A 128244-nucleotide genomic window follows, 5' to 3' on the forward strand; every position below is an offset into this window, starting at 1 on the left:
TCTCACTCCTCTTTTACTCATTATACACATGAAGATACACTGGCAGGATCGGTCCAAGGCAGCACGGGTTCATGAAGGGAAGCTCCTACCTGACCAGCCTATTGGAATATTTTGAGGAAATCTCAGGTAGGGTGGACAAGGGAGAGGCTGTGGATGTTGTGTCTTTGGATTTTCAAAAGGTCTTTGATATAATAAGATGATATTAGATTGGGTGGAGCATTGGCTGATAGGCAAAAGAGGGTTGAAATGAAGGGTTCCCATTCTGGATGGCTGTCTGTAACTAGTGGTGTTCCGCAGGGGTCGGTATTGGGGCCGCTGCTATTTACAATTTATATTAATGATTTGGATTGTGGTATGAATGGTTTTGTGGCCTAATTTGCAGATGACACCAAGATAGGTGGCAGAGCAGGAAGTGTAGTAGAAACCATAAAGTTGGAGAAGGATAGAGACAGATTAGGAGACTGGGCAAAATTATGGCAGATGTGATTTAACATAGAGAAGTGTACAGTTGTACATTTTGACAGTGGAAATAAACAGGCAGAATACTATTTGGATGAGGTGAAAATTCAGACCTCGGATGTGTAAAGGGACCTGGGCGTCCTCGTGCAGGGAAACCTAAAGGTTAATGACCAGGTGGGATTGGGAGTGAAGAAAGCGAATGCTATGTTGGCATCATTTCAAGAGGAAATGAAGAGTGAAGTGTTGATGAGGCTATATGGGGCACTGGTGAGGCCCCATTTGGAGAAGTGTGTGCAGTTTTGGGCCCCCTATCTTAGAAAGGATGTGATGTTGTTGGAGAGGGTGCAGAGGAGATTTACTCGGATGATTCCCAGAACGCAAGGGCTAACGTACGAGGAGCATTTGGCAGCTCTTGGGTTGTATTCATTGGAGAATAGGAGAATGAGAGGAGATCTCATAGAGGTATTTCATATTTTGAAAGGTTTAGATAGGGTAGATGCAGGTAAGATGTTTCCCTTGGTGGGTGAATCGAGGACAAGGGGACATAGTCTGAAAATTAGAGGTTATTCATATAAAATAGAGATTAGGAAGAACTTCTTTAGCCAGAGGGTCATGGATCTGTGGAACTCGCTGCCGCATACAGCAATGGAAGCCAGATCACTGGGTGTATTTAAACAGGAAATAGACAAGTATCTCATTAGGGATATGGGGAAAAGGCCGGAAATTGGAACTAGCACAGAGTAGCTTAGTATAGATTTACAGAACAGACTCGATGGGCTGAGTGGCCTGCTTTTGTTCCTTTGCCTTGTGATTTTATGACCATTGTTTTGTATCCTCTGATATTATTTGTGACCCTACTTTCATATTCCATCTTTTCACCAATGTCTCATGATTTGCTGTTTCCAGAGATTTTGGTAATTTAGGTGGGTGAGGGGAAAACCTGGCAAAAAGAGAATAATGGAGAAAACCTGTCGACTTTTTGGCATGGTTCGAGTACTGGTTAGCACCACACTGTTATCCTGGTTCGAATCCCACGCTGTCTATAAGGAGTTTGTACTTTCTCCCCGTGTGCGTGGGAAAAACCCCAGGGGCTCCAGTTTCCTCTCACTTTTCCAAACATACTAGGGGGTGTTGGTTAATTGGGTGTAATTGGGCGGGACAGTCTCGTGGGCTGAAAGGGCCTGTTACTGGACTGTATGTCTACATTTTAAAATTTAAATTTTGGAAATTAGGATTAAAGAAGGAATATTATTTCAACAAAAGAAGTTTGCAGAACCTGCAAAACAAAGGATTTGGGGATCCTTCTGGTAAAAAGGGGACACAAGGACAGAAGGGAAGAGAGAGACTCAGGGAGTGATGGCTTCTGCCAGGGAGATTCGAGGTATTGGGAAACTTTGCTATGCCCATATACGCTTAAGACCACATCTGCAGTGTTGTGAAGTAAAACTCAAACATCTGCAGAAACCGTAGTTGAAGTAAAAACACAAAGCTTAGGAAATTCAGCAGGTGCCAACAGTGTCCTTTATACAGCAAAGATACATAACCATACCTACATAGGCCTGCACCTGCCTGCATTTCGCTCACGATGAACGGCTCAAACCTGAAACTTTGGTTCTGTGTCTCTGTCTTTGCTCTATAAAGGACACTGTTTTACCTGCTGAGTTTCTCCACTGCTGTGAACTGTGATCAATCAGTCCATGCCAGATGTGGAGGGATTGTCCTCTCAGAAAGGTTCAATGGGTTGGGTGTCGCACTGAAATAGAGCAGAATGAGAGGTGGCCTCGCTGCAGCAGATAGATTTTTGGGGTATATGGAGGGTAAACACGCAGAATGTTCCCTTCATAGAATTCAACATTACAGTGCAGGACAGCCCCTTCGGCCCTTGAGCTATATATCCTACCCCATTACCCTCTATTTTCCTTCCATCCTTGTGCCTGTCTAAGAGTCTCTTAAATGCCCCCAATGTTCCAGCCTCCACCACCACATCACCATCCCCAGCCCCCACCACTCACTGAGTTAAAAAGTATACCCCTGATGTCTCCCCGAAACGTCCCTCCCTTCACTTTGTACCCACGTCCTCTGGTGTTTGCTGACCCTGCCCTGGGGAACAGGTGCTGGCCGCCCATCCTGTCCCTGCCTCTATGCTGAGGCTAGAATCACAGCCTCACCTTAAAAAGGCATTCACATCAGGGTCCTCATTCTGAGGGTTGTGAGACGCTGGAGCTGGTTGAACAGACAGCTGTGAGGTGACAATCAGGCTGAGGCACATTTCGAATTGGTGAAGGAAAGGATGGTGATGGGAGATCAGCCATGATCCCACAAAATGTCACTCTAGTGCATTTGCAGAAATCCAAGCTCTTGCACAATCATGTTCGCACAACCCAAGTGCACGCTCGGAGGTCCAGGCATGCACACACACACAACACACACAGAGTGAAACAGGAAGTGCGTCGAGGCGCCTGCAACATTTTGCTTACAACTTAATGAAGGGCTCAGGCCCGAAACGATGGTTTACCGTTGCTCTGTAAAGTTCTCTGTGTGACCTGCTGAGTTTCTCCAGCACTGCATTTTTCCCACACACCTGGAGCAGGAGTGATCTCCGGCAGGTGGAGTAGAAATGCACACGGACGTGCATGGACAAGGAGAACACAGGCTCAGAGTCCGCACTGTCTCTGGGGCTTTGTGGTGGGAATTAGCGTTCAGCCAATTCGGAGCTAAAATGACAGATGTATTTACGTGGCTGGGAGTCGAGCCCAGGAGGCCAATTAAAACAGTAAATGCTCTTCAATAATTAATTTGCAATCTGTGTGCTGTTATTGGCAGAGCATTGTTCAATCCAAATTGAACACAATTGATGCTGAATTGCCTCTGCAGTCTATTGTGTTAAGGGAGCAGGTGACAATTGGCTCGCTGATTGGCCAGTCATTGTGAGCCTGGTGGTGCCAGCCTCCGGCAGCACAGCAAGATCCCAAGGGCAGTCAGGGTGCAGAGGTAGCAGGCGTGCCCACGTCTGCATTCAGGGGCAGTGACCACGCTGCTGCCATTGATCTCTCTGCTGCTTCCAGTCTCATCTCAATTGATCCTGCTCTGACTGAGGTGTATCGGAGCATTGATCACCACAGATTCATGCTCACGCGTGCCCCGTGGTGGAGGACGCTACATCACCACCCACACTCTGAGGTGGGAAAATATCCTCTGCTTGAGCAGATAACAGTGCCAGGCTTGATGTAGGATGTGTTCTCCAACACAGGCCTATGTGGGCCATTCACTCCAACACACTCCTACATGGGCCATTCACTCCAACACAGGCCTACGTGGGCCATTCACTCCAACACAGGCCGACATGGGCAATTCACTCCAACACAGGCCTGGCATGGGAAATACACTCCAATGAAGGCCTGGGGTGTGGTAGAGGGATGGAACACAGGCATACAGTGCAGCAGTGCGATTCAACTGAAGCCAGGAATGGGATTGTGGACCAATGCGGGCATTGTGTGTGCAGTCGCTCAGTGCACCAATGTAGGCCTGGTGTGCACAGCATTGCTTTGTGTTTCCAATGTTCCAGACTATCCAATTTCTCATGTCTGCCCTCCATTCCAGGCAGTATCCTAGTGGATCTGTTCTGCACTCCCTCGATGGCTCCCACACCCATCCTGTGTTGTGGTGACCAGAACTGTACACACTATCTCGTGCACCCTGACAAATAGTTTGTAAGTCCCAGCTCTTACCCGCTGGGCGTATGCCTGTGAAGACAAGCGTACCGAATGTCTTCTTCACCCTCCCACCCAACTGTGCTGCCACTTTCTGGAACTATAGATGTTCCTCAGGCCCCCAAGCACTGAAGGGGCTCTTGATTGAACCCTTCAACGGTGTTTCTGTGCTGGCCTTGTTGAGTACTGACTGATCTACCCCTGCAAGACCTCACCCTCCCACATCATCAGGCTCTTCTGCTGTGTTCCGCAGTTTGGATAGACTGGGTGACCATTTTGCCGAATACCTACACTTTCTGGTAGCATGGTTCGCGCAACACTATAACAGCGAATCCCATGTTGTCTGTAAGGAGTTTGCACGTTCTCCCTGTGTCTGTATGGGTTTTCCCCAGGTGCTCTGGATGAATTGGTGTATTTGGCCAGCGTGGGCTGGTGATCCGGAAGGGCCTGTACCTCAGAATGTGTGGGCCTCAACTTCTTGTTCCCAATCATTTCTGCTCCCTCAACCATTTCTACAGTGCCATGTCTCTCCTCAGCCCCATTCAACGTAAACGTGACGAACACACATCGCCTTCCTCCTGGAAACATTAGGTAGCATCCCCCCCCCCCATCCCATCTGGTTTCCCCTGTTCCCACCTTTTCTTTACCTACTCCTGGGCGCTCTCTCTCTCTTTCTCCTCCCCTCTCTCTCCCTCTCCTCACTCTCTCATATTCTCCCTCCTCTCTTTCTCTTCCCCTTCCCCCTTTCTCCATCTCTCCACCTCCCATACCTCGGTATATCACCTCAGGTCTGCTCCCCCAGTGTCTTTCCCCCACTGAGATGGGTGGAGATGTAATTTCACCCATTCTATCTTGGTCTTGGTGAAGGGTCCTGGCTCAAACTGGTGACTGACCACTTCTACCCATGGATACTGTCTGTACCTGCTGAGTCCCTCCAGCAATGCTGTGCCTTCCTTCGAACTAAAACCCGCTGGACCCTTGGTAAAACACAGGAATCTGTTGACACTGTGGTTAAGTGAAAAAAACACACACAAATGCTGGAGAAACTCAGCAGGTCAAACACTTGCCTTTATGGAGCAGATGCAGAGATACGTCACCAACATTTCAGGTGACCTCTATCACATCTATGTGTTTATTCACGTTGGACCCTTTGTGCTTTAATCTTGCACAGGACCAGGGTTTTGTCAAAACCCTTGTTGAAATCCTTGTGAACTGCAGATGCTGCCCAGACTTCCTCAAGCCCTCATCTATCAGAGTGAGACACGATCTCCTAGCCTGACCCACACCCCCAGCTGCTGGGCTCTGAGCTTGAGGATCTGCCCTTTCTGGACAAAATATTTTCCAAATCCCATTGGATGATTCAAGGCCTGCTGAATATATTGAACCAGGGGTACACGAGCCCCTCCGTTTAACCCTTTCAGCCCCCACGCTGGCCTGGTGAAACCTCCCCAAGATTGGACAGTAATGGGGTGGAATCCAATTGGGACTCTGGGTGTCAGAAGCCACTCCCTGCATTGTGGACTCCGGCCTCTCATTCACTCCAATTGTGTCCCCCCCCACCCCCACAACCCTGCCACACTGAAGGAAGCTGGCCAAGCTAAGCGGACTGATTAGCATAATGAGCTGTGAATTCCCTGCAGAGGCCTGGGAAATTAAACGCATGGCCTCAGGGCTGCAGGCTGCTTGTGGAAATGCCCCGAGTGGGATCAGATGCCAGGAAAATATTTCCATCGCATTTTAACCCTGGCCACAGGGAGAGAGGGAAATGGGAGCAATCACTCAAAGCTCAAGGGAGCTGGTAAATGAGCACAGTGAATCTCCTGTTCTCACAACCTTCCCCTTGGCCAACTCCTTCATCACAGTCACAGGATCCTGCCAACACAACTGCACACTCCTCTCTCTGACTGAAGTCTGACAAGGGTCTGACATCCCACACCCTGGGCTCCGGAGTCACCAGTTCAGCAGATCACGTGGGTGCCTAATGACACAAGTGGGACAAAGGGGTGAGGTCCTCAAGGTTGAAAACATGGAGTTGGGAAAGAAAAAGAGCAGGACATCCAGAGTGATCTCCTCGGGATCGCTGCCTGCACCACGCGGCATTGAGGGCAGGAGTAGGAAGGTGTGGCTGAAGAGTTGGAGCCAGGGGCAGGAGTTCAGATTTGTGGATCATTGCGATTTCTTCTGGGGAAGGTCTGATCTCTACAAAAAAGACGGGCTGTATCTGAACTGGAGGGAGGGGGGCCAATATCCTGGCGGGCAGGTTTGCTACAGCTGTTTGGGAGGGTTTAAATGAGTTTGGCAGGGGGGTAGAAACCACGGTGTCAGGCCAGATAGTGGAAAGGTAGATTCTCTGTGTGGCGAGGCTGTAAGGAAGGACAGGCAGTGGATGCAGTATAAATGCAGTCAGTTGGGATGGGTTGAAAATGAAATGTGTGCCCTTTAATGCACGGTGTCAGGCCAGATAGTGGAAAGGTAGATTCTTTGTGTGGTGAAGCTGTAAGGAAGGACAGGCAGTGGATGCAGTATAAATGCAGTCAGTTGGACGGGTTGAAAATGAAATGTGTGCCCTTTAAAGCAAGTGTGAAGAACAGGGATGATAAACTCAGAACATGAATCAGTGCATGGAGTTACGATGTTGTAGCCATAACAGAGACTTGGACGGTGCAAGGATGGGTTTGGCTGATGTAAGTTCCAGGGTTTAGATGTTTCAAAAGGGATAGGGAGGGAAGTAAAAGAGGGGATGGGGGAATGGCATTGTTAATCAAGGAAATATCACTGCTCCAATAAGGGAGGATGTTGTGGGGGTCGGGGGTGGGGGGGGGAATTATCGATTGAGTGGAAGTCATAAACTGAGTGGCAGCGATCACTGTGCTGGCAGTCGTCCCCAAAAAACCCTCAGGACATGAGGAGCAGATATACAGGCAGATTTTGGAAAGGTGCAAAAATATCAGGGTGGTTGTTATGGGAGACTTCCACTTCCCTAATATTGCATGGGACCTCCTTACTGCAGAAGGTTCAGATGCAGCAAAGATTGTCCAAGAAAGATTCCTGACACGGTCCTGTGGACAGACCAATGAGAGGAGAGGCCACACTGTGCTTGGTTCTGGGTGATAAACCTGGTTGGGTGACAGACCTCTCGGTGACGGAGCATTTTGGTGACCTGCTGAGCTTTAGTCCAGCTATGGACAAGGAGAGGAGCAGACAAAAGGGGACATTCTTAATTGGAGAAGGGGTGAGGCAGGAGCCGGGGAGGGTAAATTTGGACCATGTGTAGCTGAAACGTGGAGGATGTTCCCCAGCCTGGCCGTCCTGATTTTGATGCTCCTGGGCCTCCTTCCTGATGGCGGTTGGTCAAAGATCCTGTGCGCTGGATGGAGAGGGGCCTCGATAATTCTTTGAGCCCCATTTAAGCAATGTTCCTGGTGAAAGATGTCAATAGAGGAAAGGGAAGTCCCAGAGATTTCTTATTTCAATCTTTTTATTTAAATTTCATAATAGAAATAACACAATTAACATGGGAGGTCCAAGTCTTCGTAGTATAAGATTCATTTATCAATGCGAAGAGTGAAAATGTGACATATTAGAAAGAATTCTCCAAACAAAGAAAACGTTAAATATAAAACCCTCGACGAAGCGACAGAAAAAACATATAATACAAAAACAAAAGAAAGAAACCAACTGAGCGGCCTACAGTGAGGATCTGTCGAAAAGTTTAAAACATTGTTCCACTCCACACACACAGGTAACAAAAGAGCCCAGTCCTTTTCTCAGTCCACGCAACACTGCAGCCAGACAGGGCCCTCGCAATGGTTGACAAGATGGGGACAGTAGCCTTACTCTCCTCTGGAAGGGCTGAGGAAATGTAGATGCCGTGCCTTCCCAACTCATGAGGAGTGAGGGGAATGTGGAGGAAATGGATTTGAAGTGTGGAGTGAGTGTTGGAGTGGGGAGGGGATGTTGTGTGGAGGGAGGGATAGTAGGAGGGAGGAGAGTTTGAAAGAGAAACATTGAGATTGGTGAGGGGAGTTGGAGGGTAGGGAGTGAAGGGAGATGGAGGGGAGTGAGAGAGGGGAGAGAGTGTGGTGGTGGAGGGAGTGAGGGGAGTTGGAAGTCGGGATTGAGGAGAGTTGGAGGTGAGGGGAGTTGGAGGGGAGGGAGTGAGGGGAGATGGAAGGGTGATGGGAGTTGGAGGGGGACTGAGGGAAGTTTGAGGGGAGTTGGAGGAGAGAGAGGGGAGTTGGGTGGAATGAGGGGAGTTGGGGAAGGAGTGAGGGGAGTTGAAGGGGAGGGAGGAGGGGAGTTGGAGTGGAGGGAGTGAGGGGAGATGGAGAGTTGAAGGGGAGGGAGGGAGGGAGGGAGGGGGGAGTTGGAGGGGAGGGAGGGGGGAGTTGGAGGGGAGGGAGGAGGGGAGTTGGAGGGAGGACGCCCCCCCATCCCCCACTGGGCTGAGACCCTCGGCCACGGTCGGGGGTGGGGGTCCACTGTCTGACCTGCAGCAGGGGTTACTGCTGCCGTGCCCGGGGCCGGCGGCGAGTGGGGGCTGGGGTTGGGGCCGGGGGGCCAGATGTTTGTGCGTCAACTTTAATCTGGGCAGATGAGGCTGGATCAATAGTTCATCACATCAGCGAGGCTGAGAGACGGAGATCGAGTGGCGCTGACCGTCCTCCCCACCCCCCATTCCAGAAACTCGTGGGGGGGGGGGGAACTGCAGTAAAAGCCCAGAATAGCCCCAGGGTCCCGCCCCTCTCGTTCCCCCCCCGCCCCTCTCCTTCCCCCCCCGCCCCTCTCGTTCCCCCCCCCGCCCCTCTCGTTCCCCCCCCGCCCCTCTCGTTCCCCCCCCGCCCCTCTCGTTCCCCCCCCGCCCCTCTCCTTCCCCCCCCGCCCCCTCTCGTTCCCCCCCCGCCCTCTCGTTCCCCCCCCGCCCCTCTCCTTCCCCCCCCGCCCCTCTCGTTCCCCCCGCCCCTCTCCTTTCCCCCCCCCGCCCCCCGCTCTCATGCCCCCCCCCGCTCTCATTCCCCACCCCCGCCCCTCTCCTTTCCCCCCCCCGCCCCTCTCCTTTCCCCCCCCCGCCCCTCTCCTTTCCCCCCCGCCCCTCTCCTTTCCCCCCCCGCCCCTCTCCTTTCCCCCCCCCGCCCCTCTCCTTTCCCCCCCCCGCCCCTCTCCTTTCCCCCCCCCCGCCCCTCTCCTTTCCCCCCCCCCGCCCCTCTCCTTTCCCCCCCCCCGCCCCTCTCCTTTCCCCCCCCCGCCCCTCTCCTTTCCCCCCCCCCGCCCCTCTCCTTTCCCCCCCGACCCCCGCTCTCATGCCCCCCCCCGCTCTCATGCCCCCCCCCGCTCTCATGCCCCCCCCCCGCTCTCATGCCCCCCCCCCGCTCTCATGCCCCCCCCCCGCTCTCATGCCCCCCCCCCGCTCTCATGCCCCCCCCCCGCTCTCATGCCCCCCCCCGCTCTCATGCCCCCCCCCCGCTCTCATGCCCCCCCCCGCTCTCATGCCCCCCCCCGCCCCTTCCTGCCCTGTGGCCCCTGCCTCTCTGCTCGTCTCCCGGAGCCAGTTTTGGACCCAGGGAGAGGAACCTCCCTCCAACAAGTGGGTTTGAAGTTGTTGCATCATAGAGTCATCACGATGGGCTCCTCATGAATGATTAAGCAGCCCCGAGTTCTCTGAGCCCAGTGAAAGGCTGCATTTCACCCGCTGGTGCACAGAGTGCGGTCCGTGGCAGCCGGGACTGTTGCTGAGAAGCGGGACATCGAGCCCTGATCGAGTGGGGAGGAGACAACGATTGTGAGCAGGTTTGCGGCTGGTCCCTACCCCCACAGGTCGCACTTTCCTCTCCCGTTCGCTCGCTCCCACTCTCTGCCTCTCCCTCCCTTCTGCTCTTTCTTTCTTTCTCTCTCTCTCTCTCCACCTCTTTTACTGTCTCTCTCTGTCCCCTCTCTCCTCCCTCTCTGCCCCTCTCTCCCATCCTCTTTCTCTCCACTCCTCACTCTTTCTTTCTCTCTCCCTCTCTTTGTCACTCTCTGGCTACCTCTCTTTATCTATTCCTTCTTGTCCATCTCTTCCCTTTCCTCTCATCTTCCTCCTGATCTCTCTCCCTCTCTCTCCCCCCTCTCTCTGTCTTTCTCCCTCCTTTCTCGCTTTCTCTCCCTCCTTTTGCCTCTCTCTCTCCCTGTCTTCCTCTCCCTCCTTCTCTACACCCTCTCTCTCTCTCTCTCTCTCTCGGCGAGTTCTGTCACCCAGCCAGTCTGCTCCTAGCCTCGCCTCCCTCCAAGCTTGCAGATGCCGATTGAAATTGTTTGCAAGATTGCATTTTCAGAGGAAGTGGAGAAGCAGAAAGGGGTGGTGGAATGTGACAAGAAGAGTTTGATCGAAGAAGGGTGCCACTCCACTGCCACAGACCTTATCACCTTTGCCGACACCTGCTCGCTGCATGGTATCAACCATGTGTTTGTGGCCAGCGGCTGTGGATTGAAGCAGAGCCTCTGGGCTCTTGCTTTCCTCTCCTCCCTGCTCTTCTTCCTCTACCAGGTGGTGACCTGCACCATGTCCTACCTCAATTACCACCACCTCACTGCACTGGATGAGGAATCGAGCCAGGACATCCTCTTCCCTGCCGTCACCATCTGCAACATGAACCGTTTCCGCCACACGGCGCTGACCGACGCTGACATCTACCACTTGGCCAACATGACGGGTCTGCCCCCCAAGAGCAGGGATGCCCACAGGGCTGTGATCCAGGAGTACCCCCCATCCTAACATGATGGATATCTTCAACCGCACCGGCCATCAGATCGAAGAGATGTTGAAAAGCTGCAACTTCAGTGGGTCGCACTGCTCCCCTCAAAACTTCTCCATGGTAAGTTCACCCTTGTGTCTGGTGTCTGGCTGCAGCTGTTCAGCTGAACCTAGCTCCTTTAGCACACTCAACTGACCGGAGGGTTCACGGCCGCGTGCTCCCTGGCCCAAGAGTGAAAGGGTTGACGAGTTCGGGACAGATTGCCAGCTGCAGATACGGAGAGCTGTCTGTGCCTCAGACATAGGCTGGCTGTAAACTCGTAGAAGATGTCCCAGCCCCACCTAACAGGTCAGCTGGGCCCAGTGGATGCCCCACAGTGTAGGGCTGTGTCCTGGGAAGGCCACACCTGCCCGGCAGGGCTAGCAGGCAGCTGGGCCAAATGGTCTGGTGAGGACCCCCAGCCACTGTGTGGCAGTGCCAGGGAACGGGAAGTGACTGCCTAGTGCTCTCATTCCAACAACAGGCACACAGCAGCCATGCAAGCATTGAACACCGAATGCTTACAGTTGGAGAACCCCCCCCCACCCCACCCGGAGTGAGCAGGGAAGGGGGAGGAATGCTGGCCAACTCTATCAGACCATTCACCCTGAGCACATCACTCTGACATAGTGCATGTCTGCAGATTCTCCATTGGAAACACTTAGCGTCTGCATGGCTGTCTTAATGTAATGGATTCAGTCTCTGTACCACAGTCTCAACCTGAGGTATTTAGTCCAAGCAACTGTATCCATCCATTACATTCAGGTCCTGTGTCACTGCTTTACAGCGTCTCTACGACTGAATTCAACTCACTGTCTGATTGTAGCAGTCTGTTAGATTCATCCCCTGAGTGACGGTATCTGCCTGATATATGCCGTCAGTGAGACTGTATCTTCATGCTATGTCCGACTGTATCACTGCGGTGTGTAGAGTGGCATGCGACTGTATGTTGGTGACAAGGGTCCGTTATATTCTGATTTACTCAGCCTGCCTGCACCTTACCATATATTCAGTCTGTGAATATGTCAGTCAAATGTCAGGTATGACTGTATCGCTGACAGATTCGTTCACAGTGTGGGTAAATATTGGACTTTTATCTCAAGGCAAGTTTGAGAGGTGGGGGTGAGCTCCCCCTTTATCCGCTGCAGTGAAGGGGCTCCTTGTGGCGAAAGGGTGCAGGGCTTAGATTCAGTGGAGGAAAAGTCCCCAGTTACTGCCTGCGTTGCCAGTCGCTGCCTGCATTGCCAGTTGCTGCCCATCTCCAGTAACTGCCTGTCCATTACTGCCCGTCCCCAGTCACTGTCCCCCTCCCCAGTCGCTGTCCTCCCGTCGCTCCCAGTCGCTGTCCCCCTCCCCAGTCGCTGTCCCCTCCCCAGTCGCTGTCCCCCTCCCCAGTCGCTGTCCCCCTCCCCAGTCGCTGTCCCCCTCCCCAGTCGCTGTCCCCCTCCCCAGTCGCTGTCCCCCTCCCCAGTCGCTGTCCCCCTCCCCAGTCGCTGTCCCCCTCCCCAGTCGCTGTCCCCCTCCCCAGTCGCTGTCCCCCTCCCCAGTCGCTGTCCCCCTCCCCAGTCGCTGTCCCCCTCCCCAGTCGCTGTCCCCCCTCCCCAGTCGCTGTCCCCCCTCCCCAGTCGCTGCCCCCCTCCCCAGTCGCTGCCCCCCTCCCCAGTCGCTGCCCCCCCTCCCCAGTCGCTGCCCCCCTCCCCAGTCGCTGCCCCCCTCCCCAGTCGCTGCCCCCCTCCCAGTCGCTGCCCCCCTCCCCAGTCGCTGCCCCCTCCCCAGTCGCTGCCCCCCTCCCCAGTCGCTGCCCCCCTCCCCAGTCGCTGCCCCCCTCCCCAGTCGCTGCCCCCCCTCCCCAGTCGCTGCCCCCCTCCCCAGTCGCTGCCCCCCTCCCCAGTCGCTGCCCCCCCTCCCCAGTCGCTGCCCCCCTCCCCAGTCGCTGCCCCCCTCCCCAGTCGCTGCCCCCCTCCCCAGTCGCTGCCCCCCTCCCCAGTCGCTGCCCACCCCTCCCCAGTCGCTGCCCCCCTCCCCAGTCGCTGCCCCCCTCCCCAGTCGCTGCCCCCCTCCCCAGTCGCTGCCCCCCTCCCCAGTCGCTGCCCCCCTCCCAGTCGCTGCCCCCCTCCCCAGTCGCTGCCCCCCTCCCCAGTCGCTGCCCCCCCTCCCCAGTCGCTGCCCCCCTCCCCAGTCGCTGCCCCCCTCCCCAGTCGCTGCCCCCCTCCCCAGTCGCTGCCCCCGCTCCCCCAGTCGCTGCCCCCCTCCCCAGTCGCTGCCCCCCTCCCCAGTCGCTGCCCCCTCCCCAGTCGCTGCCCCCCTCCCCAGTCGCTGCCCCCCCTCCCCAGTCGCTGCCCCCCTCCCCAGTCGCTGCCCCCCTCCCCAGTCGCTGCCCCCCTCCCCAGTCGCTGCCCCCCTCCCCAGTCGCTGCCCCCCTCCCCAGTCGCTGCCCCCCTCCCCAGTCGCTGCCCCCCTCCCCAGTCGCTGCCCCCCTCCCCAGTCGCTGCCCCCCTCCCCAGTCGCTGCCCCCCTCCCCAGTCGCTGCCCCCCTCCCCAGTCGCTGCCCCCCTCCCCAGTCGCTGCCCCCCTCCCCAGTCGCTGCCCCCCTCCCCAGTCGCTGCCCCCCTCCCCAGTCGCTGCCCCCCTCCCCAGTCGCTGCCCCCCTCCCCAGTCGCTGCCCCCCTCCCCAGTCGCTGCCCCCCTCCCCAGTCGCTGCCCCCCTCCCCAGTCGCTGCCCCCCTCCCCAGTCGCTGCCCCCCTCCCCAGTCGCTGCCCCCCTCCCCAGTCGCTGCCCCCCTCCCCAGTCGCTGCCCCCCTCCCCAGTCGCTGCCCCCCTCCCCAGTCGCTGCCCCCCTCCCCAGTCGCTGCCCCCCTCCCCAGTCGCTGCCCCCCTCCCCAGTCGCTGCCCCCCTCCCCAGTCGCTGCCCCCCTCCCCAGTCGCTGCCCCCCTCCCCAGTCGCTGCCCCCCTCCCCAGTCGCTGCCCCCCTCCCCAGTCGCTGCCCCCCTCCCCAGTCGCTGCCCCCCTCCCCAGTCGCTGCCCCCCTCCCCAGTCGCTGCCCCCCTCCCCAGTCGCTGCCCCCCTCCCCAGTCGCTGCCCCCCTCCCCAGTCGCTGCCCCCCTCCCCAGTCGCTGCCCCCCTCCCCAGTCGCTGCCCCCCTCCCCAGTCGCTGCCCCCCTCCCCAGTCGCTGCCCCCCTCCCCAGTCGCTGCCCCCCTCCCCAGTCGCTGCCCCCCTCCCCAGTCGCTGCCCCCCTCCCCAGTCGCTGCCCCCCTCCCCAGTCGCTGCCCCCCTCCCCAGTCGCTGCCCCCCTCCCCAGTCGCTGCCCCCCTCCCCAGTCGCTGCCCCCCTCCCCAGTCGCTGCCCCCCTCCCCAGTCGCTGCCCCCCTCCCCAGTCGCTGCCCCCCTCCCCAGTCGCTGCCCCCCTCCCCAGTCGCTGCCCCCCTCCCCAGTCGCTGCCCCCCTCCCCAGTCGCTGCCCCCCTCCCCAGTCGCTGCCCCCCTCCCCAGTCGCTGCCCCCCTCCCCAGTCGCTGCCCCCCTCCCCAGTCGCTGCCCCCCTCCCCAGTCGCTGCCCCCCTCCCCAGTCGCTGCCCCCCTCCCCAGTCGCTGCCCCCCTCCCCAGTCGCTGCCCCCCTCCCCAGTCGCTGCCCCCCTCCCCAGTCGCTGCCCCCCTCCCCAGTCGCTGCCCCCCTCCCCAGTCGCTGCCCCCCTCCCCAGTCGCTGCCCCCCTCCCCAGTCGCTGCCCCCCTCCCCAGTCGCTGCCCCCCTCCCCAGTCGCTGCCCCCCTCCCCAGTCGCTGCCCCCCTCCCCAGTCGCTGCCCCCCTCCCCAGTCGCTGCCCCCCTCCCCAGTCGCTGCCCCCCTCCCCAGTCGCTGCCCCCCTCCCCAGTCGCTGCCCCCCTCCCCAGTCGCTGCCCCCCTCCCCAGTCGCTGCCCCCCTCCCCAGTCGCTGCCCCCCTCCCCAGTCGCTGCCCCCCTCCCCAGTCGCTGCCCCCCTCCCCAGTCGCTGCCCCCCTCCCCAGTCGCTGCCCCCCTCCCCAGTCGCTGCCCCCCTCCCCAGTCGCTGCCCCCCTCCCCAGTCGCTGCCCCCCTCCCCAGTCGCTGCCCCCCTCCCCAGTCGCTGCCCCCCCTCCCCAGTCGCTGCCCCCCTCCCCAGTCGCTGCCCCCCTCCCCAGTCGCTGCCCCCCTCCCCAGTCGCTGCCCCCCTCCCCAGTCGCTGCCCCCCTCCCCAGTCGCTGCCCCCCTCCCCAGTCGCTGCCCCCCTCCCCAGTCGCTGCCCCCCTCCCCAGTCGCTGCCCCCCTCCCCAGTCGCTGCCCCCCTCCCCAGTCGCTGCCCCCCTCCCCAGTCGCTGCCCCCCTCCCCAGTCGCTGCCCCCCTCCCCAGTCGCTGCCCCCCTCCCCAGTCGCTGCCCCCCTCCCCAGTCGCTGCCCCCCTCCCCAGTCGCTGCCCCCCTCCCCAGTCGCTGCCCCCCTCCCCAGTCGCTGCCCCCCTCCCCAGTCGCTGCCCCCCTCCCCAGTCGCTGCCCCCCTCCCCAGTCGCTGCCCCCCTCCCCAGTCGCTGCCCCCCTCCCCAGTCGCTGCCCCCCTCCCCAGTCGCTGCCCCCCTCCCCAGTCGCTGCCCCCCTCCCCAGTCGCTGCCCCCCTCCCCAGTCGCTGCCCCCCTCCCCAGTCGCTGCCCCCCTCCCCAGTCGCTGCCCCCCTCCCCAGTCGCTGCCCCCCTCCCCAGTCGCTGCCCCCCTCCCCAGTCGCTGCCCCCCTCCCCAGTCGCTGCCCCCTCCCCGTCGCTGCCCCCCTCCCCGTCGCTGCCCCCCTCCCCGTCGCTGCCCCCCTCCCCGTCGCTGCCCCCCTCCCCGTCGCTGCCCCCCTCCCCGTCGCTGCCCCCCTCCCCAGTCGCTGCCCCCCTCCCCAGTCGCTGCCCCCCTCCCCAGTCGCTGCCCCCCTCCCCAGTCGCTGCCCCCCTCCCCAGTCGCTGCCCCCCTCCCCAGTCGCTGCCCCCCTCCCCAGTCGCTGCCCCCCTCCCCAGTCGCTGCCCCCCTCCCCAGTCGCTGCCCCCCTCCCCAGTCGCTGCCCCCCTCCCCAGTCGCTGCCCCCCTCCCCAGTCGCTGCCCCCCTCCCCGTCGCTGCCCCCCTCCCCGTCGCTGCCCCCCTCCCCGTCGCTGCCCCCCTCCCCGTCGCTGCCCCCCTCCCCGTCGCTGCCCCCCTCCCCGTCGCTGCCCCCCTCCCCGTCGCTGCCCCCCTCCCCGTCGCTGCCCCCCTCCCCGTCGCTGCCCCCCTCCCCAGTCGCTGCCCCCCTCCCCAGTCGCTGCCCCCCTCCCCAGTCGCTGCCCCCCTCCCCAGTCGCTGCCCCCCTCCCCAGTCGCTGCCCCCCTCCCCAGTCGCTGCCCCCCTCCCCAGTCGCTGCCCCCCTCCCCAGTCGCTGCCCCCCTCCCCGTCGCTGCCCCCCTCCCCGTCGCTGCCCCCCTCCCCGTCGCTGCCCCCCTCCCCGTCGCTGCCCCCCTCCCCAGTCGCTGCCCCCCTCCCCAGTCGCTGCCCCCCTCCCCAGTCGCTGCCCCCCTCCCCAGTCGCTGCCCCCCTCCCCAGTCGCTGCCCCCCTCCCCAGTCGCTGCCCCCCTCCCCAGTCGCTGCCCCCCTCCCCAGTCGCTGCCCCCCTCCCCAGTCGCTGCCCCCCTCCCCAGTCGCTGCCCCCCTCCCCAGTCGCTGCCCCCCTCCCCAGTCGCTGCCCCCCTCCCCAGTCGCTGCCCCCCTCCCCAGTCGCTGCCCCCCTCCCCAGTCGCTGCCCCCCTCCCCAGTCGCTGCCCCCCTCCCCAGTCGCTGCCCCCCTCCCCAGTCGCTGCCCCCCTCCCCAGTCGCTGCCCCCCTCCCCAGTCGCTGCCCCCCTCCCCAGTCGCTGCCCCCCTCCCCAGTCGCTGCCCCCCTCCCCAGTCGCTGCCCCCCTCCCCAGTCGCTGCCCCCCTCCCCAGTCGCTGCCCCCCTCCCCAGTCGCTGCCCCCCTCCCCAGTCGCTGCCCCCCTCCCCAGTCGCTGCCCCCCTCCCCAGTCGCTGCCCCCCTCCCCAGTCGCTGCCCCCCTCCCCAGTCGCTGCCCCCCTCCCCAGTCGCTGCCCCCCTCCCCAGTCGCTGCCCCCCTCCCCAGTCGCTGCCCCCCTCCCCAGTCGCTGCCCCCCTCCCCAGTCGCTGCCCCCCTCCCCAGTCGCTGCCCCCCTCCCCAGTCGCTGCCCCCCTCCCCAGTCGCTGCCCCCCTCCCCAGTCGCTGCCCCCCTCCCCAGTCGCTGCCCCCCTCCCCAGTCGCTGCCCCCCTCCCCAGTCGCTGCCCCCCTCCCCAGTCGCTGCCCCCCTCCCCAGTCGCTGCCCCCCTCCCCAGTCGCTGCCCCCCTCCCCAGTCGCTGCCCCCCTCCCCAGTCGCTGCCCCCCTCCCCAGTCGCTGCCCCCCTCCCCAGTCGCTGCCCCCCTCCCCAGTCGCTGCCCCCCTCCCCAGTCGCTGCCCCCCTCCCCAGTCGCTGCCCCCCTCCCCAGTCGCTGCCCCCCTCCCCAGTCGCTGCCCCCCTCCCCAGTCGCTGCCCCCCTCCCCAGTCGCTGCCCCCCTCCCCAGTCGCTGCCCCCCTCCCCAGTCGCTGCCCCCCTCCCCAGTCGCTGCCCCCCTCCCCAGTCGCTGCCCCCCTCCCCAGTCGCTGCCCCCCTCCCCAGTCGCTGCCCCCCTCCCCAGTCGCTGCCCCCCTCCCCAGTCGCTGCCCCCCTCCCCAGTCGCTGCCCCCCTCCCCAGTCGCTGCCCCCCTCCCCAGTCGCTGCCCCCCTCCCCAGTCGCTGCCCCCCTCCCCAGTCGCTGCCCCCCTCCCCAGTCGCTGCCCCCCTCCCCAGTCGCTGCCCCCCTCCCCAGTCGCTGCCCCCCTCCCCAGTCGCTGCCCCCCTCCCCAGTCGCTGCCCCCCTCCCCAGTCGCTGCCCCCCTCCCCAGTCGCTGCCCCCCTCCCCAGTCGCTGCCCCCCTCCCCAGTCGCTGCCCCCCTCCCCAGTCGCTGCCCCCCTCCCCAGTCGCTGCCCCCCTCCCCAGTCGCTGCCCCCCTCCCCAGTCGCTGCCCCCCTCCCCAGTCGCTGCCCCCCTCCCCAGTCGCTGCCCCCCTCCCCAGTCGCTGCCCCCCTCCCCAGTCGCTGCCCCCCTCCCCAGTCGCTGCCCCCCTCCCCAGTCGCTGCCCCCCTCCCCAGTCGCTGCCCCCCTCCCCAGTCGCTGCCCCCCTCCCCAGTCGCTGCCCCCCTCCCCAGTCGCTGCCCCCCTCCCCAGTCGCTGCCCCCCTCCCCAGTCGCTGCCCCCCTCCCCAGTCGCTGCCCCCCTCCCCAGTCGCTGCCCCCCTCCCCAGTCGCTGCCCCCCTCCCCAGTCGCTGCCCCCCTCCCCAGTCGCTGCCCCCCTCCCCAGTCGCTGCCCCCCTCCCCAGTCGCTGCCCCCCTCCCCAGTCGCTGCCCCCCTCCCCAGTCGCTGCCCCCCTCCCCGTCGCTGCCCCCCTCCCCGTCGCTGCCCCCCTCCCCGTCGCTGCCCCCCTCCCCGTCGCTGCCCCCCTCCCCGTCGCTGCCCCCCTCCCCGTCGCTGCCCCCCTCCCCGTCGCTGCCCCCTCCCCGGCGCTGCCCCCCGCCCCAGGCGCTGCCCCCCGCCCCAGGCGCTGCCCGCCGCCCCAGGCGCTGCCCGCCGCCCCAGGCGCTGCAACCGCCGCCCCAGGCGCTGCCCATGCTGACAGTGGGAGGGGGTTGTTTTTGGGGTGATTTACTGTGGGGTTTTCTGTCGTTGGTGCTCACTGCAGGCACAGTGGGTCAGAGCTGGGGAGGGGTTAGTGGGGGAGTTGTGAGTGGGAGGTGGGTGGGAGGAAGACATGTGGGGGCTGGGGAGGGAGTTACCATGCAGTGACTGTGCGTCAGTGGTGGGGAGGGATAGGGTGGAGGGAGGGGGGGGTGTGGGGAATGGGAGTGAGGGGCAGGAGCGTTCAGTGTTCAGGGTGTGGAAGAAGGGTGTGGGGAAGGGCGACCCGGGGGGCAGGGTGATGGGGGGTGTGGGGAGGAGTCAGTGAAGGTGATCGGTGCGGGGGGAGTGGGTGAGGGGCAAGGGTGATGGTGATGATTGGGGTGGGAGTGGATGGTCCTCCTGTGCAGACTCAAACTTTGCACGACTCACCCCGGAGCATTAGAGGGTCCATCACTCTGCAATCATTACTGCCTGCACCTCATCTCCCCACCCTGCACTTTGCACTTTATGCTGGCTATCTTCTCTCTCCACTCAGTCTTGACACAAGGCCTTGGCTGGAAGCATCAACGTTTCCAAGTTCAAGTCATGTTTACTGTCATCTGATTATACAAGTACTTGGAGCTGTACCTGGTGATGCAGTCGTGGGTCAGTACTGTGAACAGGAGCAGCTGAGGTTGACAACCAGTTTTTGTTTTACACCTTTGAACCTTGGGTGAAATCTCCAGCTCCTGGAGATTTGTCCACCTTTAACCTTATGAGTTTCTCTAATATTCTTTGCAATTGGGATGTTTACATATTCCACTTGTTCTTTGCAGTGAGTCCATCTGTTCTGCAGGGGTTTCTCACAGTGAAGACAGATGCAAAAAAACTGATTCAGTTCTTTGCTCCCTCTTATTAATTCTCCAGCCTGGTTCTCTGGACATCCCACACCTACCTTTGCTCCCTTCTTCCTATTTATAAACACATAGAAAATCTTCCTGCTAGTTTTGATGTGACGCTCACATTTCTCAACGTCAATTTCCTCCCTTCTTGTGAGCGTCTGTGCGGGGTAGACATTTTACACACAGAGTTGGGTACCTGTTGGGCTGGTAGGACGAGCAGTGAAAGCAGATACGATAGGAATGTGGAGGCTTTATAAGGGCCTGGGGAGACCCCACATGGAGATTGTGAGCAGTTTTGGGCTGTTCACGAGGATGATTCTGGGAATGAAAGGGTTATCACGTGAGGAGTATTTGACAGTTCTTGGCGTGGACTCATTGGAATTTGGGAGAAAGGGGTGGGGGGTGGGGATCTCATTGAAACATTTTGAATGTTGAAAGGCGTGGACAGAGTAGATGGAGAAAGGTTGTTTTCCATGGTGGGAGAGTCCAGGACAAGAGGGCAAAACTTCAGGATTGAAGGGTGTCCACTTAGAACAGAGATAAGGAAGAATTTCTTCAGCCAGAGGCTGGTGAATCTATGGAATTTGATGCCACAGGCGGTGGTGGAGGCCGGGTCATTGGGTGTATTAAGGCAGAGATTGATTGGTTCTTGATTAGCCAGGGCATCAAAGGTTATGGGAAGTCGTCCGGGCAGAGTGGGGAAATGGACCAGCTTGTAGTGAGTGGTGCAGTTAACAAAGCATCACAGAAGTTGTCTTTGAGCTGAACCAATGGGATTGTTTAATGAAATCATTGCAGGAGTTTAAATAATTACAGATGGCAACCTAATACCATCACCTGACCCTGCCTCCCTGTCACACACCTCCCAGAGTCCTTTGTGCTGCCCCCATTCCACGGGAACACTTGATCCTGGGGAGTCTGGAATTATGGATGCTGGTTCGGTAATGGAGTGGCACAGTTTGCTGTATGACCCCTGCCCCTCCCCCAGAACCAGAGTTTGGAGGTGACACTGCAATCTCGCTAGAACAGGCCAGTGGACACCCTCTGCGCTGGGGACATGCTACCTGTACCGAGAAAAGTCTCTTGTTTGCCGCCCCTGTCTAGAACCAACTTTGTGGCGTAATTCCACAGCACCTTAAAAGGGCCCTTATTTGGCCGTTGCACTGATGTCCTGTGGATATCCCTGTGAAGGAACACATACTGGCAGACCCTGCGTCCAGTAGTCGTTGCTACCACCAACGGCCGGCCTCAGTGTTTCCTGGGTGTGTATGGGGGGGGGGGGGTTGGCACCAGCAGGCCGCAGCTCCCCACTTTTGGTGGTAATAGCACCACTGCTCTCTCCTGGCACCTCTCATCACTGAGTCTGACCCCGCACCTCCGTCAGGGGTAGGTATAGCTCACACACTTGGCGTGGCGCCGCCATACAACCAACAGTCACATCCCCGTGCTGTTTGGCATGCAGGCAGCCAGTCGACAGGGATCGCTGAAATCATCGTCTGCAAGAAGCAGACGGTTGTCCTCTGGCATCTGTTCCTGGAAAATCTGCTCAAAAACAGATCCATGAGCGCGAACCTCTCATTCCTCATTCATCAGCGGAGGAGGCGTGCGGTCACCTAGGCCTCCCTCATTCATCAGCGGAGGAGGCGTGCGGTCACCTAGACCCTGTTGCTGCGGGAAAGTCCGAAAGTACGAGTAAGAAGAGCTTTGGCGGCTTCATACTTAGCGTTGGTTGGAGGCTGGCGAAAGAAGGCAACGATACCACGGTGTCCAGATCTAGTGATGTGATGACATAGTAATATTTAGTAGCGTCAGCGGCAATGTGACGACGGTGAAACTGGGCCTTGGCCTGCTCAAACCAAACCTCTGGTTGTGACGTCCGAAGAACTGGTAGTTTGAACTGCTTATCCATAGAGCCAATAAGTCATTTTGGACCCTCAGCGGGGTCACCTGCAGCGAGTGGTGCAGTGAACAAAGCACAACAGCAGTCGTCTGTGAGCTGAACCATTGTTTAATGGAACCTTTGCAGGAGTTTAAATAATTACAGTTGGCGGCTATCACCATCACCTGACCCCAGAAATGGTACGTCTCCCAGAGTTCTTTACACTCCCCCCCCCACCCCACCTCAAGCCACCGGGAACACCCGATCCTGCAGGGGCCCACAACTACAGATACTGGTTTGATAATGGAGTGGCGTGGTTCACCACAAGCTGATGTTTAAATGGTGGGGCAGACTTGATGGGCTGAATAGCCTATTTCTGCTCCTTTGGCTTATGGTGTTATAGTAACAGTTCAAAAACTTGGAATATAGAACATAAAACATTACAGCACAGTACAGGCCCTTCAGCCCTCGATGTTGTGCCGATCTATATATACCTACCAAAAAAAAGCTTCTAGCTAGTTGAATGAATGAAGAGAGTGGAGGGAGATTGATTGTGTGGAGAAAGCAGAGTGTTTGGTTTAGACAGTGGTTGGCACAGGCATAGAACATAGAACACTACAGCACGGTACAGGCCCTTCAGCCCTCGATGTTGTGCCTTCCTTCGAAAAAAGTACTTAACCCTCTCTACCTCATAACCCTCTAAAATCCTCCAAATGTTCCAGCCTCCACCACCACCCCCCGGCAAGGCATTCCAGGCCCCCAAAACTCTCTGTAAAATAAATTGTGCCTGACGTCTCCCCTAAACTTCCCTCCCTTCACTTTGTACACACGTCCTCTGGTGTTTGCTGATCCTGCCCTGGGAAACAGGTGCTGGCCGTTCACCCTATCTCTGCCTCTCAGAATCTTGTCGACCTCTATCAAGTCTCATCTCATCCTTCTACACTCCAAAGAGAAAAGCCCCAGCTCTACTAACCTGGCCTCATGAGATTTGTTTCCCAATCCAGGCAACATCCTGGTAAATTTCCTCTGCCCCCTCTCCAGAGCTTCCACATTCGTCCTATAATGAGGTGACCAGAACTGAACAGAATTGTAAGTCTGGTCTCACCAGAGATTTGTAGAGTTGCAACACGATCTCTCTGTTCCTAAACTCAATCCCCCTATTAATATGAAGCCCAACATCCCATAGACATTTTTAAACTATCCTATCAACCTCTCCTGTGACCTTGAGGAGTATATGGATTTGAACCCCAAGGTCCCTGTGTTCATCCACACCCTTACGTAACCGACCATTAACCCTGTTCTCACCCTTCTGGTTTGGCCTTCCAAAATCCATCACCTCACACTTACCCGGATTGAACTCCATCTGTCACTTTTCTGCCCAACTCTGCATCCTGTCTCTATCCTCTTGTCACCTTCGACAACCTTCAGCTCCATCCACAACTCCTACAACTTTCATATCATCCGCAAACTTACTGACCCATCCTTCCACCTCTTCATCCAGGACATTTATAAAACTCACAGGGGCTACATTACCAGCATATTAGGGCAGAAAATTCATAGGGAACAGTAGTGTGTGATAGAGAGAAATAGAGATAGGAGATAGAGAGTGAGTGTGTATGTGAGAGAGTAAGTTACAGAGTTGGACATGGCAGCCAAGGCAGGGAAAGCTCCTCTTGCAGAACGTGGGTCATCAGGGAAGCCAGTGGAATCCCTGACAACTTCATCTGTGGGAAGTACATCTAGCTACAGCTCCTGACAAAACGAGTTAAGGGACTGGAGTTGGATGAATTCTGGATCATTCAGGATGCAGAGGGGGTGATAGGCAGGAATTACAGGGACACTGTCACACCTAGGAGGCAGCAAGTGAATAGATATGTGACAGGAGAGGGAAAGGGACAGGCAGGCAGAGCAGGGCACCCCTGTGGCTGTCCCCTCAATAAAAAGTATAGCATTTTGGATACTGTTGTGGGGTGGGCGGGGGGGTAACCTACAAGGGACAAGCCACGGAGATCAGGTCTCCGGAATGGAGTCTAGTCCTGTGGCCAAGAAGGGAAGGGAGAAGAGGCAAGCTGTAGTGATAGGGGATTCCATCGTTGGGGACAGATAAAGGTTCTGTGGTGGAGATCGAGTATCCTGGATAGCTTGTTGCTTCCCTGGTCCAGGGTTTGAGATATCTCAGATCGAGTTCACAGCGTTCTCAGGAAGGAAGGTGAACAGCCAGATGTCATGGTCCATGTAGGGTCCAATGTCAAGAGTAGGAAGAGTGAGGAAGTTCTGCAGGGAGAGTTCAGGGAGTTAGGCACTAGGTTGAAGGACAGGACCTTCAGGGTAGTGATCTCAGGAGTGTTACCTGTGGCACGTGCTGGTGAGGTTAGAAATAGAAGGATAAAGCAGCTCTAAACATGTGGCTAAAGAGATTGTGCAGGAGGGAGGGCTTCAGGTTTTTGGATCATTGGGCTTCTTCCAGTGAAGGTGGGACCTGTTCCGACGGGACGGTTTGCACCTGAACTGGAGGGGGACTAATATCCTTGTGAGTAGGTTTGCTCGTGCTGCTTCGGGTGGGGGGTGGGGGGGTGGGGGGGGTTTAAACTAGATTTGCTGGGAGAGGGGAACTAGAATGAGATGGATGACGGTAAAAGTCATGTGAGGAGTGCATGTGCAGACAGAAACCAGACATTTGTACATGATAGAAATGATCTTATGTATTTATTTCAATGCGAGGAGTATTATCGGGAAGGCAGACGATCTTAGGGCGTGGATTTGCACGTGGGATTATGACTTTATTGCTATTAATGAAATTTGGTTGCAGGAGGGGCAGGACTGGCAGCTCAATGTTCCTGTGGTATCGATGTTTCAGGCGTGATAGTGGGGGAGGGATGAAGGGGGGGAGGGGTGGCATTGCTAGTCAGGGAAAATATCTCAGCTGTGCTTAGGACGGGCCAGAGAGCTCATCTACAGAGGCCGTATGGGTGGAGGTAAGGAATAGGAAAGGTGAGACTACAACTGATAGGGGTGTATTATAGACTCCTCTATAATCAGAAAATTGGAGGGGCAAATCCGTAGAGAGAGAACAGATGGATGTAAGAAACAGAAAGTTGTGATAGAAGGAGATTTTAACTTCCCACATACTTACAAGATCACAAGATAAAGGAACAGAAGTCGGCCATTCAGCCCATCGAGTCTGTTTTTCAACTTCTCCCTGAGCTAAACTGTTCTCACATCTAATTCCCAAATCCAGCCTTTTCCCCAGATCCCTTGATACCCTGACTAATTAGATCCCTATTAATCTCCCCCACTGATCGGGCCTCCACAGCTGGATGTGTCCATGAATTCCACAAATCCACGACCCTCTGGCTAAAGAAATTTCTCCTCATCTCTGTTTTAAATGGATCCCTTCTAATTCTAAGACTGTGCCCCCTTGTCCTGGATTCACCCATCAAGGGAAACATCTTATTCACATCTACTCTATCCAATCCTTTCAGTATTCGAAATGTCTCTATGAGATCCGCTCTCATTCTTCTACCCTCCAATGAATCCAGTCCAATGAGAGAGGCTGCAAAACTTGATCTCCTATTAGGGAACCAGGAAGGACAGGTGGCAGAAGTATATGTAGGGGAGCATTTTAGGTCCAGTAACCATAATGTCATTAGTTTCAAGTTCTTCATCGCAAAATCCGGGAGATCCAAAATGAGTGGTGGACTAGCCTCGCCAAACGAACCCAGCTCAGCGCAGACATTGGCGACTTCAGGGGTTTCTACGAGGCTCTAAAGGCTGTGTACGGCCCCTCACCCCAAGTCCAAAGCCCGCTGCGCAGCTCAGACGGCAAAGTCCTCCTCAGCGACAAGATCTCCATCCTCAACCGATGGTCAGAACACTTCCAATCTCTTTTCAGTGCCAACCGCTCAGTCCAAGATTCCGCCCTGCTCCAGCTCCCTCAACAGCCCCTAAGGCTAGAGCTGGATGAGGTTCCCACCCTGGATGAGACATATAAGGCAATCGAACAACTGAAAAGTGGCAAAGCAGCAGGTATGGATGGAATCCCCCCAGAAGTCTGGAAGGCTGGCGGCAAAACTCTGCATGTCAAACTGCATGAGTTTTTCAAGCTTTGTTGGGACCAAGGTAAACTGCCTCAGGATCTTCGTGATGCCACCATCATCACCCTGTACAAAAACAAAGGCGAGAAATCAGACTGCTCAAACTACAGGGGAATCACGTTGCTCTCCATTGCAGGCAAAATCTTCGCTAGGATTCTACTAAATAGAATAATACCTAGTGTCGCGGAGAATATTCTCCCAGAATCACAGTGCGGCTTTCGCGCAAACAGAGGAACTACTGACATGGTCTTTGCCCTCAGACAGCTCCAAGAAAAGTACAGAGAACAAAACAAAGGACTCTACATCACCTTTGTTGACCTCACCAAAGCCTTCGACACCGTGAGCAGGAAAGGGCTTTGGCAAATACTAGAGCGCATCGGATGTCCCCCAAAGTTCCTCAACATGATTATCCAACTGCACGAAAACCAACAAGGTCGGGTCAGATACAGCAATGAGCTCTCTGAACCCTTCTCCATTAACAATGGCGTGAAGCAAGGCTGTGTTCACGCACCAACCCTCTTTTCAATCTTCTTCAGCATGATGCTGAACCAAGCCATGAAAGACCCCAACAATGAAGACGCTGTTTACATCCGGTACCGCACGGATGGCAGTCTCTTCAATCTGAGGCGCCTGCAAGCTCACACCAAGACTCAAGAGAAACTTGTCCGTGAACTACTCTTTGCAGACGATGCCGCTTTAGTTGCCCATTCAGAGCCAGCTCTTCAGCGCTTGACGTCCTGCTTTGCGGAAACTGCCAAAATGTTTGGCCTGGAAGTCAGCCTGAAGAAAACTGAGGTCCTCCATCAGCCAGCTCCCCACCATGATTACCAGCCCCCCCACATCTCCATTGGGCACACAAAACTCAAAACGGTCAACCAGTTTACCTATCTCGGCTGCACCATTTCATCAGATGCAAGGATCGACAATGAGATAGACAACAGACTCGCCAAGGCAAATAGCGCCTTTGGAAGACTACACAAAAGAGTCTGGAAAAACAACCAACTGAAAAACCTCACAAAGATAAGCGTATACAGAGCCGTTGTCATACCCACACTCCTGTTCGGCTCCGAATCATGGGTCCTCTACCGGCACCACCTACGGCTCCTAGAACGCTTCCACCAGCGTTGTCTCCGCTCCATTCTCAACATCCATTGGAGCGCTTACATCCCTAACGTCGAAATACTCGAGATGGCAGAGGTTGACAGCATCGAGTCCACGCTGCTGAAGATCCAGCTGCGCTGGATGGGTCACGTCTCCAGAATGGAGGACCATCGCCTTCCCAAGATCGTGTTATATGGCGAGCTCTCCACTGGCCACCGTGACAGAGGTGCACCAAAGAAAAGGTACAAGGACTGCCTAAAGAAATCTCTTGGTGCCTGCCACATTGACCACCGCCAGTGGGCTGATATCGCCTCAAACTGTGCATCTTGGCGCCTCATAGTTCGGCGGGCAGCAACCTCCTTTGAAGAAGACCGCAGAGCCCACCTCACTGACAAAAGGCAAAGGAGGAAAAACCCAACACCCAACCCCAACCAACCAATTTTCCCCTGCAACCGCTGCAATCGTGTCTGCCTGTCCCGCATCGGACTTGTCAGCCACAAACGAGCCTGCAGCTGACGGGACTTTTTACCCCCTCCATAAATCTTCGTCCGCGAAGCCAAGCCAAAGAAAAGAATTGTGGAGAAGGATAGGTCCTTGAGCTGAGGTTCTAAATTGGAGGAAGGCTAATGAGAAAGGATCTAGGGAGAGTCGATTGGAATAAGCTGTTTTCTGGCAAGGACATGACAGGCAACCAGAAGCCTTCCTTCAAAGGTGAAATATTGAGGGTGCAGAATCTGCATGTCCCTACCAGGATTAAAGACAAAATTAACAGGCATGGAGAACCTTGGTTTTCAAAGGATATTGGTGAATGAATAACCAGTAAAGGCAACAAGGAATAGGTACTTGCAGAGTATAGAAAATGTAAGAGAATAGGAAAGAAGGAAATCAGGAGGCAAAAAGAAGGCATGAGGGGGCTTTGGCAGATAATAACATAACATAACATTATTTACAGCACGGAAACAGGCCATTAGGCCCTTCTAGTCCGCACCGAACCAAACACCCCTCTCTAGTCCCACCTCCCTGCACAATGCCCATCACCCTCCATCTTCTTCTCATCCATATACCTGTCCAACCTTTTCTTAAATAATACAATTGACTCCGCCGCCACTATTTCTCCCGGAAGATCATTCCACACGGCTACCACTCTCTGAGTAAAGAAGTTCCCCCTCATGTTACCTCTAAACCTCTGCCCCTTAATTCTTAACTCATGTCCTCTTGTTTTAATCTTTCCTCCTCTTAACGGAAATAGTCTATCCACATCCACTCTGTCTATCCCTTTCATAATCTTAAATACTTCTATCAAATCCCCTCTCAACCTTCTACGCTCCAAAGAATAAAGACCTAATCTGTCCAATCTCTCCCTATACTCTAGATGCTTAAACCCAGGTAACATTCTGGTAAACCTTCTCTGCACTCTCTCCACTCTGTTTATATCCTTCCTATAATTAGGCGACCAGAACTGCACACAGAACTCCAAATTAGGCCGCACCAGCGTCTTATACAATCTCAACATCACCTCCCAACTCCTATATTCCATGCAATGTTTGATAAAGGCCAGCATACTAAAAGCCTTCTTCACCACCCTATTCACGTGAGTTTCTACCTTCAGGGAACGATGTACCGTTACTCCTAAATCTTTCTGCTCTTCTGTATTCCTCAATGCTCTCCCATTTACCACGTATGTCCTGTTCTGATTCTTCTTGCCAAAATGAAGCACCTCACCCTTATCAGCATTAAATTCCATCTGCCATTTTGCAGCCCACTTTTCTAAGCAGCCCAAATCCCTCTGCAATCCTTGAAAACCTTCTTCATTCTTCATTATAATGTGAAGGTAAATCCAAAGGGTTTCTTCAAGTATGTTAAGAGGATAAGCAAAATAGAGATAGTGCAGAGAAGGTTCACGAGAATGTTGACAGGATTTCAAGGTTTGAGTTACAGGGAAAGGTTGTGCAGACTGGGGCTTTTTTCTCTGGAGCGTAGAAGATTGAGAGGGGACTTGATAGAGGTGTTTAAGATTTTAAAAGGGACAGACAGTAAATGTGGATAGGCTTTTTCAATTAAGAGTGGGGGAGATTCAAACTAGAGGACATGGTTTAAGATTGAAAATTATAAGGGGAACATGAGGGGAAATTTCTTTACGCAGAGGGTGGTGGGGATGTGGAATGAGCTTCCGGCAGACGTGGTCGAGGCGGGATCATTAGTTACATTTAAGGAAAGACTGGACCGTTACATGGATAGGAGGTTACTAGAGGGGTATGGACCGGGTGCTGGTCAGTGGGACTAGGAGGGTGGGGATTTTCTACGGCATGGACTAGTAGGGCCGAACTGGCCTGTTCTGTGCTGTAAGTGTTTATATGGTTATATGGGACAAAATTGGTCTCCGAGAGAGGCCCTGATGGATGTTCTTAGCCACAGGAGAGATGGTGGAGGATTGGAGACTAGCTCATATTGTCCTGCTGTTTATGAAAGGCTCCAAAAATAAACCAGGTAATTATAGGCTGGTGAGCCTGACATCAGTAGTAGGTAAATTATTGGAAGGTGTTCTGAGAGACAGGATATATAGATATTTGGACAGCCAAGGCTGATTAAGGACAGTCACCATGGCTTTGTGTGTGGTAGGTCGTGTTTAACAAATCTTGTAGAGTTTATCGAGGCAGTTACCAAGATGATTAATGAAGGAAAGGCTGTGGATGTTGTCTACATGGACTTTAGCAAGGCCTTCAACAAGGTTCCACATGGGGGGGTTCGTTCAGACACTGGGTATCCATAGAGGGATTGTAAACTGGATTTGAAATTGGCGTGTGGGAGAAGCCAGAGAGTAGTGGTGGATGATGCTTCTCAGACTGGAGGCCTGTGACTAGTGGGGCCTCAGGGATCGGTGCTGGGACCATTGTGGTTTGTCATCTATATCAATGATCTGGATAATAATATGGTAAATTAAATCAGCAAGTTTGCAGATGACACTAAGATTGGAGACATTGTGGAGAGTGAGGAAGGTTTTCAAAGCTTCCAGAGGGATCTGGACCAGCTGGATAATGGGCTGAAAAATGGCCGATGGAATTTAATGCAGAGAAGTGTGATGTGTTACATTTTGGAAGGACAAACCAAGAAAGGGCATACACGGTGAATGGTCAGGTACTGAGGAGTGCGGTAGAACAGAGGGATCTGGGAATACAGAGACATAATTCCCTGAAAGTGGGGTCACAGGTGGACAGGGTTGTAAAGGGAGATTTTGGCACCTTGGCCTTCATAAATGATAGTGTTGAGTTCAGGAGCTGGGATGTGAGGGTGAGGTTGGTGAGGCCACATTTGGAGGATCGTGTGCAGTTCTGGTCACCGAACTACAGGAGTGTTCTGCAGTGTCTGCCTTTTCCCCTTCCCTCTCCTAACAGTCACCCAGTTATCTGACTTGTGACCGTTAAGGATGACTGTTCCCTGAAGCTCCTCTCTATTACGGCCTTGGCCTCCCAAGTGATCCTGAGTTTATCCAGCTCCAGTTCCTTAATACGGTGGGGCGAAGGGCCTGCTCCTGTTCCATGTTCTCTATCTGAGATATAATTAGACAGTCCTGAGGCGGTCTTTAGTGATGAGGAGTTGCTCGAGGCAAAATAGGAGAGCAGATCATGAGGGAGATGATTTCTGATGATGATCCTAGCCATGTGCTTCCGACACAACAACCCAACTTTGTCCAACCTCCCCTCGTGACTCGTTGCCTCCAAACCAGCCAACTCTTCTATTGGTAAACAAGAATGTCTGCAGACTCTGGGCTTTAGTGCAGTACACACCATGCTGGAGAAACTCAGCAGTCATGCAACGTCAACAGGCAGATGTCATTTTGGGCTTGATCCTGTCAGAAAACAGACAGAAGCCTGAATAAAGGTTGGGGAGGGGGCATTTAGTGGGGGGAGGTGAAGCACATGTAGGCAGTGATAGGTGGATACAGGTGGGAGGGCGAACGGTTGAGAGTACGCATATAGAGGATAGGGAAGGGAAGGAGTGGGGAACTGGAGGAACAAAAACAGGGATAAAGAAGGGAGGTTTGGGGGAAGGGGTTAACAGAAACCCCATCCGGTTGGAGAGAGCCCACATGGAATACAAGATATTTTTCCTCCAAGTTGACGGTGGCCTTGGTACAGCGTGGTCCATGAGGCCACGGACCGACATATCAGTGTGCGAATGGGGTGTAGAATGGAAATGGGTGGCCACTGGGAAGCCCTTGGTGTTGTACAGAGCCAAGGTGCTCTGAAATGATCCCCCCAGTCTGCGCCCAGTCTCTCCGATGTAGAGGAGACCAGAGTGGGAGAACTGGATGCAGAAGACAAGCCCTGCAGATTCATGTGTTAAGTGTTGCTTCATTTGGAGGGACTGATTGGGGCCCCAAATGGTGCTGAGGGAGGAGGGGTGGGCCCTAATGTGACCCCTTCCTGCAGTTATAGGGGAAGGTGATGAGGAGGTGATTGGTTGGGAGGGAGGATGAGGGAGTTACAGAGGGAGCAGTCCCTGCAGAAGGTGGAGGGGGAGGAGAGGGGAAATTCTGTCCTTGTTATGTGTGGGGGCAGAGGGGGCCAGGGCAGATATGTGGGTAGTGGAAGAGATGTCAGTGAGGCAGTAGAGGGGAAGACATGTTTCTGGAAAAGGCAAACATCTCAAATGGCCGTGTGGATTTAAAAAATTTGGCTTGCCTGGAGAGAGCAGAGAGTAGTAGTGGAAGGAAAGTATTCTGCCTGGAGGTCGGTGACTAGTGGAGGGGCCGTAGGGATCTGTACTGGGACCCCTGCTCTTTGTGATTTTTATAAATGACCTGAATGAAGAGGTGGAAGGATGGGTCGGTAAGTTTGCGGATGATACGAAGGTTGGAGGAGTTGTGGATGGAACTGAAGGTTGTCGAAGATTACAAGAGGATATAGACAGGATGCAGAGTTGGGCAGAAAAGTGGCAGATGGAGTTCAATCTGGATCAGTGTGAGGTGATGCATTTTGGAAAGACAAACCAGAAGGGTGAGGACAGGGTTAATGGCCAATTACTAAAGAGTGTGAATGAATAGAGGGACCTTGGGGTCCAAATCCATACCTCCCTCAAAGTCGCCGCACAGGTTGATAGGATAGTTTAAAAAGGTCTATGGGATGCTGGGCTTCATTAATAGGGGGATTGAGTTCAGGAGTAGAGAGATCATGTTGCAACTCTACAAATCTCTGGTGAGACCACACTTAGAGAATTGTGTTCAGTTCTGGTCAGAATCAGAATTTATTGTCGTGAACAAGTCATGAAATTTGGTGTTTTGTGGCAGTGTCATGTTGCAAATCTTCAGATTATAACCATCTTACAACGTTACTATAGAAATAACAGTGCACGAAAAGTGAGGCCGTGTCTTTGGTTCATTGATCATTCAGGAATCTGATGGCAGCAGGGAAAAAGCTGTCCTTGTGCCGTTGAGTGCTTGTCTTTAGGCTCCTGTACCTTTTCCTTGATGGTAACAGAGTGAAGAGGGCTTGGCCTGGGTGGTGGGGTCTTTGAGGATAGAGGCTGCTTTTTTAAGACACGGCCTCATGTAGACGTCCTCAGTGGAGTGAAGTCTGGTGCCTGTGATGTCACAAGCTGAGTTATCAACCCTCTGGAGTTTATTCTTGTCCTGAGAGTTGGTGCCTCCATACCAGGCAGTGATGCATCCAGCCAGAATGCTCTCCACGGGAAACCTGTAGAAGTTTACAAGAGTCTTTGGTGACTCCGTACCGAATCTCCTCAAACACCTCACAAAGTCTAGCTGCTGGCGAGCCTTCTTCGTGCTTGCATCAATGTGGAAGTTCACCTCATTTCAGGAAGGATGTGGAAGCTACGGAGAGGGGGGCAGAGATTTACCTGGATGTTGGCTGGATTGGAAAACAAGTCTCATGAGGCCAGGTTAGCAGAGCTGGGACTTTTCTCTTTGGAGTGTAGAAGGATGAGAGGAGACTTGATAGAGGTCGACAAGATTCTGAGAGACAGTGATAGGGTGGACGGCCAGCACCTGTTTCCCAGAGCAGGATCAGCAAATACCAGAGGACGTGTGTACAAAGTGAAGGGAGGGAAGTTTAGGGGAGATGTCAGGGGTAAGTTTATTTTACAGAGAGTTGTGGGTGCCTGGAATGCCTTGCCAGGGGATGGTGGTGGAGGCTGGAACATCAGGGGCATTTAAGAGACTCTTAGACACATGGATGGAAGGAAAATAAAGGGTTGCAGGGTAGGTAGGGTTTAGTATTTTTTTAAAGGAACATAGGGGACAGAACAACATCGAGGGCCAAAGGGCCTGTACTGTGCTGTAGTGTTCTATGTTCTCGTTTGTGGAATGTAAGAATATACTGAGAGCAGATATGGGGAGATGGAGTCCTTAGAAGAGTCAGGGTGGGGAGAGGTGCAGTCGAGGTAACTGTGGGTTTATAGAATATGTAACTGTTGGAGCACTGTCTGCACCCTTCCAGATCCTTCACATCTTTCCTGTATTGAGTGACCAGTAATACACTTCTCTTTCCTGTAATGAGTGATCAGAGATATACACCCCCTTCCTGCAATGCGGGGACCTGTGTTACATGCTTCCATCCTGTAATGAGGGGAACAGTGTTACACACATCCTTTCTGTAATGAGTTACCCGAGTTACACACAAGCCTCTGTCCAGCCTTGCTAACCTGTATCTGTCCAATATGTTCAGCTCTTTGACTCCATCCCTGAGTGTCGCAATCTGGTGCATACCCCGTGTGGCTCTGGGTCCGACTGGAGAAGAAGAGCAGGTATTCTCCAGAGAGACACCAGTGATCCAGATGTTGCAGAGCACATCATGTTGTGCTACCTTTTATGCCAGATTACTTAATTAAATGAACATAAATTCCTCCTCTGCCCTGTTTGGATTCGGTCTGGTCTCCAGGCCATCAGTCAAGTAGCTCGCTCACCTTGCACCATTCGCACTGTTGTTTGGTATGGGCGGAGGGTCTGCATGTGTACTGTGGTGCAGCAGATGAACGCAGCCGTGCACACATTGAGTGCATCAGATGGTCTCCTGAATCTGACACCCACACCAAGGTTTAATCCCAGATCTCTTTAATTAAAAGAATTTAAATTTTGCAGCTGCCAAGGGGAGATGACTCGAGATCAATAGTCAGGCCTTTGGCAACCAGTCCAGCACGAACCAACACGTACTGAGTTGATGATTCTGATGTGAAGCCCAGGGACTATGTTCAACCTCAGACAGCGTTCCTGATCACGCACGCTGCAGAGACCAGCCCACATCCCCTCACTCCATGTCCTCCGCTCTCCACCTTCCTGCACCCACTTCCTCTGTCTGCCCCTCCTGCTTCACTCTCTGTTAACCCCCATCCCACACCCTCTCTGCTCTGGGACCAGCCCTCACTCCCCCATCTCCTCAGGATAGGAGTTTCCTCACCCTGGAACTGTTTCAGTGAAGCCCACCCCTGCCTGAAGTTGGGCCTGGTTTCCATCCCGGAACCGGCCAGGGATTCAGGCACGGGTGAGTGCTTTCACCACCTGCTGCTATGGACAGGGGCAAGTCCATAACCCAGCACTCCCATCGCACCTCTGAACATCAGTACAATGTAGTGATCTCGTCTGGTGGAGACTCTACAGTACAGCTCCAAGCCCTGGATCCCAATCGACAGGGTTTCCACCCCATCCTCCCGACTCAACCCACACCCACAGCGAGCTGTGAAGTGATTCTCCTCTCTCAGTATTGCCCCTCCCACTGTGTGACCACCCTCCCCTAGCTCTGCCTCTCTCCTGCCACTGCCCATCCCTCCATCAGCCCCGTCTCCACGACAGCCCCAAGCACGCCCCAGTTTCAGCTGCAGTGTCTTCCCTGTCCCTGGCCGCATCTTGCCGACACGAACCCCCATTCCCTCCACTGTTGGGGTGCTGACTGGCGCTCCCATTGTGGACTCTGGTCTGATGGGTTATTGGGAGTGGGCGAGGCTTCTGTGGAAGGAGAATTGGATGTTCACACTCAGATATTGCAGAAGGCAAAATCGATTTACTCACAGCACTGTAGGACCAAGTTATTATCCAACACCCAGTTTACTGGTTAAAAATAGAATAAAGAAACACAGAAGTGATTTAAAATATTAAGAAAGGCAAAGAGGATGGCTGAACAGAATCAAAATCCATTTTAGCTGCCTCCAGATACGTGTTAAAAGATCAGAGAGAAGATGTAACAAAATGTAATCAAGCCATTAACAGAACACGGGCTGGTGTGTGAATTAGTGCCGAGACATTGGAGATCTCACCAAGCAGAGAGAGACAGAGGGGAAATGGTCCCCAGGTGCAGAGCCGAGACAGACATCTCACCGGTTACTACGAGGTGCGTTTGTCATTCCCCAGCATCTCCCAGAGAGCTGGAACAACTCCAGGTCCTTCCCTCTGCACAAAGTTCCCACAGACCCTCCACGTCTTCACTGGATGGATCCAGAGAGAACAGAGACCTGTCAAAAGGATCAAATTGGGTATCCTATCCTTCCAGATCCATGGGAGAGAGACTTACAGACCTTCCCCTGCACTTTCCCCAACTGTGGAAGGGGCCCAAGTCCCTCGCGTATGTTATTGGGACCTTTTTAGTCTTGGGTGCTTTCCCTGGTATATCTATCCTGGGACCAGATCCTCGACAGCTCAACCCAGACCAGCACCTGACTCAAATCTAACACTCCCAACCCTTGGTCATGGCCTTCACTTTCTCATGTTGGATGAGATGGATTTGGGAATTGCCCTTGTCCCACCACAGATGTTAGGAGAGAAGACCCTTTTGCCTCCTTCTCCAAGCAGCTGAGAACCAACTCAGAATCAGCCATCCTCCAGCATTCTGCTATGTGGGTCCCACATGTGTAGTGGGATGGGCTCCATCCACATACAAGACCATAAAACATAGGAGCAGAATTAGGCTATTCAGTTCATTGAATCTTCCCCATCATTTAATCATGAGCTGATCCATTTCCCCTCTCAACCCCACTGCCCGGCCTTCTCCCCATAATCTTTGATGTCCTGGCTCATTAACAACCTATCAATTTTTGCCTTAAATATATCCAATGACCCAGTCTCCACAACCACCTATGGCAACAAATTCCACAGATTCACCACCCTCTGGCTGAAGAAATTTCTCCGCATCTCTGTTCTATGTGGACACCCTTCAATCCTGAAGTTGTGCCCTCTTGTCCTAGACTCTCCCACCATGGGGAACAACCTTTCTCCATCTACTCTGTCCATGCCTTTCAATATTCAAAATGTATTAATGAGATCCCCCTCATTCTCCTAAATTCCAATGAGTCCAGGCCAAGAGCTGTCAAACACTCCTCGTATGATAACCCTTTAATTCCCAGAATCATCCTTGTGAACCTCTTCTGAACCCTCTCCAACGCCAGCACATCCTTTTGTAAATGAGGAGCCCAAAACTGCCCACAATCTCCATGTGAGGCCTCACCAAGGCCTTATAAACCTCAACATCACAACCCTGCTCTTCTATTCGATTCCCCTCTGAAATGAACACCAGCATCGCATTGCCTTCTTCACCACCGTCTCACCCTGCACGTTTCTCTCCAGGCTCCTGCACGAGGTCTCCCAGGTCCCTTCGTATCTGGGGATTTTCAGTTTTATCCACATTTAGAACACAGTCTGCCCGTTTATTTCTTCTACCAAAGTGCATGACCTTTCACTTTCCGACATTATATTTCATTTGCCACTTCCCTGCCCGTCCTCCTCATCTGTCTGAGTCCATTTGCAGCCTCTGTGCCCCACCACCTCCCTCTGGCACCAGGTATCCAGGATCCTGTTGTGAAATATAAAGTGTTCACAATCACTACTTTGGAGACAAAGTCTTGGAGAACAGGTTCAGCTTTATTTCGAGTCTGCAGAATCAGGTGTCCCTGGTTTGGAGACACACCAGAGGTTCAGAATCATCACTCCTTTGTACAGTCCCGCGCTCAACATCACCCCACCTTCATTTACCTTCTTCCAATCAGAATCCCAGTACATTACAACATTCTCCTTCTCCCTTCCATCAATCCAGGTATCACTCAGTTCCTCCCTCTTCCTACATCGCATGTTATGTTAATTAGTTCATTCCCTCCTTAGGGACGTCTAAGTTAATATTCATGTCTCTATAAAGCAAGCGCAGTACTAGCTATAGACTACCTTGGGTCACTATACCAGCCTGAACCAGGGGCTCAAGATAAGAAGGGGCCCATTAGCTAGTACTGTCTACTCTCAAGCTCTAATCTACATACTTTGCATTCCATCACTTTTCACAGAAATGGTGCGAGTTTAATACTTTCAACCATTTTTCACACTGTTGTCCAACATCCAACGTCATGGGTATTAAATTGTTCTGGGTCAAGGTGTATTAGGAGATGGCCCCACCTTCAATCCAGAGCATTTTTTTTTTTTTTTTTTTTAAATTTTTTATTTTTCACACCATAAATCACAATAGCCATGATATACACTTTTTCTTTTCCACACATTTACAGTGACTTTTTCTCCCTCCCCCCTCCCTCCTCCCAAGCCACCCCCCCATCCCTCCCCCCTCTCATCCATTTTAGTTATACAATCTAGGTTGCATTAATTCAGTTAGACAATGTTGTCATTCAACAAAAATACACCAGAAATTCTACTGAGTCCATTTTTTTCTTCTCTTCTCCTTCCATCAACTTAGGTAATGTTTGTTCCCGGTAGGTTTTCGCTATTGTATTTAATGTAAGGCTCCCATACTTGTTCGAATATTTCGATATTATTTCTTAAACTATATGTTATTTTTTCTAATGGAATACATTTATTCATTTCTATATACCATTGTTGTATTTTCAAATTATCTTCCAATTTCCAGGTTGACATAATACATTTTTTTGCTACAGCTAGGGCTATCTTAACAAATCTTTTTTGTGCATCCTCCAAGTCAATTCCAAATTCTTTATTTTTTATGTTACTTAGGAGAAAGATCTCTGGATTCTTTGGTATATTGTTTTCTGTTATTTTATTTAATATCTGATTGAGATCATCCCAAAATTTTTCTACTCTCTCACATGTCCAGATTGCATGAATTGTTGTTCCCCTTTCTTTTTTACATCGAAAACATCTATCAGATACTGTTGGGTCCCATTTATTTAACTTTTGCGGTGTGATGTATAGTCTGTGTAACCAATTATATTGTATCATACGCAGCCTCGTATTTATTGTATTTCTCATCGTTCCAGAGCATAACTTCTCCCATGTTTCCTTTTTTATCTTTATATTTAAATCTTGTTCCCATTTTTGTTTAGTTTTACCATTTGTTTCCTCATTTTCCTTTTCTTGCAGTTTAATATACATATTTTTTATAAATCTTTTGATTAACATTGTATCTGTAATCACATATTCAAGGTTACTTCCCTCTGGTAAACTCAAGTTGCTTCCTAATTTATCTTTCAAGTAGGATCTCAGTTGGTAATATGCCAGCGCTGTATCTCCCGTTATATTGTACTTATCTCTCATTTGTTCAAAGGATAAGAATCTACTTCCTGAAAAACAATTTTCTATTCTTTTAATCCCTTTTTTTTCCCATTTTCTAAAGGCAAGGTTGTCTATTGTAAAAGGGAGTAGCTTATTTTGCGTCAATATTAGTTTTGGTATTTGGTAATTTATTTTATTTCTTTCTACATGTATCTTCTTCCATATATTGAGGAGATGGTGTAATACTGGAGAAGTTCTATGTTGTACCAATTTTTCGTCCCATTTATATAATATGTGTTCAGGTATCTTTTCCCCTATTTTATCTAATTCTAGTCTCGTCCAGTCTGGTTTTTCCCTTGTTTGATAAAAATCTGATAGGTATCTTAATTGTGCGGCTCTATAATAATTTTTGAAGTTTGGCAATTGTAAGCCTCCTTGTTTATACCATTCTGTTAATTTGTCTAGTGCTATCCTCGGTTTCCCCCCTCTCCATAAAAATCTCCTTATTATTTTCTTTAACTCTTTGAAGAATTTTTCTGTCAGTTGTATTGGCAATGCCTGAAATAAGTATAGTATCCTTGGAAAAATGTTCATTTTAATACAGTTTATCCTTCCTATCAGTGTTAGTGGTAGCTCTTTCCAATGCTCTAAATCGTCCTGTAGTTTTTTCATTAGTGGATTGTAATTGAGTTTATATAATTGGCCTAGATTTTTGTTTATTTGCACACCTAGGTATCTTATTGCCTGCGTTTGCCATCTGAATGGGGATTCCTCCTTAAATTTTGAGAAATCCGCGTTATTCATAGGCATTGCTTCACTTTTATTTACGTTTATCTTGTATCCCGACACTTCTCCATATTCCTTCAATTTCTTATATAGTTCTTTTATTGATAGTTCTGGTTCTGTTAAGTACACTATCACATCATCCGCAAACAGACTGATTTTATATTCCCTGTCTTTTATTTTTATTCCTTTTATATTATTATCTCTTCTTATCGATTCTGCTAGTGGTTCTATAGCTAGCGCAAACAATAATGGTGATAGTGGGCATCCCTGCCGCGTTGACCTGCTTAAGTTAAATTGCTTTGATACATGTCCATTTACTGTCACTTTCGCTAACGGTCCCTTATATAATGCTTTAATCCAATTAATATACTTCTCCGGTAAACTGAATTTTTGCAATACTTTGAACAAGTAATTCCATTCTACTCTGTCGAAGGCCTTCTCTGCGTCTAAAGCAACTGCTACTGCCGGTGCTTTATTTCCTTCTACTGCATGAATTAAGTTAATAAATTTACAAATATTGTCTGTTGTGCGTCTTTTTTTGATAAATCCAGTTTGGTCTAAATTTACCATTTTCGGTACCTGTTCTGCTAATCTGTTCGCTAATAGTTTAGCTATTATCTTATAATCTGTGTTTAGCAAAGATATTGGTCTATATGACGCTGGTGAGAGTGGATCTTTCCCTTGTTTTAGTATCACTGTAATTATTGCTGTTTTACATGAATCTGGTAAGTTTTGTGTCTCATCAATCTGGTTGATTACATCCAGGAGGGGCGGTATTATTAGGTCTTTAAATGTTTTGTAGAATTCTATTGGGAGTCCATCCTCTCCTGGTGTCTTATTATTTGGTAAATTTTTTATTATCTCTTGTATTTCTACTGTTCCAAATGGTTCTGTTAATTTATTTTGTTCCTCTATTTGTAGTTTTGGTAGTTCAATTTTAGTCAAAAATTCATCTATTTTCCCTTCTTTCCCTTCGTTTTCGGTTCGGTATAATTGTTCATAGAATTCTCTGAAGTTTTCCTTAATTTCTTTTGGATTATATGTAATTTGTTTGTCTTTTTTCCTTGTTGCCAATACCGTTTTCTTAGTTTGCTCTGTCTTAAGCTGCCATGCTAGGATTTTGTGTGTTTTTTCCCCTAGTTCATAATATTTCTGTTTTGTCTTCATTATATTCTTCTCCACCTTATATGTTTGTAATGTTTCATATTTTATTTTTTTATCCGCCAATGCTCTTCTTTTGGTTGTATCTTCCTTTATTGCTAATTTTTTTTCTATGTTTATTATTTCCCTTTCCAACTGCTCTGTTTCCTGATTATAGTCCTTCTTCATCTTGGTTGCATAACTTATTATTTGCCCTCTAATGAATGCTTTCATTGCGTCCCATAGTATAAACTTATCTTCCACTGATTCCGTATTTACTTCAAAGTACATTTTTAATTGTTTTTCAATAAATTCTCTAAAATCCTGTCTTTTAAGTAGCATGGGGTTTAATCTCCATCTATACATTCTTGGAGGGATGTCTTCTAGCTCTATTGCCAATAACAGGGGTGAGTGGTCCGATAATAGTCTAGCTTTATATTCCGTTTTCCTAACTCTCCCTTGTATGTGGGCTGATAACAGGAATAGGTCTATCCTTGAGTACGTTTTATGTCTAGTCGAGTAGTATGAGTATTCCTTTTCTTTTGGGTTTTGTTTCCTCCATATGTCCACAAGTTTCATTTCTTGCATTGATTTAATTATAAATTTGGTTACTTTGTTCTTCCTGTTAATTTTTTTCCCCGTTTTATCCATATTTGGATCCAAATTCAGATTGAAATCCCCTCCTATTAGTATGTTCCCTTGCGTATTAGCTACCTTCAAAAAGATATCTTGCATAAACTTTTGATCTTCTTCGTTAGGTGAATATATATTAAGTAGATTCCAAAGCTCTGAATATATCTGACATTTTATCATAACATATCTCCCTGCTGGATCTATTATTTCCTCTTCTATTTTAAATGGCACATTTTTGCTAATTAATATAGCCACTCCTCTTGCTTTTGAATTATACGATGCTGCTGTTACATGTCCTACCCAATCTCTCTTTAATTTCTTGTGCTCCAATTCAGTTAAATGTGTTTCTTGGACAAATGCTATATCTATTTTTTCCTTTTTCAGTAAATTTAGTAGTTTCTTCCTTTTAATTTGGTTATGTATTCCATTAATATTTAGAGTCATATAGTTCAGCGTAGCCATTTTATATTTTGTTTATCTTCTCTTTCCGTTTTTCCATCATTACCTTTCCTCCTTTTCCATTTCTGTTTTCTTATTTTCAACTCTTTACCAGACAACATTCCTACAACATCCAACATTTTCCTTATTCTCCTATTTCTATCTTCTTTATCCCCAATCTCCCCTTCCCCTCCTGAGTTGCCCTTTATCCCTTGTCGGACAACCACATCTCCCCTCTCCATTTGGATTTGCGAATCCACTCGCAAGCGTCAACTGATTTTGCAGTGACCGCTCTTTTCCCCCCACCCAGAGTCCCCCAGAAAAGATTTCGTTTTTTATATGTCACAAAGGTCACTCTTTTAGTTCCCTCCTTATTCTCTCTATTCCATTACCTTCCCTTATTAATTCTTGTCTATACTTTCTATGTTTTCCTCTAATTACAGATACTTTCACATATGCCCATTGTCTCTATTCACTCTTATACCTCTTTACCCGCATACATATCAATCGTGGTCATTTTTACCCTCCTTACCCGTCTTCATCCCTCAGTCTATTTTTGTCTTTACCCACATACATATCAATCGTGATAATTTTTGCTCTCATTACCCGTCTTCATCCCTCAGTCTATTTTTGTAATTGTTCTGCAAATTTTCGTGCTTCTTCTGGATCCGAGAATAGTCTGTTTTGTTGTCCCGGAATAAATATTTTCAATACCGCAGGATGCTTCAGTGTAAATTTATATCCTTTCTTCCATAAAATCGCTTTTGCTGCATTGAACTCTTTTCTCTTCTTTAGGAGTTCAAAGCTTATATCTGGATAAATGAAGATTTTTTGCCCTTTATACTCCAGTGGTTTGTTGCCCTCTCTTACTTTTTCCATTGTCTTCTCCAGCACCTTTTCTCTTGTAGTATATCTTAGGAATTTTACTACAATAGATCTTGGTTTTTGTTGTGGTTGTGGTTTAGGGGCCAATGCTCTATGTGCCCTTTCTATTTCCATTTCTTGCTGTAGTTCTGGACATCCTAGGGCCTTAGGGATCCATTCTTTTATAAACTCCCTCATATTCTTGCCTTCTACATCTTCCTTAAGGCCCACTATCTTTATGTTATTTCTTCTGTTATAATTTTCCATTATATCTATTTTTTGGGCTAGTAATTCTTGTGTCTCTTTAGTTTTTTTATTAGATTCCTCCAATTTCTTTTTTAAGTCTTCTACCTCCATTTCTGCTGCTATTGCCCGTTCTTCCATCTTGTCCATTTTTTTCCCCATTTCTGTTAAGGTCATATCCATTTTATTTATTTTCTTTTCTGTGTTGTTTATTCTTCTTCTTAAATCATTGAATTCCTGTGTTTGCCATTCTTTAAATGACTCCATGTATCCTCTAACAAGAGCAAGTACCTCCTTTACCTTGCCTATCTTTTCTTCTTCTATTTCCCTGTACTCTTCCTCTTCCTCTTCTTCTTCCTCTAGGTTGACCATCTGTTGTTTCTTTGCTGCCCTTTCCTCCTCTTCTTTCTTGTTTCCATTGTCTTCTGTGGTCTCTTCTTGCTGCAGGTGTTCTGCAGCTGTCGTTGCCGGCTGTGGAGATCGACTCCCCAGCTGGTCCCCCCTCCCGTCGGTGTGTTTTTTTTGTATGCGCATCGCGCATGCGCGAGGAGTCGCGCATGCGCGGTTGCGCACTTTTACTCGGCTCTGTGAGCCATTGTTGTAGTTCTCTTTCTACCGACCTGAGGTAGTGGGGTCTTCTCTCCACAGCGGGCCTCTTCGGACAGGTAAGGCCTTCACCTTTTTCCTCCGTTGTCTTCTCTTCCTCTCTTCTTTCCGTTGATTTTGATTTTTCTCCTTTTGTCTCCATCTTCTTTCCACCTTTATATTCACTTTTCTTTAACTTGTATTTCTGTGCCTTTGTATTTTCTCTCGTTTTTCCCGACTTTTCTGGAGAGGGCTGGAGTTCACCGTCCGGCCACTACTCCATCACGTGACTCCTCCTCCAATCCAGAGCATTGATGTGTTTTTTGTAATATTTGGAAGGGGGCAGGAACCAGAGGGTAGGAATAGATGTGGGGAGGAGGAAGAAAAATAAGGCAGCAAGGTTGTTGACACTGTTCGAGATAAGCAGAATGTTCGAAATGAAGAGGATCTTAAATGTGTTTATTTTAATGCTAGGAGCATTGTAGAAAGGCAGATGAGCTTAAAGCATGGATCGATACATGAAATACGACGTGGCTATTAGTGAGACGTGGTTGCAGAATGGGTGTGATTGGCAATTCAATATCCCTGGATTTTGTTGCTTCAGGTGATAGAATGGGAGGGGCAAGAGGTGGAGGTGTGGCATTGCTTGTCAGAGAAAATATTGTGGTGCTTTGGCAGGATACATTAGAGGGCTCATCTGGTGGGTGGGGGCTATCTGGGTGGAATTGAGGAAAGCAAAAGGCAAAGTAACACTTATAGGAGTGTATTATAGAAGAGAGAATTGGAAGAGCAAATTTGCAGATCTGTGCAGTAAACACAGGGTGGTGATTGAGGGTGAGTTTAATTTTCCAAACATAGACTGGGAGACCCAGACGGTAACGGGGCTGGATGACTTGGGGTTTATAAAATGTGTGCAAGAAAATCTTTTGAAGCAATACCTAGAAGTACCAACGAGAGAAGAGGCCGTGTTGGATCTCCTGTTAGGGAAGGAGATAGGTCGGGTGATGGGTGTGTTCGGGAGAACCTCGGGACCAGTGATCATAAGTTTCAAAATAGTCATGGAGAAGGATAGGTCTGGACCCAGCGTCGAGAATTTTGATTGGAAGGACGCCAACTTTGAGGGAATGAGAGAGGATTTAAAAGGAGTGGATTGGGGTGATTTATTTTCTGGGAAAGATGTGCTGGAGAAATGGAGATCATTTAAAGGTGAAATTTTGAGGATACAAAATCTTTATGTTCCTGTTGGGTTGAAAGAAAAGGTTAAAAGATTGAGGGAACCATGGTTTTCATGGGAAATTGGAAGCTTGGTTTGGAAGAAGAGAGATGCCTACAGTAAATGTAGGCAGCAAGGAGATCGTGAGGGGCTTGCGGAATATAAAGAATGTAAAAAGGGTCTGAAGAAAGAAATTAGAAAAACTAAAAAGAAATTCGAGGTTGCTTTGGCAAAGAGGGTGAAAGTAAATCCAAAGGGTTTCTACAGTTCTATTAACAGCCAGAGGAGAGTGAGGAAAAAGATTGGGCCCTTAGAGGATCAGAGTGGTCAACTGTGTGTGGGACCACAAGATGTGGGAGAGACGTTGAACTAATTCTTTTCTTCAGTGTTTACTAGGGAGAGAGATATGGAATTGTGTAAGCTGAGGGAAACAAGGGGGGAAGTTATGGAAACTAATGACTGAAGAGGAGGAAGTTCTAGAGCTTTTAAGAAATATAAAGGTGGACAAGTCTCCGGGTCCTGACAGGATATTCCCTCGGACTTTGAGGGAAGTCAATGTAGAAAAAGCAGGGGCTCTGACAGAAATATTTAAAATGTCATTAGCGACGGGGATGGTGTTGGAGGATTGGCGGATTTTGCACGTTGTTCCATTGTATAAAAAGGGTTCAAGGAGTAAACCAAGCAATTATCAGCCTGTAAGTTTGATGTCAGCGGTGGGCAAACTAATGGAAAATGTTCTTAGAGATGGGATATATAATTATCTGGATAGATGTGGTACAATTAGGAACAGTCAACATGGATTTATGTGTGTTTGACAAATTTTAATGAATTTTTTGAAGAGGTTACCAGGAAAATTGACAAGGGTAAGGCAGTAGATGCTGTCTATATGGACTTCAGTAAAGTCTTTGACAAGGTCCCACGTGGAAGGTTAGTTAGGAAGGTTCAATCATTAGGTGTGTTATGGAAGCAGTAAAATGGATTCAACAGTGGCTGGATGGGAGATGCCAGAGAGTGGTGGTGGGGAACTGTTCGTCGGGTTGGAGGTCGGTGGCTAGTAGTGGGCCTCAAGGATGGTACTGGGTCCATTGCTGTTTTTAATGATCATTAATGATCTAGATCAGGGGTGTCAAACTCAAATTCACGGAGGGCCAAAATTAAAAACTTGGACTAAGTCGAGGGCCGAACTAAATATTTATTGAAAATTTTCAACAACATCTGCATGTTTTCTCTTCTTTCAACATATGTAATGTTAAACTTTTTCTTATTAAAATAAATGTTTAATAATAGTTTTGGATAAACTCTTTCCAGAAACATTAACAAATGAGAAGTAAAATATTCAATAAATAATATTTCTCTATAGAGGATTTGTCAAATGTTGCTAGTGTGCTGTCGAATAGTAAAATCTGAGGGCTATTGAGAATGTGGGAGAATAACATGATTCCTGAAACAATCCATTGGGTGACTGATTGTGGGCATGAACTCTAGCAGGGTTATTTGCCATGCCCTTTTTCCATTGGTACAGATATCCTTTGATTTACACACTTTTCAAGTTTTATGCCTAATGAGCTTGTATCCAGGTGCAGGACCATTTTTAACCAGGAATATATTTATCACTGTGACATGAAACTATTGGAAGATCGTTTTATTCTGAGATTAAAGTTCATAATACTTGCTCAGGCCTGTGTGCGGGAGGGCGGGGTTTGCGGGCGATCGGGTTGGACGACAGTGCGGGGGCATCGGCTCTCGCTGCAGGGTGGAATCTCGGCGGATCAGCGGACCCGTCACCGTGAGTCGCGGGTCGGCCTGCGGCAGGGAGGGGGAGTGGGCAACGGTCCTGGCGAGGTCAGGCCCCCCCTGAGTTTCTGCTGGACCCCCCGTGACCTGCTGAGTTTCTCCCGGACCCCCTCCCCTTGACCTTCTGAGTTTCTCCCGGACCCCTCCCCCTTGACCTGCTGAGTTTCTCTCGGACCCCCCTTTCACCTGCTGAGTTTCTCCTGGATCCCACTTTGACCTGCTGAGTTTCTCCTGGACCCCCTTTGACCTGCTGAGTTTCTCCCTTCTGGTGTTTTTACGAGAACCACAGACTTTCGCTCATACATTGATGAGGGGGATCAAGGGCCAAACATTGTCAGGTACCTCTCTGCTGGATAAAGGATACAGTTTAACCCGCTGAGTTTCTCCAGTGTTGGGTTTTCACGAGGTAGGGCCGAAGGGCCTGTTTCTGATCTGTAATGTTCTACGGACCCTGCTCTTCTTTCCGTGTTTTCATTCGGGGATTTAGTCTGCGGGTGTTTTAGTTTGGAGGGTTTAGTTCAGGGGTTTTAGTTCGGGGGTTTTAGTTCGGGGGTTTTAGTTCGGGGGTTTTAGTTCGGGGGTTTTAGTTCGGGGGTTTTAGTTCGGGGGTTTTAGTTCGTGGGGGATTTAGTCTGCCGGTGTTTTAGTTCTGGTGTTTTAGTTCGGGGGTTTTAGATTGGGGCATTTAGTTCAGGGGTTTTAGTTTGAGGGGTTGAGTTCAAGGGGATTTAGTTTGGGGGGGATTTGGTCTGTGGGTGTTTTCATTCAGGAGTTTAGTTCGGGGGGTTAGTTCGGGGGGGTTTAGTTCAGGGGATTTAGTACAGGGCGTTTTAGTTTGGGGGTTTTTAGTCTGCGAGGGTTTTAGTTTGCAGGGATTTAGTCTGCGGGTGTTTTAGTTTGGGGGGTTTAGCTCGGGGGGTTTAGTTCGGGAGTATTAGTTCAGGGGTTTTAGATTGGGGCATTTAGTTTGGGGGTTTTTAGTTCGGGGGGTTTAGATTGGGGGATTTAGTCTGCGGTGGTTTTTGTTCGGGGATTTTCGTTTGGGGGATTAGTTCGGGGGGTTTTAGTTCAGGGGTTTTTAGTCTGCGAGGGTTTTAGTTCGCAGGGATTTAGTCTGCGGGTGTTTTAGTTTGGAGGGTTTAGCTCGGGGGGTTTTAGTTCGGGGGTATTAGTTCAAGGGTTTTAAGTTTGGGAGTTTTAGTCTGCGGGTGTTTTGGTTCGTGGTTTTTAGTTCAGGGGGCTTTAGTTCGGGGGGTTTAGTTTGGGGGTTTTTTAGTTCGGAGGGTTTAGATTGGGGGATTTAGTCTGTGGGGATTTTAGATTGGGGGATTTAGTCTGCGGGGGTTTTAGTTCAGAGGATTTAGTCTGCGAGGGTTTTAATTTGGGACATTTGGTCTGCGGGAGTTTTAGTTTGGGGGTTTAGTCTGCAGGTGTTTTAGTTCAGGGGTTTAATTCAGGGGGTTTTAGTTCTAGTTGTTTTAGTTCAGGGGTTTCAGTTTGGGGTTTTTAGATCGGGGTGTTTAGTTCAGGGGGTTTAGTTCGGGGGATTTTGTATGCGGGTGTTTTATTTCGGAGGTTTTTTAGTTTGGGGGTTTTAATTTGGGGGGATTTAGTCTGCAAGGGTTTTAGTTCAGGGGGTTTTTAGTCTGCGAGGATTTTAATTTGGTGGATTTAGTCTGCGAGGGTTTTAGTTCACAGTTATTTAGTCTGTGAGTGTTTTCGTTTTGGGGGTTTAGCTCCGGTGGTTTAGTTCAGGGGGATTTAGTCAGCGGGTGTTTTTGTTAGGGGGGTTTAGTTCGGTGGATTAGTTTGGGGGGTTTTAGTTCAGGGGATTTAGTTTAGGGGGTTTTAGTTTGGGGTTTTTTTCATCTGCGAGGATTTTAATTTGGGGGATTTAGTATGCGAGGGTTTTAATTTGGGGGGATTTAGTCTGCGAGGGTTTTACTTTGGGGGGATTTAGTCTGCGGGTGTTTTAGTTCAGGGGTGTTTAGTTCGGTTTTTTAGTTTAGGGGTTTCAGTTCGGGGCTTTGAGATCTAGGTGTTTAGTTCACGGGGTTTAGTTCGGGGGGGATTTAGTCTGTCGGTGTTTTAGTTTGGGGGTTTTTAGTCTGGGGGGCATTTAAGTTCGGGTGATTAGTTCAGAGGATTTTAGTTTGGGGGTTTAGTTGAGTGGGGGTTTAGTTGAGTGGGGGTTTAGTTCAGGGGGGGTTTAGTTCAGTGTGTTTAGTTTTGGGGGTTTAGTTTGGGAGATTTTATTTCAGGGTGTTTAGTTCGGGATGGTTTGTGTTCAGGTGGTTTTGTTTGGGGGAATTTAGTCTGCGGGTGTTTTGGTTCGTGGTTTTTAGATCAGGGGTCTTTAGTTCGCAGCGTATTTAGTCTGGGTGTTTTAGTTCAGGGGGTTTAGTTCGTGTGGTTTAGTTCGAGGGGCTTAGTTTGGGGGGTTTAGTTCAGGGGATTAATTCAGAGGGTTTTAGTTCGGGGATTTAGTTTAGGGGGTTTAGTTCAGGGGGTTTTAGTTTGTTGGTTTAAGTTCGGGGCATTTAGTTCGGTGGGTTTAGTTCGGGGGGGTTTTAGTTCTGGGGTTTTACTTTGGGTGGTTTAGTTCAGGAGGTTTTAGTTCGGGGTGTTTAGTTTGGGGCGTTTTTAGTTTGGGGGCTTTAGTTCGGAGCATTTAGTTTGGGGGGTTTTAGTTTGGGTATTTTAGTTCTGGGGGTTTTAGTTTGGAGGATTTAGTCTGCGGGGTTTTTAGTTTGGGGGGATTTAGTCTGCTGGTGTTCTAGTTCAGGGAGTTTAGTTTGGGGGGGGTTTTAGTTTGAGGGGTTTAGTTCTGGGGGTTTTACTTTGGGTGGTTTAGTTCGGGAGCATTTAGTTCGGCAGGTTTAGTTTGGGGGGTTTTACTTTGGGTGGTTTAGTTCGGGAGCATTTAGTTCGGCAGGTTTAGTTTGGGGGGTTTTTAATTCAGAGGTGTTTAGTTCTCAGCATTTAGTTCACGAGTGTTTATTTCGGAGCGTTTAATTCGGGGTGTTTAGTTTGGGGGTGTTTAGTTTGGGGGTGTTTAGTTTGGGGGTGTTTAGTTTGGGGGTGTTTAGTTTGGGGGTGTTTAGTTTGGGGGTGTTTAGTTTGGGGGTGTTTAGTTTGGGGGTGTTTAGTTTGGGGGTGTTTAGTTTGGGGGTGTTTAGTTTGGGGTTTTTAGTTTGGAGCGTTTAGTTCAGGGGTGTTTAGTTTGGGAGCTTAGTTCGGGTTTTTTTTAGTTCGGGGGTGTTTAGTTCGGGGGGGTTTTTGTTTGGGTGTTTTAGTTCCTGGGGTTTTAGTTTGGGGGATTTAGTCTGCGGGGGTTTTAGTTGGGGGGAGGATTTAGACTGCGAAGGTTTTAGTTCGGGGGATTTAGTCTGTGAGGGTTTTAGTTCGGGGGATTTAGTCTGTGAGGGTTTTAGTTTGGGGGGATTTAGTCTTCTGGTGTTCTAGTTCGGAGGTTTTAGTTCAGGGGGTTTAGTTCAGGAGTTTTGGTTCGGGGGGGTTTTGGTTCGGGGGGTTTTGGTTCGGGGGGTTTTGGTTCGGGGGGTTTTGGTTCGGGGGGTTTTGGTTCGGGGGGTTTTGGTTCGGGGGGTTTAATTCGGGGGATTAAGTTTGGGGGTATTTTAGTTCAGGGGTTTAGTTCTGGGGGGAGTTTTTAGTTTGGCGGGATTTAGTCTGCGGGTGTTTTAGTTCGGGGGTTTAGTCTGCAGGTGTTTTAGTTCGGGGGTTTCAGTTTGGGGTTTTTAGATCGGGGTGTTTAGTTCAGGGGGTTTAGTTCGGGGGATTTTGTATGCGGGTGTTTTATTTCGGAGGTTTTTTAGTTTGGGAGTTTTAATTTGGGGGGGATTTAGTCTGAAAGGGTTTTAGTTCGGGGGGTTTTTAGTCTGCGAGGATTTTAATTTGGCGGATTTAGTCTGCGAGGGTTTTAGTTCACAGTTATTTAGTCTGCGAGTGTTTTAGTTTTGGGGGTTTAGCTCCGGTGGTTTAGTTCAGGGGGATTTAGTCAGCGGGTGTTTTAGTTCAAGGGGTTTTAGTTCAGGGGGATATAGTCTGTGGATGTTTTAGTTCAGGGGGGTTTAGTTGGGGGGTTTAATTTGGGTAGTTTAGTTTGAGGGGTTTAGTTTGGGGTTTTTAGTTTGGGGGGGTTTAATCTGCGGATGTTTTAATTTGGGGATTTGGTCTGCGGGTGTTTTAGTATGGGGGATTTAGTCTGCGAGGGTTTTAGTTTGGGGGGGATTTAGTCTGCGGGTGTTTTAGTTCAGGGGGTTAGTTCAGGGATTTTAGTTCGGGGTTTTTAGATGGGGCATTTAATTCGTGGGGGTTTAGTTCAGGGGATTTAGTATGAGGGTGTTTTCGTTCAGGGGTTTTTTTAGTTCGGGGGATTTAGTCTGCGAGTGTTTTAGTTCGGGGGGTTTAGGGGGGTTTTTAGTCTGAGGATTTTAATTTGGGGGATTTAGTCTGCGAGGGTTTTAGTTTGGGACATGTGATCTGTGGGTGTTTTAGTTCAGGAGGTTTAGTTCGGTGGGTTTTAGTTTGGGGGATTTAGTCTGCGGAGGTTTTAGTTTGGGGGAATTAGTCTGCGAGAGTTTTAGTTTCGGGTGATTTAGTCTGCGGGTGTTCTATTTCAGGGTTAATAGTTCAGACGATTTAGTTTGGGGCATTTAGTACGGTGCATTTTTAGTTCGGGGGGTTTATTTCTGGGGGTTAGTTCGTGGGGTTTTAGTTCGGGGTATTTTTAGTTCGGAGGTTTAGTTCGTGGTGTTTAGTTTGGAGGGTTTAGTTCGGAGTGTTTAGTTTTGGGGGTTTTAGTTCGGGAGTTTTAGTTTGGTTTTAGTTTGGGGGTTTTTAGTTCTGGGGGTTTATTTTGGGGGGATTTAGTCTGGGTGTTTTAGTTCGGGGGTTTTGTTCGGAGGGATTTAGTCTGCGAGGGTTTTAGTTTGGGGGGATTTAGTCTGCAGCGGTTTTAGTTCGGGGGATTTAGTTTGCGAGGGTTTTAATTTGGGGGGATTTATTCTGCGAGGGTTTTAGTTTGGGGGGATTTAGTCTGCAGGGGTTTTAGATCTGTGGGATTTAGCCTGCAAGGGTTTTATTTTGGGGGAGGATTTAATCTGCACGTGTTTTAGTTTGGTTGGATTTAGTCTGCGGGTGTTTTAGTTCATGGGGTTTAGTTCAGGAGTGTTTAGTTCGGGGATTTTAGTTTAGAGGTTTCAGTTCGGGGGTTTTAGATCTGGGCATTTAGTTCATGGGGTTTACTTCGGGAGGATTTATTCTGTGGGTGTTTTAGTTCGGGGGTTTAGTTCAGGGGTTTAGTTCGGGGGTTTTTAGTCTGGGGTGTTTAAGATCAGGTGATTATTTCAGGGGGTTTTAGTTTGGGGGTTTTAGTTTGGGGGTTTTAGTTTGGGGGTTTTAGTTGGGGGGTTTTAGTTGGGGGGTTTTAGTTGGGGGGTTTTAGTTGCGGGGTTTTAGTTGGGGGTTTTTAGTTTGGGGGGTTTAGTTTGGGGGGTTTAGTTTGGGGGGTTTAGTTTGGGGGGTTTAGTTTGGGGGGTTTAGTTTGGGGGGTTTAGTTTGGGGGGTTTAGTTTGGGGGGTTTAGTTTGGGGGGTTTAGTTTGGAGGGTTTTAGTTTGGGGGATTTAGTCTGTGGCTGTTTTAGTTTGGGGAGCTTAGTCTGCGGATGTTTTAGTTTCGGGGATTTAGTCTGTGGGTGTTTTAGTTCGTGAGGTTTAGTTAAGGGGTGTTTAGTTCGGGGCTTTTAGTTCGTGGAGAATTTAGTCTGTTGGGGTTTTAGTTCGGGGGATTTTAGTTCAGGGGATATAGTTTTGGGGTTTTAGTTTGGGGGGATTTTAGTTCGGTGGTTTTAGTTTGGTGGGGTTTTAGTTTGGGGGATTTAGTCTGTGGGGGTTTTAGTTCGCAGGGATTTAGTCTGTGGGTGTTTTAGTTTGTAGGTATTTAGTTTGTGGGTGTTTTAGTTTGGGGTGTTTAGTTCAGGGATTTAGTTCGAGTGGTTTTAGTTCGGGGGGTTTATTTCGGGGGGGATTTAGTTTGTGTGTGTTTTAGTTAGGGGGTTTTGTTCGGTGGGATTTAGTCTGCGGGGGTTTATTTCGGGGGGATTTAGTCTGTGTGGGTTTTAGTCTGGGGGGTTTAAGTTCGGGTGATTAGTTCAGGGGGTTTTAGTTCGGGGGGTTTATTTTGGGTGATTAGTTCATGGGGTTTTAGTTCGGGGGGTTTATTTCAGGTGGTTTAGTTTTGGGGAATTGGTCTGCGGGTGTTTTAGTTTGAGGGGATTTTAGTTCGTGTGATTTAGTTTGGGGTGTTTAGTTCGTGTGGGTTTGAGTTTGGGGAATTTAGTCTGCAGGGGTTTTAGTTCAGGGAATTTAGTCTGCGAGGGTTTTAGTTTGGGGGGATTTAGTCTGCAGGTGTTCTAGTTCGGGGATTTTAGTTCAGGGGTTTAGTTCGGTGAGTTTTAGTTTGGGTTGTTTTAGTTCGGCTATTTTAATTCGGGGGGTTTAGTTCAGGGGGTTTATTTCGGGGGTTTAGTTTGGGGGATTTAGTCTGCAGGGGTTTAGTTCAGGGAATTTAGTCTGTGAGGGTTTTAGTTTGGGGGGATTTAGTCTGAGGGTGTTCTCGTTGGGCGCTTTTATTTCAGGGGGTTTAGTTCAGGGGGTTTTGTTCGTTTGGGGTTTAGTTTGAGGGTTTTAGTTTGGGGGTTTTAGTCCGGGAGGGTTTAAGTTCGGGTATTTAAGTTCGAGGGGTTTAAGTTCTGGTATTTAGTTCAGAGGGTTTTAGTTCAGGGGTTTTTAGTTCGGGGTGTTTAGTTTTGGGAAATTAGTCTTCGGGTGTTTTAGTATGGGGGGATTTAGTCTGCGAGGTTTTTAGTTTGAAGGGATTTCGTCTGTGGGTGCTTTCGTTTGGGGGGATTTTAGTTCGGGGGTTCTTAGTTCAGGGGTTTTAGTTTGGGGTATTTAGTCTGCGGGGGTTTTAGTTTGGGGTATTTAGTCTGCAGGGGTTTTAATTTGGGGGGATTTAGTCTGTGGGTGTTTTAGTTCAGGGGTTTATTTTGAGGGGATTTAGTTCAGGGGTTTTAGTTTGGGGTTTTTAGATCGGTGCATTTAGTTTAGTTCGGGGGGATTTAGTCTGTGGGTGTTTTAGTTCGGGGGGGTTTAGTTTGGGCCTTTTTCAGTTTGGAGGGGTTTTAGTTTGGCGGGATTTAGTCTGCGGGTGTTTTAGTTGGTGAGGTTTAGTTCAGGGGTGTTTAGTTCGGGGCTTTCAGTTCACGGCGAATTTAGTCTGTGAGGGTTTTAGTTCGGGGGGTTTAGTTCATGGTTGTTTAGTTCAGGAGTTTTTAGTTCATGAGGAATTTAGTGTTTTAGGGTTTTAGTTCGGGAGGGATTTAGTCTGCGAGGGTTATAGTTCGGGTGATTTAGTCTACATGTGTTTTAGTTCGGTGGGTTTAGTTCAGGGGAGTTTAGTTTTGGGGTTTAGTTCTGGGGGGTTTAGTTCAGGGGGGTTTAGTTCGGGGGTATTAGATCAGGGAATTTAGTTCAGAGTGGTTTAGTTCGGGGTGATTTAGTCTGCGAGGGTTTTAATTTTGGGGGATTTGGTCTGCGAGGATTTTAATTTGGAAGGATTTAGTCAGCGAGGGTTTTAGTTTGGGGGAATTTAGTCAGCGGGGGTTTTAGTTTGGGGTATTTAGTCAGTGGAGGTTTTAATTTGGGGTGATTTAGTCTGCTAGGGTTTTAATTTGGGGTGATTTAGTCTGCTAGGGTTTTAATTTGGGGTGATTTTGTCTACGTGTGTTTTAGATTGGGGGTTTAGTTTAGGGGGGTTTAGTTCTAGGTGTTTTAGTTCAGGGGTTTCACTTCACGGATTTTAGATCTGGGGGTTTTCCCCGGGGGTTTTCTTCAGGGGTTTATTTCGAGGGTTTTTAGTTTGGGGAGTTTAGTTTGGGGGTTTAGTTCAGGTCAATTAAGTTTGAGGTTTTTTAGTTCAGGTGTTTAGTTCCTGGGGGTTTTAGTTTGGGGGGATTTAGTCTGTGGGTGTTTTAGTTTGGGGTGTTTAGTCTGTGGGTATTTTAATTTGGGGGGATTTAGTTTGCGGGTGCTTTAGTTTGGGGAGTTTAATGTGGGGGGGTTTAGTTTGGGCTTTTCAGTTCGGGGTTTTTAGGTCGGGGCATTTAGTTTGTGGCATTTAGTTCGGGGGATTTAGTCTGCGGGTGTTTTAATTCAGGGGATTTAGTCTGCGGGTGTTTTAATTCAGGGGATTTAGTCTGCGGGTGTTTTATTTCGGGGGATTTAGTCTGCGAGGGTCTTAGTTTGATGGGCTTAGTCTGTGGGTGTTTATTTTGGGGGGTTTATTTTATGGGGATTTAGTTTGGGGGTTTCAGTTCGGAGTTTTTAGATCGGGTTGTTTAGTTCGGGGCTTTTTAGTTTGGGGGGATTTAGTCTGCAGGTGTTTTTGATCGGGGGGTTTAGTTCGCGGGTTTTTTCGTTTGGGGATTTTAGTTTGGAGAGATTTAGTCTGTGAGTGTTTTGTTCAGGGGGTTTAATTTGGGGGGGTTTTTAATCTGCGAGAATTTTAATTTGGGGTGGATTTAGTCTGCGAGGGTTTTAGTTTGCAGGGATTCAGACTGAGAGTGTTTTAGTTTTGGGGGTTTAGCTCCGGGGGTTTAGTTTGGGGGGATTTAGTCTGCGGGTGTTTTAGTTCAAGGGGTTTTAGTTCAGGGGCTTTATTTTGGGGTTTTAGTTCAGGGGGTTTCATTTAGGGGATTTTAGATCAGGATGTTTAGTTCGGGGTGTTTTATGTTGGGTGTTTTAGCTCGGGGGGATTTAAGTTCAGGTTTTACGTTCGAGGGGTTTAATTCAGATGTTTAGTTCTGGGGTTTTTAGTTCAGGGCATTTTTACTTTGGGGGTTTAGTTCAGGAGGTTTTAGATTGGGGAATATAGTCTGCGGGGGTTTTAGTTCGGGGGTATTTATTCTGCAGGGGTTTACTTCGGGGGATTTAGTCTGTGCATGTTTTAGTATGGGGAATATAGTCTGAGAAGGTTTTAGTTTGGGGGGATTTAGTCTGCGGGTGTTTTAGTTCTGGGGGTTTATTTTGGGGGGTTTTTAGTTCAGCAGGGTTTAGTTTGGGTTTTTTATTTTGAGGTGTTTTGGTTCGGGAAATTTTAGTTCGGGTGTGTTTAGTTCGGGTGTGTTTAGTTCGGGGGTGTTTAGTTCGGGGGTGTTTAGTTCGGGGGTGTTTAGTTCGGGGGTGTTTAGTTCGGGGGTGTTTAGTTCGGGGGTGTTTAGTTCGGGGGTGTTTAGTTCGGGGGTGTTTAGTTCGGGGGTGTTTAGTTCGGGGGTGTTTAGTTCGGGGGTGTTTAGTTCGGGGGTGTTTAGTTCGGGGGTGTTTAGTTCGGGGGTGTTTAGTTCGGGGGTGTTTAGTTCGGGGGTGTTTAGTTCGGGGGTCTTTAGTTCGGGGGTCTTTAGTTCGGGGGTCTTTAGTTCGGGGGTGTTTAGTTCGGGGGTGTTTAGTTCGGGGGTGTTTAGTTTGGGGTGTTTAGTTTGGGGGATTTAATTCAGGGGGATTTAGTTTGGAGGGTTTTAGTTTGGTGGGGTGTTTAGTTTGGGGGGTTTAATTTGGGTGGTTTTTACTTTGGGGTTTTAGTTCAGGGGGTTTAGTTTGGGGGGGGTTTAGTTCAGAGGGTTTTAGTTCAGGGGTTTAGTTCGGGGATTTTTAGCTTGGATGGTTTTAGTTCCGGGGTTTTATTTCGGGGGGTTTAGTTTGAGGGGGGTTTAGTTCAGGGGCTTTTTAGTTCAGGGGCTTTTTCGTTCGGGGGCTTTAGTTCGGGGGCTTTAGTTCGGGGGCTTTAGTTCGGGGGCTTTAGTTCGGGGGCTTTAGTTCGGGGGCTTTAGTTCGGGGGCTTTAGTTCGGGGGCTTTAGTTCGGGGGCTTTAGTTCGGGGGCTTTAGTTCGGGGGTGTTTAGTTTAGGGGGTTAATTCAGGGTGTTTAGTTCGGGGTTTTAGTTCGGGGGGTTTAGTTTGGGGGGGGTTAGTTCAAAGGGTTTTAGTTCATGGGTTTAGTTTGGGGGTTTTTAGTTTTTGGGGTTTAGTGTGTGATGGGACGGTGTGGAGGGAACTTCACTCTGGGTCTGACCCCGGGAGTGTGTGATGGGACGGTGTGGAGGGAGCTTCACTCTATGTCTGACCCCGGGAGTGTGTGATGAGACGGTGCGGAGGGAGCTTCACTCTGTGCCTGACCCCGGGAGTGTGTGATGGGACGGTGCGGAGGGAGCTTCACTCTGTGCCTGACCCCGGGAGTGTGTGATGGGACGGTGTGGAGGGAGCTTCACTCTGTGCCTGACCCCGGGAGTGTGTGATGGGACGGTGTGGAGGGAGCTTCACTCTATGTCTGACCCCGGGAGTGTGTGATGGGACGGTGCGGAGGGAGCTTCACTCTATGTCTGACCCCGGGAGTGTGTGATGGGACGGTGCGGAGGGAGCTTCACTCTGTGTCTGACCCCGGGAGTGTGTGATGGGACGGTGTGGAGGGAGCTTCACTCTATGTCTGACCCCGGGAGTGTGTGATGGGACGGTGAGGAGGGAGCTTCACGCTGTATCTGACCCCGGGAGTGTGTGATGGGACGGTTGGAGGGAGCTTCACTCGAGGAGTGTGTTTCATTAACTTGGACAGATTGGAAGCGTGTCCACAGTATTGAAACCTCAGCACAACAGATGAAATTATGTAATTGTCAGTAGTGGCAGTAACTTGGTTACTAGATGATACAGACAGACGGACAACCCATGGATGGGGCATGAATGCATTGTGCATGGACCAACACTGGAAACAGAGGCCCAAGAGTCATCGGGGTTAATAGTGGCAATAAAAATTAAAAATGAAATGAGAGATTTACAACTAAGCTGCTGTTTAAATATTCATAAAGAAAGGGGAGCAGATGGAAAGGTTCCAGTGAGCCGGGGATTCAGGCAACTGCGTGAGAAAGATTTCACAGGCTATTAACTCTCACCACCAGTCTCCAGGCGACATGTATTGCATGTGATGGAGGGAAGTCTTCCTTCACGGTGAGAGAGCACAGCTGAAAGTTTGCGACACTGTACAAACAGGGGCAGGAGAGAGAAAGCAGAATGACAAAGAGTGTGAAGGTGGTGGCAGCGTCTCCGACTGCCCCTCACAAGCCCCAATTCATGCCTCGATAATCCCCGCCCAGAAAACTAAACCAGACTCCACACCGTTCCGTCACACACTCCAGGGGTCAGACACAGAGTGAAGGTCCCTTCACACCATCCCACCACACACTTCCAGGGTCAGACAGAGTGAAGCTCCCTCTGCACTGTCCCACCACACACTTCCAGGGTCAGACACAGAGTGAAGCTCCCTCCACAACGTCCATTCACTCACTCCTTGGGTCAGGCCCAGCATGAAGCTCCCTCCACACTGTCCCATCACACATTCTGGGCATCAGACATAGAGTGAAGTTCCCTCCACACCGTCCCATCACACACTCCTGTGGTCAGATCCAGAGTGAAAATCCCTCCGCACTGTTCTGTCACACATTCTCGGGGTCAGACACAGAGTGAAGCCCCCTCCATATTGTCCCAATGTAGGTACATAAGATTATGAACAGCCAGCTCCTTTCTCCCAGGACAGCAGTAGCCAATACCAGAGGACATCTGTTTAAGGGCAGGGGAGAGGAATTTAAGGGAAATGTCATACATATAGTTTTTCATGGAACATTGTTGGGGCCTGGTCTGCAATGACGGGGATGGTGGTGGAGGCTGGAACAAAAGGGACATTTGAAAGTTTCTTTGACAGGCTCATGGATGTAATGGGTTACGTGTTTGAGGGAGGGAAGGGTTATAACATACAGTGTAGGGGTTGTGGTTTTCTGGTCAAATCGGTGACTCTGGGGAGATGAGTTTTTGCTTTTCTTTCTCTGACTGACTGGGCACCTGACAATTCTGCTGATGTTGAATCTGTCTGGCATAAGGCAGAGTAAAGCAGATGTTGTGTCATGTTTCTCCTGTTTTATTACATGACAGTAAAGGAATCTTGAATCTTGAGTTGTACAAGACATTGGTGAGGCCAAATTTGGAGAATCGTGTGCAGTTTTGGTCACCGAGTTAGAGGAAAGATCTCAGTAAGATAGAAAGAGGGAAAGGTTAAACAGGTTAGGACTTTATTCCCTGGAGCATAGAAGAATGAGGGAAGATTTGATCGTGGTATTTAGAATTATGAGGGGGAGAGACAGAGTAAATGTTGATAGTCTGGTCACTGTATTGCGGTGTGAAATGAAGAGTCATAGCCGCGTTGAGTTCAAATGGAAAACAACAATTTACTGTTGGACTTGCGCACTTTTTAAAACACTGGGCTCTTAACCCCCCATGCCACGCACAGCCCAAGGTGATGTCATCACCCTGCCTGAGACTTCCCGAGCCAGTTTGATTTCCTGGCAAGGCAAGCTACCACATGAGGCTTTTTCCATTGAGGGTGGGTGAGATACAAACAAGAGGACATGGGTTAAGGGTGAAAGAGGAAATGTTTTGGGGAACTTCTTAACTCAGAGAGTGGTGGGGGTGTGGAATGAATAGCCAGCTGAAGTAGTGAACGTGGACTCAATATTAATATTTAAGCAGAATTTGGACAGGTACATGGATTGGAGGGGCATGGGAGGATATGGAATGAGTGCAGGGCAGTGTGACGAGGGAAAAAATGGATTGGCACAGACTAGATGAGCCAAAGGGCCTGGTTCTATGCTATGATGTTGCATGGTTCTATGGATTGCTCGACAGAGTCCACAGCACAGTTCAGCTTAGTGTCGAGTCATGGAACAGACTCGATGGGCCTAGTGGCCCGGTTCTGTTCCTGATCTTGTGAAAAAGGCAGGCACAGCCAGGACACTTTGTGGGTCCACGTAACTACACCTTTGACTTGGAGAAAGTGGATGAGAAAAAGCTGAATGTATTGATGGAGAGACGTTCTGTCTGGTGTCGGAGGCTGGTATTGGAGGGTGACTGGTAGGGACAGTAATCGAGGAATAAATGGAGAGCCCAGAGGCATTCAATCCCAGCTCCAATAAAACCAACACCCCCATAAACATGCCAAGAACAAAAGACTCAACAGCTCAATATGCCAACACCAATAAAACCAACACCCCCATACCTCTGATCTATATGCCCTAGTCCACTCCCAACCTATTCAAGTCAGCGACTGTAGAACGCCTGGCTGTTCCACATGCAAAGGGGAGAATGGGCCTACGCAGTTGCGGCCCCCAAACTGTGGAATAGCATTTCCTCATTAAACAATCCGCCTCCCTCAACTGCTTTAAATCCAGGTTAAAAATATACCTTCTGATGTGAGCATTTAATGTCTGAAACCCTTTGTACGTCCCTAACCTCTGAGAACACTGCACCGTTCACTGAAATAGTGGTCTATTTAAAACAACTAAATCCGTTGTTCTGAAAATAGTTGGAGCAGTTTTGATCGATCACTTTGGTTTGTTCAGCACTTTGGTCAATGCAAGTAGAAAAAAATGTTTTAAAAATAAAGAACGTGAACTTGAATTTGACACATCAACACCTCAACGATGATACAGCCCAACATCTCAACAGCACCACAGGCCAACACCTCAATATCACTACATCAATAAACACAACACCCAACACCACATCACCCCAACACCTCAATATCTCTACACCAATAAACACAACACCCAACACCACATCACCCCAACACCTCAATATCTCTACACCAATAAACACAACACCCAACACCACATCACCCCAACACCTCAATATCTCTACACCAATAAACACAACACCCAACACCACATCACCCCAACACCTCAATATCTCTACACCAATAAACACAACACCCAACACCACATATAACCATATAACCACTTACAGCACAGAACAGGCCAGTTCGGCCCTACTAGTCCATGCCGTAACAAATCCCCACCCTCCTAGTCCCACTGACCAGCACCCGGTCCATACCCCTCTAGTCTCCTCCTATCCATGTAACGATCCAGTCTTTCCTTAAATGTAACCAATGATCCCGCCTCAACCACGTCTGTCGGAAGCTCATTCCACATCCCCACCACCCTCTGCGTAAAGAAATTTCCCCTCATGTTCCCCTTATAATTTTCCCCCTTCAATCTTAAACCATGCCCTCTAGTTTGAATCTCCCCCATTCTTAATTGAAAAAAGCCTATCCACATTTACTCTGTCTGTCCCTTTTAAAATCTTAAACACCTCGATCAAGTCCCCTCTCAATCTTCTACGCTCCAGAGAAAAAAGCCCCAGTCTGCACAACCTTTCCCTGTAACTCAGACCCTGAAATCCTGTCAACATTCTCGTGAACCTTCTCTGCACTCTCTCTATTTTGTTTATATCTTTCCTATAATTTGGTGACCAAAACTGTACACAGTACTCCAAATTTGGCCTCACCAATGCCTTGTACAATTTCATCATAACCTCCCTACTCTTGAATTCAATACTCCGATTTATGAAGGCCAACATTCCAAATGCCTTCTTCACCACACCATCTACCTGAGTATCAGCCTTGAGGGAACTATTTACCACAACTCCTAAATCCCTTTGTTGCCCTGCACATCTCAATCGCCTACCATTTAATGCATATGACCTATTTAGATTTGCCTTTCCAAAATGTAACACCTCACACTTATCTGTATTAAATTCCATCAGCCATTTCTCAGCCCACACCTCCAGCCTTCCCAAATCACCTTTTAATCTACAGTAATCTACCTCACTGTCCACAACACCACCAATCTTTGTATCATCTGCAAACTTGCTGATCCAATTCTCCACCCCTACTTCCAGATCGTTAATATATATAACAAATAATAGTGGACCCAGGACCGAACCCTGAGGAGCTCCACTAGTCACCGGCCTCCAATTGGACAAACAATTTTCTACCACTACTCTCTGACACTTCCCATCCAACCACTGCTGAATCCATTTCACTACCTCCTTATTTATACCTAATATCTCCACCTTTTTTCCTAACCTCCTGTGGGGAACTTTGTCAAAAGCTTTACTAAAGTCCAAATAGACAACATCCACAGCTTTCCCTTCATCAACCTTTTTTGTATCCCCCTCGAAAAACTCAATCAGGTTTGTCAAGCATGATCTACCCCTGACAAAACCATGCTGATTACTCCCTAGCAATCCCTGTACCTCCAAATATTTGTAAATACCATCCCTCAGAACACTTTCCATCAACTTGCCCACCACAGACGTCAGACTCACGGGCCTATAATTCCCAGGTTTACATTTAGACCCTTTCTTAAACAGAGGAACCACATGCGCCACCCTCCAATCCTTTGGCACTACCCCCGTGGCCAGTGACATCCTAAATATCTCTGTAATGGCCCCACTATCTGTCCACTAGCCTCCCTGAGTGTCCTTGGGAATATTTTGTCCGGTCCCGGAGATTTATCCACCTTTATCTTTTTCAACACAGCCATCACTACCTCCTCAGTTATCCTTATATGCTTCATTACCTCCCCACTATTTTTCTTTACCTCAACTGGTTCAATATTTTTTTCCCAAGTGAATACCGAGGCAAAGAAATCATTCAAAATTTCCCCCATTTCATAACATAACATTACATAACATAACAATTACAGCACGGAAACAGGCCATTAGGCCCTTCTAGTCCGCACCGAACCAAACACCCCTTTCTAGTCCCACTTCCCTGCACAATGCCCATAACCCTCCATCTTCTTCTCATCCATATATCTGTCCAACCTTTTCTTAAATAATACAATTGACTCCGCCGCCACTATTTCTCCCGGAAGCTCATTCCACACGGCTACCACTCTCTGAGTAAAGAAGTTCCCCCTCATGTTACCTCTAAACCTCTGCCCCTTAATTCTTAACTCATGTCCTCTTGTTTTAATCTTTCCTCCTCTTAACGGAAATAGTCTATCCACATCCACTCTGTCTATCCCTTTCATAATCTTAAATACTTCTATCAATTCCCCTCTCAACCTTCTACGCTCCAAAGAATAAAGACCTAATCTGTCCAATCTCTCCCTATACTCTAGATGCTTAAACCCAGGTAACATTCTGGTAAACCTTCTCTGCACTCTCTCCACTCTGTTTATATCCTTCCTATAATTAGGCGACCAGAACTGCACACAGAACTCCAAATTAGGCCGCACCAACGTCTTATACAATCTCAACATCACCTCCCAACTCCTATATTCCATGCAATGATTGATAAAGGCCAGCATACTAAAAGCCTTCTTCACCACCCTATTCACGTGAGTTTCTACCTTCAGGGAACGATGTACCGTTACTCCTAAATCTTTCTGCTCTTCTGTATTCCTCAATGCTCTCCCATTTACCACGTATGTCCTGTTCTGATTCTTCTTTCCAAAATGAAGCACCTCACACTTATCAGCATTAAATTCCATCTGCCATTTTTCAGCCTACTTTTCTAAGCAGCCCAAATTCCTCTGCAAACCTTGAAAACCTTCTTCATTATCCACTATTCCACCTATCTTAGTATCGTCTGCATATTTACTAATCCAATTCACCACCCCATCATCTAGATCATTAATGTATATAACGAACAACAATGGGCCCAATACAGATCCTTGAGGCACACCACTGGTCACCGGCCTCCAACCTGACAGACAATTATCCACTACCACTCTCTGGCTTCTCCCTTTCAGCCAATGTTCAATCCATTTGACTATCTCAAAATTTATACCTAAAGACTGCACCTTCCTAACTAACCTTCCATGTGGCACCTTATCGAAGGCCTTACTGAAGTCCATATAGACAACATCCACCGCACTACCCTCATCCACATTCCTAGTCACCTCTTCAAAAAATTTAATCAGATTGGTCAGACTTCTCACTCAGCCTACCCTTGGTATCTACAGGGGGTCCAATTTTATCCATCACTAATCTTTTACTTTTAATGTACTTATAGAAACCCTTTGGATTTATTTTTACTCTGTCTGCCAAAGCCTCTTTGTGCCATTTTTTGGCCTTTCTAATTTCTTTCTTAAGATTCCTTCTACACTCCTTGTAGACCGCCTTCAAATTCTCAGTTCTCTGTTCTTTATACCTCTTGTACACCTCCCTTTTTCTCCTAACCAAATTTCCAATATTCATCGAAAACCAAGCCTCCCTATGACTTCCAGCCATTCCTTTGATCCTCACTGGAACATAACTACTCTGTACCCTCAAAATTTCTTTTTTGAATATCCTCCATTTTTCATTTACACCCTCACCTGAAAATATCCTGTCCCACTCAATACTCCCCAAATCCCGTCTTATTCCTTCGAAATTTTGTCTTCTCCAATCCAGAACCTCAACTTTAGGCCCCTCCTTGCTCTTCCCTAAAACTACCTTAGAACTAAGAAAATTATGATCACCCCAACACCTCAACACCAAAAAACAAAAGACCTAACACGACATCATGCCAACACTTCAACATCACTCCACCAATAAACACAACACCCAACACCTCAACATCACTACACCAATAAACACAACACCCAACATCTCATCAGCCCAACACCTCAATATCACTCGACCAATAAACACCACACCCAACACCTCATCACCCCAACACCTCAACATCACTACACCAATAAACACAACACCCAACAACTCATCACCCCAACACCTCAACATCACTACACCAATAAACACAACACCCAATTCCTCATCACCCCAACACCTCAACACCAAAAAACAAAACACCTAACAACACATCACCCCAACACTTCAACATCTCTGCACCAATAAACACCATACCCAACACCACATCACCCCAACACCTCAACACCAAAAAACAAAACACCTAACACCACATCACGCCTACACTTCAACATCACTACAGCAATAAACACCATACCCAACACCTCATCACCCCAACAACTCAACCTCACTCCACCAATAAACACAACACCTAACACCTCATCACCCCAACACCTCAACTTCACTACACCAATAAACACAACACCCAACACCACATCTCCCCAACACCTCAACTTCACTTCACCAATAAACACCACATCCAACACCTCATCACCCCAACACCTCAACATCACTACACCAATAAACACCACATCCAACACCTCATCACCCCAACACCTCAACATCACTACACCAATAAACACCACATCCAACACCTCATCACACCAACACCTCAACTTCACTTCACCAATAAACACCACATCCAACACCTCATCACACCAACACCTCAACATCACTACACCAATAAACACCACATCCAACACCTCATCACACCAACACCTCAACATCACTACACCAATAAACACAACATCCGACACCTCATCACCCCAACACCCCAACTTCACTTCACCAATAAACACAACACCCAACACCTCATCACCCCAAAACCTCAACATCACTACACCAATAAACACAACATCCAACACCTCATCACCCCAACACCCCAACTTCACTTCACCAATAAACACAACACCCAACACCTCATCACCCCAAAACCTCAACATCACTACACCAATAAACACAACACCCAACACCTCATCACCCCAACACCTCAACATCACTACACCAATAAACACAACATCCAACACCTCATCACCCCAAAACCTCAACATCACTACACCAATAAACACAACACCCAACACCTCATCACCCCAACACCTCAACATCACTACACCAATAAACACCACATCCAACACCTCATCACACCAACACCTCAACATCACTACACCAATAAACACAACATCCAACACCTCATCACCCCAACACCCCAACTTCACTTCACCAATAAACACAACACCCAACACCTCATCACCCCAAAACCTCAACATCACTACACCAATAAACACAACACCCAACACCTCATCACCCCAACACCTCAACATCACTACACCAATAAACACAACACCCAACACCTCATCACCCCAACACCTCAACATCACTACACCAATAAACACAACACCCAACACCTCATCACCCCAAAACCTCAACATCACTACACCAATAAACACCACATCCAACACCTCATCACCCCAACACCTCAACATCACTACACCAATAAACACAACACCCAACACCTCATCACCCCAACACCTCAACATCACTTCACCAATAAACACAACACCCAACACCTCATCACACCAACACCTCAACATCACTACACCAATAAACACCACATCCAACACCTCATCACACCAACACCTCAACATCACTACACCAATAAACACAACATCCAACACCTCATCACCCCAACACCCCAACTTCACTTCACCAATAAACACAACACCCAACACCTCATCACCCCAAAACCTCAACATCACTACACCAATAAACACAACACCCAACACCTCATCACCCCAAAACCTCAACATCACTACACCAATAAACACAACACCCAACACCTCATCACCCCAAAACCTCAACATCATTACACCAATAAACACAACACCCAACACCTCATCACCCCAACACCTCAACATCACTACACCAATAAACACAACACCCAACACCTCATCACCCCAACACCTCAACATCACTACACCAATAAACACAACACCCAACACCTCATCACCCCAACACCTCAACATCATTACACCAATAAACACAACACCCAACACCTCATCACCCCAACACCTCAACATCACTACACCAATAAACACAACATCCAACACCTCATCACCCCAACACCTCAACATCACTACACCAATAAACACAGCACCCAACACCTCATCACCCCAAAACCTCAACATCACTACACCAATAAACACAACATCCAACACCTCATCACCCCAACACCTCAACATCACTACACCAATAAACACAACACCCAACACCTCATCACCCCAAAACCTCAACATCACTACGCCAATAAACACAACACCCAACACCTCATCACCCCAAAACCTCAACATCATTACACCAATAAACACAACACCCAACACCTCATCACCCCAACACCTCAACATCACTACACCAATAAACACAACACCCAACACCTCATCACCCCAACACCTCAACATCACTACACCAATAAACACCACATCCAACACCTCATCACACCAACACCTCAACATCACTACACCAATAAACACAACACCCAACACCTCATCACCCCAAAACCTCAACATCACTACACCAATAAACACAACATCCAACACCTCATCACCCCAACACCCCAACTTCACTTCACCAATAAACACAACACCGAACTTCTCAATATCACTATAATTCAACATTGCAACTGCAATGTTCCTGCTCTAGTTAAACCACAAGCTCTTAACTCACTTAGAAAACCTATGGCTCGTGCAGTTTGCTCCTGTTCTCCTTGCCCAGCCGCTTGAACCTTCTGCTCATTCTGTTCAACATCCCAGGGTGCTCTGACATGTCATGCAGGTTGGAGTTCACTGCTGACATGTGAATGACCCATGCCAGAGACCTGTTTCCCCCTCCATAAAGCTGCTCTTGTTAATTGTGCCTGCAAAGGTTAATGATGAATACAGGGTTAATGGTGACCCCAGCAGTTAATGGTGATGATGAGGTTAATTGTAACCACAGAAGTTAATGGTGACCACAGGGATTAATAGTCACCTCAGGGGGTTAAAGGTGACCATGGGGGTTAATGGTGACCACAGGGTTTAAAGGTGACCACAGGGGTTAATATTCCAGGGTGAGATCTGTTCTCTGTGTAGCCCCACCACCCAAAGTCATTTTTAGTGAGGAATCTCGTTCAACTTGCTGGTGGTGTGGGCACGGTGTCCCCACTGCCTCACTTGTCTCTTTGTGATGCCACATTTGGTGAGGATTCTGTTCTCTTCTCCTTCACTGCCTGAACTGCGCCTAGGACAGCTGACTGGAATGGTTTGCTTGAGCTGTGCAGGGAAGGACATCTTCTCTCCTCACCACTCTGTGTGTGTGTGTGTGTGTGTGTGTGTGTGTGTGTGTGTGTGTGTGTGTGTGTGTGTGTGTGTGTGTGTGTGTGTGTGTGTGTGTGTGTGCGTGCGCGCGCACTCCAGTTTTGTTGTGACCCACTGGCCTATCTCACCATCCATACAGGCAGCTACAACTTCCATCACAGGTGGTTCTGCCCCACCACTGACCAGCCAGCCCGGCAGTGAGTGAGCCGACCCTCCACCACAAGGGTGGGAAGAGCCTTGGGGCATCCTGCGTGCAGACACAGTCACGTCTCCGATCCCCCTCGCGTCTCCAATCCCCCGCGTATCTCCGAATCGCCCTCATGTCTCCGAACCTTCTCATGTCACTGAATGTCTTCTAAAAAAGCCGACATAAAGAATGTCTTCTTTAATTATTCTTTATTTTCTGTTCAGGTTGGGTTTTTTCTCCTCCCTCATGATAATGAATTTTCCTCTTTTTCTGATGTACGAATGCACAGATTGATGATCTTTTTGCTGATTCACAGGGTGATTTCTGAATGCAAATATGAGTCTATTGTAATTTCAGACCATGCTCCTATCAGTGAGCTTTCCTGATTTGCCTCAATCTGTCAGACTTTGGAGTTTTAATTCACTTTTACTTTCTGATCCAGACTTTTTGAAATTTATGAAGGAATAGATTGTATTTTTTTAGAGTAATCCTCTTCTGGAGGTTTAAATTTTATTGTCTGGGATTCTTTTAAAGCTTATATTAGAGGACAAATTATTTCATATCTGGCAAAAATGATAAAAAGATGCTATTGGTGAAAGAACTTTACTTATTAATCAAATAAAGCTTTTAGATCAACAGTGAACCCTTGCATCGAAACCCAAGATATTTAAAAAATGCCTTGAGCTTTTAAAACTAAATATGACTTGCTTTTGACCTATCCTATCGAAACACGGCTTTTGAAACCTAAGAGTCAATTCTACATTCTGGGAGATAAAGCCGGTAAATTTATAGCTAATCAGATAAAAGGCTTGGCTGCTAAACGTCTGATTATGGAGATTCAGAGGGGAGTTGGTAGAATTACTACTGATCATGTCAAAATAATGATACGTTTAAACTAGTGGTTCTCAACCTTTTTCTTCCCACTCAGATCCCACCTTAAGTAATCCCTCCGCCATCGGAGCTCTGTGATTAGTAAGGGATTGCTTAAGGTGGGATGTCAGTGGGAAGGGAAGGTTGAGAATCACTGCTCTGGATCTAATTGTTACTGAAATATTTTGCTTGAGAATAATTGTCATTGGTCCATTTCCTTTGGAGTTATAAAACCGTGCACATAACGAGTCAATTAGATACAATTAAACAGTGGTTTCAAACTTTTTCTTCCCACCCACGTTCCTAAAGAGTGAATATAAGGAGTTACTCAGGAAGTTAAAAAGCAGGACTTCAGGGGTGGTGATCTCAGGGTCGCTGCCTGTGCCACGTACGAGAGAGGGGAGGAACAGGAAGTTGTGGCAGATGAATGTGTGGCTGAACAGTTGGAGCCTGGGGCAGGCGTTCAGATTTGTGCATCATTGGGATCTCTTCTGGGGAAGGTCTAACCTGTACAAAAAGGACAGGCCGCACCTGAACTGAAGGGGGGGACTAATATCCTGGCGGGTAGGTTTGCTAGAGCTGTTAGGGAGGGTTTAAACTAGTTTGGCAGGGGGTTTCATACCTGTTATTACAGCATCTGCAGTGGTGGGGTTCAGTTTACACACCTCTGGATACAGGGAGTAATAATCTGTGACTACAACATAGTCCTTCCCTTGACATTCGAATAGGTCAGCGCCTACCTCTGGTAAGGTCTGTGTGGTGCTGGGTGTGGCTTTAGTGGTTCTGCAGGATGGCTTGCTTGATTTTGAAATCCAGGCACATTTTAGTAAATCTTCTCTTCACCCTCTCTACCTTATTGATATCATTCCTAGAATTTGGAAACCAAAACTGTACACAATATTCCAAATTTGGCCGCACCAATGCCTTGAACAGTCTTAACCTCATCTCCCAGCTCCTATATTCTGTGCTTTGATTTATGAAGGCCAGCCTACCAAAAGCCTTCTTCACCACCCTATCTACATGAGAATCCACTTTCAAAAAACAATGAACCATTATTCCAAGATCACTCTGTTCCTCCGCATTCCTCAATGCCTCCCCTCCCCTTCACTGGATACGTCCTGTTTTGATTATTCTTCCCAAAATTAAGAACTTCACACTTATCTACATTAAACTCCATCTGCCACCTGTCAGCCCACTCTTCCAAGCAGTCCAAATCCTTCTGCAGTCCTCAAAAACCATCCTCACCATCCACAACTCCCTCTATTTTTGTATTGTCTGCAAATTTACTCACCCAATTCACCACTTCATCCAAATAATTAATGTAAATGATGAACAACAAGGGACCCAACTCCAATCCCTGAGGCACATCACTCGTCACCGGCCTCCATCCTGACAGACAGTTATCCACCTTGACTCTCTGGCATCTACCTTCTAGCCACCATTGAACCCATCTGACTATCTCAACATTAATACCTAGCACCTGAACCTTCCTCACTAACCTTCCATGTGGAACCTTATTGAAGGCCTTACTGAAATCCATATAGACAACATCTACTGCTCTACTCTCATCAACCTTCCTAGTCACCTCCTCAAAAAATTCAACAAGATTTGTGAAACATGACCTTCCCTGCACAAACCCATGTTGGGTGTCTCTGATCAATCCCTGCCCCTCTAGATACTAAATCATATTATCTCTGAATATTTTATATTAGTTCACCAACCACTGATGACAAGCTTACTGGCTAATAATTGCTGGACCTAAACCTGGAGCCCTTTTTAAACAGAGAAAGCACGTTTGCAACACGCCAATCCTGCAGTACCACACGCTCCTCCAGTGACTGTTGAAAAATCACCATCAGAACCTCTGCTATTTCCTCCCTGACTTCATCAAGATCTTGGGGAAAATCCTGTCATGACCTGGAGACATCCACCTTTATATGCCTCAGAAGTTCCAACACCCCTCTTTCCTAATCCCTTTGTTTTCCATAATTACCCCTTTTGCCTCACTTATCCTACACGATTCCATATCCTTTTCCCTAGTTAAAACCGAAGAGAAGAATTCATTCATATCTCCCCCATCTCGTTGGGCTCCGCACACATTTGTCTGCTCCTATTCTGTAATGGACCAATTTTATCTTTCACTCTTCTTCTGCTATTCACATATTTGTAAAAACCCTTCGGATTTACTTTCACCCTCTTCTCTATAGCCACCTCGTAGCTTTTCACTTTCCTAATTTCCTTCTTAAGCTTCTTTCTACAATCCATGTATTTTCCAACCATCTCGTCCATACTTTGCTTCCTGTATTTATCTTGAACCAACTTTCTAATCTCCCTTGAAAACCACAACTCTCTTGAACTTTTGGCCCTGCCTTTTATCCTAACAGGAACATAAAGATTCTGTACGCTCAAAATCTCACCTTGAAATGCCCTCCAATTCTCCTCTCCCTCCTTCTCAAAAAAAAACGAATCAGCCCAAACTACTCCTTGCAAATCCCTTCTCATCTCTTCAAATCTGGCTTTCCCCCACTCAAAAACCTCAGTCTTTGGACCAGACCTATTCCTTTCCATAATTATGTTGAATCTAATGGTACCATGATCACTGGATCCGAAGTACACCCCAACACACACCTCCATCACTTGCCCTATCTCATTCCCCAACGGTAGATCCAACACTGCCCCTTCTCTAGTGGGAACCTCAACATATTGCTGCAAAAAAATACCCTGAACACATTTAAAAAATTCTAACTGACTGTGTTTCCCAATCTATGTTCGGAAAATTAAAATCCCCCACTAACACAACCCTGTGCTTATTACAAATCTCTGCAATTTCCTTACACATTTGCTCCTCTATTTCTCACTCCCCACTAGGTGGCCTATAATACACCCCTATAATTGTCACCTCACCTTTTCCATTTTTTAGTTCCGCCCACACTGCCTCCCTTGATGAGCCCTCCAATCTATCATGCCTCAGCACTACTGTAATATTTTCCCTGACAAGCAATGCCACACCTTACCCCTCCAAGTCTATCACACCTGAAACAGCAAAATCCCGGAATATTTAACTGCCAGTTACATCACTCCTGCAACCACGTCTCACTAATCGCCACCACGTTATACTGCCAAGTGTCTATCCACACCTTCAGTTCATCCACCTTCCTTATAATACTCTTAGCATTAAAGTAAATGCATTTCAGAGATTTCCCACATCTTACCTTCCATGTAGCCCCCTCTTTATGGTCAACTATTATTTATTACCATCATCCACCCTCCATCATGGCACCAATCCCTCTCCTCCTTGATCATCTGCCCTTCCACCCCCAAATTTTGTCTACAAGCCTTCTCTCTTTGCCAACAAACATTCTCTCTGCTCTAGTTTAAAGCCCCCTGAGTAGCCCTAGCAAATGCCCCCACCAGGATCCTGGTCTCTCTTGGATTCAGATGCAACCTGTCCATTCGGTACAGGTCCCACTTCCCCCAGAATAGGTCCCAGTGATCCAAGAACTTGAATCCCTGCCCCTTACTCCACCCCTTTAGCCACGCATTCATCTTCCACCTGATTCTATTGCCCTCATTATCACGTGGCACAGGAAGTAATCCAGAAATGACCCCCTTTGTGGTCCTTCTTCTCAGGTCCCTACCTATCTCCCTGCATTAATTTTTCAGGACCTCTTCTTCCTTCCTTCCTATGTCACTGATACCACATGACCACGACCTCTAGCTCATTACCCTCCCCCTTTAGGATGTCTTGGACATGAGAAGTTTCATCCTGGACCCTGGAACCAGGGAGGCAAACTACCATCCAGTTTTCTGTAATGTATCCACAGAATCCCCCATCTGTCCTCCTGACCATCGAATCCCCTATAACTACTGCCCTCCTCTTCCTTTCCCTACCCTTCTGGGCTACAGGTGCTGACTGTGCCAGAGGTACAGCCACTGATGCCTGCCCTAGCCTGATGTTCTCCCCCAACAGTACTCAAGGAAGAGTACCGATTGTTGAGGACTACAGGCTCAGGGGCTTTCCCTTGAACCTGACCCTTACCCTTCCCCCTCCTAACCTTAACCCACTGACTCTCCTCCTATGGCCCTGGTGAGACCACCTGACTATAACTCCTATCTATGACGGCTTCACTCTCCCTGACCAGAGCGAGGTCATTGAGAGCAGACGTGGATGTCCAGAAGGCTAGAAGACTCCAGGACCTCCCATATCTGACATTGAGAGCAGAAAACTGCTCTCACACACATCCCTTTTCTCTCTCCCCTCACCTTACAAAGAGAAAAATAGATATATATTATATGTGACCGTCTTACCTTAATCCCAATATGCTCGACCTCAGCCTCTGCTCGCTGAAGCCTCTCGACCCAAAGCCTCAAAGTCCCACTCCTTCACCAGCCCACTCACTCACAGGGGCGCTCCTCACTGGCCGCTCCTTTTCCTTACCCTCCTTTTATTGGACCAATTAACCTTGTCACTCCCAACTCGCTCCTCCTCCTCCGAAACACCGCCTGAGCTCCAGTCACCACCTCCTCTGACTCGCCACCCGAGGCAAGTAGATGGGTCTTACTGGGTCGTAAACCTCAGAACAGGTTCCTCTGTGAGCAGTTTCTTTAGTTCGTTCCATGACTTTTCATGTTCATGATTCCACTCCCATTCAATGTTCTTTTCTGTTAGTCTTCTCAATGGAGCCATCTTTTCTGAGAGGTTGGATATGAATTTACCCATATAGTTGACCATTCCATTAAACCTCTGTACATCCTTTTTGCATTGTGGCCTTGGAATGTTCCCAATGGGAGACACCTTTTTGGGATCTGGTCTGACGCCCTCACTACCAATAATATCTCCTACAAATGTTAGTTCTTTTACCCCAAGTTGGCCTTTCTCTCTACTCAGCTTCAGGTTTGCTTTCCTTGTTGCTTCCAGCACTTTCCTTAGTCTCTCATCATACTCCATTCTCATGGTTCCCCAAACAGTGATGTCATCCATTGAGGTATCAACTCCGTCCAGGTGTTCATAGACCATATGGATAGTTTTGTGATTCACTTCAGGAGCTGAGACAATTCCGAATGGTCACCTTAGGAATCTGGATCTGCCAAATGGACTATAAAACGTGCACAGTTTTGAACTTGCTTCATCCAATTTTAACTGCCAAAATCCTGATGAAGCATCTAACTTGCCGAAAAACTTTGCATTTGCAAACTGTGACATGATTTCTTCACATATCAGAAGCTTAAAGTTTTCTCTCTTTATTGCTCTGTTTAGATCTCTTGGATCCAGGCAAATTCTAAGCTTTCCATTCTTATTGTTCACAACGACGAGTGAACTCACCCACTCCGTTGGCTCATCTATCTTCTGAACCACGTTCAGGCTTTCCATCCTGTCCAACTCTGCTTTTAGTTACTTTTGAAGCGCAAATGGAACTTTTCTGCATGGATGTATTATCGGTGGCATACGTTTATCCAGTCTGATCGTGTGTTCCCCTGGAAGGCAGCCTAGACCCTGAAATAGGTCATTGTACTCTTTTATGAGTTCATCTCCTTCACTTTCCACCACGAGGACTCTCTTTACCTGGTTCAGTTTCTCACAGGCTGTTAAAGTACAGTATGGCCTAGAAATCCTTTGGTACCACAATGAATGCTAGCATGTGCTCTTTGTCCTTGTGTTTCACTTTGACCATGCATTCTCCTTGCACTGGTATATCGGTACCTGAATAACCTGTCACCTTCACTTTTGTTCCATACTTCTTTGCTCTGGGTCTAATCTTCTTAAAATCAGTCTCCGATATTACATTAATTTGTGCTCCAGTATCCAATTTAACTGAAATGTTTATGTCATTCATTTTTAATCTCAACATCCAGTCTCTGTTTTCTTTCTTGTTTCAGTCACAACATCTACATAGAATTCCTCGATCTCCCTTTCATCTACTGCATGAACCTTGCTTTGTTGCACTTGGTTCCTACAGCAACGGGCATAATGGTTGTTTTTGTTGCACATATAGCATATTTTGCCCTATGCTGGACACTTTTTTAGTCGATGTTGAGCTCCGCATCGATGACATGGCTTTCAATTGACCCTTTCATTTTTGTTTGCTGGCCACGCCTCTCTTTCCACTTTGACGTGCTTTTTGTTAAACCGTTTATGTCTGTTCTTGTTCACTGCATCCATGTTGCAGCCAGTTTCACTGAACGGCCCTTTTGCCTGCAATTTTACAGTTTCTGCAGCTCTACAGAGTGCTATGGCTTTTTCCAGGTCTAGATTTTGCTCTCAGCAGTCTTTCCCTTAGACTATTATCTGGAATACCACGCATAAGTCTGTCTTTTATCAATGAGTCAGTCAGTCCACCAAATTCACGTTTTACTTCTGTTTCTCAATTCAATCACATACTAATCAACACTTTCTTCTGTTTTCTGTACACGTGAAAAATCTGTGCCTCTCAAATGTCATGCCAGGTTTAGGTATCCAGCATGCCTCAAACTGTTCCATTATTTTTTCCAGTTTCATTTTGTCTCCTTCAGCAGCAAATGTGAAGTTATTATACACGTCCAGGGCTTCATCACCCACGACCTGAAAGAAAACTGACGCTTTCACTTTATCACTTTATCACTTTTCCCGTCAGCACCGACTGCCACTAAATACAATCCAAAATGCTGTTTGAAGTTTCGCTGGTGGATGTAATCCTTCCATTTTTCACTGTGTTAGCTCCTCTTCACTGATCAGTTGCTGACTTTAGATTTTACCTTTTAAAATATTTCCTTCTAATTCCCTTCATCCCACGTCTGGCACCATGTTTCATCTTTTATTCGTGTGTGTGAGTTCTTAGACAACACATGGATGGAGGAAAAAGTTGTTGACTTTAAAGTTGATTTAAGCAGCACCATGAGGCAGGCCATGAGGCTGCAAGCCTCCATTACAGATCTTACATGCTGTGTGTCTACTGCTCTGTGTCAGCCCCCTGCTGACAACCAAGTATAATCAAACGGTAAGGCATTGTTAGTTGCACTGCAACCATAATTGCTATCATTATAACAGGATATGGATGGGATGCAAAGTTGGGCAGAGAAATGGCAGATGGAGTTTTCAATCCGGATAAGTGTGAAGTGATGCATTTTGGAAGGAAAAACCAGAAGCGTGAGAACATGGTTAATGGTCGGTTACTTAAGAGTGTGGATGAACAGAGGGACCTTGGGGTCCAAATCCATACATCCCTCAAGGTCACCACACAGATTGATAGGATAGTTAAGAAGGCCTATGGGATGCTGGGTTGAAGGGCCTGTGCTGTTCTGTGCTCACTCTGGTTCTGTGGTTTCAAAGGTAGCTGGTCCCAAAGATTATGTCTAGGCTGAAACCCCTGTCATTTTCAACATTAATATCAACCCACTTCGCAGTTTCTTTAATTTTTCTTAAATTTAGACCTACAGCACAGTAACAGGCCTGTCTGGCCCATGAATCCTTGTCGCTCAATTACACCCAATTAACCTACATCCCCCAGTACATTTTGAACAGTGGAAGAAAACTGGAGCCCCCAGGGAAAGCCCACGCAGACACAGGGAGAACGTACAAACTCCTTACAGAAAGCGCGGGATTCGAAACCCGGTCCCAACGCTGACGCAGTAGAGGCATTGTGCCAACCACTATACCAACAGTTCTGCCCTTTAAACCACGTCATCAATGTAAATTCTCCCAGAAGCATCAATAACTCCACCATTCACAGGACATGCAATGAATATCAGGAGCCAGAGGACAGCCATGGTCCTCTCTGGGGGGGTCATCTAATGTGGAGCCAGGAGATGTGGTGATGTGAATAGTCACCAGGAGACTGACATGGAAGGCTGAGAGTTGGGGAGGTGATGTGGATGCAGGTCTGTCTGAAGTAGGAGGTGGTGCTGGATGCCATTGAATGAGTGTTGATAACCGCCCCCCACCCTGTCCCTCCCACCAGACTAGATGAGATCAATCCCAGGATGTTCTGGAGAGGAGGTAGCTGGACTTCTGAGGGAGATTGCAGATCCCTTATTTAAGAAGGCCAGGTAACTCGGAGGTTTAAGTCTGATGTCAGTGGTCGGGAAATTATCGGAAAAGATCTCCAAGGGAAGGAATTAAGATCATTTGGAAATGTGATCTCTTGTGAACCATCAGGTATGCATTGTTCAGGAAAATCCTGCCTCATGCATCAGACTGTTGTTTAAAGAAGCTAACATGAGTGAATTTGGCCGTTCATGTTGTCCAAATGGACTTCAGTAAGACAGTTAACATAGTTACAGATGATACGATGGTAGGTGGTGGGGCAGGTAGTGACGAGGAAACATGGAGGCAGCAGAAGGACTTAGACAGATGAGGAGAACGGGCAGGGAAGTGGCAAATAAATTATAGTGTCGGAAAGTGAATGGTCGTGCACTTTGGTAGAAAATATAAACGGGCAGACTGTTTCCTAAATGGGGAGAACATTGAAATTGCCAGATGCAAAGGGGCCTAGAAGACCTCGTGAAGGTAAACATGCAGGTTTTTTTAAAAAACTTTATTTATTTGTTCAAAAAACAAATAATATATGACATATGCAACAATTAACCATAAACATGAATGTTTTTTAATATATATATATAGAAAAAAAAGAAAAGAACCCCCCTCCTTCAACCAACTCTCCTAAGGAGAGCCATAAAGAAAGAAAAAAGAAAGAACATTAAAGAAAAATTAAATATACATATTAAGATCTAATCAATATAAATTGAAATGTACATATTCTGAATATAACAACCACTTGTTAATAAAAAAATTATAATTATCATGTGAAACAAGTAATTTTTTCCATTATTAAACAATATTTCATCTCATTATCCCATCTATGAATATCAATCATATTTGTATCTTTCCACGTACTAGCAGTACATTTTTTCGCTATGGATAAAGTTAAATATACAAAAGGAAGCTGGAACTTATCTAATCCCAAACCTTTCAGAGGTTGCAAACTGCCCAATAAAAATACTGTTGGATCTAAAACTATTTTAATCTTATACAGATATTCTAAAAACGATTGAATTTTCTTCCAAAAAGATTGTATATCTATACATAACCAAACAGCATGAAAGAAAGTTCCAACCGTATCACCACATCTAAAACACAAATCTGATTCATTAAAACCATATTTTTTAAATTTTTCAGGTGTTAAGTATAATTGATGTAAAAAAAATTGTAATTATTCATTGCATAACGTGCATTTATCAATCTAGTTGCACGATCATAACAGATATCTAACCAATCATCTTCAGAAAAAATAAAACCAGTATCTGCTTCCCATTTAATTTTAGATCTATCCCAACCCTTTTTATCCAGACGACCCTGTAATATTTGATACATAGATTAAATATAACCCTTCTCTGGTACCTTCATAAGAAAAGTCTCAAATTTAGTCATTTTAGGTAAAATCATATCTCTCAGATACAGCAATGAGCTCTCTGAACCCTACTCCATTAACAATGGCTTGAAGCAAGGCTGCGTTCTCGCACCAACCCTCTTTTCAATCTTCTTCAGCATGATGCTGAACCAAGCCCTGAAAGACCTCAACAATGAAGACGCTGTTTACATCCGGTACCGCACGGATGGCAGTCTCTTCAATCTGAGGCGCCTGCAAGCTCACACCAAGACACAAGAGAAACTTGTCCGTGAACTACTCTTTGCAGACGATGCCGCTTTAGTTGCCCATTCAGAGCCAGCTCTTCAGCACTTGACGTCCTGTTTTGCGGAAACTGCCAAAATGTTTGGCCTGGTAGTCAGCCTGAAGAAAACTGAGGTCCTCCATCAGCCAGCTCCCCACCATGACTACCAGCCCCCCCACATCTCCATCAGGCACACAAAACTCAAAACGGTCAACCAGTTTACCTATCTCGGCTGCACCATTTCATCAGATGCAAGGATCGACAACGAGATAGACAACAGACTCACCAAGGCAAATAGCGCCTTTGGAAGACTACACAAAAGAGTCTGGAAAAACAACCAACTGAAAAACCTCACAAAGATAAGCGTATACAGAGCCGTTGTCATACCCACACTCCTGTTCTGCTCCGAATCATGGGTCCTCTACCGGCATCACCTACGGCTCCTAGAACGCTTCCACCAGCGTTGTCTCCGCTCCATCCTCAACATTCATTGGAGCGCTTTCATCCCTAACGTCGAAGTACTCGAGATGGCAGAGGTCGACAGCATCGAGTCCACGCTGCTGAAGATCCAGCTGTGCTGGATGGGTCACGTCTCCAGAATGGAGGACCATCGCCTTCCCAAGATCGTGTTATATGGCGAGCTCTCCACTGGCCACCGTGACAGAGGTGCACCAAAGAAAAGGTACAAGGACTGCCTAAAGAAATCTCTTGGTGCCTGCCACATTGACCACTGCCAGTGGGCTGATAGCGCCTCAAACCGTGCATCTTGGCGCCTCACAGTTTGGCGGGCAGCAACCTCCTTTGAAGAAGACCGCAGAGCCCACCTCACTGACAAAAGGCAAAGGAGGAAAAACCCAACACCCAACCCCAACCCACCAATTTTCCTCTGCAACCGCTGCAACCGTGTCTGCCTGTCCCGCATCGGACTTGTCAGCCACAATCGAGCCTGCAGCTGACGTGGACCTTTACCCCCTCCATAAATCTTCGTCCGCGAAGCCAAGCCAAAGAAAATATCTCTACCAAACATACATTTTACCAAAGATTGAACTTGATAAAAAGAAATAAAGAATTCTTATCAATACCAAAATCTTCCCTCATCTGATGAAAAGATAAAAACTTACCCTCTTTAAAACAATCTCCCAAATTTTTCACACCTTTAAATCTCCAATGCAATAAACTTTGATTATGTATTGAAAAAGAAATATTGATTATTATACAATGGAGTCAAAGCCGATAATTTACCCCTAGAGCCTATCATTTTATTTTTCTTTATCCATAACTTCATTAAATGTTTTAGTATTGGCACATTATATTGTTGTAACAAATTTATATTCCACCTAAACAAAAATTGATGTATTTCAAATTCAGAAATACTTGCCAACTCAACATGCAGGTTGAGTCGGTGGTGAAAAGGCAAATGAGATGCTCAGATTTATTGTCAGAGCACATAAATGACATCACATACAATGCTAAAATGCTATTGCTGCGGGCCAGGTAGAATGACCACTTATTGGTTATTACAGAACGTATAACATCCCTTCACAAGGACCTGCTGACTGTCCTTGAGTCGACTGGACTTCTCCAAATGCTCATAGATCCTGTCCTGAAGAACTCTCTCCATTAGTTTCCACCCCACTGACATCAGACTCACTGGGCTAGAGTTCCCAGGATCCTCCCTGTTCCTTTTTTAAACAAGGGGCCTACATTTGACATTCTCCAATCCTCCGGCACCTCCCCTGCTACCAAAGGGGATTCAAAGATCAGAGCTACTGCCCCAGCTGTCTCTCCGCTCACTTCCCACAGCAGCCTGGGGTAAATTGCATCCGGCCCTGGGGACTTTATCAATCTTGATGTTTTTAAGAAGATCCAACATTTTCCCTTCCTTAATCACAACATTGTCCAGCACACAGGTCTGTTCTATTCTGACATCACCCTGATCAAGGTCCTTTTCTGTTATATAACCAATTAAAAATTGCAGCACAGAAACAGGCCATTTCAGCCTTTCTAGTCCATGCCGAGCACCTTCTCCTAGTCCCATTTACCTGCATCCAGTCCCCTCCACATCCCTCTCATCCAACTTTTCCTTCCATATTACAATCAAGCCCGCATCGACTACTTCGGCTGGAAGCTCATTCCACACTCCCACCACCCTCTGAGTGAAGAAATTCCCCTCGCATTTCTCCTCAACCTTTCCCCCTTCAATCTCAATCCATGTTTGAATCTCCCCCCAATGGAAAAAGCCTGTCCACATTGACTCTATCTATCCCCCTCATAATTTTAAATACCTCTATCAAATCACCCCTCAACCTTCTATGCTCCAGGGAATAAAGACCCAGCCTGCTCAACCTTTCCCTGTAACTCAAACCCTGAAACCCCAGCAACATTCTTGTAAAGCTCCTCTGCATTCTCTCTATATTGTTTATATCCTTCCTGTAATTTGGGGACCAAAACTGCACACAATATTCCAAATTTGGCCTCACCAATGCCTCACCAATTCATCATAACATCCCGACTCCTGTACTCAATGCTCTGATTTATGAACCCAATATACCAAAACCTTTCTTCACCACCCTGTCTACACGCAACTCCACTTTCAGGGAATTATGTTCCAGAATTCCTAAATATCTTTGTTCCACTGGACTCCTCAATTCTCTACCATTTAATGTGTATGTCCTATTTTGATTAGTCCGACCAAAATGTAGCACCTCACACTTATCAGAATTAAACTACACCTGCCATCTTTCACCCCACTCTTCTAACTGTCCTATATCACCCTGTAAGCTTTGATAATCTTCCTTGCTGTCCACAACACTGCCAACCTTTGTATCATCTGCGAATTTACTAATCCATTTTGCCACCCTATCATCTAGATCATTAATATATATGACAGACAGCAGTGGACCCAGTACCGATCCCTGAGGCAAATCCACTCAACCCCAGGCTCCATTTCGACAAACAATTTTCCACCACTACTCTCTGGCATCTCCCATCTAACCATTGTTGAATCCATTTCACTACTTCAACATTAATACCTACTGCTTGAACATTCTTAACTTACCTCTTATGCAGAACCTTGTCAAAAGCTTTACTAAAGTCTATATAGACAACATCCACAACTTCCCTTCATCAACATTCTTAATAACCGCCTCGAAAACCTCTATAAGATTTATTAAACATGATCTACCACCTACAAAACTGTGTTAACTACTCCTAATCAATCCATGTCTTTCCAAATAATTGTATATTCCATCTCTAATGACATCAGACTCACAGGCCTCTAATTATCAGGTTAACTTTTGGAGCTTTCTCCAGTTCTCCGGCACCTCCCCCGTGGTCAGTGACATTTTAAATATTTCTGTCAGAGCCCCCGCTATTTCTACCTGAACCTCCCTCAGGGTCCTAGGGAATATCTTGTCAGGACACAGAGATTTATCCACCTTTATTCTCCTTAAAGTAGCCTCCTCACTACCAGTTTTCCCCACTTCACCTGATCAATATTCTTTTCCTTAGTGAATACTGAAAAAAAAATCATTAACAATTTCCCCATCTCCTCTGACTCCTCACTGAACCGACCTCTTTGATCCTCAAGGGGCTCAAATTTATCCCTCGCTATTCTTTTACTTTTAATGTACCTGTAGAAACCCTTCAGATTTATTTTTACCTTGCCTGTCAAAGCAGCCTCATCTCTTCTTTCAGCCTTTCTAATTTCTTTTTACACTCCATTTATTCCCCACTGTCTCTACCTGTTGTCCACATCCCTCTTCCTCCGAACCAAATTCGTAATATTCTTTGAAAACCAAGGCTCCCGATATTTTCTAACATTTCCTTTAATCCTCACAGGGACAGACCAACTCTGTACCCTCAAAATTTCCCCTTTGAGTATCCTCCATTTATCTGTTACAGCCTTCCCTGAAAATAAATTATCCCAATCCTTTCGCATCTCCTCAAAATTTGCCTTATTCCAAACAAGAATCTCAACTTAGGCCCAGCCCGATCCTTCTCCATCATTAACTTAAAACTAATAGTATTATGATCATTAGACCCAATGTGTTCCCCAACGCAAACCTCTGTCACCTGGCCTATCTCATTCCCGAATAGGAGATCCAATACAGTCCCCTCTCTAGTCGCTTCTTCTATGAATTGATTCAGAAAACTTTCCTGAACACATTTGACAAACTCCAACCCATCCAGCCCTTTTACAGGATGGGTGTCCCAGTCAATGTGTGGAAAGTTAAAATCTCCAACAATCACCACCTTATGTTTATTACACATATTTGCTAACTCCTTACAAATTTGCTCCTCTAATTCCTTCTGCCCATTAGAGGGTCTATAATAGACCCTCATTAGTGTTTTCATGCCTTTCCCCATTCCGCAGGTCAAGATGCTGACTCCATTAATTCTTCCTAATTTAAACTCAAAGATCTTATCTTACTGGAATCAAGCTTCTCCTCAGTCTCTGCTCGCCAAAGCCTCATGAGCCAAGCCTTTAAGGGCCACTCCTACCCTGAGCCACTCACACACTGGCCACTCTCCACTGGCCGCTTCCCTTGAGCTACCCCTTATTTTATTTGTCACTACCCCTTATCTTAATTACTCCTTCCACCCATCTGTATAACCTTTAATTTCCCTTTTAAAGGCACTCACCTCCAGGGGGTTCCCGATGGTTCTAGCTCTCTCGATTCTCACACTCCTTCTCTATCAGTAAGAGTCTGATCTTTTCAAACAATGGTTATGTATCTTTATCATAACCATCCTCTTGTCAGGCAAGTCTTGGGGCTTTATTCTTTGGAGGGCAGGGGGATGAGGGGGGATCTCACAGAGGGGGACAAGATAATCAAAGGAATAGATCGGGGGGACACGGAGAGTCTTTTGCCCAGAGTTGGGGAATCAGTAACCAGAGGACATGGTTTTAAGGTGAGGTGGGGAGGGTGGGGGGAGGGATTTAATAGGAACCTGAGGGATTATGTTTCTACACTGAGGGAGGTGGGTGAATTGAATGGGCTGCCAGAGGAGCTGGGTGAGGCAGGGACTTTAAGAAAAAAATTGGAGGGATACATGGTTAGAAAGGGTTTGGAGAGATGTGAGCCAAATATAGGCAGGTGGAACGAGTGGGGTGAGAGGACATTTTTCCCAAGTGGGTGGTGGGGCCAGGTCCCTCTCAGGAGAAGCCCTTGATATGCCAAGGCAGGGAGGACTGCTGGAAATTGGGATGGGTATGGAGAGGTGTGATGCTAGCAGTGACAATGGGCTGAAGGGCCTCTGCCTTGAAGACATCAGTGCTGCTGTTAGCAGGTCTGATGGCTCACTAACCATCCTGTGATTACCTCGATAATAATGGATTGTAGCCTATTTTCCAGTGACAGACATCACACTAACAACTTCTCGTTTCCAGCTCTCTGAATCTGCTGTCTTCAATTGCTCTGTCACACGTACATCAGCTCACTCCCTGTGATCTGCAGACGGGTACAATTAGTGCTGACCATTCAGCGTAGTCTCCATGAATACACATACAAAACGTTCTGGCTACTGCCAGCCGCTGCCTGAAGGCAACCAAAGTTTCCCTTCGACTCCCCCGAGGACAGAGGAGTGCCAGAGCAACCCAGCAGGTCACACTGGGTCCACAGGGAAGGGTGAAAACGGAGTCTATGATTTGGGTCTGAGCCCTTCATCAAGAAGAGAGACCCACAGCAGGGAAATGGGACCCATCACCACCATTACACAGTTCCCACACCGTTACTCACCCTTATAACTACCATTACACCCGGCATCACCACTGTTACACAGTACCCATACTGTTACACAACCCCATCACCACCGTTACACAGTTCCCACACTGTTACACCCCCCATCACCACCATTACACAGTATCCCACACCATTACACACCCCACATCACCATTACACACTCCCATCACCACTGTTACACAGTTCCCACACTGTTACACCCCCCCATCACCACCATTACACAGTATCCATACTGTTACACTCTGCCATCACCACCATTACACAGTTCCCATGCCGTTACACACCCCCACACCACCATTACACACCACCATCACCACCATTACACAGTCCCATTACCACTGTTATACAATACCCACACCATTACACCCCCATTACCACCATTACAGTTCCAATACCATTACACACTCCCATAACCATCATTACACACCCCCATTACCACTATTACACAGTCCCATCACCACCGTTACATAGTACCCACACCATTACACACTCCCATCACCACTGTTACACATCCCCATCACCACCATTACACAGTCCCCACGCTGTTACATTCACTCCCATCACCACCGTTACACAGTTCCCATGGCTTCCCCAACACCATTACATACAGCCCCATCACCACTTTTACACCATCTCTACACCATCCCCACAATCCCCTGACTCCACCACTCATCCACACATAGTGCCCAAGGAAACTCACCAGGTCTTTGGGAATTTGGAGGAAACTCGAGCCCCCATGTTAAATCCATGCAATAATGGGATGAATGTGCAAACTCTTCACAGACAGCAGTGGGGGGGGGGGGGGGGGTCATCTTCCTTCTGTAAATACCTTGCTGCTCCTTCCTTTCATCAAGGAGCTCTACAGCATTGAACCAGGGTCTTCAGCCTATCTGATCCCTGCCACCAACCCTGTCCCTTTTGCCTCTGTTTGGCCCTATAAACTCTCTACACCATTTCAATGAAGGATTTTGGCTGAAAACATCCACCATTCCTTCTGTCCCACTGGCCTGCTGAGTTCAGCTCGCCCAGCAGATTCCCTTTAGCTTCACTTTCCAGAATTTCCATGTTCTGAGACTGCTCTTGTGAGTTCGATGTATGACTTGGACGAAGATGTGGAGGGTGAGTCAGTAAGAGTGCAGATGACACAAAGGTTGGAAGAGGTGGAGGTATTGTTGAAGGTTATCGTAGGTTCCAACAGGATATAGACAGGATGCAGAGTTGGGCGGAGAAGTGACATATGGGGTTCAATTTGAGGTGATGCATTTTGGAAGGTCGGACTGGAAGGAGAATATGTAATTAATGGTCAGATACTTAAGAGTGTGGATGAACAGAGGAACCTCGGGCTCCAGGTTTATAGATCCAGTCTCTCAAGGTGGTCGTGCAGATTGATAGGATAGTTAAGAAGGCCTATGGGATGATGGGCTTCATTCGTCGGGGGATTGAGTTCAGGAGTCGAGAGGCCATGTTGCAACTCTACAAATCTCTGGTGAGACCCCACTTAGAGAAATGTGTTCAGTTCTGGTCACCTCATTACAGGAAGGAATTGGAAAACAAGACATATGAGACAAGGTTCGCAGAGCTGGGACTTTTCTCTTTGGAACGTAGAAGGATGAGAGGAGACTTGATTGAGATCTACAAGGTTCTCAGAGGCATAAATAGCGTGGACGGTCAGCACCTGTTACCCAGGGCAGGATCAGCAAACACCAGAGGACGTGTGTAAACAGTGAAGGGAGGGATGTTTAGGGGAGATGCCAGGGGTAAGTTTTTTTTACACAGAGAGTTGTGGGGGCCTGGAATGCCTTGACAGGGGTAGTGATGGAGGTTGGAACATTTGGGACATTTAAGAGACACTTAGTCAGACACATGGATGGAAGAAAATAGAGGGTTACATGGTAGGGGAGGTTTCATTTTTTAAAAAGGAATATATGAATATGCACAACATTACCACTGCCTCTCCCCACTGGCTCCCTGGATGACCACTGACCCCCACTGGTTTCCCGGATGACCACTGGCTCCTTGGATGACCACTGCCTCACTGGTTCCCCAGGTGACCACTGGCTCCCCAGATGACCACTGGTTCCCCAGATGACCATTTCCCCCACTGGTTCCCCAGATGACCACTGGTTCCTCAGATGACCACTGGCTCCCTGGATGACCATTGCCCCCACTGACTCTGCAGATGACCACCGGCTCCCTGGATGACCACTGCCCCCACAGGTTCCCCGGATGACCACTGGCTCCCTGGATGACTACTGACCCCCACTGGTTCCCCGGATGATCACTGGCTCCCTGGATGACCACTGCCTCACTGGTTCCCCAGGTGACCACTGGCTCCCCAGATGACCACTGGTTCCCCAGATGACCATTTCCCCCACTGGTTCCCCAGATGACCACTGGTTCCTCAGATGACTACTGGCTCCCTGGATGACCATTGCCCTCACTGAGTCTGCAGATGACCACCGGCTCCCTGGATGACCACTGCCCCCACAGGTTCCCCGGATGACCACTGGCTCCCTGGATGACCACTGCCCCCACCGGTTCCCCAGATGTCCACTGCTCCCTGGATGACCACTGCCCCACATTGGTTCCCCAGATGACCACTGCCTCCACTGGTTCCCAGATGACCGGTGCCTCCACTGGTTCCTGGATGACCACTGGCCCACTGGCTTCACTCCCTGGTTGAGCAGGGTCCGCAGTTTGAGCGCAGCATCTCCTGAGTGTGCCCTTCTATTTCTGCTTCTCTCAGAGATTAAGGACCTCAGCTTGAACCTTCTGCTGCGCAGGATCCCTTTGTGCAACCACAGCGATTCCGGAGCTGCCGATTCGACAGGAGCATTCACCTCAACATCACGTTTCCTCTCCCTGTCAGGATTAATCTCCCTTCCCCACCCCCCCGCCACCTCCTCCCTCCGCTGCTTGCCTGAGCCAGGAACCAGCTCAGCTTTATTGTCTGACCTGCAACAGCAGAGGAGCTGTTTGAACAAGATAGTGCCTCTAATCCAGGTTCAATTGGCAGGCTCTGCCTGGGCTTGGGTCAGGACAGATGACAGTTTACAAGTGACTGATCTGATAACAGCCCCCATCAGTATGGGCTGCGTGTCCCAACAATAAAACTGCAATCCCCTTAAACGTGTCGCTGGGAAATTTAACGTGACACATCTGCAAGGTCAGGGAGTGGAGAAGATAGTGGAGTGATTCCTGGGCACACATGCTGCGTATTAATAAATAATCTGCTTCGGCTATTGAAGCGAGCTTGATTGGGCCCCCAGTAAATGGGAATGACATGAGGAGTATATTATGCATCATCAAGGAATTCAGTGTGTGCCAGATTTCAGTCAGCCTGAAGTTTATTGTCTCACAGTCTTAAAGTAAGTCACAGCTTATAACAGCCTTATGAAAACAAGAGACTAAATCGGGAGAATCTCCTTACAAACTCATTAGTGAGAGCAGGGAGTAATTGTCTCTGTGTAATCACAGGTGCAGGCTGTAGATAATGGAACAGGAGGGAGCCTCTGTTCCTCTCAGCCCCGCTGCAGTCGCCGCTTCCTGCTCTCTCGTTGCCCGGAGATTGATTTCCCTGTGGAGACAATGCAGGCGAGAGGCTGAGCCAGAGAGGCAGGCCATGCTGATGAGGGAGCTTTCAGTCCATGCCTCCCCTGGGAACCATCCCCTGGACTCTGAGCAGAGCTGACCGTCCACCTCACCGGGACTGGAGCGATCAGCAGGTTGGAAGGACCACGTAAGAAAGGATGTACACGTTGAATGGTCGGGCACTGAGGAGTGCGGTAGAACAGAGGGATCTGGGAATACAGATATAAAATTCCCTGAAAGTGGCATCACAGGTGGACAGGGTTGTAAAGGGAGCTTTTGGGATCTTGGCCTTCATAAATCAAAGTATTGAATCCAGGAGTTGGGATGTGATGGTGAACTTGAATCAGACATTGGTGAGGCCAAATTTGGAGAATTGTGTACAGATTTGGTCACCAAACTGCAGGAAGGATATCAATAAGATAGAAAGAGGCAGAGAAGATTGACTAGGATGTTGCCCGGACTTCAGGAACTGAGTTGCAGGGAAAGATTAAATAGGTTAGGACTTTATTCCCTGGAGTGTAGAAGAATGAGGGGAGATTTGATCGAGGTATTTAAAATTATGAGGGGGGCAGACAGAGTAAATGTAGACAGGCTTTTCCCACTAAGGGTAGTGTGATGCAATCAATGACCACTCGCAGACACGAAGCAAGAGTCAAAGGCTTTATTGATCAGAAGACCCGGACATGCCCCTCTACATGCTGCTGGCCCATGTCCAAGGCAGGTATAAGGGAGGAGACTAGGCTCTCGGCCTTTATTATGGGATCTAATGGGGAGGGGCTACAAATACAGAAGGCAGGCCAGCCTGTCCAGTCCAGTGAGGACATGCCTGCAGGACTGTGTTCCACCACAGGTAGATAAGATCCAAACCAGACATGGGTTAAGGGTAAAAGGGAAAAAGTTTAGGGGGACCATGAGGGGGATCTTCTTCACGCAGAGAGTGGTGGGGGTGTGGAACGAGATGCCAATGAAGTGGTGAATGTGGACTCAGTTTTAACATTTAAGAAGAATTTGAACAGGCACACGGATGGGTGGTTTTACATCAGGGGCACAACATTGCAGGCTGAAGGGCCTGCACGGTGTTGGAATGTTCTATGAGGGAGGTTACTGAGTGAGAGAGGATTGAAGGATACCCTGGTTCATTGGCCAGGCTGTGTGGATGAGCTGTTTGAGACTGAGATGAGAGGAATCACCTCACTCTTGGTGGGGTCCTTTGAGATTCTCTCCCCAAAGAGTGCTGTGTATGCTGAGGGAATGTTCCTGACATGAGTGTGGGATGTCTGGGTGCCAGAATGACTCGTGGGCTGAACAGCCTCCACATCTATGTCCTGCCCTGGTGTTCTGTGTTGGATAATGTGCAGTGTTCATTGCTGGATCACAGAGAGGGTTAACTGGCAACAGAAGATCAACTTAATTGCAGCTTTGTGCAGTGCAGAGCTGCAGCAACTGTGATTGCAAGAGAGTCCATGCTCTGCAGCGATCGGCACTCTGTCCCTCTGCACAGCACAGGCTGCCCCTTGGCCAACACGTCCACAGGGAATCCAGCTCTCCCTGTCTGGTTGATCTCAGACTATTCTCTGACCATCCCTCCCCCTTCAACACCCCAGTCCCAGCTCTCCAAACCAGACAACATCCCCTTTTTACCCATCCCAAAGCACTCATGTCCTTCCTGTAATGGGGCGCCCTATCCCAGGTGTGGCTCGACCAACGTTTTATATTGTTGCTGACAAAGGTTTGCTGGAGGAATTCAACAGGTCACACAGCAGCCATGTCAACGTTGTTGATGGTGTTGAGTTTATTGTCATACACACTAGAACATGGAACACAGAACATTACAGCACAGGACAGGCCTTTGGCCCTTGATGTTGTGCCAACCCATATTTTCCTTAAAAAAGTATTAAACCCTCCCTATCCCCTATTTTTCTTCCATCCATGTGTCTGTCTAAGAGTCTCTTAAATGCCCCTAATGTTCCAGCCTCCACCACCATCCCCTAGTGAAGCATTCCAGGCCCCCACAACTCTCTATATAAAAAAACCGTATCTCTGACGTCTCCCCTAAACTTCCCTCCCTTCACTTTGTACGGATGTCCTCTGGTGTTTGCTGATCCTGCCCTGAGAAAAAGGTGCTGGCCGTCCACCCTATCTATGCCTCTCAAAATCTTGTAGAACTCAATCAAGTCTCCTCTCATCCTTCTTTATTCCAAAGAGAAAAGTCCCAGCTCTGCTAACCTTGCTTCATAAGATTTGTTTCCCAATCCAGACAACATCCTGGTAAATCTCCTCTGCCTCCTCTCCACAGCTTCCACATCCTTCCTATAATGAGGTGTCCAGAACTGAACACAATACTCTTAAGAACCATCTCACCAGAGATTTGTAGAGTTGCAACATGATCTCTTGACTCCTGAACTATTAATGAAGCCCACCATCCCATAGACCTTCTTAACTATCCTATCAACCTGTGCGGTGACCTTGAGGGATGTATGGATTTGGACCCCAAGGTCCCTCCGTTCATCCACACTCTTCAGTAACCGACCATTAACCCTGTGGTCACCCTCCTGGTTTGGCCTCTTCAAAAGACTCAGACTTGTGAGGCACGACCATCTCTTCATAAGGACCTTCTGACTGTTCTTGAGTCGATTGGACCTCTCCAAATGCTTATAGATCCTGTCCTGAAGAACCCTCTCCATTAGTTTCCACCCCACTGAGGTCAGACTCACCGGGCTAGAGTTCCCAGGATCCTCCCTGTTCCCTTTTTTAAACAAAGGGCCTACATTTGCCATTCTCCAATCCTCTGGCAGCCCCCCCCCCCACCCCTGTGCCAAGAGGTGTCGAGGGGAGGTGTGGTTCTTATATACAATTAATATGGGAACCAAAATCCTTAGTTGCTGCAGCTGAACACAGGAAGAAGAAAAGCAATAACAGTCAATTAATTGAATTAAATTAGAAGGGATCATAAATATTCAGTCACCTAGAGAAAAACATGGGACAATAAGTCAGACAGTGGTTTTGTGGTGTCTCAACAGTTGCTGATCAGTGCAAAAAGGGGAGGTTCAAGGGCCTGATAAATGTTGGCTAAAATCTGCTCTTGATCCTAGACGTTCGGGTCTTCAGGCTTCTGTACCTTCTGGCCGCAGGGAACAGTGAGAAGAGATAATGACCAAGGGGATGGGGTCCTTCATGCTGTTGGCTGCCTTCTTGGCTGCCTCACGAAGACGTCTGCAATGCGTGGGAGGTCGGAGCCTTTGATGTTACCTTCTGCATTGCTGGGCACTTGAATCCCCAAACCGGTCTGCGCTGCGACCAGTCAGTGTACTTTCCATGTGGGTCCTGTAGAAGTTTGATAGATTATCTCATGACATGCCAAATCCCCTCAGACTCCTGAGAAAGTAGGGACATTGGTTCACCCTCTTCACGGTTGCCTTGATGTGCTGCCTCCAGGAAAGGTCTTCTGAAATATGGACTCCCAGGAACATAAGGGTTCTGACCTTCTCCACCTCCGTCCCATCAGCGTGGATGGGTGCGAGGTCCCTTAGACTCCCAAGAACATGAGAGTTCTGTCCTTCTCCACCTCCATCCCATCAGCGAGGATGGGTGCGAGGTGCCTCAGACTCTCCTTCCTGACATTAGCCATCAGCTCCTTGTTGTCAGAGAGGATGAGAGCAAGACTGTTGTTCTGGAACCACCCAACCAGACTCTCCATCTGCATCCTGTGTTCCAGGTAAATTTGTAAATGAACATTGGAGCCAAACTTTGTTGTCATGAGTGTACGGGGAGAACGAAGCCTTGGGGTGCCCCTGCACTGATGTTGCCGATCCACACTGTCTGCGAGGGAGATGATTTGGAGCGATTCTGGCCTGGGGAGCTGTCTGACCTTGCTGATTTCCTCCAGTAACTCTTTGTCAGGATCCCAGAGACTGGAGATTTTGTTTCTCTTTTCTATAAATGCCACATGATTTCCCAATGTTGATATGTCACCCATCCCTTTGCCCTCACTCTGGATCACAGCGTCTCCCATTTTGTGACTCAGAATCCAGAAGGACAAAGGAAAGCATCTCTACGCCGTCCCTGTTCACTTGTTGCTCTGGGATTGCTCCCCATTGCCCCCTGTCCATCAATACCAATGTCCTGCCATCTGTTGTTCAATTTCCCTTCACATTCAACCTCCCTCACACTTGTCCAGATTAAACTGTGTGCTGACCAGCTGCATCACAGTCTGGTACGGGGACATCAGTACTCCTGAACACCAACCCTGCAAAAGGTAGTGGACACAGCCCAGGACATCACAGGCAAGACCCTCCCCACCGTCGAGAACGTCTACAGGGAACGCTGCCGTCGGAGAGCAGCAGCGATCATCAAGGATCCACCCCACCCAGCGCACGCTCTGTTCTCGCTGCTGCCATCAGGAAGGAGGTCTCGGTGCCACCAGACTCGCACCCACCAGGTTCAAGAACAGCTGCTCCCCCTCCCCCATCAGATTCCTCAACCACAAACTCCATCATCTTATTGAATTTTTTTCTCTCTGTATTGCGGTTTGTTTACATTTGTTTACACGTTTACACTGTGCACAGTTTTTTTGACACTACCAATAAGTGGTGATTCTACCTGGACCCGCAGGGAAAGGAATCTTAGGGTTGGATGTGATGTCGTGTATGTCCTCTGACAGTAAATCTGAAACTCCACCTGCCATTTCTCCACCGTTAGCTGCCTCTGATCTATGACCTGCCGTGTTATTCAAGAACATTCCTCACCATCCTTCACTCCAACAATCTCTGTGTCATCTGCAAACTACAGTTTCATCCAAATTATCAATGTGGATTACAAGCATCTCTGAGACAGATGAAAGGAAAATAGAGGGTTATCAGGTTGGGAAAAGTTAGCATTTGGGTCGGCACAACATCAAGGGCTGAAGGGCCTGTCCTGTGCTGTAGTGCTCAATGTCCCCAATTAACAATGTGACCCCACCATGACTCCCTGTCACAGTAACGCCATACTGCACTGATACCTCTCCTGTTGCTGTAACCCCCTCCGGCGCCCCACTCCCCACTGTTTCTGAAACCACTCCGGTCCCCTACACCCATTCCTGTCTCTGTACCCTCCTCCAGTCCCCTACACCCACCCCTCCCACCCCATCTCTGTAACCCCCTCCAGTCCCCTACACCCCTCTCTGTCTCTGTAACCCCCTCCACTCCCCTACCCACTCCCCTGTTTCTGTAACCCCTCTCCGGTCCTCTACACCCCTCCCTGTCTCTGTAACCCCCTCCAGTTCTCTACACCCCTCTCTGTCTCTGTAACCCCACTCTGGTCCCCTACACCCCTCCCTGTCTCTGTAACCCCCTCCACTCCCCTACCCACTCCCCTGTTTCTGTAACCCCTCTCCGGTCCTCTACACCCCTCCCTGTCTCTGTAACCCCCTCCAGTTCTCTACACCCCTCTCTGTCTCTGTAACCCCCTCCGTTCTCTGACACCTTTATTTGAATATTTTATTTTAGTTTTCACAGACTTACAAAATCTAATAAACAAAGCCATTCATGTATATATACATACCCAAAGTCTATATTTGTTCCAACAACCCCCTCCCCCCCCCACCAAAGTGAATACATTCCAAAAACTTATGGTGATCCCACTCATCTTGGGACACACGACCCGTATTGAGGCCTGGAATGAAAAGGAATCACAATGGCAACGCCATTCAAAAAAAACACGAGAAAGAAAAGAATGAAACTCAAAGGATAAACTAAGGACCTGAGAAGAAAAGAGCAGGCGCGTCATCTGCACCAAGTCCTATTTCCATAAACACACCTCTGGCCGTAGTGGGATCATTTAACCTTATTCCTATTTAAAAAGGGCGGGGAGGGGGGGGGGGAACAATCTATCTGAGAACCAACATAAGGCTGCCATACAAATGTGTCATGTGCTTTCTGTAGGTTCCAAGTGATTTTCTCCAGCGGAATGCAACTGCATTTCCACATTCCATCGTGTGGTATTTAGCTGCCAGTTGGACTTCCATGAAACTGCTAGACACTTCCTACTACCGCCAAAGTGACTTCACATACAAAATTTGGATTTTAGACAGTCTGAAGTTAACTGTACTTCTCCAATATCCCCCAAGAGGAACAGCTCCAGATTCTGTGGAAAATTCACTCTTGTAATTTTTTTTAAGAATATTGCCCAAGTCTTCCCAAAAAGGTCTCACAGCCAGGTAGAGGGGACAAAAGTTCCCACCTTCACACCACATGTAAAGCACAGTTCTGAAATCTCCGACTTTGATCTGTGTAGTTTGAGGTGTGAGGTAGTTACACTGCGCCAACCTGTATCTGACGTTGACGACCCCCGTCACACTGTCCAGACACAGGTCGTCGCACCACTATTCATTAATTGTTGTAGCCAAGTCCAACTTCCATCTCTCCCTCAACCTTTGTAGGCCCAGTTTTGGATCCTCACTTTGAAATATGTAATGCATCTTAGAAATAAATTTACACACATTCCCCTTTCAAATTAGAATCTCCGTTTCACTACATTCAGGCATAGCTGGTCCCAATTTTTCCCTCAAAAAAGATCTTATTTGCAGATAGCAGAAGAATGTTCTATTGGGCAAATTATACTTGTTTCTCAATTGCTCAAATGACATTAGCTGCCCCACTTTGTAACAATCCTCGGTGCACCCCATCCCACTCTGGCACCAGGTGCCCATGATCTTATTACCCAAGTGGATTAAATTATTCTGAGTCAGGGGCGTTTGGGGGAGATCCCCACCTTCCTGGTTTTATCCTTTTCCATGGTCTGGAGTAAATATTTTAGGGTGGGGTTATCTGTTTTCTTTAAGAGTAGTTTTACATCCCATTTATAAATCTCCTACACTCCTCACTGTCTCTGAAGCCCCCCAACAGCCCTCTGTACCCCTGCCTGTGTAACCCCCTCCAGTCCCCGACACTTCTCTCTGTATCTGTAACTCCATCCAGTCCCCCAAATCCCTCCCAATCTCTGTAATTCTTTTTGGTCCCCTAAACCCTTCCCTGTCTCTGTAACCCCCTCCAGACCCCTAAACCCCTCCTGTCTCTGTAACCTCCTCCAGTCCCCTAAACCCCTCCCTGTCTCTGTAAATCCCTCTGGTCCCCTAAACTCCTCCCTGTCTTTGTAACCTCCTCCAGTCCTCTAAACCCCTCCCTATCTCTGTAAATCCCTCTGGTCCCCTAAACTCCTCCCTGTCTCTGTAAACCTCTCCAGTCCCCCACATCTCTTCCTATATCTGTAATGCTCTCCAGTCCCGTATGCCACTCCCTGTCTCTGTACCTCCCTCCAGTCCCCCACATCCCTTCCTGTCTCTGTAATGCCCTCTGGTCCCATACGCTACTCCCTGTCTCTGTAGCCCCCGCTCCCCTCTGGTCCTCTATACCCCTCCCTCAAACACACCTCCTCACACACCCATCACATACAATCTCACACACACTCTTGCAGACACTGGGCACACATCGCTTTGCACACACACACAGACCTCACCATTAACACTCCAGCCCCTTACATCCCCTCACACAACTCGTCATCAGAATGAGAAGTCCGAGATTAAGGTAGAAGGGAACCAGGGGGTTACAGTCGAGAAAGAGGAAGTTAGAAAAGTCAAAAATAATGTGTAGCAAAGATGGCAAAAAGGCTGGTGAAAAGACGGATTATTTATTGTACAGTAGAAATACTGAGAAATTGGTAACAGATACTGGTCTAAGGGAACTACTTAAATGCACGGATCGTTAGGAATAAAGTAGATGACCTTGTTAGACATCTACAGATTAAAGATATGACATTGTCCCCATCACTGAGACATGGGTTAATGATGGATGTGATTGGGAGCTGAATGTCCAAGGGAACACAGTGTAGAGGAACGATGGGCAGGTGGGTAGAGGGGGTGGGGGGCCCTGGTGGGAAGCAATGAAGCAAAGAAGGGACATAAGGTCAGATGGGGTAGAATCTGTATGGGTTGAGTTAAGAAATGGAAAAGGTAAAAGGGCCTTATTGGCAGTTATATCCTGGCCCCCAAACAACAGCTGGGAAGTGGACCACGGGTTACAGCTGGAGATGGACAAAACATATCAGAAGGAAAATGTCAAAATAATTATGGGGGAATTTAACATGAAAGGGGATTGGGAAAGTCGGGAAAGGACTGGATGTCAGAAGAGAGAGTTTGGAGAATGCCTACTGGATGGTTTTTTGGAACAACTTGTCGATAGGCCCACCAGGGGATCAGGGGCCTTGGATTTGGTGGTGGATAATGAACTGGAGGTGATTAGGGAAAATTAAAGGTGATGGAACCCATAGGGAATAGTGATCATAACACGATAGATTTCAGTTTCAAATCTGAAAAGGAGAAGCTGATCTCAGGTGTGTCAATATTTCAGTGGAACAGAGGGAATTACAGTGAGATGAACTGGCCCAAGTGGACTGGAGAAGTCAGCTCAATGGGGGGACAGCAGAGTAGAACAGAATGATATTTCTACAAGAAATAAGGAAAGTGCAGGATAATATATTCAAAGGAAAAGGGAAATTATGAATGGAAAAATGGCACAAATGTGGCCAACGAGAGAGATTACGGCTAAAATAAAAGCGAAAGGGAGGGCAGACAAGGAAGCAAAAACTAGGGGGAAAACAGAGGACGGGAAACTTTTAAAAACTTACAGAAAGAGACAAAGAAAGTCATTAGGAGAGAAAAGATGAATTATGAAAGGAAGTTGGCAAATAACGTACAAAAGGACACTAAGAGTTTTTAAAAGAATATATAAAGAGTAAAAGAGAGACACGGGTAGATCTGGGACCGTTTGGAAATGAAGCTGGAGAAATTAATGGGTAACAAAGAGATGGTGGAGGAATTAAATGAGGATTTTGCACCAGTCTTCACTGAGGAAGACCATAGCCTCATACCCGATAGTCAGAGATCTTGGGGAATAGTGCCTCACAAGAGGCTGTTTAATAAGATGAGAGCCCAATATTAGATTGGGTGGAGCATTGGCTGATAGGCAGGAAGCAAAGGCTAGGAATAAAGGGATCCTGTTCTGGTTGGTTTCTGGTTACTCGTGGTGTCCGCAGGGGTTGGTGTTGGGGTCGCTTCTTTTTACACTGTATGTTGATGATTTAGATTATGGATTAAATAGTTTTGTGGTGAAGTTTGCAGATGACATCAAGATGGGTGGGGGAGTAGGAAGTGTTGAAGAAACCAAAAGGTTGAGAGAGACTTGGACAATTTAGGAGAGAGGGTGAAGAAATGGCCGATGAGATCCAATGTTGAGAAATGTATGGTTGGACATTTTGGAAAAGGAACTAAAAAGGCAGATTATTATTGGGATGGGAAGTGCAAATGGAGTTGGGGGTCATCGTGCAGGGTAACCTGAAGGTTAAACACCAGGTTGGATTGGCAGTAAAGAAAGCAAATGCTACGTTGGCGTTCATTTCAAGGGGAACAGGGTATAAGAGTAGAGAGGTGTGATGAGACTCTATGGGGCACTGGTGAGACCTCATTTGGAGAAATTGTGTGCAGTTTTGGGCCCTTTATCTGAGAAGGGATGAAATGATGATAGAGAGAGAACAGAGAAGATTTACCAGGATGGTTCCTGGAATCCAAGGGCTAACGTATGAGGAACGTTTATCGACCCTTGGACTGGATTCATTGGAGTGTAGAAGAATAAGAGGGGATCTCATAGAAACATTTTGAATGCTGAAAGGATTGGCCAGACTAGATGTGAATAAGTTGTTTCCCTTGGTGGGTGAATCCAGGATAAGGGGGCACAGTCTTAGAATTAGAAGGGATCCATTTAAAACAGAGATGAGGAGAAATTTCTTTAGCCAGAGGGCCGTGGATTTGTGGAATTTGTTGCCATATCCAGTGTTGGAGGCCGGATCATTGGGGGAGTTTAAGGGGGAGATTGATAGGTATCTAATTAGTCAGGGGATCAAGGGATATGGGGAAAAGACTGGAATTTTAGGATGGGGAGTGGGGGGAGGTTGAACTCCTTCAAGCAAGCTTTGGGCATGAACTTTTCCATCTGTCTGCCCGGGAATCTTTTTCCCTGACAGAGCTCGGAATAAAGTGGGTGTTTCAGGATTTCATTGTTGGGTCTGAGAGTGAAGAGCCCCTTGGGTGGAACCAAGGGAAGGTGAGCAGAGACTCTATGCTGGGATGTCAGCCTGGGGGTGGTCACATCCTGCTGGTGGAGGTAGAGGATGGTGTTGGTGGCATCTGTGCAGGGCCTCGAGGTGCCTAGATGTCAGAGAGGCCAGGGATCGCTGCTTCCTGGAGACCATGGTTGTGCCAGGTCTGCAGGCCTCTAACACCAGCCCCAAAAGTGGCCAAAGGCTGTGCTCACGAATCGGGGTTGAACTTCATCATAGATTCCCATCGTCACCGAGGCCTGGCTCCAGACTCATGGGAAGAGGCCAACTTCCCCATGTCTTCTCAGGAGCTGTCTGTGGAACAGAGAAATGTCCAGCACAGGACAGGCCCTTTGGCCTGTCGGTCCATACTGTACATAATCCTGGAGCCGCTTTCAGGTGCATCCTCCGAGGAAGAGTGACTGGTGCTGTAGCGCCATCCATCATAAATATGCGGCATAGCAATGGCTGTCTTCCCAACCCATAATCCCCCACGCAGGTGGAACTGCTCTGTGTTTCCCAGTCAGTACCAGCTGCATGGGGGTTTATGGGTAGGGAAGACCGCCATTACTATGCCATATTTTGAGCAGCAGAGAGCAGCCCCGGTGCAGGAATGGCCAGCCGGGCTGTGACAGCATGCACCGGCCACCCCTGCCACGACATCCCCCACCACCCGCCCCTGCCCAACATTCCAATGCCAGCCGTTCCTGCCCTGATGTCCCAGCCGGCTGCCCATCAGCCAAACCCTGGCCCTGCTGCCTGACAGCCTCGCACTCCCCCCCCCCACCGCTTCCTGACAGCCCCTGCCCTATTGAGGAGGGGAGGTCGGCAGAATGTCAGGGCAAGGGCGGCCGGCAGTGAACATTGGGGCAGGGGCAGCTGGCAGGGGATGTCAGGCAGCAGGGAGGGGTCTGTCAGATCGTGTGGTGGGGCTGTCAGTTCGTGTGGCGGGGCAGTCAGGTTGTGTGGTGGGAGCTGTCAGGTTATGTGGCAGGGGTGCTGTCAGGCAGCGGGGTCGGGACTGTCAGGCAGCGGGGAGTTGGGTTTCCGGCTGATAGAGTCATCAGCCCGTCCCCAGGCAGTTGCTTACAGCGGCTGCTCATTCAGGTGCCTCTCCGCTGATTATCCCTCCCGGAGGAGGGTTGGTGTCGGCGCCTCGGAGGCACAGTCAGTGGATTCAGGTGGATACCTCATCAGTTGCATAGGGGTAGAATATGTGGCTTTATACTGGGGTATTCCTGCCACCTGAAAGAGCCTTATGAGAGAACCCTGAGCCTTGCTGCCGAATCACATCTTGCAGTTGGTATGATGGACAGATGGGGCAGCAGATCCCGACACAACTCACACTGAGTTAGCAGTGGGTCATGATCTGGGGCTGCCCTGCACTCTCTTCACTCCCTTGCCTCATCGGTCATCTGGACACACTGTGGCGGACTGTTTTACCACCTGGCATCGAGGGGGTCCCCAGTGGAGGTCCCTGAATGTAGGAGTCCTCCCCCTTTACATGGAGAGCTGGGGGGAGAGAGAGCTGCTCCAAACAGTGCTGTGTAACCATTTCCTGCGTCGGTTTACCCACACCCTGACCCTTGTGGCTGGGAGGAGACAGGTACCACGTGTACATGGGGTGTTGCAGCCCCCTCTTCGCTCACCTCGAGGGGCTGCTCCTCATGTTCTGGCTGCACTTCAGCCCCACAATCCTGATCTATGGTCGCCCGGTGCGGGGTGGGGGGGGAGGGTCGGCCATTCAGAGGGTCTTCATGTGGGGTTGGTCATCGGAGCTGTGAGACCCATGGGTGTTGTCTCACCTGTTGGTGCTATGTGTCCTGTGAGTGTTGTTGGGTGAGGGTGGGGTGGGCAGGAGTTGGGCGGTGGGGGCAGGGGCTTTGGGGGAGGGGATGGTGGAGGGCAGAGTGTGGGAGGGTTTTGGGGGGGGTGATGGAAGGAGGCTGATTGAGCAGCTGGTTTGTGCGGGAGAGGGAAGCCGGAGCGGGGATGTGGCCGGAGAGAGTGGTGATCCCAAACTGTGGGTGCTGGGTCAGGGAGAGAAAGCAGGGGTGGGGGGGGAGAGGAGGGGGAATGGGAGGGGAGGAGATGAGGGGTAGGGGAGGTGAGGGGGAGAGGGAGCAGGAGGTGGTAAGGGGGGAAGTGAGGGGGGGATCTGGATGGAGGGTGACAGAGTTTAGGTCTTTGACCAGTGAAGGCTGTATCTAGTGTGTCCATCCTGAGGTCGAGAGTGTGGACCTAGGGGATGAAGTCCAGGATGACGGTACTTCTGACCTCTAACCTCTGCCGACAGGTATTCACCCGGTATGGGAAGTGTTACACCTTCAACGCCAACCTGACAGAGAGCAGGAAGAGCAAACAGGGTGGCACGGGCCACGGACTGGAACTCATGCTCGACATTCAGCAGGATGAATACCTGCCCATCTGGCAGGAGACAGGTGAGAAAGGCTGCCACCAGCACCCTGGACACTCCCCACACCCCAGCAGGGTTAGGAGTGGAGATGGGGGCAAGGGCTGATCTCCTGGGGAGAGGCTGTGGTAGGGACACTCTTTGTGGGAACCAAATTTAGACATACGGCACGGTAAAACAGGCCCATTCTGCCCACGAGTCCGTGCTGCCCAATTACACCCCACTGAGGGGGGGGATCTCATGAAGACATTTTGAATATTGAAAGGTTTTGACAGAGAGAATGTGGATAAGATCTTTCCCTTGGTGAGTGAATCAAGGACAAGGGGTCATAGTGTGAAAATTAGAAGTTGTCCGATTAGAACGGAGAGGAGGAAGAACTTCCTTAGTCAGTGGGTCATGGGTCTGTGGAACTCACTGCCGCCCAAAGCAGTGGAGGCCGGGTCACTGGGAGTATTTAAACAGGAAGTGGACAAGTATCTCATTAGTGAGGGTATCAGGGGATATGGGGTAAGAGCTGGAAATTGGAACTAGGTGTGAGTATATTTCAGCTTAGTGTAGATTCATGGAACGGACTTGATGGGCCTAGTGACCTGCTTCTGTTCTTTTACCTGCGTGGGTTGATCTACAACCCCCAGTACATTTTAAACGATGGGAGGAAATGAGCCCCTGGGGAAAACCCACACAGACACGGGGAGAGCATACAAACTCTTTACAAACAGCGCGGGATTCGATCCCCGGTCCTGATCATTGGTGCTGTAACAGCATTGCGCTCACTGCTAGGCAACCATTCCGCCCTTAAAGGGTCCAGCGGACCTAGTGATGTATCACTGGATCTTCCTGGATTGGGTGTGTCTGATGCTGGAAGCTGAGCAGAGACAAGGATAAGGCCGAGGGAAGGGCCAGGGAAGGGCAGGATGAAAGATGGAGATTGAAAATGTGGCTGAACAGTGCACTATCACCAACCTCACTCCGTGTCACCAAAACTAAGGAGTTGACTTCAGGAAGGGTACGATCCAGTGACCATTGGGGATCAGAGGTGGAAAGGGTGAACACATTTAGGTTCTTGGGAGTCACTGTCTCGGAAGATCTTTCTTGGACCCAACACACCAATGGCATCGTGAATAAAGCTCGTCAGCATCTCTACTTCCTCAGGAGTTTGCGGAGTTTTGGTCTGACACCAGAAACCCTGGCAAATTTCTACAGAGATGTGATGGAAACTGTGCTGACCGGCTGTATCACGGTCTGGTATGGGGACACCAATACCCACGAATGTAAAGCCCTCCAAAAGGTAGTGAACGCAGCCCAAGACATCACAGCCAAAACCCTCCCCACCATCGAGAACATCTACAGGGAACACTGCCGTCGGAGAGCAGTAGCGATCATCAAGGATTCACATCACCCGGCACATGCTCTGTTCTCGCTGCTGCCATCAGGAAAGAGGTCTCGGTGCCCCCAGACTCACACCCACCAGGTTCAGGAACAGCCGCCCGCCCTCCCCCATCAGACTCCTCAACCACAAATCAGAATCAGAATCAGGATTTATTGTCCTGAACCAGTCATGAAATTCGATGTTTTGTGGCAGCATGAAAGTGCAAACGTTCAGATTATAACCATCTTACAACATTACTATTAAAAATAAAAATAACAGTGCACAAAAACCGAGGCAGTGTCTGGTGGATCATTCAGGAATCTGATGGCGGAGGGGAAGAAGCCTCGCTGGGTGCTCGTCTTCAGGCTCCTGTACCTTTTCCCCAATGGTAGCAGAGTGAAGAGGGCAGGGCCTGGGTGGTGGGGTCTTTGAGGATAAAGGCTGCTTTTTTAAGACACGGCCTCATGAAGACGTCCTCGATGGAGTGAAGTCTGGTGCCTGTGATAACAACCCTCTGGAGTTTATTCTTGTCCTGAGAGTTGGCGCCTCTGTACCAGGCAATGATGCAACCAGCCAGAACGCTCTCCACGGGAAACCTGTAGAAGTTTACGAGTCCTTAGTGACATAATGAATCTCCTCGAACTCCTCATAAAGTTTAGCTGCTGGTGAACCTTCTCCGTGATAGTATCAACATGGAGACTCCATGACAGATCCTCGGAGATGTTGACACCCAGGAATATGAAGTTCTTGACCCTCTCCACTACTGAGCCCTCGATGAGGACTGGGTCATGTTCCCCTGACATTCTCCTGAAGTCCACAATCATCTCCTTGGTTTTGCTGACATTGAGCCATCGATTGAGACCAGGGTTCCATCCCGCACTGTCCGTAGGGAGTTTGTACATTCTCTCTGTATCCATGTGGGTTTTCCCCAGGAGCTCCGGTTTCCTCCCACCCTTCAATATGTACTGGGAGTGTCGGTTAATGGGGTGTAAATTGGGTGGCACGGACTCGTGGGCTGGAAGGGCCTGTTACCGGGCTGTATGTCTAAATTTGAAAAATGAAAATTTAAATCTACCTGAAGGTAAGATAAGAACCAAAGGACACAACAGCATAGAAGCAGGCCCTTCAGCCCATCTAGTCCTTGCCAAGCAATTTATTCCACCAATTCCCATTGACCTGCACCCAGACCATAGCCCTCCATAACTCCTCCCATCCAGGTACCTGCCCAATCTTCGCTTACATCTGCACAGTGAAGACAGTGTTCAGAGGAGAACTGGTCTGATCAGGGTAAACATAAGACATGGGAGTAGAAGTATGCCATTCAGCCCATCGAGATCTGCCCCCCATTCAATGATGAGCTGATTCTTTTCCCACTGATCCCCATTGCCGAGCCTTGTTCATGTCAGGGTGAGAGCTGGGGTAACAAGAACATGGAACCCTGGATATTGAGAGTTGGGTAACGTCTCTCCTGGGATATTTTCCCTGACTCTTTATGCTGCTTGGGATAAAGCCCATCTCATCATGGTACCATTAGTTTTGACATAATCACGGAAAGAGTTAGGTCTGGTCTGACGATGAAGGATTTGGAGTGGGGGAAAGCCAAATTTGATGAAATGAGAAGGGATTTCCAGGGAGTGGTTCGGGCGGATTTGTTTTTTTGGGAAAGAGGTAGAGGAGAATTGGAGGGCATTTAAAGGTGAGATTTTTAGGGTGCAGAATCTTTATGATCCTGTTAGGATAAAAGGCAGGGCCAGATGCTCAAGAGAGCCATGGTTTTCAAGGGAGATTAGAAATTGGTTCTAATAAAAAGGGAGGCCTACATTAAATACAGGAAGCAAGGGACAGACGAGATGCTGGGAAATTGCATGGATTGTAGAAAGAAGCTTAAAAAAGAAATTAGGAATGCAAAAAGATGGTACGAGGTGGCTATAGCAAACAGGGTGAAAATCCGAAGGGTTTTACAAATATGTGAATAGCAAAAGAAGAGTGAAGGATAGAATTGGTCCATTAGAGAATCAGAGCGGAGGAATGTGCACGGAGCCGAATGAGATGGGGGAGATATTGAATGAGTTCGTCTCATCGGTATTCACTCGGGTAAAGGATATGTAATCGTGTAGGATAAGTGAGACAAAAGGGGAAATTATGGAAAATGTAGAGATTAGGAAAGAGGGGGTGTTGGAACTTCTGGGGCATATAAAGGTGGATAAGTCCCTGGGTCCCGACGGGATTTTCCCCAGGACCTTGAGGGAAGTCAGTGAGGAAATAGCAGAGGCTCTGACTGATTTTTCATGTCATTAGAGAGGGGGGCATGGTGTCGGAAGATTGGTGTGTTGCAAATGTGGTTCATTTGTTAAAAAGGGTGGTCGGTATATTAATGGAAAGTATTCTTAGAGATAATATGTATAAATATCTAAAGGGGCAGGGACTGATCAGGGACACCCAACATGGGTTTGTGTGGGGAAGGTCATGTGTGACAAATCTTGTTGAATTTTTTGAGGAGGTGACTAGGAAGGTTGATGAGAGTAGAGCAGTAGATGTTGTCTATATGGATTTCAGTAAGGCCTTTGATAAGGTTCCACATGGAAGGTTGGTGAGGAAGGTTCAGGCGCTAGGGATTAATGTTGAGATAGTCAAATGGGTTCAATGGTGGCTAAAAGGTAGATGCCAGAAAGTCATGGTGGATAACTGTCTGTCAGGATGGAGGCCGGTGACGAGCGGTGTGTCTCAAGGGTCCCTTGTTATTTGTCATTTACATTAATGATTTGGATGATGGAGTGGGACACTGGATTAGTAAATATGCGGATGATACAAAGATAGGTGGAGTTGTGAATAGTGAAGTAGGTTTTCAGAGATTGAAGCAGGATTTGGACGGCTTAGAAGAGTGGGCTGAAAGGTGGCGGATGGAGTTTAACAGTGTCAAGAGCTTCATTTTGGAAAGAATAATCAAAACAAGACATATGGAGTAAATGGGAGGGAATTGAAGAATGCAGAAGAACAGAAAGATCTATAACAGTTCGTTGTTCTTTGAAAGTGGAATCTCATGTAGATAGGGTAGTGAAGAAGGCTTTTGGTAGGCTGGCCCTTATAAATCAAAGCATAGAATATAGGAGCTGGGAGGTGATGTTGAGACTATTCAAGGTATTGGTGAGGCCAAATTTAGAACACTGTATACAGTTCTGGTCACCAAATTATAGGAAGAATATAAATAAGGTACAGAGGGTGCAAAGAAGATTTACTAAAATGTTGCCTGGATTTCAGAATCCAGAATACAAAGAAATATTGTGTAGTCTTTATTCATTGGAGCATAGAAAGTTCAGGCGTGATTTGATAGAGGTATTTAAAATTATGAGGGGGATAGATAGAGTAGCTGTAAATAGGCTCTTTCCCTTGAGGGTAGGTGAGATTCAAACAAGAGGTCACGAGTTAAGAGTTCGGGGACAAAAGTTTAGAAGTAACATGAGAGGGAACGTCTTCTCTCAGAGAGTGGTGACTGAGTGGAATGACCTTCCGGAAGAGGTGGTCGCAGCAAAGGTAAAGTTGCATAGGTGTATGGATGGGAGGGGATTGGAGAGTTTTGGGCAAAGTGCAGGTAGGTGGGACTAGAGGAGATCACTTTGATCGGTAAGGACTAGAGGGGCCGAGTTGGCCTGCTTCCGTACTGAAATTGTTATATGGTTATATGGCTGATGTTGCCAAGGAATCAGGTACCTGCTCGGTACATTTGAAAACCTGCACTAGACATTCAGATTTCAGGTTCAGATCTATTGTCAGATACACATAGGACATCACGTAGAACCTTGAGATTCCTTTATCCTGTGGGGGGTGGCAAAATTACCACTAATTGGTAGTACAAAATAAAACTACACAGCATAAACATGTAAACAGATAATGAATGTCAACAAACTGTGCAATACAAAGAGAATGAAAAAAATCAATAAAGTGCAAATTCAGAGTCCTTAAACGAGTCCCTGATGGAGTTTGTGGTTGAGGAGTCTGATGGTGGAGGGGGAGCAGCTGTTCCTGAACCTGGTGGGTGCGAGTCCTGTGGCACCGAGACCTCTTTCCAGATGGCAGCAGCGAGAACAGAGCATGTGCTGGGTGGGGTGGGTCCTTGATGATTGCTGCTGCTCTCCGACGGGCAGTGTTCCCTGTAGATGTTCTCGATGGTGGGGAGGGTTTTGCCTGTGATGTCCTGGGCTGTGTCCATTACCTTTTGGAGGGCTTTATGCTCAGGGGTATTGGTGTCCCTACACCAGACCGTGATGCAGATGGTCAGCACACTTTCCACCGCATATCTGTAGAAATTAGCCAGGATATCTGCTGTCAGACCAAACCTCCACAAACTCCTGAGGAAGTAGAAGTGCTGACATGTTTTCTTCACGATGCCATTGGTGTGTTGGGTCCAGGAAAGGTCCTCTGAGATAGTGACTTCCAATTGATTACATTTTCTCCCCCTCCCCCTCTCTGATCCCCCAATGATCACTGGATCTTACACACCTGCTTTTCCTTTCCTGAAATCAACAATCAGCTCCTTAGTTTTGGTGACATTGAATGCAAGGTTGTTGTTGTACCATTCAGCTAAGTTTTCAATCTCCATCCTGTACACAATCTTATCGCCTTCTTTTATACAACCCACCACCGTGGAATTTGTAGATGGTGCTGTTTTACAGAACCACGCAGTTGCAGGTGTAAAGTGAGTAGGGTAAGAGTTCACCCTCCCATCTATTGAATTCTCCAAACAAGCATTTCCACTGGGAGATCTTCATCTCACCCAATCCTCTTGACTCATACTGCCACAGCCACTGTTCCCTTTAACAGGCCTACATTTCCCTGGGCACTGTTGACCTTTATACAGTCTGTGGGATCCGTCCCCCAGTGAGGGTCAGTGTGTGTGGGTCCCTCCCTGTGATGTAACATGGATCAGTTTCTGCCTGCAGACGAGACATCATTCGAGGCTGGGATCCGCGTGCAGATCCATGGGCAGCATGAACCGCCGTACATCCACCAGCTGGGCTTTGGTGTTCCACCGGGGTTCCAGACCTTCGTGTCTTGTCAGGAGCAGAGGGTTTGTCCGTGACCCATCCATCCCACTGCTGCATGTCCGTGAACCATACATTCTACCTCCTGTCTGTGACCAGTCTGTCCCACCATGACCCATCCATCCCACTGCATGTCCGTTACCTATCCCACCATGTGTCTACACCCATCCAACCACGTGTTTGCGACCACCCCATTGCATGTCCATGACCCCTACATTCTACCTCGTGTCCGTGACCTGTCCGACCTACTGCGTGTCTGTGACCCATCCCACCGCGTATCTGTGACCCGTCCACCGCGTGCCTGCGACCTGTCCCACCACGTGTCTGTGACCCGTCCACAGCGTGTCTGCGACCTGTCCCACCGCGTGTCTGTGACCTGTCCACTGCGTGTCTGTGACCCATCCCACTGCGTGTCTGTGACCCGTCCCACCACATGCCCGTGACCTGTCCGTCCCACCATGTGTCTTGACTCGTCCCTCTGCGTGTCCATGTCCATTCCACTGGTGTCCATAACCGGCCTGTGTTACTGACGCCAGCAACCCCATTTCACCCCTAGCTGACCTTCCTGCCCCAACCTTGGGGCAGCTGCCGATCAGAGCTGGGGGGCGGCCTGGTTCCTGGCTTCGATAACTACAGCTTGGCCTCGTGCCGGCTTGACTGTGAGAAGCAGGCTGTGCTGCAGGAATGTGGATGCCGGATGGTGCACATGCCAGGTGGGTACAATGGGGCCACCTCAGGGTGGAGTCAGAGTGATCAGGGTTGGGGAGGAGTCAAGGTGGGGGAAGAATCAGGGTGGGTGGGGTCAGGGAGGAGTCAAGGCAGGGATGGGGATGGGTGGGAAAGTGGGTGATGAGTTGGAGGGGAGGAGAGGGGTGGGGATTGGTTGGGGGTGGGAGATCCGCAGGTGGGGCGAGGATGTTCCACCTCTGGCACTCCCTGGTTACGGCCTGGTTTCTCTCCCCAGGGACTGAGCCCCTCTGCAGCCCCGAGGAGTACATGGATTGTGCTGACAAGGCCCTGGGTAAGATCCCACCCTGTCCACGCTGACCTATCACACCTGTCACACCTGGCCATTCAGCCCTGCACTCCCCTCCTGCTCCATACAGTCACCGTTCCACATCCCCAGTACCTCCACCTCCTTGACACCTCTCCTGTCTGGAACACTCTCTCTTTAAAATCATGTAAGGAGTTCCTCAGCACAGACACAGGCCCTTCGGCCCATCTTCTCCATGTTGGCCAAGCCAGTCCCATTTGCCTGCGTCCAGCCCTGTGCTATTCACAGACCTGTCTAAATATACAAGGTTCATGATTCCTTTACCGTCCTGTAATAAAGTCAGGGCAATATTACATGGAATCTGCCGTAAGGCGGACAGATTCACCACCGGCTGGAATTGCCTGAAGCGCCTCTTACAGTCAGAGAAAGATGCAAAAGAGAGTCGTCGTCCCCTTCCCCCCCCAGAGTCATTGAGTGTCTGTGGATTTGCCTCCAGCTCCCATGGCCCCCAGAGCCACATAGAGTCCAGTCCAAAACTTTATTAGTCCGAGCTCCAGATCCCAGCCTCCTTCACAGTCAGGAACCCTTCAGCACCCTCGGCACCTCCTCACGTTCAGGTTCTGATAGCTGGTGCCCCTCCAGCCAGTTCGAGCCGGTCTTCAGCCGCCTGCAGCCTGCATGGGTTTCTCACCTCGAGTCACCAACAGCCTGTGTGTTCTTCAGCTCAGAGCCCCTCACTGGACCACTGTCATGGTCATCGTCCCATGGGTCGACACCTCTGCTTGTCCTTCTCCAACGGGGGGTGGTCTCCCCAATTTCTGGTGCCCTGTGGCAGCCTCTGCTCTGCCTGGAGTCTGTAACCCCTCGAGGCAACTTCTTATCACAGTTGCTACCATCTTGGGCCCAGTCTCTGCCGTCACATTATTTTAAATAAACCACTGTCGGCTCCTGTACAGAGCTGATGGACTAGGCGGTTGGACCATGTGGCAGCACTGTGTCTCCGCTCCAGCTCTCCGCGGGTCTGCACCAGCGTCAGTGCTGCCAAAATATATCCTTCATATATTGTGGTGACCCCTGCCTCTGGCAACTCAATCCATGCCCTCACTACCCTCCGTGTGAAGGAGATACCCTCTCCTTGAATCAAGCCCCTTGATGTTATACACCTCTGTCAGGTCCCCCCCCCCCCCTCACCCCTTCTCTGCCGAGAGAAAAGTTCCAGCCAGGCCATCAGATTCCACCTTCCAATCTACATCACTGCCCCTTAAATTTTAAAGTAAATTTAGACATGGTAACAGGCCCTTCCAGCCGACAAGCCTGTGCCATCCAACTACACCCCATTAACCTACAACCACATTAACGGTGGGAGGAAACCAGAGCCCCCGGGGAATACCCATACAGACACGGGGAGGACGTACAGACTCCGTACAGACAGCGCGGGATTCGAACTCCGGTCACTGGTGCTGGAATAATGTTGCATTAACCACGACGCCAGCCATACTTGTGACTGAGAGTCATTTAGGGCCTTGGTTTAACAGGTTAAGGGGCTGATCTTCAGCCAGCAGGAGGGGTCTACAATATTCTAACTGCTGTGTAATTTTCTCCCACCCTGTCACAGACAATCTCATCACGATGGCAAACTTCAGCTGTAAGTGTGAGACACCCTGCCATGTAACACGCTACAACAAGGAGCTTTCCATGGTCAAAATTCCAAGTCGAGGGTCCTCAAAATTCCTTGCTAAGAGATTCAACACCTCCGAGCAGAACATAAAGTAAGTGCGGAAACACAGGAGTCTGCAGATGCTTTGATTGTAGTTGGCCGTTCTCGAAGCGTCGATAGGAGGTAAAGATGTATCACCGACATTTTGGGCCTGGAGCCTTTTCTCAAGGTATGGGTAAAGAACAGGAAGGCGTCTACATAAAGACTGAAGACTGGCAGGGGAGGGGTCCAGGCCAACAAGAGGTGTTAATTGGATATGACAAGAGGTGAGGTGAGAATTAATTTTAGCTCTGTGACAGGAGACAGAGGGAAAAGAGGAGCGAGAGAGACAGGAGATGAATATGGGGAAGGGCTGGGGGTAGGGTTTAACGAAAGCCAGAGAAGTCGATGCCATCCGGTTGGGGGGGGGGGGGGGGCGGTGGTCTCAGTCTGACCATAAACAGACATGTCAGGAAGGGGAATTGAAATGGGCAGCCACTGGGAGATCCACATTATTGTGGCAGACAGAGCTGAGGTGGGCAGCGAAGTGAACCCCCTGGCTAGCCCAGTCTCCCGATGTAGAGGAGAGCACAGCGGGACCAGTAGATGTAGTCAACGACTCCTGCTTCACATGGAAAGACTGTTTGGGGCCACGATTGGTGGGGAGGGAGGGGGGGTGATGAGGTGGTCTTAGAGATGGTACTACGTGATCCCATATTCCCCTCTCCTTCCGTCTCGGGACCACTCCCTCTATGACTGATGCCTCCCTCACATTCATTGAGATATTGGGAGAGGAGCTGAGGTGGCAGTTGGAGGCCATCTCCCCAACCCTCTCCCCTGCAGCCTCTACTACTCTCCACTGCTGCCCGTAAATGGTCAGTCTCCAGTGAATGGCCAGTGTCCAGTGAGTGTCCAATGAGAGTCAGTGTCCAGTGAATAGAGTGAATGTCCAGTATCTGGTGAATTGTCAGTTTCCAGTGAATGGTCAGTAAATGGTCAATGACCAGTGAATGGTCAGTGTCCAGTGACTCTGGCAGCAGGGTGGGGACAGGGGGCAGTGAATGTCCATCAGACTGTCAGGGTCAAAGGTGGGGAGGGGGTGTGAGTGAACAATAACCCCCACCTGTCTCTGCCCTCCCTCCCCCCCCAACAGAGAGAATTACTTGGTCCTTGACATCTACTTCGAAGCATTGAACTATGAAACCATTGAACAGAAGAAAGCATATGATGTGGCGGGATTATTAGGTGAGTGGGGCAAAGGGGGAAGGGGTGATGAGGGGGAGGGGTGGTGGGATGAGAGGTGGGGGTGATGAGGTGGGAGGGGAACATGGGGAGATGAGGGGGGAGAGAGGGTACCAGGGAGACAGGGGTCCTGGGAAGATGGGGGTCTGTCTGGAGATTCACGCAGTGATCAAACAGCAGATACTGCGTACAAAGTGGGTGTGAGACTGTGTAAATGGTTGTGTATAAACTGTGTGAGATGTATATAAAACTAAAGAAGTGGTGGGTGTAATTTGCCAGAGTATGTAAACACTGGCATTGAGCCAAAGTGTACACAGTCATGGTCCTGTGTATAAACAAGCATGGTCCTATGTATTAACAAACACAGTCCTGCCTGCAAACAAGCACGATCCTGCGTACAAACAAGTATGGTTCTATGTGTATGCAGGCATGGCCCTGTGTATAAATAAGCAATATCCTCTGTATAAACTAGTATAGAGCTGTGTATGAACAAGCATGGTCCTGTGTATAACTGAGTACAATCCTGTGTGTTCACAAGCATGGTCCTGTATATGAGCATGTGTGTTGAGTGCGTGGAGAGGTTGACTGGACGCACCCGTCTGTTTCCAGGGGACATCGGAGGGCACATGGGCCTGTTCATCGGAGCCAGCATCCTGACCATTCTGGAGATCATCGACTACCTGTACGAGGTGAAGGCTTGGGTACCGCTTGCAGCCCTGGGTGGGGATGTACTGTGCTCAGCCTCGAACCCCAGCATCCAGTCTGGACCACCCCACCCAGGAGGGAGGGAGGGAGGGAGGGAGGGAGGGAGGGAGCTTACCATTCCCGATGTTAGAGAAGCTCCACACCTCCCCACATCTTCCTGCTCCAACACCCGGCCGGGGTTTACTCAGTCGCTGCTTCCAGTTGTGGGGAAAGAATGAACACTCCCCACACTGTAACAGGCTGTTCGGCCCACAAGTCCGTGCCACCTAATTACATCCATTAACTTACACCCCCGGTACATTTTGAACGGTGGGAGGAAACTGGAGCTCCCGGGGAAAACCGACACAGACACGGGGAGAACATGCAAATTCCTGACAGACAGCACGGGATTCGAACCCCGGTCCCAATCCCGGTTACTGGTGCTGGAACAGTGCTATGTTAACCACTACACCAACCATGCTACCCAAGGACATGGGGGAGATCACACAACAGTGTCGGGGGGGAGTGGATGGGTCGAACACAGGAGTCTGCAGATGCTTTGATTGTAGTTGGCCGTTCTCGGAGCCCACCCAGGAAGGGGATGTCACTGGAGGCTCAATGAAGGAAGATGGAGCTCAGTTGATGTTAACACATCCTTCCTCTGGTCCCGTCAGGCTGGATCTGTGGGAGGAGAGCAAGGAGGTGTTGGAGACCCCCAAGGATCTCCCCAACATCCACATCAGGGGTCTGGGAAATTGCAACAGTTACTCCAGACTCTCAGCACAGCCCATTCGGCCCAATGAGTCCATGCTGGCCTTCTTACCATCGACAGAATTGGGGGGAAGTGGGTAAGGAATGGAGGTGAGGAGAGGGGAGGGAATGGGAGGGGCCAAGGGGTAGGGAAGAGAGGGGAGGCCTGTGACTAGTGCTGCCTCAGGGATCGGTGCTGGGACCATTGTTGTTTGCTGTCTATATCAACGATCTGGATGGATTGGATCAGCAAGTTTGCAGATGACACTAAGATTTTCGAAGCTTACAGAGGAATCTGGACCAGCTGGGAGACTGGGCCAGTAAATGGATGATGGATTTTAATGCAGACAAGTGTGAGGTGTTGCATTTTGGAAGAGCAAATCAAGGAAGGATGTACACAGTAAATGGTCGGGCACTGAGGAGTGGGGAGGAGCAGAGACAGGTGGACAGGGTTGTAAAGAGAGCTTTCGGCAACTTGGCCTTCATAAAGCCAAGTATTGAGTACAGGAGCTGGGATGTTATGATAAAGTTGTATAAGACGTTGATGTGGCCAACTTTGGAGAATTGTGTGCAGTTCTGGTCACTGAACTACAGGACCATAAGATAGTTACAGGGAAAGGTTAAACAGGTTAGGACTTTATTCTCTGGAGTGTAGAAGAATGAGGGGAGATTTGATCGAGGTATTTAAAATTATGAGGGGACAGACAGAGTAAATGCGAGTTGGCTCTTTCCACTGAGATTAGGAGAGATAAATACAAGGGGACATGGCTTTAGGGTGAAAGAGGAAAGGTTTAGGGGATAATTAGCGGGAACTTCTTCACTTAGAGAGTGGTGGAAAAGTGGAATGAGCTGCCCTCTGACATGGTGGGTATAGATTCGATCTTGAGTTTTAAAATAAATTGGATAGATACATGGATGGGCGAGGTCTGGAGAGGCATGGACTCGGAGTAGGTTACTGGGACTAGAGTTATTAGCACAGGCTACAAAGGCCAAATGGCCTCTTTTCTGTGCTATAGCCTTTGCTTTATGTGATGGTTGGGGAGGGGTGGGGAAGGGAGGGGTGTATCCCGGCTGCGGAGACAGGTGGGCTGAGTGAGGAGCTCTCTCCGTGCTGATGCACTGCTTGTCCCCGTGCAGTTGACGAGGGAGCGACTGAAGCGATTCCTGCACCCACAGCCCCTCTCGACGAAGAAGTCACCAGGTCCCATTGCAACCTTGGGGCTGGACAGCATCAGATTGGTGAGTCTGTAATAAACCAGCACCCACCCCCCAGCACAGAGAAGAGCTCCCTCCCTGCCCTCGGCACAGAGGGGAGCTCCCTCACTGCCATCAGAGGGGAGCTCTCTCTCTGCCTTCAGCACAGAGGGGAGCTCCCTCACTGCCCTCAGCACAGAAGGGATCTCCCTCACTGCTCCAGCACTGAAAGGATCTCCCTCATCCCCGCCCACACAGAGGTTCCTTCAACCCCACCCACACAGAGGGGAGTTCCCTCAGTACTGCCCCTCCCACAGAGGGGAGCTCTCTCAGAACTGCCCCTCTCACAGAGGGGAGCTCCCTCAGTATTGCACTCCCACAGAGGGGAGCTCTCTCAGAACTGCCCCTCTCACAGAGGGGAGCTCCCTCATGAGGGAGTTCAGGGCTTCGGGAGGGAATGTTGCTGGGATTCATGGATTCTCCACCTTTCTTTCCACAGACTTCCTGTGAGGCCACGAGATGCAGCGCTGATCGTCGGGGGTACAACCCCTCTGTCCTCACACCCTCCCCCCACCTCCCCTCAATACACCTCCACTCCCCCCAGCATCGACTGCCCTTCCAGGACTTCGCCTGCTAAACCATGGTCTCCTCTCCCTTCCATCCCTCCTCACCCTCTCTCCCTCCATCCACTTCTCCTACCCTCCTCACCCTCCAGCCCTCCCACCATCACTTTTCACCCTCGTTCTTCCCTCAATCACTCTATCCCTCCTTCCCTCCCTCTCCTCCATCCCTTCCTCCTTCCCTCTACCACTCCTCCCCGTCCCTGACCCCTTTTCCCCTCCCTGATTCTCCCTCCCTCCCCTCCCTGACTCCCCCTCCCTTCCATGACTCCCCCTCCTTGAATTGCCCTCCCTCCCTGACTCCCCCCTCCCTGACTCCCCCCTCCCTGACTCCCCCCTCCCTGACTCCCCCCTCCCTGACTCCCCCTCCCTGACTTCCCTTCCCTCCCCTCCCTGACTCTCCCCTCCCTGTCTCCCCCTCCCTGACTTCCCTTCCCTGATTCCTTCTCCCCCTCCCTGACTCACCTTCCCCCCTCCCTGACTTCCCCCTTCCCCTCCTGACTTGCCCTCCCTCTTCTTCCCTGATCCCCCCCCCTCCCGAAGCCCCTTCCTGACCTTTAGGAATGTGTTAGTTTATGTACTTCTCCTAAATCATCAAAACTTTCCAAATGTCCCGCTGACATTTTGCACCCTCTACTTTTCTGCAATCAGCTCATCCCAACGGCATCTCCCTCTCCCATCACTCCTCTCAAACCTCAAGCAGGATCTCAGCCAGGGATGGTTTGGACCCTGCTGGAGTTGTATTGGGGCAACACTGTATTGGGGGTGTGGGAGGTCCTGTGGGTGGGGTTTGTGCTGGGGTGTGGATGAGGAAGGGGCTGCCTCATGGGTCCAGAGACCTGGGTTTGATCCTGTCTGTCTGGCGTTTGCACACTCCCCCTCTGAGTGTGTCATCCTGCAGGCTGGACTGTTCACCACCCTCTGTGAATTGCCCCCATGTGTGGGTGGGGTAGAACTGAGCTATTGAGAGGAGGGAGGGGTGAGTGATTGAAGTAGTCACCCTGCCCATTGGGCCGGCGGAATGGATTGCTTGCTCTACGACTCCAGGTTTCGGTAGGTGTGAGGCCCCACCACCTCCCCCCAATCGGTGCGTTTACAACGGAAAGTCCAGGCTCCTGTGGTGTAGAGGTTGAATGAGACAGGATGAGAGGTCAGAGATCTGCAAACATTCATAGCAAGGCCTTTATCTGAATATATTTCAACCCATCATCAGATCTGTGGTAATTTCGACCCAGTGCTGTACTCTGTATGGTCTTATTGCTGTTCGTTATAACGTGAATTAGATTATAGTCGTGAAATTTGAATATTCCCAAAATAAACTCAAAAGCTGAGAGTTGGTTTCATTGCTCCATCTGCAGAGGGGTTTGATTTGATGGGTAATTTGGCGCCGCTGACAATGTGCCATTCACATCTGGACACGTGGTCAAACACACACACACATCTGGACATGTGGTCAAACACACACACACATCTGGACATGTGGTCAAACACACACACACATCTGGACATGTGGTCAAACACACTCATACACATCTGGACATGTGGTCAAACACACACACACATCTGGACATGTGGTCAAACACACTCATACACACATCTGGACATGTGGTCAAACACACATCTGGACATGTGGTCAAACACACACACATCTGGACATGTGGTCAAACACACATCTGGACATGTGGTCAAACAAACATACATGCACACATCTAGACATGGTCAAACACACACATCTGGATGTGGTCAAAAGCACACACACACATCTGGACATGTGGTCAAATACACACACATCTGGACATGTGGTCAAATACACACACATCTGGACATGTGGTCAAATACACACACATCTGGACATGTGGTCAAACACACACATCTGGACATGTGGTCAAACACTCATACATGCACACATCTGGACATGTGGTCAAACACACTCATACATGCACACATCTGGACATGTGGTCAAACACATACACACACCTGGACATGTGGTCAAACACACATACCCACACACCTGGACATGTGGTCAAACACACATACACACATCTGGACATGTGGTGGTCAGACACACACACACATGGACATGTGGTCAAATACACACACACCTCTGGACATGTGGTTGTCAGACTTGGGCACATATGGACATGTAGTGGCCAGACAGTCTGTCTCACCCAGCCACTCGGACCATGCCAACCCACCCCCTCCCCTCCCCAGCTAACATCCATCCAGCCCACCGACACCTACCTGTGGTAGGTAATACCCCATCCTGCAGTGATATCCTCTCCCAATACTGGCATTTCCCGCTGTGATACCCCTCCTACAGTTATATTCACCCATCCCGAGGTGATACCTCCTTCCCGTGGTGATACTTTGCGGTGGTCCCAGCCCCTCCTGTGGTGATGCCCCCACCCCATGGTGATACTAGCCCCTCCTATGGTGATAGGTCTGCTTCAGCAGTGTGAACCATTGGTGCTGCAGGTACATGTTGATGAGCTCCAGTACCAGGTTCATGTTGAAGGTGGGCCAAATCCCCACTTCTTCCTCATCCTGGGGCTCACTCAACACCCCCACCCCCAAGCTGAAAGGCCAATGTGCCAAAAACTCCTTATGACCCTGTCCACCTGTGACGCCATTTTGAGGGAATTATGTATCTGTATTCCAAGATACTTCGGTTCTACCGCACTCCTCAGTGCCCGACCATTTACCGTGTAGGTCCTTTCTTGGTTTGTCCTTCCAAAATGCATCACCTCACACTTATCTGCATTAAATTCCATCGGCCATTTTTCAGCCCATTTTTCCAGCTGGTCCAGATCCCTCTGCAACCTTTGAAAACCTTCCTCACTGTCCACAACGTCTCCAATCTTAGTGTCATCTGCAAACTTGCTGATCTAATTCACCACATTATCATCCAGACTGTTGATATAGACAACAAACAACAATGGTCCCAGCACCGATCCCTGAGGCACCACTAGTCTCAGGCCTCCAGTCTGAGAAGCATCATCCACCACTACTCCCTGGCTTCTCCCTTCCAACCAATTATGAATCCAGTTTACAACCTCTCCATGGATACCTAGTGTCAGAACCTTCTGAACTAACCTCCCATGTGGGACCTTGTCAAAGGCCTCACTAAAGTCCACGTAGACAACATCCACAGCCTTTCCTTCATCTACTTTCCTGGTAACATCCTCAAAAAACTCTTTTAAGATTTGTTAAACATAACCTACCACACACAAAGCCACGTTGACCAGTCCATGACTGTCCAAATAATTGTATATCCGATCTCTTAGAAAACCTTCCAATATTTACCTACTACTGTACATTTCCCCAAATCTAAATTTCCATTAACCTAAAAGTTCTATAATTCAAAAATGTTTCGTGGAAATGTGAAAAAAATATTTCATTAAATTTACACATTTATCTTATTTTGTAAGGAGAGATCATGTTTTTTTGGTAAGAATTAAACATCATTTCATGCTGGAAAAGCCTTCTGTTGTGTTTTGTTGTTTAATGGCTGATACAAGTATTCTGCTGTTGTGACTGGGCTGTTTAAAAACATTATTCCGTTTACCAAAAAATCTCATTAACTGAAAAATGTCCAGTCCCAAGCTTTTCAGATATGGGAAAAAGTATTGCATTTACAACAGGCTCACCGGCTGATAATTTCCAGGGTTATTAAGCAAGGGAACAACATGATTTACCCTCCAATTCTCTGGCACCTCACCTGAGGATAAGGACATTTTTTTTTCCAGGGCTCCTGCAATTTCTACGCCAGCCTCCCTCGAGGTTTGAGGGAATATCTTGTCAGGCCCTGGGGATTTATCCACCCTTATTTGTCTGGAATGGCTTGCTGGGGATGGTGGTGGAGGCTGGAACATTAGGGGCCTTTAGGAGACTCTTAGACAGGCACATGGATGGAAGAAAAGTAGAGGGTTATGGGGTAGGGAGGGTTTAGTACTTTTTAAGGAAGGAACACATGGGTCAAGAGCCAAAGGGCCTGTACCATGCTGTAATGTTATATGTTCTATGTCCCCCTACCTTCCTTTTGCTCTTAATATACCTGTAGAAATCCTTCGGATTTTCCTTCACAGTCTCTGCCAAAGCCACCTCACGTCTTCTTTTACAGCTGATAATTTTGTTAAAGACTTGCCCAAGGCTTGATTGCCAATACAAGAGGACTTGTTAAAATGATTTACTAATTCACAGGAGTGGGTTCTCCTCTTTCTATTATGTATTTGCTCCCCTCCCCCTCCCCCCCCCCCCCCCCCCAGGAGTCAGGGACGATGTTTGTCAGTTTCTGATGACTGCATATGTTGTTGTGGTTTGAACACGACCTGTTCAATGAAGGTGATAATGCTGGTCTTTCTGGCATTTTTTGCAGGAGGGATTTGTTATTATTAATTCTATTTTTGTTAGCTTAATACTTTTTTATAATGCTTGAATAAGTTCAGTGTTCTTGGATTGCAGATGATGACACTTCAGATCAATTTAATTTATGGGAATTCTTCGTGGACAGGAATGTATGATAATAACTTGTTAAAATCTATAGATTAAAATAATGGGTAAAACAGTTAAGATATTAAGTTTTAATATTAATGGGATTAACAAACCAATAAAAAGAAAAAAGGTTTTTATCATATATCAAGAAATTAGAAGTAGATATTCCTTTTTTACAAGAGACTCATTTAACTGAAAGTGAACATTCAAAATTGAAAAGTGAGTGGGTAGGCCAGGTATCTTTCTTTACGTTTAATTCTAAAGCTGGGGAATGGTCATTTTAATTTTAAAAATTTACCAGTTCAAATTCAAAGTGTAATTACAGACCTGGTGGGAAGGTATCTTACAGTAAACTGTCAAATATTGTTGGAAGAACGGACTTCATTGAATATTTATGGACTGAATTTAGATGATCAGAAATTTACACAGGATATTTTTACATTTGGTAAATGTACATGAAAACGTTTTAGTGGGTGGCGATTTTAACTTCTGTTTAGAACCTGAATTGGATAAATCTTCAAGAAATATAATGAAATCAAAGGCAGCCAAAACATTGTTATCTTCAATGAAAGATTTATATGGAGAAGAATGCACCCTAAGGATAGAGATTACTCTTTTTATTCTAGCAGGTTTGATACATGTTCTAGAATTGATATTTTTGCTTTCTGCTCAAAATCAATGAAGAATTATAGATGTGGATTATAGATGTGGATTATACGCCTCGATTAATATCTGACCGTTCTCCTCTTCTAATTGAGTTGGAATTTGCAGAAAAACAACATTCATCTTATAGATGGAGATTGAATTCTTTATTATTGAAAAGACGGGAATTTTGTTTATTTATAATATTCAGTTGATTTGTGAAACTAATTTACATTCAATAGAAAATATGTTTGTTATTTGGGATACATTGAAAGCTATCTACAAGGGCAAATTATAAGTTATTTAAAACTTAAAAAAATATATGAAGGATATAGATAAATTGGAAAAGGAAATTAAAAAATCATCCTCTGAGGATAAATATAGAACTTTAGTCAAAAAATACAACATATTACAATGTTAACATATAGAACAGAGAAAATCATATTTACAGTCTAAACAGAAATATTATGAGTTGGCAATGATCACATAAATTTCTGGCTTGGCAATTAAAAGTGGAACAATCTTCTGGAGCAATGAATGCAATACAGCAGGATAATGATGAAGTGATGTATAACTAAGAATTAATGATGTATTTAAGGAATTTTACGGGATGTTATATACATCTGGATCATTGCAAGTTGAAGAGGCTGTAGATGATTATTTACTACAATTCCCATTATTATGTTTAACTCAAGAAAGTTTAGATCAACTAGGGAGTCCTTTCACTGAGCAGAAGGTTCATGATGCACTTACTAGTTTACAAAACAATAAATCTCTGGGTGAAGATGGTTTTCCAGTTGAATTTTATAAAGAGTTTAAAGATATATTAATTCCATTATTTATGATCATAGAACAGCCTTCTAAACAACATTGTCTTCCAGAAACCTTTTCCATGCCGATAATTAGTTATTCTTAAAAAAGATAGAGTTCCATTAAAGCCTACCTGTTATAGACATGTATCTTTGTTAAATGTCGATTATAAAATTATAGCAAAAGTATTAGTGAATAGGATTAATGAATATCTTCCCAATTTCATAAACATGGATTTTGTTAAAAATAGACAAACTCAGAAAATATAGTAAGGTTATTGAGTATAATTCATTCATTTAGCTCAGAATAAAGAAGATTTGAGTCTATTGTAGCTTTAGATGTGAAAAAAAAAAGCTTTTGATAGGTTAGAATGGGACTTTTTATTTAAGGTGTTAACTAAATGTGGGGTTTGGTTCAAATTTTATAAATTGGATGAAGGTTTTATATAGAAGTCCTAAAGCTAAAGTGATAACAAATAGACAGGCATCTCAATCTTTTAATTTAAATAGATCTAGTAGGCAAGGGTGTACCTCATCACCAGCTTGGTTTGTTTTTGCTATAGAACCACTTGCACAAAAGATCAGAGATGACCAACAATTAAAGGGATTTGAGATAAATCAGATCCAACATAAAATTTGTTTATTTGCTGTTGACGTACTAGTTTATTTACCTCAACCACAAATATCATTACCAAGACTTTATAGCCAATTGTTAGATTATAGGAACATTTCAGGATACAAGATAAATTGGGATAAAAGTGAGGTAATGGAACTCATAAAAGGAGATTATTCACAATGTAGACAAGCGGTTTGTTTTAATTGGACAGACAAGATTAAATATTTAGGTATACGTATCGATACAAATTTTAAAAATTTATAAATTAAATTATATTCCAATATTTAAAAAGATAGAGGAAGACTTAAAGAAATGGGTAAATTTGCTAATTATGATAATTGGGAGAGTTAATTGTATCAAGATGAATGTTTTTCCACGAATTCAACATTTATTTAAAACTTTATCTATACCTTCACCTCAAAAATTCTTTCAAGATTTAAATAAGCAAGTTAGGGAATTTCTTTGGGATACAAAAATGGTAAGAAGGTCATTACAAAAATTAACATGGAAATATGACAAGGAGGGTTACAACTTCCCAATTTTAAGAATTATTTTAGAGCAGCACAATTAAGGTTTTTAGTTTTCATGTTTGTTAAAATTAGACCATCATGTATAACAGTTTATGGCATGGAAACAGGCCATCTCGGCCCTTCAAGTTCACGCCAGTTCACTCAAACAACTCCGCTAGATCCCCCCACTTATTCTCTGCCCATAACTCTCCAACCCCCTCCTATTCTTGTATATATCCAGCCTCCTCTTAAATGAAAGAATCGACTCTGCCTCAGCTATTTCCTCCGGAACATTATTCCATTCAGCCACCACTCTCTGAGTAAAGAAGCATCCTCTGTTTCTCCTAAAATTTTGCCCACTTACCCTCAACTTGTGTCCTCTTGTTTCAACCTCCCCTGCTCTCAGGGGGAAAGAGTCTACTTGCATCTAGTCTATCTAAACACCTCTATCAAATCCCCTCTCAAGCGTCTACGTTCCAATGAATAAAGTCCTAACCGCTTCCATTTTTCTCTGTACTCTAGGTATTTTAAGCCAGGCAACATCCTAGTAAATCTTCTCTGCACCCTCTCCACCTTATCTATATCCTTCCTATAATTTGGAGACCAGAACTGAACATAATACTCCAAACTTGGCCTCACCAATGCCTTAAACAGTTGCAACATCACTTCCCAGCTCCTATACTCTATGCTATGATTTATGAAGGCTAACATACCAAATGCCTTCTTAACCACCCTGTCAACATGGGAATCCACCTTCAAGGAATGCTGCACCATAACTCCAAGATCTCTTTGTTCTTGTGCATTCCCCAATGTCCTCCCCTTCACTACATATCTCCTATTTTGATTATTTTTTCCGAAATGAAGCACCTCACACTTCTCTACATTAAATTCCATCTGCCATCTTTCAGCCCAACTCTCCAGACAAACCAAATCCCTCTGTAATCCCTGAAAACCTTCCTCGCTATCCACCACTCCCCCTATTTTAGTATCGTCTGCGTATTTACTTACCCGGTTAACCTCCCCATCATCCAAATCATTAATATAAATTATGAACAACAGGGGACCCAACACCAATCCTTGAGGCACACCGCTCATCACAGGCTTCCATCCTGACAGACAGTTGTCCACCATGTCCCTCTGTTGTCTCTCCTCCAGCCACCTCTGAACCCATCTTACTCTTTCCCTATTAATCCCTAGTGACTGAACCTTACTAACCTTTCATGTGGAACCTTATCAAAAGATTTGCCAAAATCCAGATCAACGACATCAACTGCCCTACCTTCATCCACCTTTCTTGTCACTTCTTCGAAAAACTCAACAAGGTTGGTCAAACATGACTTGCCCTTCACAAACTCATGCTGGGTCCTCCTGATCAATCCCTGCCTATCCAGATATTTATACACACCACCTCTAAGAATACCCTCCATAACTTTCCCTACTAGCCAATTCAAACTTACAGGCCTATAATTACTTGGCCGACGCCTCGTGCCTTTTTTAAACAATGAAACTACATTAGCAACCCTCCAATCCCACGGCACCACACCCTCCTCCAGTGATCATTGAGAAATCACTGACAGTGCCTTCGCTATTTGCTCCCTGACCTCCCTTAACATCCTGGGGAAAATCCCATCAGGACCAGGAGATTTATCCATTTTTACTGACCCTAGAAGTTCCAAAGCCCTCTCTTTACTAATCCCTATCTTTTCCATAACTAAGCCATTGGCCTCACTTATCTCACATAGTCCAATGTCCTTTTCCTTCGTGAACACAGATAAGGAAAAAATCATTTAACATCTCTCCCGTCTGACACAGTTCCTCGCACAGTTCACCGCTCTCATTTTCCAGCGGTCCTACTCTATCCTTAACCCTCCTTTTAATATTCACATATCTGTAAAAACCCTTAGGATTCACTTTTACCTTATCACCTCATACCTTCTTTTTGCCTTTATAATTTCTTTAAGGTTTCTTCTGCAACCTATGTAATAATTATTCATCTTATCCATTTGTTGCTTCTTAAATTTAGTAAATGCCCCCCTCTTATCCCGAACCAACTTCCTAATTTTTCCAGTAAACCACGGTTCCCTTGAACTTTTGGCCTTGCCTTTCGATCTGACTGGCATGTAAAGATCCTGTACTCTAAATATCTCTTCTTTAAATACCTTTCAAATCTCCTCTACATCCTTTCCAGAAAAAAGATCAGCCCATACAATCTTCTGCAAATCCCTTCTCATTTCTTCAAATCTGGCCTTCCTCCACTCGAAGACCTTCAACCTTGGACCTGAGGGCTTATTTAAGAGAGAAATTAGGATCAGAAATGATTTGAAAAGATCCTTCAAATTTGGAACAAATTATGGTTGATGGAATGATTAAAAAGTTTCTATCAGTACATTTTTGCAACAGATAATGGGACTGAACTTTCCTTTAAACCCTGAATTACTTTTGTTTGGAAATTTTGGAAGTGTCACTCTTTTCACTGTCAGATTCTCAATGAAAATTTAAGTTGGTCTTCGTAATAACAAAGAAATTTCCTGAAGTCAAAGAGTGAAGCTCCCTCCACACTGTCCCATCACACACTCCTGAGGTCAAAGAGTGAAGCTCCCTCCTCACTGTCCCATCACACATTCCTGAGGTCAAAGAGTGAAGCTCCCTCCTCACTGTCCCATCACACACTCCTGAGCTCAAAGAGTGAAGCTCCCTCCACACTGTCCCATCACGCACTCCTGAGGTCAAAGAGTAAAGCTCCCTCCTCACTGTCCCATCACACACTCCTGAGGTCAAAGAGTGAAGCTCCCTCCTCACTGTCCCATCACTCACTCCTGAGGTCAAAGAGTGAAGCTCCCTCCACACTGTCCCATCACGCACTCCTGAAGTCAAAGAGTGAAGCTCCCTCCACACTGTCCCATCACACACTCCTGAGGTCAAAGAGTGAAGCTCCCTCCTCACTGTCCCATCACACATTCCGGAGGTCAAAGAGTGAAGCTCCCTCCTCACTGTTCCATTACACACTCCTGAGGTCAAAGAGTAAAGCTCCCTCCTCACTGTCCCATCACACATTCCTGAGGTCAAAGAGTGAAGCTCCCTCCTCACTGTCCCATCACACACTCCTGAGGTCAAAGAGTGAAGCTCCCTCCACACTGTCCCATCACGCACTCCTGAGGTCAAAGAGTGAAGCTCCCTCCACACTGTCCCATCACGCACTCCTGAGGTCAAAGAGTGAAGCTCCCTCCTCACTGTCCCATCACACACTCCTGAGGTCAAAGAGTGAAGCTCCTTCCTCACTGTCCCATCACACACTCCTGAGGTCAAAGAGTGAAGCTCCCCCCACACTGTCCCATCACACACTCCTGGGGTCAGACAGAGTGAAACTCCCTCCATACTGCCCCATCACACACTCCTGGGGTCAGACACAGAGTGAAGCTCCCTCCACACTGTCCCATCACACACTCCTGAGGTCAAATAGTGATGCTCCCTCCACACCATCCCATCACACACTTCCAGGGTCAGACATAGTGTGAAGCTCCCTCCACACCATCCCATTACACAATCCCGTGGTCAGACACAGAGTGTGTGGTTTGCGAACAGTGGGGTGGGGATGCGACCTTGCAGGTCGAGAGCCCACAGGCCATGCACAGAGGGCCATCTCGGAACAGTTCATTGCAGATGGTGGTGAGGAGGAGGGGGAGGTGAGGCTCATTGAATTCCAATGTAACACTCTTAAGTTGCCACTGGAAGCCCCAGCAGTGAGGGGGCACAGAGCTGCAGCAGTTCAAGGAGCCTGAACTGTTCCTCCAAGGATCAAAGTCACCATACAGGACCCTTGGCCATCTGCCGTATGGGATTTGGACGCAAGTGGTATTTTATCATTGACTGGTCATTCTTTGAGGGATAGGCGCCTTCATGGTATTGGCGTCGATAAAGCTTTGCATACTTCCGCTATCAAACAAACAGTTCATCACATGCCCGTTCACCTGGACGCCCATCATGGACTTGGTGAGTTCGTGTGGTTCCTCTTGGCTCAGGGTGATGGTGGCCAGTCTAGACTTGCTGTCAGAATCTAATGAGGGCCCCATTTCGCGAGACGGCCACCTTCACTGATCCCCCATGGTGCTGCAGGCCTGAGGAAATGGTGCTGGTCACGCGGTCCAAAATGGCAGCCCACATGACTCGCACACAGCATCGTTGGCCCGCAGTGGGGATGGCACCGATCGTGCTACCCGGGGTGATGGGTGTCCCCACATGGTGCTGCTAGGTTTCACGGACAGTTTAGGCTGGCAGACTTTTGTGTAATGTCCCCTTTCCTGTATCTAGTGCATTTGGCCTCCTTGGCAGGGCAGCGTTTCCTCAGGTGCTGGGACCTGCCAACAGAAGTAGCATTTGGGGTGATCACCCACCATGGCGGCCGAGGTCATGCCACTAGAGGAGTGGGATGGTCCCAGCGACCAGTCACTCATGGCACAGTATGATTCCCTGCTCCAAGATAGCAGCCCCCATGGCAGCCAAGAGGCCACCTCCAGCTTCTCTGTTAGGTCAAGTGCCCCTTGCAGGTCGAGTACTTTCTGTTCCTTGTGTACCCAGAGTGGATGTCACCTGGATGAGGTCTTCAACGTTCTGTGTGGGCGTCACAGCCTTGCAGTTGCACGTTCTGCATAGGGCCCGGAGGGCCCACAGGTACTCGGCGCTCAACTCCCCAGTCACTGCCTCCTGGTGGCCAGGAGGTGCCGGGTGTAGTCCTCATTCACCTTTCTGTGATACTGAGCCTTCAGTGTACCCATTCCCTCCATGTACAAACTGGCGCTGTTGATCACCAGGAACACCAGGGGTCCGACCCGTGGGAAGAGGAGCTTCAGTCTGGCCTTGTCTGTGGTGACAACATTCATGGCTGTGATATAACTCTCCGCTGCGGCTGGAATCTGGTCTTGTTGGACAGCTGTGGGGTTACTGATGGAGAGGCCCTTGGGGGTGGGAGAGGGGTCGGGGCCTTGGGGGGCAGGGCCTCTCCCTGCACAATATGGGGAAGGGTCTCCTTTCTCTCACTCTCACATGCAGAGGTCCAGTCCCCACCACTGACACAAGGAAGGGGTCCTCATTTACCCTCAACAATCCCTGTCCTCCCCAAGTTTGTGACTCTCTGTGGAACAGAAAAGGTCACTTCACCATTGACACTACACCACCCTGGTCACGTTCCCAACTCCAAGCCTCCACTCCCCCCCCCCACCCCAGCACCCACAGCCCCCAGTCACTTCCCCAATCTCTTCCCTCTCATCCACCCTCCTCCCATATCCCCCAATCTCTGCCCCCTCCCACTAAAAGCCCCAGTATTTCCCCCTCACCCTTCCCTCATCCTTCCCTCACACACAACCCCCTCACACTAGAGCCCCCAGTATCAGCTCCCTCACCCAACACCCCCCAGAGCCCCCACTTTTCCCCCTCACCCACCCCCAGAGCCCCATCACCCACCCTCCAACCGACAGACCCCAGTCACTTCCCCAATCTCTTCCTTCTCACCCATCTTCCCTCCCAAAGCCCCAGTATTTTCCCCCTCACCTACCAACCCCTAGAGCCCCCAATTTCTGCTTCCTAATCCCCCACCCAAAGCCCCCAGTCTCTTCCCCCTCACTCACCCACCCAGAGCCCCAGTTTCTGCCCCCTCACACATGTGCCCAGTGTCCCTACCAGATGCTGGCACGCCAGCTTGGCCTTGTGCCTCCACTGCAGCTCGATGTGCAGTTGGTGGCAGGCATGCTGGAACTGGACCTGCAGGGAGTCGCGTTCACACTGCATCTGGAGCAGGGAGCTTCAGCTGATGGACATTTCCTCTTCCGCCCTCTTCCACTTCCCACTGCAGCGCTGCAAGCTCATTGCTAGTTGGTACACAGCTGAGAGACAGAGGGAGCAAATGAGTTACGCCCTAGCCCCAGGACATCCTGACCCCTTCCCTCTCCCCCAGGACATCCTGACCCTTCCCTCTCCCCCAGGACATCCTGACCCCTTCCCTCTCCCCAGGACATCCTGACCCCTTCCCTCTCCCCCAGGACATCCTGACCCCTTCCCTCTCCCCCAGGACCTCCTGACCCCTTCCCTCTCCCCCAGGACATCCTGACCCCTTCCCTCTCCCCCAGGACATCCTGACCCCTTCCCTCTCCCCCAGGACCTCCTGACCCCTTCCCTCTCCCCCAGGACCTCCTGACCCCTTCCCTCTCCCCCAGGACCTCCTGACCCCTTCCCTCTCCCCCAGGACCTCCTGACCCCTTTGCTCTCCCCCAGGACCTCCTGACCCCTTCCCTCTCCCCCAGGACCTCCTGACCCATTCCCTCTCCCCCAGGACATCCTGAAATAGAAGAGCTCACTCACTAGACCAGTGGTTCTCAACCTGTTTTTTTCCACTCACATCCCACTTTAACTAATCCCTATGCAGTAGGTGCTCTGTGATTAGTAAGGGTGGGATGTGGGTGGAAAGGAAAAGTTTGAAAACCACTGTTTGAATCGTCCCTCATTGACTCGTTATGTGCACGGTTTCTGAACACCCAAGGAAATGGGACAATGACAATATTTCTCAAGCAAAATATTTCCAAAACAATTTGGCTTAGAGCAGTGATTTTCAACCTTCCCACTCACATCCCACCTTAATCAACCCCTTATTAATTACAGAGCACTGATGGCATAGGGATTACTTACAGTGGGATGTGAGTGGAAGAAAAAGGCTGAGACCCTCTGCCCTAGACCAAGAGTTCAGAGAACAGCGACACATCACACAGAACCATCTCAACCAACACCACAAAATCCCAAGCCAGGATGTAAACCATCCAGGGGGGCCCAGCTAGGAGACCAAGAGGGGAAAGCACCAACAACATTGCCCACCCCCACCATCCCCACCATCCTCTGAACAGCCACCTTGTTCATGCCACTCAGTGACATAGGCCACATGCAACAGGGCATCCATCATCTGCTCCAGCAGTTCCTTCATCCTGCTCATCACTCTGCAGGCAGGGGCCCAGTCCTCCAGCACTGATCCAACCCCAAACAGGAACCACCAGCTAACACACTGACTCAATCTCTCACACACAGGGCCCATCAGCTTTATCACCTGCCACTCATTGATCAATCAATCAATGGGCTGATTCTAGATCAGATGCTCCTGTGTGAGGCAGCCCCAGCCAGTGCCTGGGATGAGGCTCATGGCCCAGGTCAAAATGTAAATTTACATCAGGAAGGGGAAGTGGATCATCAAACCAGAGGGCATTGGTTTAAGATAATAAAAAGGGCCAGGGGGCACCTTCTTCACAAAGCATAGTAAAACACAAGTGTCTGTCTCTGGGGAAGGGGTAGAGAGCTGGAGGGATGGGGAACGGGGAGTGGGCACGACAGGAAGCGGAGATGTCAACATTAGTGCCGCCCCTACGAATGGTCTGTGAGTTTCCAGACCAAATACGGAAGTGGAATAAGAAGGCCTTACAACAACAACCCTAGCTCAACCACAATGCATTTCTCCAACGTGAGCAAAGCCGGGATATATTGCCCATCCCCTCCCCTGCCCCAAGGAGGGAGGTTGGGGGAAGGGAGCCACCTGGCTGAGCCGCTGCAGTCCTGGGCAAGGTGCTCCCGTGCTGGCGAGCAGAGAGTCAGCCCACTGAAGGCTCTCTGGAGTCACCCCCTACCCCTGCCGTGTCCGCAGTGAGAGACCCCTGCATTGCCACCTCCTACTCTGTATCTCCCCCTTCCTGATGTAAATTTACATTTTGACCTGGGCCATGAGCCTCATCCCAGGCACTGGGTGGGGCTGCCTCACACAGGAGCATCTGATCTAGAATCAGCCCATTGATTGATTGATCAATGAGTGGCAGGTGATAAAGCTGATGGGCCCTGTGTGTGAGAGATTGAGTCAGTGAGTTAGCTGGTGGTTCCTGTTTGGGGTTGGATCAGTGCTGGAGGACTGGGCCCCTGCCTGCAGAGTGATGAGCAGGATGAAGGAACTGCTGGAGAAGATGATGGATGCCCTGTTGCATGTGGCCTATGTCACTGAGTGGCATGAACAAGGTGGCTGTTCAGAGGATGGTGGGGATGGTGGGGGTGGGCAATGTTGTTGGTGCTTTCCCCTCTTGGTCTCCTAGCTGGGCCCCCCTGGATGGTTTACATCCTGGCTTTGGATTTTGTGGTGTTGGTTGAGATGGTTCTGTGTGATGTGTCGCTGTTCTCTGAACTCTTGGTCTAGGGCAGTGGGTCTCAACCTTTTTCTTTCCACTCACATCCCACTGTAAGAAATCACTATGCCATCGGTGATTAGTAAGGGGTTGATTAAGGTGGGATGGGAGAGGGAAGGGGTCAGGAA

At 48.7% G+C, this 128244-nt stretch overlaps 2 protein-coding genes across 2 annotated transcripts in view; one reads left to right on the plus strand and one right to left on the minus strand.

Annotated features, from left to right (window-relative positions):
- The first annotated feature begins 9739 nt into the window (after positions 1-9739).
- On the plus strand, positions 9740-114182 carry LOC138762317 (acid-sensing ion channel 4-A-like). The gene is given in 11 exon segments (XM_069936070.1): positions 9740-10916; positions 10918-11020; positions 99147-99291; positions 105570-105697; positions 106228-106384; positions 106636-106692; positions 108281-108434; positions 109515-109606; positions 110213-110292; positions 112175-112276; positions 112731-114182. Coding segments are annotated over 11 exon segments (1629 nt in total). The 5' UTR covers positions 9740-10443; the 3' UTR covers positions 112869-114182.
- Positions 114183-126634: 12452 nt separating this feature from the next.
- The window catches only part of LOC138762489 (autophagy-related protein 9A-like), a 39512-nt gene continuing 37902 nt past the window's right edge, over positions 126635-128244 (minus strand). The window contains exons 13-14 of the mRNA XM_069936241.1: positions 126810-127002; positions 126635-126735 (exon numbers count right to left, since the gene is read on the minus strand). Coding sequence (XP_069792342.1) covers positions 126635-126735; positions 126810-127002 — 294 coding nt within the window. The remainder of the gene's footprint in view (positions 126736-126809; positions 127003-128244) is intronic.

This window comes from Narcine bancroftii, chromosome 4 (assembly GCF_036971445.1).
Source record: "Narcine bancroftii isolate sNarBan1 chromosome 4, sNarBan1.hap1, whole genome shotgun sequence".
In the NCBI taxonomy this organism is placed as follows: Eukaryota; Metazoa; Chordata; class Chondrichthyes; order Torpediniformes; family Narcinidae; genus Narcine; species Narcine bancroftii.